Source organism: Numida meleagris, chromosome 1, assembly GCF_002078875.1.
Source record: "Numida meleagris isolate 19003 breed g44 Domestic line chromosome 1, NumMel1.0, whole genome shotgun sequence".
In the NCBI taxonomy this organism is placed as follows: domain Eukaryota; kingdom Metazoa; phylum Chordata; class Aves; order Galliformes; family Numididae; genus Numida; species Numida meleagris.
Genome location: NC_034409.1, coordinates 146,474,887 through 146,619,065, shown reverse-complemented (window position 1 = coordinate 146,619,065; position 144,179 = coordinate 146,474,887). Strand labels below are relative to the sequence as shown.

The 144,179-nt window shown below is 36.2% G+C and overlaps 1 long non-coding RNA gene across 2 annotated transcripts; it reads left to right on the top strand.

Moving 5' to 3' along the window:
- LOC110408191 lies at window positions 44,971-117,034 on the top strand. 2 transcript variants are annotated; one of them, XR_002444214.1, is made up of 3 exons: window positions 44,971-45,087; window positions 104,151-104,220; window positions 115,766-117,034. It is a non-coding gene; the product is annotated as an uncharacterized LOC110408191 (long non-coding RNA). The 2 variants fall into 2 exon arrangements; XR_002444215.1 differs by lacking the exons at window positions 44,971-45,087; window positions 104,151-104,220 and adding an exon at window positions 113,183-113,722.

Sequence of the window (144,179 nt, the reverse complement as noted above, 5' to 3'; positions counted from 1 at the left end):
CACAGCAGGGGGTTTGGAACTATGTGATATTTAAGGTCATTTCTAGCATGAACAAATCTATGATTCTGAGACCTCTTTCAATTATTACTTGATGGTCTTTGGAATCTGGAAAGGTCCAATTTAACTGAAAGCTGGCAAGGGTTGTCCCAGTTTTCAAGAAGCACAATAAAAGAAGACCTTGGTAATTACAAGCCTGTCAGGCTCACTTCAGTGCCTGGTAAAATTATGGAGAAAAGTAGTGGGTGAGTACTGAAAAACACTTGAAAGACTATAAATACATTCATTGGTCATTGAGGTCACTCATTCATTGGGGAAAGTCCTGTTTAAGAAACTTAATTTCCTTTAATGACAACGTTACTGGTATATTTGTCCAAAGGAAGACAATAGATGTAATTATTTGTATTGCAGCAAAACTTCCAGTACTTGTTTCTCACAACATCCAACTTGACAAAATATCCAGCATACAGCTAGATAAATACATCATAGTATGGATGAATAATTGGCTCATGGGAGGAGTTCAACTGGCAATACCCTGGGCTAGTTTCAGTCACAACCGGGGCTTCCCAAGGGCCCAAACTGGCCAGTCATACCCAGGGGCATATCAGAGACAGTATTACTATCCAGTTGAGGGGATAGTTTGTCCTGCTCTGCTCCTTGCTGTTGTGGCTTCACCTCGAGTGTGTAGTTCTGGGGACCAGAACATAAGGACGTTAAACTATTACAGAGCATCCAAAGGAGGGCTATGAAGATTATAAAAGTTCTAGAAGGGAAGATGTATAAGGAGTGGTAGAAATGACTTGGTTTGGTCAGCCTAGATATCCTAGAAGATATCTAGCATATCTAGGATGTGGGGCAACCTCATGGTGGACTATAGCTTCCTCATGAGGGGAGGAGGTGTGGTCAGCAGGCTGAGGGAAATGATCCAGTCCCTCTACTCTGCGCTGGTGAGATCTCACCTGGAGTACTACTTCCAGATATGAAGTCATCAGTACAAGGGACATATGCACCTGCTGGAGCTCATCCAGAAGAGGGTCACAAAAATGAACCAAGGGATGGAACACTTGCACTGAGTACAGACTAAGAAAACTGGCGCTGTTCAGCCTGGAGAACAGAAGGCTCCAGAAGAGACCTGATAGAGGCCTTTCAGTATCTAAAGGGAAGCAATAGGAAAGAAAGAGACAGACTCTTTAGCAGGGTCTGTTGTGATAGGATAGAAGGAAATGGTTTCAGACTAAAAGAGGGGAGATTTAGATTGGATATAAGAAAACTGTTTTTTACAATAAGGATAGTGAAACACTGGAACAAATTGTCCGGAGATGAGCTGAATGCCCTGTCCCAAAGCCATTCAAGGTCGGTCTGGATGGGGTTCTGAGCAACCTGTTATAGCTGTAGTTGTCCCTTTTCATTGCAGAGAAGTTAGACTAGAGAACCTTTAAAGATCGCTTCCAACTCAAACGATTCTATGATCTATTTTCTCTAGTGACAAGTGGCATGAGGTTGCGTCAGGGAAGTTCAAACTGAATATTAGGAAAACATTCTTAACTAAGAGAATGGTTGGGTGCTGGAACAGGCTCCCATGAGAGTACTTACAGCACCAAGCCTGCTGGAGTTCAAGAAACTTTTAAACAGTGCTCTCAGACACACAGTTTAATTTTCAGGTAGTCCTATGTGTGGAACCAGGACTTGAACTTGATTTTCCTTGTCATCCCTTCCTGCTCAAGATAGTCCATGATTCTAAGATCCTAACACAACTGCTGTCACTTGAGAACTGCCTGACTGCTAGTTACTTCTTTGGAAGAGAACAGGTGTTCTAGTAATCCGATGTCACAAGTACCAGACGCTTGTAAGTGATTCATATATCCTATACGCTGTTGAATGAAATTCTTCTTTTTTTGGAAAAAAAAAAAAAAAGAAATAAGCCTAGTACAGTAAGTACAATAAATGGATTACGTAAATTTAGTTAGCTGACACTTTGATTTGTCTGAATAACTTCACTGACTTCATTGACCGTAATAACTAGATTTCCATTGGCCACACTGAGAGCTCATTTGTATAAGTTTCCACTTAAATTATTGGGTCACCTAAGACAATCTTGTCTATACACATACAAATGAACCACGAGAGACAGTGACAGATGGGGAAGCCCAAATAAAAATATCCTGCTCTGGCTACTCTTTGTATTCATTTGTATTTCATACTCTTTGTACTCATTGTAGGAGAATCTTCAGTTTGTAATATCAGTTTCATAAGCCCAGAGGAGCACAGGGGCACAGATGCAGACAGGAACCTAAAACAAGCATATGGAGGAAGAGAAATCCTGTTCAGAAACTTCCTAAGGCACTAGCCCCTGTGTCCAAGTATGAAACTGATCAAGATGTGTGAAAACTAAAAAATCTTTGAGAGTTGGAGTTGCTTCCAGGAGATGTTGGACATATTATATATGAGGGTGTGAGTGCAACAAGAGCAGTGAGACCTTAGGTTAAAGAGGCCCATGGTGCAGCACCTGAACCAAGTGAGAGTCTGAGTGCCAGCCATTGACCAGGATGGACTGAGTGCCTGGATACCAGCAGCTGTACAGACTGGAGTGAACAGAATAATGTGTCAGACACTAGAGTGGGACCAGGGTAGTAGGGTCCCATGTGATCATGCTGCCAGCAACTGGGGATCATACAGGAGTGAGAGTGACTGTGCAATTACTAGCAAAGATCAAGCCAGACTCACTGTTGAATTGTCCTGGGAGCCGGGAAGTTGTCTATTTTGAAGGGCAAGATCACAGGAGGAGCTGGCTATCAGAGGGCTTAGCAGAGTCCTGGACACCTCTGGGTTTGCATGCATGTATATGCATGAGATGCTTTGTACCAGAGTGTGGCCTGGGGGCTCATACATCCAGGCACTAGCAATTTGCCAGCTTTCCCTACAGGCTTAAAAAAAAAATAAAAATGATAAGGATGCTGATTTACTGTCTGTAAATAAAAAATGGAAGTAAAAATATTGGGGGGATGGGGACAGAAGAGCTTCTTAAAGAAATAAATGCAATCTTAACTAAAGAACAAAAATAAAATCTGGTAAAATCCCAGTAATTAATTTTCTAGTCCTCAGAAAAATGAATCTAACCAGCAGCCTTTGAAGAACTTTAGGGAAGGCTGACATCTTTATTTTCTGCAAGAATAGGAAACTCCATTTACTGGCTCTTTTGCCCTTATAATCATAAATTTCTGTTAATTAATCAGGATACATGTGGGAATGAAAAATAAGACACAAGGATAAACCTAATTGACTGACTAAAGCTTTCATGCATCAGATATGCCAATTTCACAGTAGCTATATGAGCACTGACATGTTATTTATTTTGGTTTATAGTTAACCTGCTGTGGTTGGAGAGCATCCTCACAGCCATTACACTGATAATGTGACGCAATTCCTTGCAGTAGCTGGGAGGTGAACTATCTAATGAGGCATGTACTTCTAGCCTGACATTGTATGTCCCTATATTTTTTTCTCAACTTTGAATGAAATTAATCATTGGAATAAAAATCATCTGTAGTCTTAAAATCAATATTGAATTTTTTTTTTGAGATAATTTAAATTTAAACAAAAATCAAGAGCTCAGTGTAGGATTCACTTGTAAAATGATGTGACTTGTGAAGCAAAGGCAAGACCATATGTACACACAGTTTCATTCCTAATGTGAATTGCAGCTGTGTTGCTTAATATGGAAGCTGGATTACCAGAATACAATCAGAAAAATACTTGCTGAACAATATGATTCCAGTATGGTGGAGAAAGATTATAAATTCCATATGCATTATTTTGTATAATTTACAGAAACAAATATAGGAGAATGCTTTTACTGCTGCTGATCTTTGCATTTTAAGTTGTTTCCTTAGGAATTAAAAAGTAGGGAAGAAAAAATAATCAGGAACACTCCCTGAATCAACTTATCAATCAAAGTTCTATTTAAAGTGCGTAACACGCTAACACTTATAATAATATCTGTTTTGCTGGTTTGTTCTTTAGATTTCCTTTTCAATGGAACAAAACCACGTGAATAGAAAAATGGCGTAAGTATCAACAATTCTTTCCTGAATAAATCTGATGGGAAATAAAATTTCACTGAAATGAAACACAACTAATGCTTAGAATCTCTTAATACTTTATTGCACACATTGAGTTGCAGTCATTTGCAACTCCAATTATATTACCGATCTGAAAAAAAAAAAAAAAAAAAAAAAAGTTTTTTATCTTGCTATTTGTTAGGAAATGGCTAAATAGTCACAATTACATTACATAAAATTTTCATTTTGCATCCTAAATTTTCAACTAGCTTCAAAAATCTGTATTTATGTACCAGAATAAATCACCTGACCTTCAATCTGTCTGCCTATCCTGAAATTTCAACTGAAAATCAATAGCCATTAACACTGAATCTTTCTGAAGAGATCATCAGTTGGACAGTTAATATCAGGAAGAAGAGAGGGAAGTATTTTAGAGCCTAACTTGAATTAGGCTCTAAAATTAGCAAATAGGACAGCTAAATTGGTGCTACTACTTCTCATCCTTAAGCAGTGAAAAAATCCAAGATAAAGATGATTAAATTATGCTTTTGTATCCCTTCCATACCTCTCTTCTGTGTTACTGGAAGGAGATGAGAGATTCCACAGAACAGGATACTGGTTTTGAATTCATTCTCTTACTCATTTAGAAATGCTATGAACTTGATATTTATACTTTGTTCAGAAACCCTGTGGAACACTCCTTTTCAACAGAAAGCCATCTTTATGAGACATGACTACGCAATAAATATTTAACATTGTTATGAGGTATCTATAACTGAGGTTTTAAGAATGGCCCAACAATGACAGCAGCAATTTAAAAAATCACATTGATGATGAAATATAAGAATTGCACAAATATGTGCAATGTAATAGGTCAGAAATTATTTATATTATGTTACTTTCTGATTTTGCTGGATAAAAATATGACAAAATGTCCCTTCCACAATCATGTCTTAATTCTGTAAGTTTTACATAGAAATCGAAGTAGTTCTAATTAAGAACTGACTAACCAAATTAGTGTCTTGTAATGCATATCCTAATAACAGTAAACAGATGCTGCTAAATCTTGATGCGTGTTATTGTCAATGCCTGGAGCTAACACAGACAGACAGTGTATATATATATTAACATCATATTCACTCAACTTGGATACTAGTGCTGTGTGCCACAAGGACCTCCAAAGGCAAAATGCTTACTTAAATACCCTTATTTCTGTAAATATTTATGTAGTGATATACTGGTCCTGTTACATTTTACATAGTTGTTCACACAAGAGGGAAGACATGTTGCATTAATAAATATGATAGTGTAGAAGTAAAAATATTTCTTAAATGTAAAAAATTATTTCACAGGCTTAGTGTTGACAAGAAAGGGGAAAACTCGAGGTAGAATGGTGAAGAACATGAATGGCAAAATAGAGAGAAAAGGAAGTAAAATGGCTGTTTTCAGTAAGCATATTTGTCTGACACTGAGCACTGCAGTCTACCTATCTTTTTATTAAATCATATTCTAAACTATTTTTTTTGTGTTCTTGCTCTTTTATCTGTTGTTGAGAGATTTAGGCACTGGCAGCTGGAGATTTGATTGTTTAGAGCCAGGTGCTGCAAAGAATCCCTGTGTGCATGTGTAATGTGTTTGTGAATGTTGAGTTAGACCACACAAGGAATAGAAGATCTACATCTGGAAATACCCAGCCTTTGAGCCAATAACTGTATCTGGTATCTGACCATGGCCATTAGGCAGACGTAAATAATATTGTGCTAGAACTAAAGGAATCTATGACTGGTGTTCTTGTAATTCTTGTTAATTTCTGTTGAGAGAAAGCATGCATCTACCAATGGACATCAACTCAGAACAGCTGAAAGAGAGGAACAGCTGGAAGAGAGGAAAAGCCTTAGGCTGCCAGTGTTCATATTTATGTTAAATCCATTGATGTTTATGTGGGTGCTGCTAAAGCTACTGCTCTGTAGCTAGCTGTGTGTGTATATGCATGCAATTGTATATCAGCCTCTTTGCAGTGTAGATTTCATCTTGCAGCTTGTCAGAGCAACAAATGGGGCTAACATCTATTGACTGCAATAGTGGGACAAATGTCTTTGATAATAGCATGCACCCAAATTAACTTTAACAAAGTGGGAAGGAAAACATCCTCCGACCTGAAGTTCCATGAATTTAGCAACTCCTAAGCATCATTTTTCCAATTTATGCAAAGTTATCTTATTTTGAACCATGCATTTAGAAAGCAAAAAATAGAAGACATTTAGTTGCATATAAATATATATAAATATATAGAAAGTTTAATTAAGTCAATATTTTAATAAACATAAAATTACTTCCTGATGAACATTCTTGAAAAGTTTCTAGCAAATTTTATTTTTTATAGTCGACGCAAATTCCCAAATACTTGACATCTTATTATAAAGTACTGTAACTTCTAATATTTCTATTCCGGTTTTTCATATGTTCAGTGAGTATCCAAATAAAGCTCATCAAGCTGCATTCTATTGTGAATTAAAGAGTGAGATCTGAATAGAAATAATAAAAATTGTCATCCATTTTCATCCAATTTCCTCAATATCTGATAAATATGATTTGCTTTCTTCTTTCTTGGAACGTCATTGGAAGATACTGTTAAACGGATATTATTCCAGACATCATATATGAAAGAAAAAAAAAATCTAATTCAAAGGTTGAAGGTGGAGGAAAGAGACAGTGAAAAGAGATTATCTCTTTATAGATGTTACTTTCATAATAGAAAATGAAAGAAGAGAATGTAAAACTGAAACTCTCACATTGTTAAGGGAACTACGTTTCCCTTTTACAGATTCATAAAGCAATATTGATATTTAAGGTATTGTTATGGGAGCTTAAGGAATGAACTCAACTGCATTCATTGATTCTGATCTTGATTTATCTTTGAAAATGTACCTGTTATGTTTTCCAAGTAATAATATCCATTTCTTCATTTCTGTAGTAAATAATTTACACAATAAAATAAGTTATGTCAGGGAATTTTGATGTTTTTGCCATGAATAACCAGATAACCATTAAAAATGAACACTTTTGTTAATACATGTTTTGTGCATATATGTAGTCAGTATCCCATAGATAGCTATATATATATTTCCATGTTCTAATAAGGTATTGAATTGCCAAGAATGCTTGATGCCAGTACTATCAAAGGCTTTAAAGTGAACAGGAAAATCTTTTTTCCTCTTGTTTTCTTTTTCCTACATAATTTTGGGACAAGCAATATTGTTAAAGTGGATGAATACTTCAGAAAGAATATTCACCAAGAATATTTTATCTAGGCTTTAATCTTTAAAATATCAAATAAATCTTCTAAGGTTGAAGAGGAATTGCACTAAAAATATTTAGAAATATCTTGAGTTTTTTTTATACACAGTCTCGGGAAAATAAAATAGAACAAAGAATGTGATTGAGAAAGCAATGAATCCTGAAAGAAAAAAAAAAAAAAAGGTATACTTTTTATTACTATTGAATGAGTGAGGGTGATCAAAGAAACAGACATTTCAAAAGATTGCCCTACTGAATCTGGATTTATAAGCACAAATTCTTACTCTAGAAACCTGATTTTATCTAGCACAACCAGAGCAACTGATGCTTAGCAGATAGATTTGAAGATGAGGGTACTGTTTGAAAGAAGATGCATTTAATTATACATATAAATAATGGAGAAAGAAAACAGTGGAAAGGAGAAAAGCAGTTTCAAATATGCAGTGAAGTCTAGTGTTAATTATTAATGCTGTGGCCAGCAGGGCAAGGGAGGTGATTGTTCCCCTTTACTCTGCCCTTGTAAGGCCCCAGCTGGAGTTCTGTATCCAGGCCTGGGACACCCAGTACAAGAAGGATGCAAAGTTGTGAAGCTGTTGGAGTGGGTCCAGAGGAGTTCTTTACTCAGCGAATGGTGAGGCACTGGAACAGGCTCCCCAGAAAAGTTCTGGATGCCCCATCCCTGAAGGTGTTCATGGCCAGGTTAGATGGGTCTCCAGAAGTGGGTGGCAGCCCTGCCCATGGCAGGGAGGTTGAAACTAGATGATCATTAGGGTTCCTTCCAATCTAAGCTATTCTATGATTCTAAGATTTTAACGTCACCTTTTTTTTCATTTTCTAGTTGAGTAAAAACATTGTGATTGCAGTTCAAAAGACAAGGAGATGCAGAAAAGTTAATATTTAACATAATTTGGAATCTAATCCTTCTTATAAACACAATCACCTTTCTTTTATTTGATGTTCTGTAAGTCTCCATCAACTGTGATTAAGAACCATGTTTTATCTGAAGGATATACAGTATTTTTCCACATTTTGGCAGGTGTTCCTCTTACCTAATGATAGTGATCAATAATAAGTGTTTTACAGCTAAGGTATCATATGCCCCAGCAAACCACATATGGACAGTATGTTCAGATGTATTAGAAGTTTGAATTCCATATTCAAGCTCAGTTTCTACCTCACTTTTCATTACCCTTCCCAGAGACAGGCACTCACCTGTAGCAGCAAGATTGACCTAGAAAAGAGTGCTGACATTCCAGTTCAAGAATGTCAGCTATTAAATTAACAGAGTGCAGGTTGATAACCAATTTAATTAAGTTTATACATACCTGCCTGCAGAATCTATGTTTCTTTCTAGAATGCTGGAAATTAAAGTCCTTGGTAATTATAGTGTTTGTAATTCTCAATTTGCAAAAGCAAATCCAAACTGTTTAGGCAAAGTTCTCATTTAAAAAGTTGTTATAATAAAGTCGTATAATCGAGATGGTAATGCATTTTTTTGCTGCACAGAGGGAGGAAAAAAGCATGGATTAAATTCAGTATCCAGTGTAAAAAATCATAATTTTCCCAATACAAAGGCTATCTTGCACCTTCCTTATTCCTTTAAGAATATTTATTTGTATGCAAATACAGGTATCTCAGTGGATATGAAGAATGGGAGAGAAATTATTATGAAAATAAAATAAATTATACGATGCTATAATTGAAATAAAAACAGAAAGTTTCAAACTTTTCTGGATTAAACATAAATACTATCAGAAAAATTTGAACTTTAAAATATAATTTGTTTCTGTAATATTTTGAAAGAAACAGGGCTATTTGAGTTTTTGAAGAAAGTAGCAGAATATTATTAATTACTTAATATTAGTTTCAATTATATACCTTCTTATTTGTAATTACTCAATCGAAAATATGAAAGTGTTTTTCATAAACACTTCCATGAGAAGATGGCTATTATAAGGCATCCCATATAAGAAGAAAAGGTAAAATATTATAATTTTCAACTGAGCACCTTTCTATATTCATGTTAGTAGACAGATAAATTGATGGACAGATATGCTTTTAAAAGATGTGTTTTCCTTGTTACCTCCATATAAGACTATAAAGGCACATCTGTTTTTTTGAAAGCTACTCATCTCAAGGTGTAATCTATGATTCTGTGCACTTGAACATGTACAGAGATATACTCCAGATAATTTATTAAACTATGCTCCATCAGAGTTCCTGAAAAATTAGGGTATGAATGACATTAGATAAAGTGTTCCTTGTTTTTTAACCTATAAATCAACCAGATTTCGCCCAATGCTGCTGCAGATGCAAATAATTAGTTGTTAGATATACCGGTCATTCACCAAAATACAGATATATAAGAAGAGAAAAGAAAGTTAGAGAAAACAAAGCATATCATGGAAAAACATTTCTTCTGCTAGAAGATAACAAAATTCTGACTAATGATCCATATCAATCAATTTTATAGGGCAAAATTTGCTGAGGTAAATGTACTTCAAAGATAACTACAATGAAATAACAATTTTCAGGTACTGGTAGACGTATTAAAATTATCTGCAACGTCATAATTCTGCCATGAAGCCCTGTCCCTGGTGATGTTCAAGGCCAGTCTGGACCAGGCTCTGAGCAACCTGATCTAGCTGTGGATGTCCCTATTTATTGCAGAGGAGCTGGGCTAGACAATTTTGTAAGGTCCTTTTAAACTTGAAGGATTCTGTGACTCTAAGATTCATGATAAAATAGTACTTAAAAAAAAAAAAAAAAAGAGAGCACTGCTAGCACAGACTTAGATTTAATTCCCCATATGTTAATTAAGCATTTAGGTAGGTATCTACACCACAGAAAATCAATGTCTGTAAAGGTACTTGGGTGAATCCAAAGACATTTGGGCCAGTTTAATTTTCTAAAACACTGGTCAGACATTACATTCAATGAATCCTAATGAAGCTTCTTAAAAATCTCTAAAAGTCAAGTTATTTAACTACTTGAATGTGTGTTATTTTTGATTATTTTTATCAGTAATAAAACATTCCGATTTTTCAAAATGCATATTCAATTTTCTTTGTGTATTTCCTTCTTCTCTCCTTTTTCTCTTCATGCCCATGATTAAATTCTTCTTTAATTGTTTACATAATTTATAAACATGCTTAAAATAAGCCATTAAGACAACCAACAGTATAATTTCATTATAAAAAATACTGTACAGTGTAAATGAAAGTCAAATCTATAGAAACTGAAATATCACAAATACAGTAAGACAGATACTTGTCTATTACATCAGACAGTGTAGAGTGTGACTAAATTGTCAATACTATGAGAGCAAAGAGACAAGATGTTTGTGTACTACATTCCATATCTTCAATATTTTTAGCTTTGAGTTTCTTTGAGTGAACAGGTCAGTCACAAGGATAAATCTCCTGGCAGTGATATTTTCTTAATCACCATAAAATGGTGCCATCGAAAGAGTAGTTACAATGATATTTGACACTCCCTTATAAAGGTGCTTACAAAACAGCTTCCATTAGAATTGAATACTTATTTTTTCAATAAGAATAAATGTTTAACTTTTGTAATCTTGCTGGTTTTTTTTCAAGTAAATGAGTTTCCTTGATTCCTGCATAAAGCCAAATGCTTCACAATTCAGACTATGCAGAGTAAAGGTAGATATATTATAATAAAGTGATGGGTTGCATACATCGAAATATCACTTTCTTCCAATGACATTTTGATTTTCTTGAATCAATAGACCATGAAAGTTCATCTTGACACATGCTAGCTCAAGATAAAATCTCCTCCAGCTCTCTAATCTTATCTTACAGTGTTTAGGTTTCAAAGAAGACAGAACTTGCATTCTCATTCTATTTTCAAGGCGAAAAAGCAATTTTGTGCTGAACCACAGGAGGTGTGGTGTGGCCCAGGCATCAAACACTGTTGCACAAAGGTGATTTAAATTCTTAGATGGAAAGGTACATGTGCAATAAAGAAAGGAGTCCTGAAAATAATGAAAATGGAGGAAAAATATTTGAGCTTGAGTACATAATCAGAAACCCACTAAAGCTGGCGATACAGTGTCATCAGAAGGAAAAATCATTTGCTTTTCCAGCTTCAAAACACTTGGTGGAAACCAGCAGTTATTGATCCAAAAAGATAGATACTGAGAGCAAGTGTTGAGTTGCATAATGTAACAGCATTAGAAAGGACAAGAAACTATTGTTATCAGCGGCATGTGAAGGGTTTCAAATAAAATGCAGCCAGTTACCACTGGAATTTATTTTTTTTTTAATTGTTGATATTTTTCTAGTCAAAATTCAAATAAAATCTTTCGGTTGCTATTTTTCCTCAGCAAAAGTTGTAATGAGGGAAAAAACATTCACACATCATTTGTCATCAGGAAAGATAAGTCTTTTCATTCCAAAAGAAAACTGGCATGTGTTTCAGTTTAATAGTAGATCATTTCAGATGGGTCATTGTTAATGTTGAAATTTGCATTGTGTTTTGTCTTCAGCAAGGGAGTCTATGAGAATTCTGACCAGCTAGGACTTCCAGATTTGCCCTGTGATATTCAGCACTCTCAATCACAAAATCACTTTTTTTTTCCATATTACTTTCATTTTCAGATGCTTGTTATGGTTTAACTCTGTTAGACAATTCAGTTTTACACAGCTCTTTTTCATCATATGTAATAGTTACTTGGGAAAACAAATGCCAGAACTTCAAACAACCCTCTCCTCCTTTCCACCTAGATTTAATTGCTGAGCAAGACTTCGGAAAAGTGATGTCTCAAGTTCTTTCCATATCAAATTATTTACGATGCTGTGAATCTATGAATGTAGATTTTAAAAATTTTTGAACACCTTATACATCTAACTCACAAAAAGGTAATAAAAATGAGGGTGAAAAGAACTAAAGACTGTATCATCTCTTAAATTTTTAGCAGATTTGAAGAGAGTAAACAGTGACAGCAGAATTACCACAGCAATAAGATTTGAAAAATCTAGGCTGAACTTCAGTCTCAATCTTGCAACAGTGAAAGGAAATAGGAGCCTTAAAGGAAGGTACTGAGTGGTCAGTCTCAGCTAACTCAGAAACCCTACACTGTCCCTTTCTGAGATCCTGGCGTACAAGGATAGATAGTCAAAATAGTGATTTGGGTGAAGGGAAAATGATCTCATCAAAGATTAACATGTCTTTTCAGAAAACACATGTACCTAAGTTAGCTAAGTTGCCAACATTTTTTTTCTACATAATAATCTTCTTCCCTCAGCAGCTCTTTAAGAGTTTGAGATCCTAAATAGAATTGATCGTGCATTTACCAAAAACTAAATATCCTCTGCTATAGGCTGCATTTTGATACTTTAAGGAAGCAGTAAAACCAGAGGAAAAAATAAATTCATACAATATCTTTAAAATGACATTGTAACTGTTTATGCAGATGTCAAATAAATGTTAAAGTGAATAATATAGAGCCAGGAATTGCAGTTGTTAGTATTCTATATATTCATTGAATTCCCAAATTTAAAAGATCTATTAATGTTTACCTGCTTTCTTAAATTCATCAATTTTGTGACTTTACACATATTGCTTACTTTTTTTTGGTGAACGACATACATGACTTTATCCAGGAATATAACTGTGTCCAGATACTGAATACGTCCCTGATCCTCAGCTCATAAGATTGGCATACCTGTGAGAGCTTCAAAATATTGGTACTTACTCCTCAGCTGAAAAGTTCAATGTCATACAAAAATAAATGTCATAAACATGAGTAATCCAGAGAACAAAAATATTTACATAATTTCTCATAGATTTATTCAAAATGAAATTGGTAATTTGCTGAGACAACTCACCGTGATATGGTGCATTCTCTTGATAAACAATTTAGTGTGAATCATTCTCTGACCTACATAATAAGCTTGTCTTCATACACAACAGCTTAGATTTCTTCACAGAATATATGCATCAGTCTTCATGATTAACTACAAGAATCAGTACACAGTTAAAACTAAAGAAATGTAGGAGACAACACAAGGCAGCATTCTATAGAATTGATTTAAAATGTTTTTCAAAATATTTTCTATTGAAAAAATACATTCTCTTCTAAGCCAAATGTACGTTTTCTTTGTTTATTCTTTCAGTTGTATAGTACTACGTTGCCAGATACCCATTAAAAGTTCATATGATAGAAAATGAGATTTACTGTTTACTGGAAGTGACTCCTTTATTGACATCTTTATTGACTGTAACAGACATGTATTTTAAATAACTTAGTAGCAGAAGCTTACATTTTGTCAAATGAAATATTACTGCTTACTTACCATATAATCTTGACAGAATTGCTTCATATTTCCATCAGCTAAGGTAAAATTTTATCATAGCTTTATTTACAATACTCTTATTTAGAAGTTTATTGCATTTTGAAAGAATTTCAAAGCAAGTGAAACTACATAATTCACCCAGTAGAGAAGGTTCATTTATTTTAAGAAAGCTGAGGAGAGGCGGAAAGAACATAATGCACCTAAAAGCATACTGGTCTCCTCAGTCTTTAAAAAAACAGTCATTAATAGCAATATGACTCAATGAATCATGTGAGGGTATTCAGAACATGATGTCACTGTGTTCATAGATGTGCAAAAGTCTATGAAGCTTTTAGCATTTCACAGTACGTATGTATGTGACAACTTTTATGCATGCATTCATCTATAATAGCGTAAAATAATTAATTAAAACCATGAATTGAAGAATATAAACCAGAGAGAAACTATCACAGGAGAAAGGAAGAATCTTGACAATGGGATCTGGAAGATACAAAAAAGCTGAAAGAAGACTCATTTCAAAAACAAGCAAATAGGTACTAGCAGAGAAATACAGAATCACAGAATATCCTGAGTTGGAAAGAACACACAAGGATCACAGAATCACAGAATTGCAGGGGTTGGAAGGGACCTCAAGAGGTCAGAGTCCAGCGCCCCTGCTAAAGCAGCTACCCAACAACAGACCACACAGGTAGGTGTCCAGAGAGGTCTTGAATATCTCTGTAGAAGGAGACCCCACAACCTCTCTGGGAAAACTGTTCCAGTGCTCCATCACTCTTACTGTAAAGAAGCTCTTCCACATGTTAGTACTGAACTTCTTATGTTCAAGTTTAGGTCATTACTCCTTGTCCTATTGCAACACATCACCAAGAAGAGCCTGGACTCATTCATTTCCCTCCTACCTCCCTTTAGATATTTATAAACATTTATCAGATCCCCTCTCAGTCTTCTTTTCCCCAGGCTGAAGAGACCCAGGTTACTCAGCCTTTCCTCATATGGGAGATGCTCCAGGCCCTTAACCATCTTTGTGGCCCTCCACTGGGCTCCTTCTAGGATATTCCTATCTTTTTTGAACTGGGAAGCCCAGAACTGGACACATTATTCTAAAAGTGGCCGCACCAGGGCAGAGTAGAGGGGGAGGATCACCTCCCTTGACCTGCTGGCCATGCTCCTTTTAATGCACCCCAAAGACAGCATTGGTCTTCTTGGCCACCAGGGCATACTGCTGGCTCATGGCCAACCTGTTGTCCACAGGATCCCTAGGTCCTTCTCTGCAGAACTCCTCTTAGCTGATCATCCCTTAACCTGTACTGATACATTTGGTTATTCCTCCCCAGGTACAAGACTCTATATTTGCTTTTGTTAAACCTCATCAGGTTCCTCCCTGGCAACTCTCCAGTATGTCTAGGTCTTGCTGAATGGTAGCACAGCCTTCTGGTGTGTCAGCCAGTCTTCCCATCTTTGTATCATCAAGTCTAACTCTTGGCTCCACACAGGACCATTCAAAAATCAAAAAATATGTCTGAAAACATTGTCCAAACACTTCTGAAATTCTGCCAGGTTCACTGCCATGACCTCTTCCCTAGAGAGCTTTTTCCAGAGCCTGACCTTGTTCTCACTGAAGTATCTCTTTCTAATAACAAAGCTGTAACTCTACTGCTGCAGTTTCATGAGATTTCCATGAGTCAACAAAGAGCAGTAATCAGCACCTTCTTCTTTGCTCCCCTCATAAGGAAGCTGTAGACCATGATAATAATCCTTCTGTTTCCTCGTTAGGCTGTACAAATCAAGTGGTTTCAACCCTCTAGACCATCCATCGTATTTCATAGAATCATAGAATGAATCATAGAATGACTTGGGTTGTAAAGGATCTCAAAAATCACCTAGTTTCAATTTCTCCTGCCGCAGGCTGTTGCCAACAGCTAGATCAGACTGCCCAAGGCTCCATCCAACCAAGCTTTGAACACATCCAGGGATGAGACATCCACAACATCTCTGGACAGCCTGTGCCAGCACCTTGTCACCGTCTCAGTGAAAATTTTCCCCCTGACATCTAATCCCCCTCTTTTAGTTTAAAATTGTTCCATTTTGTCCTATCAATATCTACCCTATGGGGAAATGGCCATAAACTTGAGCATAGGAAGTTCCACACCCAAACTTCTCCACAGTGAGGGTGATGGAGGATTGGAACAGGATGCCTGTGGAGGTTGTGGACTCTCCTTCTCTGGAGATATTTAAGACTCGCTTGGATGCCTACCTCTGCAGCCTGCCATAGGGAGCCTGCTTTGCAGGGGGGTTAGACTTGATGATTTCAGGAGGTCCCTTCCAACCCCTACAATTCTGTGAAACTGTGATTCTGTGATTTAAATTTGCAAGGCCTGGAATATAGGTATAAAAGAATTCCTATGGAGATCCCCACAGCCAGAAGCTGTCATTCCAGAAGAGTCAGTTCAGCCACGCTGGATTACTAGTAAGAGTATGTATGTACACTGTTAGTCATCGACCTACCCATCACAACCTCAGATCTGCTCCACCAAGACATTGCTGGATCAAGGAGTGGGGAACTGCTTTGCTGCTGTCTTTATATACGTACCTGTCTGTCTGTCTGTCTTTCTCCATTTTGTATTTTTTCTCTTTGTCTTCTTTTACTCTTTCATTCTTTGTAGTAGCCATTGCATAATATTGTCTTACCTGTAATGTTTATTAATTGCTATTAGGAAATTAACCAATTTTACTTCCAAGTAGATTATTTGTTGTTATTAAGAAAGCTCACAATAAATTGATTTGTATTATTCCTCTGAGTTTTGGATGATTTCATTGGGGTAGCGATCTCTGCTGACTAGGAGAGGCGTGACTCAGGAGACAGGAAAACATTCACCTTTCTCAAAATGCACTGAGTGTGAAAAGGCATTTTTATTGGCAAATTCAGCAGGATATCTCCTGAATAAGAGGAAGAGGAAATTAGAGGAGATATCGTGAGAGCTGAGAAAGGAGAATGTTGGATCCCCAGGGTGCACCCAAGTTCTCCAGCAGATGATCATGGCTGCTGAGATACAGTATGATGCAGATTGCTCCCCACCGTTAGAGTTATTGAGGAGATATAAAATATGTCCAGCCTTGCACAGGCAGACCTGGGCTGAGGAAAACTGGCAATCTCCCGCAGATGTTGCAGGATGAATAAAGTTCCTGGCAAAAGAAAATAAATCTTGGCCTAGCAAAAGCAAGGTTATTGTTTGTGTGATATTAGGTGCGGTGCTAAAAGTGCAGATAGATGAGAAGAAAGAAAAGCAAATGGAGCATGAAAGATAAATCATCTATCACTACTCCTTTGCAGAGTTATATTCATAGATCTTACAGCTTCCAGCTGCCTTGAGTTGTTAAGACTCCCTTCTTTCATTCTCAGACAATCATTAAGACTAGTTGTTACAATCAACAAATTGCTTGTACAGTCATTAAGGAAGATTTTATTCTATCTTCAGCTTCTTCAACATGACCCTTGACTGGCTTTCTGCTGTCTTTCCCCAGTTTGGTAAATTTTCATTGCTTGTTCCGCCATAATGAGCAACTTTTTATCTTGGTACTCTATTACTCAAAACAATATATATGAAACCCAAGAAGAGTCCTTTCACCTTGTGGATACAAAGCTCGCAGTACCTACTACTACATAGTACTACTACATAGAAAAGAAGTGGTCTGTTGTGGTGCCAGTGAAGCAAAGATTTGTTCATACAAAACAAGACTGCTAGGCCTTCACATTCCAAGCAAAGCGAAACTGGAAAATTTCACTGAACTTGCACACATTGATTCCTTTTGCTAAACTGATACGATGGTCCTTAAGCTAGTATATATTGGTCCCTATTGCTAAGCCAGCCTCTATCAAGATAAGTGGGCCACAAGGTTTAGTTACAAATCGTAAGCATAACATCAGATGGTAATTTGACCATCGTGGGTTGGTTTGACTGTAATGTTGTCAAATATTCTCTATTAGTAGGAAAAGCATTAAATTCATTGTAAACCATTTACTCTTTTCACTGTCCCATTTAATTGAGGGCAGTGTGGGCTGTAAAATACCCATTGAATTCCTTTTTGTTTTGCTCAGTTTTGCATTTCCTCACAGGAGAAATGTGAGCTATTATCACTTTAGATATTGGAGAAGTTAGATTTAAGAACCAAAGCAGTAGTCTTCCCAACATATTTTGCCTACTGACTGACAGCCTTTTTGGCTTGCTTCACTCAGGCTGTTCCTGATGTATTTTCTCAACTTGCTTAACTTCTTGGACTATTGATAAAAGTCCCTTTTCTCTTCAGAATATCATTACGCTGTTTCATTAAGTTCTGCTCTATTAGACTGTAGGTAACCACACTACCACTGCTACTTCCCTGTTTTTTTAGGGAAAGTTCCTTTAATTAAAGTGTTGTTTTACTCTGATAAAATTTCACATATATGCATTACAGCCTCTCTATTTCTGTGGGATTAATATTTGAACCAAAAGACCAGATGCCAAGGTCATCTGTTTAAAACATTGGAACCTGAAAAATTGCTCAGGACAATATATAATTGCGGAGTGAGTGACTGAAGTACATTTCTCACCTGTGAGCCAGAAATTAGCTTTGGCCATTTGGAACACAACATTTTGTTCCATCTCTACTGATTATCTTAACTCTATTCTGTCTGAGTTACACGTTCAGCTCCTCAGAGCTTAGGTGTGTTAACATTAAACTTTGTGTTTCCATGTTTATTAAAAATAAAAACTTCATCAATTGTCCTTAAGGACCAATTGGAATATATATATGTATATATATATGAGCTATTATCATTCATGCGCTGATAAGTTTTTCTCTATAAGGCAGGCCCAATGCCATCTGTTCACTATTCCTTGTTTTTTAGGCCTTGAGTTCCTTCCCAGGAAGTGTGGGGGGAGTTCAACCACGACTGGTCATCCAGGATAATACAACACTGAGCTAGGTTCACCCTTTTCCTGGAGCTTCAGGAGAAGAGAGGGAGCCTGGAGGAAGGAGACATTTACCTGAGGGCCTTCATTTTTCCCCTGTTGGTCATTTACTCATGTCAGATTCTCCCTGATTTCCCTGCCTATGTCATTCCTATTTCTGTTGAACTCAGGAGTTCCCTATTTGACCAAATTGTTTTCACATTACTCTTGCATATTTTGAGAAGGTAACTTATTTTTCTAAAGAATAGATTTTTATACTTTACATGATTGTGCCTTTGCATAAAAATCTTTCTTATCTTCAAAATATTTTCTTTCCTTGTATTGAATATTTCCTTATTTATTTCTCTTCTACACAGTACTTCTCTAAGGTTTTCATTTAATGTTTGCTTTAATACCATGTAACTTGTATACTGTTTAATGTTATATAATGCCATAGAAATGGTTTTTATATTTTAGAAATTTAATGTTACAGTGTGAGCTGGCAACAGTAGGCATCTTACATAGTGGGAGGGGAGCTGAAGTGGCAGATATTTAAGGAAGCTTTCCTTACTGCAAAAGAACTCTCCAACTCAGGTATAGGAAGTCAGAAAAGGAAGGCAAGAGATGGATGGATCAGAAAGTGGAGATGGGAAAAAATATCCTGGGCTGGATTAAGAGAAGCATGGCCAGCAGGTCAAGGGAGGTGATCCTGCCCCTCTACTCCGCATTGGTGAGACCTCACCTGGAGTATGGCATCCAGATGTGGAGTTCTCAGTACAGGAGAGACATGGACCTATTGAAGCATGTCCAGAGAAGGACTGCAAAAATGATCCAAGGGATGGAAAACTTGCACTATGAGGATAGTCTCAGAGTGCTGGGGCTGTTCAGCCCGGAGTAGAGAAAGTTCCATGGAGATCTGATAGTGGCCTTTAAGTTTCTAAAGGGAGGCTGTAAGGAGGTAGGGTACAGACTCTTTAGCAGGATCTGTTGTAATAGGACAAGGGGAAATGGTTTCAAACTAAAAGAGAGAATGTTTAGATTGGACATTAGAAAAAAGTTCTTTTACAATAAACATAGCATTGGAACAGGGTTCTCAGAGAGGTGGTGGTTGCCCCATCCCTAGAGACATTCAAGGTGAGTCTGGACAGGGCTCTGAGAAACATAATATGATATTAATAGAATATAATAATTATTCTATCATTATTCTTTTATTAATATTCTATTATTGTATATATTATTATTCATATAATGGAATCATATTATTATATGATTCTATTATTAATATAGCTGTAAACATCCCTGTTCATTGCAGGGGAGTTGGATGAGATGTCCTTTAAAGGTCTCTTCTAATTCAAACACTTCTATGATAATCAGTTGAGAAAAATAGGCACATACAGAGCATTTTAACACTTTTTACAGTTCATCTCATTATTTTTAGCTGAAATTAACTGTTGTCTGGAAATATCTTTTATCCCGTTAAAAACAAAGAAACCACAATAACAACAAAATAATTAACACAATAGATCAAAGGGAGTCTCATTTTCTAAACTGAATAAATATTTTCTTTAGATCAGAGAAAAATACCTTAACATTTTATCAATCAGACAGCAAACAGAAGTCTCAATTTAATGGCATAAATTTGTCTAGGAGTCTTACTGATTACTTGTATAATGAATTAGCTGACTTTGTACAACTAGTGTTAGTAAAAAAAAACCATTTTTTTATGTTATCCAGTGTTATGATTTTATTCATTAAAATAAATATATCATTTACTTTTATTTACTTTTATATGAGCCATCTTATATTTTGATCTCTGCAAATAGCACTGTTCGTTCAGTTTAGAGCAGCAATTTTTATTTTGTGCATTTTACTGATTAAGCAGTCTATTATTTATTATTTTCTGATTTCAGTTAACTTTTTCATTTTCTATTGGATTATGGATAAAAAATGATATTCATAAAGCACTAGTGAAATGTAGGATGTGAGAAATCAGTGTTTTGGCATTATATGTATTCGGGTTTTTTGTTTGTTTGTTTGTTTTCCAAGAGATTAAAAAGTAAATTATTTTTAGAGGAACTGTATTATTATTAGAATTATTAAATTATATATATATTATATATATAATTATAATTATTTTAGAGTAATCGTAAAATTATATATTTTTAATATATATATAGTGAATTAATGAACAGTTCTATTAAATTCAGACTGTCATTTCCCTCCTTTCTCCATTCTCTTCTATTTCTTCCTCTAGTTTAGAACATGCTGTTAGTATTGTATGAAAAATATCTAATAGTTAAAATTACAGAATGAATTTCACTTGACACCAATGAATTAAATTATATTTAATCTCAGGTCTATTGTATGAATAGTTAGGATTACCTATGTTCTGTTATTTTTTCAGGCAGGCACACTCAAATCCATGCCTTTGGATACATTATTGTACTCTTTTTGGTAAGAAGTTATTAATTACCTATTTCTATATTAAAATATTGAATGCATATAACACTACTTTTCTTAAACAATCAAAAAATAAGACAAGAAAAAAGAAAAGAATAACATTTATTCCTCAGGAAACAGAACTCATTTCAACCAACCGAAGAACAAATCTTCAGCTTTGAATTCAACTACTATACAACTGCTAATAAATTACTGAAAATGGTTTGGTGACCACTTCTGCCAGCTCCTTCAGCGCAGTTGGATGAATCCCATCTGTCCCCATGGACATTCATGGAGCATTCAAATTGTGTAGTAGTCACTTACTGTTCCCTATTGGATTATGGGAGTTTCATCTTCATCCATGTCACCGTCTTCCAACTCAGGGGGCTGGGTACCACGAAAATGATTAGTCTTGATAACGGAGATTGAGGCAAAGTCTCAAAATCTCATTCTTTTCCTGATAATTTTTTATGTTTCCTCCCAAACCCAATAACGGATGGAATAGGTGTCTGAAGAATTTGTCTTGGCTTAGCACAAATTATCTGAAAAATATGCTTATTTGTCAAAGACTTTAACTACCGATTGACTAGCATTTATTTGATATCTGCTTTTAAGATGGATAGCTGAAATTCACCTTTACAGCCAGGACACATTTCTTAACTCAGAGGTCAGATGCAATATGGTTGGTAAAGATGAAAAATTTTGAAGGCTATTTTGACAACTATAACCCATTCCTCATACTGAAAGGATGACTTTTTGCGTTGATCTTCTGCTTTGACTAGAGAATATGAGACCATAGTGATTTTATGGTAGATTTTCTGGAAGAACTGCTAATGCTCAGAACGTGTTCTTAACTTTGAATATCATTGCTTTACTTATCATCCAGTTCCAGGTCTCAGTGTTTTACAGAGAACACTTCCTATCATTACATCAAGCTTATTTGTCGCAAAGCTCAGCTTTTAAAAACCAAGTAACTAATGCTGCATAGATGATTATGTGTGCCTTTGTGATCACATATGAACAGAGTAGGAACAGCTCATCAAATAATGTAAATATTAATATACAAATATCCTCAGTAATAAAAAACAGTGAGTTAATTGTTCTGTGTGGGCCATTATTGTCCATTGTTCCTGATAACACAGATTGCAACTTGCCATTCAAAAGTCTGTGAATTCTGGATTTATTTTTGAAGTTAGCACGAATAATTATTTGTCTAAAATTTGTTCATAGCATAGTGTTTATAATCCACCATTTTCTCTTGTTCTTTGTTTCCCCATTTAGTATAGTGAAGTGTGAGCCAATCTGGGAGCAAAACCAATATCATATAAGATGAACAATCATACACTAAAACTAACAAATAGTGACTAGTCAGTGTGAGGCAGCTGTGAACAGGCAATAGGAAAATGCATATGAATAACAAATACATTCACAATCTCCGGATTAGTTTACAAGCAATTCACAAATAGAAAAAAAAAAAGGACAAAATTTGTAATGTAAGAGTATTTATAATGAATAATTCAGAATAGCCCCTAGAAATTTGAGATATTCTAAAGATAAACATTTAGCTTTGACTTAGTCACTACACTTCTATTTCAAAGTAACTGGAATGAAACAACAGTAAGAAGACAGTGATTTATCTGGCCTACGTCAGGATGAGTCTAATTATCTTCTAGCACTACATTATTTCCTCTGTTGACTATAAAAGAGAATAATTAATTGACTAATTCAGAGATAGGTATCTAAAATAAGGTCAGCAGCAGCTGATTAGAAAACAAACTTATTAAGTCATGAAAGAATTATCATGAACTCCACCAATTATCCTAATTTTTTTTTCTAACTTTTATTTTGTTTTGTTTTTTAATGCACTGCAACATGAAATTGAAACCAAACAACAATATTGATAAACGTCTTCCTCACAAAGGGGAGCAGAGGAGCAGGCATTGATGTCCTATCTCTGGTGACCAGCAACAGAACCCAAGGGAACAACATGAAGCTGCAACATGGGAGGCCCAGGTTGGATATCAGGAAATGGTTCTTCACCAAGAGCATGGTCAGACACTGGAACAGCCTCCCCAAAGAAGTGCTCATTCTACCAAGTTTGCTAGTGTTTAAGAAGCATCTGGACAATACTATCAGGCATATGGTCTGAGTTTTGTGTAGTCCTGTGTGGAGCCAGGAGTTAGACTCAACGATCCCTAGGGGTCCCTTCCAACTTGGGACATCCAACATGATTCTATGATTCTAAACAACTACATATATTTTTTTTACCTAGGCAAAGTAATGGGTAAGATAGCAGCATCATATACCTAATCTGTCACCATTAAGGTAAATCTGTACTGTAGAATTGAACAGGGACCAGAAGACAGATTAAAGCCTGCATGAAAAATACACCAGTGCTTAGCAGTCTATAAGACAATTTCAAAGGCAGTACAAGCATTCACTAAGACGAGTACTGCAGTTCTGTTGTCCAGGTTAGAGAATCTGTTGACAATCGCTTTCTATGCAGTTAGATATAATTTATAGAATGGTAGATTCACAAGGTCGAGGAATCACAGAATCATAGAACGGCTTGGGTTAGAAGGAATCTCAAACAGCATTTAATTCCAACCCCCCTGCCAACAGGCATGGTTGCCAATCACTAAGTAAGCATTAGATCAGGTTGCCCAGGGCCCCATCCAACCTAGCTTTGAGCATCTCCAGGGATGGGTCATCCACAACAACTCTGGGCAACATGTTCCAGAGCCTCACCATCTTCAGAGTTAAGAATTTATTCCTAGAACTTGCCTACCTCAAAGCTGGACAATTTTTCCAGAAGAATGCCACAAGGCACATTAACAAAGTACTAAAGTTGTTGTTTCAAGTAATCTTGGAGATTATACAAATGTTAACGTGATTCAGCACAATGCAAAATAAATGCAATTAATAAAAGTAAGGTAAACATGGGTAGCAAAATAGTTGATGACCTTCCTTTCTCTTTTTTTTTTTTGCATATGCAAAACATGTACTTGCCTAATTCTACTTTTTTTTTTTTCTCTATCTGTATTCCTTATTTTATTTATTATGCAAGACACTCTTTCTAAAATAAAGCACAATGTCATTTCAAAACAAGGTGGGAATGTTCTGTTCCTAGCCCTTTCTAATTCACTGTTCTGGATAGATGATTCACACTTAATGCACAGCTACTCAATATTTTTTTTTTATTCTCATTGCTCAAGGTATGGCCCCAAGCCAAATTTATTGCACACCATTTAAGCCCGACTCTGAAGACAGAGTTATTGATTTTGTTATGGACTTTCTCATCGCAATCTCCACTAATGTATATGAGCACTTCACAAACAGTTTGTCTTCGCATCTCTACGGAGTAAGGTTTCTGGAAAGGAAGGTAAGGTGGCACTGGAAGATCATACTGTCACCTCGGTACAGAACAGAACCATCTAATTTTTAAGGTCAGAGATATCTATTAAATTTGAGTATTTGGTGTGAAGTGATCTTATTAAAACTTTTATTTTTATAGAAAAATTACCATTACATAATACTTCGTATGTTCAAGCACAGTATCTTTTGAGTCTAGATGCTTTCTTATTGAAAGCAATCCTATTTTTGAAATCAGTTAAAAAGTCAGATTCAACAAAGAATTTGGGTGCTAAAGAGTTTGTTGACATGGGACACGGTAGCTGTGAAGTATAATTCATAACTGAAAGGAGAAATCATAAGGGAGAGCTAGAGACATGAGAAGATAGAATAAAAAATAAATGCACAAGCAAAAGATACCCTCTGTCTACAGAGCTACAACTGGCTAGTAGGAAAAATAAAGAAAAGACATTCACTGAAACACCACTTCTTTGAAGTTTAGTTCAGGAATGCAAAGGCAGATGCAAATCTGTACTAATGTTCTACAGCATGTTGGTTTTATTTTTAAGTACATAAAAATCTCCAAAATTTAGAATGAAGGCATTCTTGGGCTTAATTTTCATGTAACTCATTCATAGACAGAATACTTTAATGAAAAGCTACTTAATGTTCTCCTGTATTTTTAAAATCTTTAAAAGTAATTACTAATGACTATATTGGCTAGTAACTATATTAATAATATAATTACATTAGTATAATATATTAGTATAAGCCATTAATATGACTATTAATAATTTGCCTAAAAAAGAGAAGAGATTTGAATTGTATTTTCTAGTGTCTCTCTGTTTCATGCTCTACATTTTTCTTATTAGATATTATTTATTTTGGAGTACTAAAGTGGGAAACCTTTTAAAAATAGAAATAAAAATTACTTTAGCATAATTTCTTTTGTAAAAAGAATTTTGTGTCCCATGAAAGAGTGAGTTTCACAAGTTGAATTCAATTTTACAAAAATTAAACAAAAAGAAGCATTAAAATGTACTAGTAGAACTTATGTTACGAAGCGTTGTGCAATACCAAGTACCAAGTAGCAGCAAAAGAGTTTGTCACATATAAGACATCACTTTAGCTAAGAAGTATTTTTTTTTTTCATGGAAAGAAATATATGAGTTAAATCAAGCTTAAATTTACTTAATGAGAAGGGTTCTGATGTGAAACATAGGAATTTATTTTTCAGTACCTGAGATAGCATGTTCCCTTTTTCTAACTTGATGAACCTGTGGAGACCTTCAACTTGTGCACTGATATTGAATTCTCCCCAGATAAATTTTTCACCCATTGCACATCAATTTAGCTTTGCAATTAGGGTGAGCTGGTCATGTCTCTAGACTATTTGTGACTATAGTTTTGACTATGGAACCGCTCTTCCAAAAGATGATAGCTAACTACACCCCATAAGTTCAATTTTAAAATAGAAGCTAAAGTTTCCACCCAAAACCATGAGAAAATTAAAGTATGATGTTCAATCTGTTAATTTTCTACACTTTTATCCATGTAATGAAATTTAGCAAATTTTGCCATATTCCTTGAAACAATTTATTCTTGCTCTTTCTCCTGACCTCCCTGTACTGTGTTATCCACTTTAACAAAAAGCTTCTCACACTAATCTGGTTAGTCACAGCAGCGCTGCTAAGATCCAACATGTCAGATGTGAGTGAGGCTATTGCTAACACTGACAACTAATCTCATCCTATAACTGTGGGAATGGAATGTTGTTTCTGCATAAGAACAATATGAGAATTTTGTTTCATAGTCATCTAGCATCACAGAGATTAAATAAATTGAGTGATTTATAGAAATAAAGACTGCAAAATAATTGGCAATATACATGTATAGCTAGCAACAATTCATGTTTAGCCAGTATGAATATGTATATGTAATATTTTGTCATACACATTGCAAAAATATCCTGCACGAGATTGATCAAACCAGAGAACAAGTCATGACATGCCCAACGAAGTACATAAAGATGCATGGGGAAGGCCTGGCATCCTCCCTCGGTGCACTTTGTTTTTCTGTCTTCCTTTGGACAGAATGGAAGAAGCTTTGGAGAAAATCACCATATCTATTCGATAAGAAGAGTACTGAGACATCTTGGAAACAGCAGGATGGTGACTGACTGGCACAAGATAGCACATGAATTAACAAGTGTCAGAATACAATTAACAAATGTAATCCTTCTGCAAGACTGTGATCCTGGAGAACCCAGCCAATGGGGAAACAGGGGAGAGGGTAGGCATGGGGGATACAAGGTACAAAAGCTGTACTATTGTGTCCATAGGTGTGCTGCTGTTGGCAGGATGCCCGCCGTTGCAATTGCGAATTAAAACTTCTTCACCAGAGATACTGTCTCCTAAAAATTATCTCAGATATTCCTGGCATAGTGGATTGGGCATTCCCAAATTCTTAAACAACTTCTTTTACCTTATTCACACACAAAGTCTACTGTCCTTTTCCCTCTTGGCTATAACTTATTCTCCCAGCTTTTAGAAGTCTGAACTATATTTTACACTGAATGCTTACCCCAGATATACCTAAGTATAGCCAGCCAGTCAAAAAACTATGGTAAGTAATTGTATCATAGAGTCATAGAAGATACATACAAGTCTATGGACTCCAGTGACATGAAATCCAGGTTCTGAAGGAACTGGCTGATATCATTGCTAAGCCACTCTCCATCATATTTGAAAAGCCAGGGCTGTCAGGTGATGTCTCCAGTGACTGGATAAAGGGAAATATAACACTCATTTTTAAGAAGGGTAGAAAGGAAGGTCCAGGGAACTACAGACTGGTGAGCCTTGAATCAAAGAAATAGATACACAGAAGCTTAACAGCAAGGTTTTTTTACAGTTAAGCAAGGTATACTTTATTGGCAGCTATGGGGTAACATCGAGACAACTCTCCAAGAATGCTCCACCAGCTGACCACTTGTGAACAGGTTACATTTTCACATGTATTACGTATTCCTTATGTTCTCAGATTCATTATCCTATCCACTCACAATGATTGCCCAACAGACATAGCCTTTTTTGACGATCTTCAATATCATCTAGCATCCTTCTAGCATCATGATGGTCCACTGTAGGTCCATTGTTAGTCCTTGGGGGAGTCATTCACTTCCTCCCAATGCTCCTTTTGTCCCAAAGATTGCTATGGAATGCAAGGACAATGGGAGAATTCTCTGCACACCGATTAGGAAGACAAAGGGGAATGTCTTGATGCTGTCTGACACATTTTAGGTGAATTCCACCTGGTATGTCCAGATTCTGGCTTTAATTACTTCTTCAAATCAGCCTCATCTGCTGGCCTAGGAAGATTAGAATTTACCTTACATTACTTTTCTTTTTTTTTTTAATTGAGAAAAATACTCATTGTATGATTTAAACTTATCTCACAAGTCTTCAAGAACAGTTGTGTGTGAAAAAATTAACAGATCATTTGCAAGAAACTACTTCAAGTATGATAAGATATATAAATTTTAATCCATATTTCAAACATGTTTCTACAATGGAAATGTAAAGCATAAGAATTTGTCATTTTTTTTCTTAAAATCATAGAAAAATATTCTCCTTTGCCATTAGACTGGTAAGGAGTGTCTCAAATCAACATGAGGCAATCAACATCACTTTGCATATAATTTTATAGTATATAATTGAAAGCATCTCTTTGTTGTTGTTTGCCTTCAAAAGGGTGGGCCCAGGAGTGTTTATTGGCTGAAGACTTGGCCTGGAAGCAAGTGAAACCAGCTTGATACAGGAGACTGGGAGATTATACCATTGTATTCTGTGAAGGAAAGGTACAAGGTGCCATCTCCCTGCTTCCTCTTATCTGCTGACTTAAATTTGCAAGGTCTGGAAGACAGGAACAAAGGAGCTCCTGCCGAGATCCTGAAGTGAGAATCTGTCATTCCGAAAGAGCAGGCTCGACCACTTTGGACTATAAGAGTTTGTACTCTTCTGTCATTGGTAGTCGACAGCTGAACAACACAACTTCCAATGATCCATCACTACTGAAGATCAGTGCCTGACACCAAGACATTGCTGGATCTAGGTAGGAGTTGTGAACCTCTTTCTTTTGCAGTCTTTGTATGCCTATCTGTCTCTTTCCCTGTTTTCTAACTTTTCTCCCAATCTAATTAAATTCTTTGTAGCAGCTGTTGCCTATTATTGTCTTACCTGTAACACTTATTAATCACAATTAGCAAATTAGCCAATTTTTCCTCCAAGTAGTTGTTATTTGTTAAGAAAGTTCTCAATGAATTGATATGCATTATTGGTCTGAGTCTTGGCTGATTCCATCGCGGTAGCGACCCCTTAACTAACTTAGGGAGGTGATACTCAGGAGATGGAAAAAGATTCACCTCCCTCGAAACCCACTGAGCAGGATGGGACAAGCTGCCATTAACAAACCAAATCAATTTTTAAGGGGAGAGTCTTAAAGACATTTAGGTAAAACTTTAACAGGAAGCTTGGACGCAATTAACACAGAGATAACTAATCTCCATAATAATTACCCTATAGAATAGGAACAATTTATTTTCTTATATTTATTATGAAATATTTGTTGAGACAATTTTTTTCTGTCAGGGAAATATGAAGTCATTGTATTATCAGCATCGGTTTTCTTCAGCACTTTGTATATAAACATGTTAAAGTGTAGAAAAATTTATATCAGATATCCCGTGCTTTATAAATTGACTTTCACTACCAGTATAAAACATTTAAAAAAATCTTTAAAAAATAATTTAAAAGAATTACATAGCTAAGTATTAATAAAATACTGGATTTATTATCATAATAGTAGGTCATGATGCAATGAGAAACAATTTTTTACAGTATTGAATCAAGGAAACTATAACTTTGTTAAAAACTAGGCCTCGTAGCTCATGCAACCTTTAGGGAGGAACACAGAAACCATAGGAATGCAAGGCCCCTGAAGACTAGAGAAGATAAGTAAAGCTGCTGTTTGCAACTCAGTGGAGGTTCCCCGTGAAGATAAGGAGGCAGAGCTGCTTTGCGACACTATGCAACCCCCCATATTTTTTGCAATAGCCTTCATCCATAGACCATCAGATGGGCCCAGAGACCCTCCCCACATTCTAGGACGTGTCCAATTTATATGTAACCAATTTCTTGGAAATGGGATGAATATGTACACGGTATGCCTATACATGTGTAGCCACTGCTTTCCTTGGTGTGCAAGTTAGGAGGAGATATCCCCCTTGCACCCACACCATAATAAACATACCTGCTTTATAACCTTACATGGGTTATAGAGTTCGATTCTGCATGTCAATATAATGTGAAACACAATTAAAAACATATACTTACAATATTAAAAAAAAAAAATCCTGTTCTCCTAATTGTAAATATATATATATACACTTATATATTTGAAATCTATTAAGGGTTTAAAAATGATTGATAATTGTTACAGGTGATGCATAAACATTTATTATTTAAGTCTTATTTTCCCATAGAAATTTTATTTGCTATCTCTTCTACCCTTATTTCTACATTTAATAAATTATGTCAAAATTCTAATTATAATTGTTTAAGTCTCATACTTTCCCTCAAATTTGGGATAAAATTGACCAAATAATTCCAATTGTTATAAGAAAAACTGAAAAACTCAAACAATGAGAGTCATATGAACTGATGTAGACATCTACACCCCCATAAGGGCTCTCTCAGATGCAGTGTAGCTCTTTTACTCAAGGAGGAAAAATACACAGCTGTGGTATGCAATTCAAATACACCTGTCTTCAGCAGGTCCAGTGAGTCACAATTAAATGCATTGCAACATTTCCAGTAAATTTATGGAAACATTTTGTCCAGTTCACATATTCTAGTTATCTACTATCTGAATAATTTTCTCTTTTTTCTTTTTTATTTCATGTATTCAATTTTTCCTTTTAAAAATTATTCTAAAGAATGTATTTTTGTGTTGAAACATTTTTATAATGTAGACATACTGTGTCCAAAGACAAAAACCTGGATATTTCACTTGAATTTTGATACTTTGTTTATGCATATGTGTATCTGTAAGTAGATAAGAGACAACAGTTTGGACTCAAAGCCAAGCACAAATTTATATATGCATCTAGGCAATTCTAAAAAAAAAAAAAAAAAAAAAATGCATTTTCAGCATGTCTGAAAAATGCTATTGTCTTTTGTATTTATGGAATATGCTTTGATATTACATGAGTTTGAAGATTGGCTGCCATCCCACAGCTACTTCACTTTGAAAATAAAATTAATGGTACATATGTCAGAAGATATTGTAAATTAGCACAGTAAACAGCACTAATAAATCTGAACTATCTTAACAAAGAGCATCATTTTCTTCTTTATTATTTCTTATGTTGCCTTATTCCATCCTAATCAGATAATAGTCTTAGAGATGAATCTTAATTTTCAATCAAATATCTAGATTGATAAATACAGTATTTTGTGTAAAGTGCAGAAACAGTTACAAATTCACCAATTGTATAATGAAATTTAGTAATTATTGCCTTGAATATTTCTTCTTTCTTCTTTCTGTACATTAGCACTGTTGACATTAGAGAAATATTGCATTACAGTAAACCAACAAAAACAGGCAGATATCTTCACCACACTTGTATAATTGACTATCTCAGAATCAAAAGGAAGCATCTTTTTCCTAATTACCACAAGCAATTGTTTTGTTTAAGTTTGATCTTGATGTATACAAATGAAATATATGCCTATTTTTATGACAGTTCTTTCCATGATCAAAATAATGGATATTGTATTCAAAATTATCTCATATATTGTTCTGTAGCACCGCTGGATCAAATGCACAATTGTTGAAATAGCCAGTTGATTGCTTAGTCGTTATGGAACAGAAAATAAATATTACATTAGAAATTATTAACATGTTTTTGTTTCGTTGTTAGTTTCCTTTTTTTTTTTCCCCATATGTATAAAACCGTTGCCTTAACTTTTACTGGATATACTGCGTGTGTTTCAGGAATACATAAAATGTGAAATGTAAAAAGAAGAGGTAAGTAAGTCAAATCTGAACTATTTGAGATTTTTAAAGTCAAGAATAAGAATTTTCCCTCAAAATCCCACCTGCAAATAAGAGAGCTCATGAAATAAAGTGTAACTTCATTATTGTTTAAAAAAGAATGCTGACAATCTACAATTTTCAGTAGATAATGGACAGTAGTCTCAAACAGTGGCTAAAAGGAACCTAATTGCAATAATAAAGCCAAAAATAAATAAAACAAGTTCTGTTTCTGAATTAAAATTTTACACTTTTTAACAAGCAGAGATTAAAACAATCATTATTTAACATGATGACTAGAACATCCTTCAGCTAAAATTGATTTTACAAATAATAGTTACAACCTGACAGAGTCTTCAGGAAAACTAGACTTATTATGAAGAGTTACCTAATTTTGTGTACTTTTATTTTTCTCAGCTACTGAACTAACTTGTAGATAAAAAGTGTGTGTGGAGTTTTTATCTTCTCTACTAAAAAGAGGCAAGACATACTAAGTACATCCACAAAGAGAATATGTGGTTTTTTCTTATTCCAATAGTAAGCCATCATTTTCATCAGCATATAACAAAAAGATGCTCCTTTCTAATTATTGCATTTGTAAAATATGCTATGCACAACAAGGAGACTAAAAGAAACAGATGTACTCTGTCAGCTAACAGGGAAATATCTGCATAACAAGGTAGTCCCGGAGAGGCTTATGCAAGCATAGGAATGCAGTCATTGATGTATGTTGCCATACTTCATCACACTGTTCTATGCTTAGTGTTTTGCTTTCATTTTCTAAAATCCTGTGTACAGCTAGCACTGGCATGTACCATTTATAGAACATAAGATACCCTACATACTTCATTTATCATCTGAGTAAGAGAGATTAAGGTGCTCGTATATGTTACTGTTAGCAGTTCCTTACTCCAGGGACTTGCTAACCACATTGGGAAGACATGTCTTGAGCAATATGTACAGAAGTAGTATGTGGTTTTAGTCTTTCTATCTGGGTTACAAGCGAGGAATGGAGAGTTTTTGAAGACAGAGCTGCTGTTCTTAAAGGAGTGCTACAGGAAACATAAACCAAATTTTAGAGAGTCACAGAGAACAACTCCATTTAGTCAGCATAATCATCTAGAGCACTCCGATACCTAAAATTTCAGGCACTAATGTATTCCAAGAAGGATCAAATTATGTTATTTGTTATGCTATGAAGAGGTCATGATTTGTTAAACTGACCATTAGACCTAACCTACTCATTCACTCAAGTTTGCCCGGGATCTTCAAAAGTCCTTGAAGGCTGATTTTTAAGCATACTTAGACCATATGTATACGTATGCGAGAAAAATTTAAAAATAAACAAAAACAACAATAACAACAACAGCAACAACAAAAACAGCAGACTTGTTGTAGAATACTTCACTTAGGATAATGCAGTTCTATTGTTTCTTTCTTTCTCTATCTTTCTGTCCTCTCCTTCTGTATCTCTCAATCCCTCATTGCCTCTTGGACAGTAACAGGGTTACTCTCAACTCACAACTGGTAGCAATGATTTCATTTATGAACACCTATAGGGGTACATGTTACTTTCTCATTTACATGCCTTTGTTATCAATACAATACCATTATGTTAATGGGAGTTATCAAACTTGTTTATTTAAATTTATTTGGTTACTTTCAGATGATAACAATCATTTACTTACTGGTGAACAATTCAGATTACCTGTTCTAACTGTTGTTTGAACTGGACACTGTCTAGGTTTTCTTGGTTATCAACATCAAACTCCTTATGAGATAGTGTATTTTAGATGTACGTGGCATGCCTCACAGAGTATTATTTTCTCAATTGCCAATAACAACTAATCTTGCCATGACACAGAAATGTGGTTCTACATATACGAATATAAGAATATATATATTTATATATATATGTATATAAATTTAATAGATATTTGTATGTATAGATGTATATATTGACACATTCTAACGATGAATAACATCACAATCATCATAATACATTACCTAGATGAAATTTTACAAAACAAATTAGAAGCTATATTTCTATAGAATAGCTGATCACACCAGTAATTATTTGGTATCATTTTTATCTCAGATCTCTATATTCTAGAATCTTGCTGTATTTGTCCAATTTCTGTCTTGATTCATCAGAATCAAATATTTCAATAACTTAACTGTAAACTCAAGAGTCTAGGCACCCATGAGATGACCCATGAGTCTTTAGGCACCAAACAAGCCATTGTGACAGGAAGATATGTTTGAGTTAGCTCTTGAATCCTGTCTTTAAACATACAGAATATCATGTTACTTCCCACAAAAAACGCTTTTCAGCTTCAAAAAATCATTTGCCACTAACATATCGTAATATATGGCACATGATACATGCTTTATTCTAAACATCTGATTTTCAGATCATAGAAATAGTAATAGTTTTCTCAAAACAAGATAGCTATCATCATACATTTCTAAAATTGAATAGCCAAGCCCTTGATAACAAAATAAAACAAAACTTTTTTTTTTTTTTAATCTGAGCATGATTTCTGTATCATAAACTTGTACAAAATGTCAGTATGTCACTTTCCATTACTTTTCCATTTCCAGCACTACTAATTTTTAAACAGGTCCCCTCAGAAACACATGAACCCACAAGGATGCTCCCTCTTCCCATGACCATGCAGGTTGCTATCATCTCCTTTTCATCTATGGGGATACCCCTCCCGTGGGGAGCTGCACCAGCTTTTTTCTGCCTCCCTGCTTCACTTGACTATTGATGCACCTGTAAATAAGGACATTCCTCAGGAAGTTTCCCTGCAGCTCAAAGTCCCCTATTGCTTCCTCACAGCTCAAATCCAAAGTGCCCTGCATGCTATCCTGACAGATCAGCCCATTGCTAGCTGCAGGCTGCTCTTAGTATCATACAGGGAGCTTGGGCAGTACAGGGGTTCCCCAGGGGCATGCTGGTAGAGGCATATCTAAATATGGGCTGTAAGAAGGAAGACGACAGACTCTTTATTAGGATCTGTTGCAATAGGACAAGAGGAAATGGCTTCAAACTAAAAGAGGAGAGATTTAGTTTGGATATAAGGAAGACACTGGGCACTGGAATAGATTGCCCAGACAGGTGGTGGAAGTCCCATCCTTGGAAACACTCAAGGTCAGGTTGGACTAGGCTCTGAGCAACCTGATCTAGCTGTAGATGTCCCTGTTCATGGAAGGGATGTTGGACTAGATGACCTTTAAAGGTCCCTTCCAACTCAAAAGATTCTATGATTCTATATCTCCCGTCATGGCTGTTGCTTCCTCTTCACCATCTCTCCCAGCTTTAACAAAAGTTCATGCTTCTCATCAAGGTGACTTCTCAATTTCAGAATTCTTTGTAATCCCATAATTGCTATTTAACATAGTTGGTTTTTGTCCTCTTCAGCATGATTAGCTTTGGAGAAATGCCCCACCAGAGAGTTCAGCGTGCATACTAAACACACACCATTTACATTCACACACCGATTTTATCATGTTGTTATCCAAGCCATTTGCCAGTGGAGGGCTCTGCAGACAAGCCAATAAAAAAAAAAGTTCAATCTAGAATACTGACTCCTAGGCACATCTGTATGGATAAGAAAGACACAAAGTCAAGCCCAATAAATCAATAGTCACACTGTGAGGGTATTCAGCTGAGGACAAGAGCTGCAATGCAGTTTGTGCAAGGACCAAGAATGAAGGTGACTCCTCTTGTAGGAGACCCTAGGAGATCCCAGGAATGTTTCTCAAAGATCTTTCTCACTGCTTGATACTGAATCTGTCTTTAAGCACTGATAGCCAAGCACATAGGACTGGGGGAACAGTTTGCACAACCTGCTGGTGCAATTAGAGCCCTGAATATTCTTGAACTGAGGAAACAATGGTTTCAATCCAATCTTTTTTTTTTTTTTTTTTTGGTCATGCATTCAGGGCTATCAATTTGTGCATAATGATTTTAAAATAACTTCAGTCACAATGCAGAGTAGTCTTCCCTGTTGTAATGGTACAAATTTATGGTTCACATTCAACATCCTGAAGTACATTTTACCATAGTAGAAATTTTTACACTTAAGGGACTCACTTTCCCTTCCTGTCTTGTTCAAAATATAATTTCATAGACAGACAAGGCCATATCCACATGCATCTTCTACATTCTATAGGAGATTTCATTCATATATTGATCTATTGACTTATGATATACATCCATCTGCACTGACCAGCAATATTTCTTCTTTTTCTGGAAACAGTTTGAAGATATCTTTAAGTTAACTTGTTTCTCCTCATTACCTAAGACACTATTTTCCTCATTTTTAAATTGAATAATTTCAAATTACTTACAAGACAATTAATGTCTTTACATTTTTGTACAGGCAAATATGCTAACAAAAACAAAATCAGACGAAGAAGATAAAACAATGTACAGTTTAAGAGTTTCCAAAGGCTGGAATGAATTTACTATTTTACTGTGCTTCCTGTTAAATAGGATAAATAGAAAAAAATACTTTAGTTACGCATCTTACAAAATAATTCTCCACAGTAGATTCTCCTTGTTTTATTGAATGTATAAGTTAATATTTTAAAGTAACTATGTATCAATTTTGTGATTGTGATCTATAATAAAATTAGTAACTCAATGCATAATAGCAGCTGCTAAATTTGTGCTTATGAACATCTTGTCGTAAATGCTAAATGCTAATATCAGCTGCTCCTTTGCGCATGGCTTTTTCTTCCAAAACTCCGTTGGAAGACTCATTAAAGGAGTCACAACCAAATACCGTACAGTTCTTCCTCCCTTTGTGTTGACTCTTAGCTGCTAACCTTGTTGTAAAGGTATTGGTGGCAGATTTATCACACTAATCTATCTAATGTTCCCATTCTTTCAATTTCTACCTAATGATAGTAAACTAACAGAATTGAATTTAGAGTATTAAAGATTGATTCTCATTTTTCTTTATATGAATAAAGTTTGAAATTTTAAAGTCATGAAGACAGAATACAGCCTGCGATCAACATGTAATTAAGATGATTGTTCATCCTAATGCAAGAGAATGATTTCAATGGCAGAAGTGATCATGTGTGTTTAGGTGATCTTTTCTGTTGTATGAGTTTTTAAATGCTAATTAACCGCCTCCAAAAAAAAAAACCACAAAAAAAAAAAAACCAAACAAACAAAAAAACACTGCCAGTAATTGTATGATTCAAACTAGTTTTCCTCATAGAAGATGGTTCAGTGACAATTACATTTAATACAAATGTTGCCTTGATTTCAGGAGATTGGCTCAAAGTGAGAGAAAAACGCCAGTTGAAAATTCTGTGAACAAAAGTGCATTACTTTCTCAACAGGGCTAGCATGAATATCAATGTGTCACAAGAGAGACCATGAATAACTTATGATTCACTGGAAGGGTGAAGAACAGACTTTGAACTCTAGTAATTGCATTTTGTATAAATCTGCTCTTAGCAGCTATTAAACTTGCAATTGCTGATTTGCCTTTTAAGTACTATTAGACATATGTATGAATATTCACCATTCTTCAAATAACAGAAGAAAAGCTAAAGGGTAGTAGTGCATCAGATTAGAATAGTTAAGAAACACTTCTAAAATTCACTGCCGTGAAATACAAATGTAGAAAAGCAATACTGTGAAATAAGTTATTGTAATTGAATAGCAACAACAACAAAAAACTAGCAACCAACTAACAAAAAACAAATGAAACAAACAAAATAAATAAATGAAAAAAAACAATCGGCAAAAGTCTCTTGAATATTTCTCAGAATATCTTCAAAAGTGTAGTGGTATAGAAGTATTTTTTGCCCAATATACACTTCTTTTTTCTAATAAAGTAAAATGAGAAAACAAGTAACCTTCTGCCTTTGGAGAGAAACAAAACAGGAAATTAAAGCATGGAAATTCAAATGCAGATATCACAGATATGTACTTTGGTTTATACGCTTTTGTACTATGAGATCAAGCTTGACATTTATATTTACTCCATATTTTCATATCAGTATCATTAAATATAGATCTAAATTACACTATTTTTCTTCCTCAATTGTATACATTCATTTAGCAAAATAATATCTTACCAACACTCATATCATCTTTTCTAGAAATACAATGATAAATATTTCTAGGCAATGAAAATCCCTTTGCCTATAATAGCAGATATTTGACTATTTGCTTTGAATTTTTTTCTTTTTTTAATTAAGAAACTGAAAGAAGTGTCTTCTATGTAAGTCAAGCTCTATTTTCTTTTGTAAGACCTCTTCTGTTTTATTCACTACTGAGAAAAAATAGTAAGGAGAAGTGGAAAGTGAGGGGGAAAGAAAATAAAAGTACATCTAAAGTGACAAAATTTCCTCAGGAACATGAGGAGATTACTTCACTGCTTGAAAGAAATTCTTACTGGAAATTTTAATCGCTTACAGACATTCAACATCACCATGTCTGATTCCTCCTAGGTCTGAATCTCCACCAGGACTGTAAGTAACTAACTAACTGTAAACTTGCAAAAGAATCTACATCTATATCTTGACATACAAATAAGCATATTATTCTTTTGATGTGTGAAAATCTGATATTTTTGTTTTTTTTTCTGCTAACTGTAATAGATATTTTGTGCACCGTATGAACTTGTACATCATATGTAGCCTTATGTTGTCTTTAAAATGTTCATCAGTATTATTACTAAGAGCTCTGTATATGAAATGAATGAGCAATATGGAGCTGAGAATCTAAAAGTTAAGTAACACTAATTTTACTGCTTACCTCTAGATGAGTGGCTGTAGTAAATATTATCAAGGCAGTTATCAAAATATATCAAAACTTTTTTTCACTCTCTTTTAGTGCAGATATGTTTGCTATTTTCCACTTTATTCAAGTTTATTTTATATTTCTTACTCTTTTCTTTAGTGTGAAATTGAAATAATTTGAATGTCTTACTGAACTGAATGAAAAAAAAAAAATAAAAGCTATTGTATTAGAATACGTACACTTGGCCAGAAAGTATCTATCATTTTAATTGCCTTTTGAAGTTTTAGGTAAATGCAGCTTTGATGCAACAATACTTGCAGGCGTTTGACTTTCAGACAAAATGCAAAAACTAAGAGTTTGTTACCTAGGTGTCTCTATCTCACAACAGTCCTTATGATGAGAGGAACAGTCTAGAGCTAGCTACTAGAGACAATGAAACAAAACAAAAGAAAAACCATGTACAAAATCTGCCTTGGTCAGAGGAAAAGCCAAAATAGTTTAGTAACCTGACTCTAACTGATTTAAAATTGGTGCCTAGGGGTGAGAAGAAACTTCACCAGCAACTCCTGAGTTTTGTTTTATTTAATGTATTTTGGAGTCCTTGTATTTATCTTCTATGATCTATCCCAGTTTCACTCTGATCAAACTTCAGCACCACAACAAGACAAAGAACTCCAGATCTTATCACGTTATTTGAGGAATCATTGCTTTTTTGCTGGCTTAGAACCTACCTACCACTTCTTTCAGTTGGTATTTCTGAATTCTTTTTTGAAATGACAAGAAAAAAATATCCAACAAGAACAACAACAATCTTGAAATATAAATCAATCTCTAATGACACTGAGGAAGGATTAGTTTTCTTAGTCATTCTTTTGAGTTTTACAAAGTTCTACTGAATCATTGTCTGAGCTAAAAGTGTGAAAACAGCACACATTATTTGGTAACTAGTCAAAATTACATAATAAAGAAAATGTGGCCTTAGTATTGGACTCACAATATTTTCCAGTTTTAGGGCCCAGAAGGACACTGTCATCATCATGTTATGAATATGAACATGGTGGGTAAAGACTAGTGTGTGCAGTAACATTTCTCAGTACCCTCAAGTAAAGGCATTATCTCTGGCCCTAAACAAAGGAGATCAATGATGAAAAGCAACCATGAGACACTCGAAGAAATCATGCCCCCTATTTTGATCTGTTGAATATTTTTATTCACTTAAGATAAAAATAATAAGATCATATACTGGTTTTCCCTAACTGAATTCACTCTGTATTTATAGTGCTGTAGCCTAGAAATACAGTGCTGTAACAGAATCTGCGCTTAGGTAAGATTTATAGGTTTCATCTGAGCTTCTTCCACTAAGAGCTTCATTACACTTTTTCATTGTAACAGTAGTTATCTATAAACTTGTTAATGACTACCTACTTATTTTAGTTTTTGCTTAGCTTTGTACAATTGCATGGTGTAATAATCTTATACAATATACATATTAGATGCATGTATATTGTTATAAAAGTCCCACAACAAATGAGATCAGTCTCAATTTGCAACACCGTAAGAGAGAGTTTATTCAATTAAGCAAGCGGCAAGGTGAGCAAAACAGCGCTGGGCAGCCGAGGAGTCAGTGCTCCGCCAACGGCTCGCAATCTAAGCAGGGTTTGAGTACTTTTTTTATGCAGTCCTTATCTCCTGTATACGTGGCCCTTCTGGGGTACTCTGCCTTGCTTCTGTGTCTGCGCGGGCTGTTGCTAGGGGGGTCGGGATCTGCCTCCTGGTGGTCGCTGGGATGAAGGTTCGTAGTTATCTTCACTGCTTTCAGCCACTCACATGTTTGAACCAGGCTCTGTTAGCAAGGTCGTGGTTTTCTGATTCCCGTTGTTGCAACACTGTTTAGGTTAGCAGATGTCCTGACAAGGGGGGGCTTTTACAAAGCAAACCTTGAGTTTCAATTTGATTAACAAACCTCACCCTTTTATTTATTACATATATACTTGTAACTAACAGATAGTACTTAAAAGCAGTTACACAACATGTTGTGATCTATGTGGGACCTTCCACTAAAATGCAATATAGTGGAGTACACGCATGAAGTGATAGCAGGAACTTTGAAAATATGAGCACAGGACTGTACTGTGGGCTCCAAGGGCATAAGCATTCAATAAGCTGTTGATTACACAGCTCTTGGAAGCTGCTTAAAAAAAAAAAAAAAAGTTTTAGGGCTAACAGAGAAAAAGAATAAGAGATTTGTTATAAAACAAACAATATAAAGCAAGTTTGTATGTAATCTTAATTGTAACAAATGCATGGAAATAACCATGGGTGAATCGTAGAATAAGGAAGAAGAAACCACCTGCTTCCAGCATTATGCTTCTCTCAGCTGAAGCCAGTGACAACAGGGCATATGAAGGCACTGAAAGACTGAGCATAACAGAGGAAGGAGTAGCTGCTTCAAGACTGCTACATACATCACATTAACTGTATAAACTATAAGTACTAGTGTAACTGGGCTAACAATAACTCACGATTAGACAGGACTATAGTTAGACTAAAAATAATTCTTAGTTTTCCATGTAAGTTGTGCTCATTTGCGCCACAAAAAAAATGCATTAGTTGTAGCACAAAAAAAATGGTGGAGGCTTTGTTGATGCATAACTGCAAAAATTGCTGCTGTGAAAAAGATTGTGTCATACTTCTTTACAGATAGGGCAATGAAAAGAGTTGATCATTTAAGCATATAGAGTTCAGTATTTCTCGCATACACAGAATGTTGAGGGAATATTCAGAATAAAATCTATGTCAGCCATGGAAAGATTGTGTGGTTGCTAATTAGAACTATATAAAACACAGTTTTGGACTTCAGTACTTAACCACAGCTGATATCCTGTTTTATATGCCTCAAGTGAGATTCATAAGTCCAATGAAACCTGAGCAGAATTTAGAAGTTCAGGTCACAGAAAGCAACTTAGAATGAATGACTTTTTCCTGTAGTGCTTAATAGAAATTTGAATCAGTGCTTTTATATTGATCCTTAGTGCTTCAAGTAAAGATGTACAGGTTTTCTCAGCAGAATGTCAGTCTGGACATGCAGACACGTTTCCTGCTGTATCATCGGAGGGTTGATCCAGAGACCTGCCTGGACTCTATCAAAAGAATGAGAAAAAAATCTTCCATGATGTCACAGCTTTTTTTTTTTTTCCCCATAAACCGTTCTGTAAGTTCCCCTTACAGGGTTTAGCAATTTGTGTATCAACGCCACAAAGTTCAGCTCTTCACAGAATCACAGAATTTGGGGTTGGAAGGAATCTCCAGAGATCTGGTCCAACTCCCTGCAAAAGCAGGTTCCCTATAGTATGTTGCACAGGAGGGCATAAAGATGGGGTTTGAATATCTCCAGTGAAGGAGAATCCACAACCTCTCTGTGCAGCCTGTTCCAGGTCTCCATCACTCTGACAGTAAATAAGTTCTTCAATGTGTTAGTATGGAACTTCCTGTGTTCCAATTTCTGCCCTTTGTCCCTTGTTATATTCCTGCAAGCCACCAAAAAGAGTCAGTCCCCACTGACTTGACTCCCACACTTTAGATATCAATAAACAGTTATGAGATCTCCTCTCAGCCTTCTCTTCTCCAGGCTGAACGGATCCAGATTTCTCAGCCTTTCCATGAATAGAAGATGCTCCAGGTCACTAATCATCTTTGTGGCCCTCATCTGTACTCTTCCTAGGAGGACTCTTCCTCTCTTTTTTGAACCGAGGAGTCAAGAACTGGACACAGTAGTCTCAGTGTGGCCTCACCAGGGCAGAGTAGAGGAAGAGAATCACCACCTTCAGTCTGCTGGCCATACTCTTTTTAATGTATCCCAGGATGCCATTGGCCTTCTTGGCCACAAGGGCAGACCGCTGGCTCATCGCCAGCCTGTTGTTCACTGGGAAGTCTAGATCCTCTGCAGAGTTCCCTTCCAACAGGTCACCTCCTAACCTGTGCTGATGCATGCGGTTATTCTTCCCCAGATGCAAGACTCTACTATTGCTCTTGCTGAACCTCAGCATGTTCCTCTCTGCCCAACTTTCTAGTCCATCCAGGTCTGTTGTACATCTGAGTCTCAGGCCACTAAACAAGTATGGTGAGATGATCTGCAAGGAGAGACCACTCCATTCCTTCCTGACAGAAGTCTTCCAGCCAGCAAACACATCTCATTGGCTTGCTGAGAATATCAGATAAAAATTCAACACAGTGCAAAAACCTGTTTGTTTTTTGTGTATGATGGGAAGTGAATAACGGATTTGTGTTTTTATTTGTGTATATGCTTGTATGTGCTTGGCGAGAGGTACTCCTCAAAAAATTAACAAAAAAGGAGGACAGTAATACTGTCCAAAAATGAGTTTCATATGATACAATGCATGTGTTGTAAATCTTCATCTGAACTATTGTTCTTCAAGATCATTGAGTCAACAGAGAAAAACAGACTCTTCAAGTTGAAGAAAATTACAGAATCATATAATATAAGGCATCTCTGGAGATTATCTAGTCCAAAATTCCTGCTCAAGCCAGGTCAGGTAGGTTTCTCTGGACTGTATCTTTCTCATCAATGAGAAAAGTCCATCTTTATTCTTTGTTAACATACCTCAGATATTTAGATAAAAAAGAAACCTTGATAAAATCTCATTTGAACCTTCTCCAGACTGAACTGTCTCAACTCACTCAGCATTCCAAACATCCACTGTTCCTACCCTTCTGTCACATTTGGGTCCATGCTCTGAACTAGTTATTACTCTCTGTATGCCCATGTCTCTCTTGAACTAGGGAGCCCAGATACAGACACAGCACCCCATATATGGTCTTACTAGTGCAGGCTAATATATAAATCATCTGTAGAATGAAACCAAGTATGCTATAAAATTACCGATTTTTTTTTCAGCCTGCTTGGAAAGAAAACTCACATAGATGCCTGAATTCCATTCACTTTGACCTAATTTTGCTCATCTCTAAATATTATCTTCCTGTTTAAAAATAAGGTATGTCATGGTGTCACCAACATTTTGGACAAGATATGATAACTAAAGCATTTTTCAGAAGCTTTATTGAACTTCTATGATGTTAAATGTACAAATTTGAAACCTTGGTCTTGTGGCTACATAACTTGTTAGAAAATATTCATTATATACTACTCATGATGCTATTGTTTTTCTTCAACAGTCGTTTAGTTTGTAATGTTAGAAGTCATATCAGTAGGATCCCAAGCTTACAACTGCTATTCTAGCAGTAAAATTTTGTGGTTAATCTTTTACTTGTTTTTCTCTTATTCCCATAAATCTCATTGTCAGCACTGGGACTTGTCTCAAAGTAAATGGCAAACCACTGCAATCTTAATGGTTATGCAGTTCAGTAGAAAATGAACTGTATGAATCTGTATCCCTTCAGAGTAGTGTGAAAGCTTAAGCCAATTATCTTGTTTTCTGGATGAGTGCTTTAGCCTCAAACTTGAATGCAAAAGTCAATAGATTCTTTCTTTGTTTTACAATGTGTAACCCATCCTCATTTAAACATCTTCTTAAAGAGGAAGACTACATATTTAAAATCCCATTGGGCAGATATGTTTGCTGTGCAGCTGAAGTTATGGTCCCCATAAACATTCAGCAACTGTCAACGAATGTCAATAGGTTCCATTTTTTTCCACAAGGAGGAATTCAATTATGCAATTCTGCTCCATGTACACTTCCATGTCAGATGCCATTTTGTCAGACTGTCCCTCTGCTGCCATCTGTTGCACAGCAAGAGAATTTAACTGAACACTGGTGGGAAGGTTCAGCCTCTACTGCTGTAACACCAGCATTCACCTCTGACATTGTGGGACAACATAATATAGTAGAAGACATTATTTTTGGAGCAGTTCTCATAGTATAAGATTCCCTGTTTATAGCTGATAATCTGGAAATTTCTTAAGATCACTTAATGTTATACAGGTCATCCTACAAATATAGTGCTTATATCTCTCTGCAATTTGCTATTGTAGACATTGCGTAATATATATATATATATATATTTAGACCAACAGTCATAAATATTTCATTCCTCCCAAGAAGTTTAACCTAGGCTCATGACTAAACCTGTGAAATTGTCCACAATTCCTGCATACACTGTGAGTTTTCACCTGTAAATACTTTTTAATATACTGAATGTCATCCTTTTTGCGATTAGATTTTGTGGAAAATAATACTGAAAGTAGTATTCCTACAATATTTCTAGTTTATCCTCTATTAAATTGTCTGTAACTTAAATCAAGGATGTAGCACTAAAGAATTTTTTTGCAGCAAAGAAAGGTGAAAATCAACAACATAGTCTTTGACATTTTTCATGTCCACAATCTCTAATGATATTTCATTCCCATCTAGAAATTGTTTGAAAATACTGAATTGATTTTAACATGCATACACGAATTTTCAAATCCAAATGGAGTAATTTCATTACTGTTATTCTGCAGTGTGTTGGAAAAACTTTGCTTGAATAGGCTTGCTCAATTTTCATTATCCAAAAAGAGAGGAGAATATTAAGCTTTCTCTATTTGAAAAAATGGGAGAGTTATCATGGTTTTGTGATTTTTGTTGTCGGTATTCCACATCATAACATCATGTAATGCATTGGCAGTTAAAGAGTTAATTTCCTGGTTTCTGCAAACTGCTTTTTTTTGTGTTTAGTCCTCTGAGGGGGAGGGGAGGAGCTGCGTTCCCCAGAGGTCTTTGCGTCTGGAGGGGGTGGTGAAGCTGTGTGGCAGGCCCGGAGTCTCTTCCTTCCTACCCGGCAGAGAAGCACGTGGTACTTCTGCAGCTTACAGTGTAAGAATCTTGACTTGAAACTCTCTGTTTGATGTATTGGCCTCAATTTCGATATAATATTTAGTAAATTGGCGTTCCTCCTCAGATTGGTGCCGCTGTTTTGTTTTAGATCTGTCTACGAGTTCCCTGCCTTTCCCTTTCCCCCTTTGTTTTCCCCAGAGCGGGTCCGCCGTTCTCCTGCCGCATTAGCCACCGGACAAGTCCGGGCAGGCCATACACTGCCTGCCGGTCTTTTTTCTTTTTTTTTCCTTTCCCAGGCCTGTGGGCCTGCTGTCCCCCTGTCACGGACACAGATCCTTAGATAATGCCGTGACAAGAGTCCGTTGGGACAGTCCCCCCTGCAGGGTCTCTCAAAGTATTGGAGGTGCAGCCTCCTCTTATCCTTACTTCCCAACCACATTTATAAGGGCAGGTAGCAACAGGGCAAGGGGAAATGGTTTTAAACAGGAAGAGGGTAGATTTAGGCTAGATATTAGGAAGAAAATCCTTACTGTGAGGGTGGTGAGACACTGGAACAGGTTGCCTAGCAAGGTTGTGGATGCCCCCTCCCTGGAAACATTCAAGACCAGGCTGGATGGGGCTTTGAGGAACCTGGTCTAGTGGGAGGTGCCCCTGCCTATTGGAGGGGGTTGGAACCGGATGATCTTGAAGGCCCCTTCCAACTCAAATCATTCTACAATTCTGTCATTCTATGGGTCTATGATTGTCCCTCCTCATTGGCTGGAATACTTGCAGGTTACAGACTTCCTGGTCTGCTTAATATATATTCCCCCTTGTATGTGACTCCCTTTCATATCATGCATCATATATGTAATTTGCTCCAACTTTATGCTGCCCAGGGCAGAGAAGTTAATATTAATTAAGCTATTAAGCCTGTGTAGTAAGTCCAAAGTTCATTAACTCATTTTGGAGATTGACTTGTGTAACTGAAGCCTTATTCGGTGAGAGTTTACAAAGTAAATACAGATATCAAGCAGAGAGGAATTTGCAAGCCTCTGCACAACTTGTTTGCAAGGACACCTTGTTCAAGAGCCTCTTTCATCTCAAGTGGAAAAACAAAACAAACAAACAAAAGCAAGGTTCTTCACTGGCTTGAGAATTTGTTTGTGTCATGAAATGTCTGAAATTAACACATATGCTTATGCCCTTTGCTGATCAAGAAGAAAGCTCATGCGGATTCCTTGAGACTCTGAATATTCTCTTTTAAGAAGTAGTTGGAAGGGAAATTGATTATCAAATCAATTGCTTTGAGACAAAATAAATTTCTGTGATAAAATAAAAAGCCCTCAAAATATAAAGTGGTAACTTCAAAAATATTATCATTGCACTAATGCATCTTAATTCATTTTTGTTTGCTTGTTTACTGTTTAGTTGTAAAAACAGCCTGCTAAAGATGAAGATTTGAGAGCCATAGAAGGTTAGGAAGTATATTGCTTGAGATGGGACAAAAACATTTTTCCACTGTAAAACATTTATGTTTAGCAGACTTAAATGGGTCAAGATTTTAAACCAATTGTATATGAGACTTTAGCATTATTTGCTGACATAGTGTTCAACTGAATACCACAAAATCATATGATCAAAAACATGACAGAGATGATGCTTTGCATGTTTATTTATTTTGTCTAGTAAATGAACCACAAATTTTCCTTTTTTTTTTTTTTCTTTTTTGTTATATCTGGAAGGTATTATTGAAGTTAATATTTATGAAAATGCTACACTAAATGCTACTTCAGCTACACTGCCATAGCTAAAGCTTGTGAAGTCTTCTCTAATTTTCTTCTGGTTTCTGGAATCAGTTTTCATTAAATTTTAGAACTAAACTATGTAGAATTCAATACGTGTAACAATTTTGTATCTTAGCTGAGGTTTGTTGTTGTTGTTACTTGATTTTTTGTTTCATTTCTTCATTTTTAATCAAAGGTGGACGATTTTTGGCTCTTCTCAGTGTGACTAAATTAACTGTATTCCTAGAAAACAAAGTAGATTTCCATTGTTTTGATGGTATGATTCCATATACTGTGGACAGAACAAGCTAGATATTTTGAAGAAAAGCAGTGAATTTAATGACTTTTCAAGTTCTGTTTCTGAGATTAGTGCCTTGACTTTGCTTTCCCTATTTGAAAAAAAAAAACAAACACAAAGCAAAACAAAAAAACTCACTAGATCATTTCTTTTCTTTTTAAGTGTCAGTGTACCTAAATTAATACCTAATTAACTTCTAAATCCCTTCCACTTAAGTAAGGAACTTTATTTTAGTGCCAAAGGTCAATTAATAGTCAACTGAGAGAGTAACTCCTTTAAAGAATATACTAAGGACAATAATTTCTTTGAAATTCTGAGAAATAATTCTTTTAGTAACATTTAGGAAAAACAAAACAATTAAATCTGGATGAGTACTGAGAAAAAAAAATCATGGAACTATGTGAAAAAGCATCATATTGTGCCATCTCATTCATTTCTATTTGAAGTTATTCAATAATTCTAGTGATAAAACTAGTTCATCTATTTTGTTACAAACAATAGCTTACAAGATAAAAATAATAACAATAACAATAATATTGTCAGTTTCAATTTTTACTAAAAAGTGATTTATTTAGATTCCTCTTATAAAGTAATACAAAAAGAAAAAAGAAAAAAAATGAAGAAAAAAACAACAACAAAAAATCATTTAAATAGCTAATCCAAAACCCACTTAGTAAAATGTTTTATGAACTCAGATGATATTTTCATTAATATCTAAAAATAAAGAAAACACTGAGGAAATTATATGCCTGAGACATAATTGGCATATCATGCACTTCAGTGATGAATAATTATAGCATGCCATCAAATATTACATAATCAAAAGAAGTAGCATTTGTAAAATTTATAAGATATAACCAGTTGTGGTTTAATCTGGCAGGGAGCTAAGCACCACACAGTCATTTGCTCACTCTCCCCTCCTAGTGGGAAGGGAGATGATTGGAGAAAAAAAAAAAAAAAAAAAAGTAAAACCCATGAGTTGAGACAAAAACTATTTCCTAACTCAGAAAAGAAAACAAAAAGTAGAATAACAATATTAGTGATAATAATATAATATGTATTTCCAAAACGAGTCATATTCAACGCAATTGTTCACCGCACACTGATGGTGTCAGTCCCCAAGAAACGTCTGTCCCCTAGCCAACTCCTCACTGTTTTTAAAAGTCTTTTTCACATTGCATCATATATTACTCAGTATCCTTTTGATGAGTTTAGGCCAGCTGTCCTGGTTCTGTCCTTTCCAAGCTCTGTGTGCTCTCTCACCCCTCCTTGCTAGCAGGACAGTACAAGAAGTCAAAATGTCCTAGGCTACGTGCAGCCACTGCTCAGTAAGAACTGAAACATCAGTGTGTGTTATCAACATCGTTTTTCCCTCAAAGCCAAAACATAGTATCATACCAGACACTGGGAAGGAAAAAATAAAAGAACAAGACAGCCCTCTGTCCCAGCTGAAACCAAGAGAACAGTTTAATTTAAATATGACTGGATGTTTATATCACAGATGAAGCACATTATTCTGTTCACTTGAGACTTAAATCAGCCTAGTGATCTCTATCATTTGGAGGTTGGCTACGCAGACAAAAATTTTATTTTAAAGGGAAGAGTACATTTAAAATGCCTTATACAGTTTCAGTAAACTTAGCCTTACCATAACATTAATTCCAAAAATGTCGTTTACTTTCAGTTCACCTGTTATCCATGGAAGGCGTCATTTGTGGAGGCAGAAGTTGAGAGAAAAAAGGATACATTAAGCAAAAAATGAGTTAATTGTTATGTAGGTAACAAACCATGGCCTAATAATGCATCACTTAGATAAGACCAATAGGACAAGCTGTGTCTGACAGGAAAAAAAAAAAAAACAAGATGCCTATTAAAGTTAGCTTTATTATATCTTAATTCAAATTCAATTTGGATGACTTCCTGCTTTAACAGTATGTAATTTGGCATGTACATCTTTACAGTTCTCCTGAAGCTAGTATGAGATATGGAGAGATGGAAACTCAAAGCTGAATTTTTAAGAATTCCTTTGACTTATTCTGTTTCTAGGTTTCTGCCTATTGCTCACTACAGGAGTAATCAGCATTAGACTTTTGCTTTAAGTTTTCTTCATGCTAAAAGAAAAGTACAGATGTTTGAGTCTGATTCAGCCAACCATCTTTAGACTTTTACATTAAGATAGAAAGAACCACTTCCTAAAAATCTCTTTATTATCCTTACAGTGCTTATTTAAGGAGGCTGCAAAATAGATATATCTATGCTTTGTCAGATTCTGCGTTTGTTCTTTAATTAGGCAAATATAATTGAAACTCAGATTACGTACTAAGTTAAGGGTACATTAAGTTTGTTTTCATTTATTTATTAGTTTCCTCACATATTTATTTTAAAAACAATTGAATTTTAAGATGGAGAGGGGAAGGCAGGGGGGGAGAAATGGAGATGGGAGGGGAGGGAAGAGGGGGGAAATCCAGACTGTAATGAGGCGGAAAAGATTTGAAAAGTTTAGGTAAGGTGTTATTATAAGAGATTTTTACTTTCAAACAGTAGTAAGGGTGATGCAAAAAGGACATAAATATTAGAATTTCTATGCCCAAGTGTGCTCTTAATTCCTTAATGTTGTTCTTCAGTAGTTGCCCAAAGAAATTTAATTCTGTACATCTTGTCACTAAAAATCTCATGAAATACACACTGCTTACGATCTTTACTATTGATTTATGCCTGTGTTAGACATTCTATACTCTTTTATAATTCACGAGAAGAACCACTACTTTCAAAATTTAAATTCCTCATCCTAACATGAACAAATATAATCATTTAATCTAGAATATGATTATTATGTAATTAAAATGTCTACAATAAGATGAAATATTTTCCCTGAGCATTTATTTATTTTTATCTACTTTGTAAGGTATCTAATGAGAATAGTTCCAATATAATCATTACAATAGTTGATTATTAATGTCAGATTAACTTCATCTACGTGCTTCAGTTTCTGCTTCTGGAGATACCCCAAATGTTCAAGTCTCGACAGTTCTAGAAACTACTTCATAGTTTCTTGTCATCATTCTCACATCTGACCCCAGATCTAACACAGTTGTTCCTTCCGTCTGACTGGATTCTAACAATACCAAAGAAGAAAAGAATTATAACAGTAATAAATTAGAAAGAGGGTCATGCTACATCAATGTATTCATAAACAATGCAGAACACTACAAATGCAATTTCTATTGTCCTCTTTTAAGCTGTCCTCAAGATGTCAAATTAAGAATTGAAGAGATTCTGTAGAAAGTCAAATGATGCAAATAACAAATGATGACAAGGTGTTCTGCTGACATTACGTGTAAGTACTATTAGTTAATTCAAGGGAATTAACTTGGGTTAACTTAAGGGTTTAGGAACCCTTCAGAAATGTATTGCTGAGAAACTACTAGAGCTGAATCTGAGGGACGCATATCTATCTCTATAACTCTATATCTCAGTATATTTATCTCACTCTGTCTGGTTGCTCATTAGAGCTGACCAGTCTTCAAAATCCTTAAAACACTATTTTCTTCATACCTTCACTACACTTCTTTAACATGTTTTTTAAACTATTTAAGCAAGTGAGGCTTCATTTACTTTGGTACTGATCACAAAGGAGAGACTTAGGCAATCTAAACATACAGCTTTTTTAAGTTTTCTGTGTTAGATGCTAAGTTTTTCAAGTTCACTGAGAAACTTCCACAATTACCACAATTATTTTTTTGTTGTTGTTGAACTTCAAATTCCTTTATCTTCCTTCAACAGTCATTCTTACGTATAATCTGATCGTAAAATTGAACATCCAGTCAGTATTTTTTGAAAAAGAACACTTCAATTTTCGGCAGTGAACATGCAAAAGATGGAAAAACATACAGATTAGAAAATATATATACCAAAGGCATTTAAACAGTTTATTATTTTAGTTTTTCATTCTCATTTCCAAGATCTTTCAGAGAGCTCACAAATATTATTTCTTTCACAGGTTCAGATAGGTAAAATACAATAAATAGAACCACAGCCATAATTTTAAAATATTTTTTTTTTTCTTTTTTTTTTTACCTGCTGGTGTTCCTTTCTGAGAAAACTTGTTTTTGAATAAGGTCTGAGATGACTAAAATAGCAAAGCCCATTTGTTTACTTTGGTATTTTGGTTAATTTTGCATGACATGCTTTCTCCACACTAAAGGCATGATTTTGCAAAGCCGTTCTCTGCTTAAAAACCTTTTACTAAAATCAAGGACAGGAAAATTTTGCCTTTGGCATTCTGTAAATAAAGTCATCTGTAGTTCTCATGAGTTCAATTTCAGGTTGTATTGCTGTTTAGGTTCCTGGGGCACTTGCCTTTTTATATTTTTCTCTGGATAACTGTAAGGTTCTGTATAGATGTTTTACTTCTTTGTGTAAATTAATATAAAAGAAACATCTCCATATTTTCTGAGCATGCCAATTACCTTATCTTCAAATCCCATGATGGAACTTCTCTTTTGCCCATATCTTATCAGAGTGTTCAGGTTCGAAATATTCAAGACTGCTACATCAAAGTCTGTACAGAGATAATGTCATTGTTACAAAAATGCCATGCATGTCTCCCTGCTTCCCTTTATAAATCCTATAATTCCTATTTCATTATTTTTGATTATGTAAAAATATTAGATTCTTCTCCTCTCTTTTTTGAGGATTTCAATATTTTAAAATTATTAATGAACAAGACTTAGTTCATCTTCTCCATTGTTTCCAATGGTTTTGGTTTTTTTCTCCATAATAAAGTTTTATCATTTGAATTGCACTACTGCCTTGTTGTACTTATTCCTTTCACAAACTTTCAGATCATGTTGGCTGATGTCGTTCTGCTTTTTTCATTTTTATAATGGCATAGTTTGCAAAATGATTATATATGATTATTATACATCTTACTTTGGACATTGGATTATTGCTGATTACTATTCTGTTTCAGTTTATACCCCATTTAATTACCAGTGTAGATTTATGTAGACTTCTATGCTTTGTCTGATTTATTTTATCTCTTTTCCACTGTAACTCATTATTTATGATTCTGTCAGATCAATCAAATCATTGACTGGTGCACTACTTCACCTCTTCAACCATACCAGTTTCTTAAAGTTACATGTATCTTTGACTTTGGCAAAAACAAAAAAGTAGGAAAGTAGTATGGAAAGAACGTTCTAGTACAATAATTTCATGGAGACATTTGTAAACAGGTTCATATACTTTTACAGTAAATTTTTTTGTTTGTTTGTTTGCTTAGGATAAAAAAAAAGGAAAGAAAAAAAAGGAAAGGAAAATGCATAACATTATCTCCTATCAACTTCTTAATATTACTTAACTTACTGTGCATTTACTTCATGCTGGTCTTACAGATTTAGTCCAGATTTTAAGTGGTCACTTTCTTGTGTTGACTACCAAGATCTAACACTGTTAACTTCTTTGTTACCACTTGTAATTGTTTGAGGCTCATTTTATATCTAAATTGTGAACTAGGCTCTTTGGAAAAAAAAAAATTGAGTCTTCCTAGCAAGTCTTTTATGATTTTGTTGTCATTGCTTTAATCTCTCAGTGGACTGAACTATTCACACAACATTGCAAAAGCCAAATCAAGCACTTGATCAATTTTTGATGTAGTGCTACTGTATTTGAAAGACTGATTATTAGTTAAAAGAGAAATCTGCATCTGTTTCTTCTGCATGCGAGAAAACAGCTTATCTGGTAGTCTAGGAAAAAAAAAGTGCTTTTCTCTGTTTCTCTAACACAATTAAGAACTAAATAAAATTGAAATTTATTCAGGAGAAGCTGAAAATTTATTGCAACCACAATAAGAGCAGACTATGTTGGTTATTATATAATGTGCAACATTTTCTCTCTTTTCCTTTCTCTGTAAGAGAGGTATGATCAGTCACTCAGTCTACAAGAGACCTTTATTGATGTCACCTGTTCTCCTTCACTACTTGAAGGAATCATATGGAAATGTTGCACATTTTTTTTTTGTTTTTTTTAAAAAAGTTATAAAAAACAACTGTAGTGTGTACTACCAGAGTAAGCTCATACTCAATAAATTTGAAAATGATATAAAACTGGGTTGACATTCCAAATAGTTGTGGTGCAGTTCACAAGGACCTTGACAAACAGCAGAAATGGGTTACCAAAATCTCAGAAAGTTTAGCACAGAGAAATGTGAAATCCTATTTCTGGGAATAAGTAACTCCAGACCTAGGTCTGGGGTCAGTTGGCTGGAAAGCAGCTTTGCAGAGAAGGACCTGTGGGTCTTGGTGGACAAGAACCTGAGCAAAAGCCAGCAATGTGCCCTTGCTACAAAGAAGGCCAACAGCCTTCTGTGTTACATCAGGAACAGCATCAATAGAAGACTGAGGGATGTGATCAACTCTGGTAAAGCCATGTGTGCAGTTCTGGGTCAAGGTCTAGGCTTTCCTGTATGAGAAAAGACTTGAATTTTCTTGGAGAATGACAGAAAAGGGCCATGAAATCAATGACAGCAATGTAGCATCTTTTGTACAATGAGAAGCTGAGACCTAGGACAGATTAAACTGGAGAACATCCAATGGGAATCGAGTCATTGTATGTAAATTCTGACAGAAGGAAGTGAAAAAGATTCAGCCAAACTCTTCTTAGTGGTATGCAGTGATGGATCAAGAGGCAATAAGCACACAGTGAACTTAAAAAATATATTCATTTACATCGGAAAATATATTACAAGGGTGATTGGCTGGTACAGTCTGCACACAGATGTTATGTAGTCTTCCTCCTTGGAAATACTCAAAACCTGACTGGACATAGTCTTGGGCAGCCATGCCTATGTGACCTTGCTTTACCATGTTGTTTGAACCAGATCTCCAGAGGTGACCTCCTACATCAGCAATTCTGTGATTCTGTCTCTTCAGCTGAACATGATCTCAGTTCCTTTGCTTTGTTTCAGGCACTAGAACAGGCTGCCCAAGGAACTGTCCTCATCCCTGGAGGTATTTAAAAGATGTGTGGACGTGGCACTAAAACTACTAAGGCTTAGTTAATGTTTGTACTTGATGATCTTGAATGTATTTTCTGAGCTAACAAATAAATAAGTATATAAATAAATAAAATATGTTGTTGTATTTAGCATTAGAAAAACTGATCCAAACTGCAAAACAAAGGATTACTTGTACCATTCTGTAGTATACAGAATGGAGAAATAGGCACAGTGTATATATTATATGGTACATAATACACTGCATATTTGTATTTCTCAAATAGTATGTGAACATTTTTGCCTAACAGGCAAAAATGATACATGTGATCTAATCTCTACCTCAAATACATACCTATAATCAATTATCTTTTGTTATAAAAGTGTGAGCATTCCTTTCAGTCTATTAGATCCACATGATTGCTCAGCTTTTAAAAATAGAACTAAAATATGCCAGAGACAGAATTAGTGTTAGAAAGAAAATAATTTCTGTGTGAAACTACTACTAGTCTGAATGATGCACCTCTTCCTTGTACTTCATTTAGGTAGCTAAACAATACCAAAAGATTTAAGACAAGGTGCTCTTTTAGGTTTCTTGTTGGTCAACCTAGTCAGACACCTTCTTCCTTGTGTGTCTTGAGGATTGGTCTGAAAAAAAGGGAAACAAGAGCTAAAGAACTGAACTTTAGAGTAGCCGCACTGTCAAACTGTGGGCTCTCTGGATTTGTTTCTTCTCCAGCTTGCTACCTGTCCAAGGATAAATTGAGACAATGCATCATAGGTGGAAGAGACAATAATTTGTCATTGCTAGGTGATGTTCTGGCCAGGGAACCATTCTGTATGTTTTTAGCCATACAGTTGCCATGGTTGCTTACCTCACCTTTCTTGAATACCTGAACTCTCCTTATTGTTTCGTTAAAGGGTAAATACCCATTTCAGTGCTATTAGTCCAGTCACATTCAAATGGGATAACACAGACGCGCCTGGAGAGTTTGACTGTACCCAGTGAGAACTCTTACAAGCATGGATTCATTCATAGCATGAAGCACCTTCGATCCAGTAGTGTCTGAATGAGCTCACATGGCCACCCTTATGGAGTTGCTTTGCTCTCAGTGAGAACTCTCACAGCTAGCTTAATAAATAGTTCTGTTTATTGCAGCAACAGATTACAGATTCTTTTGGCTCACTGGTGATAAATACACTGTCTGCAGAGCACGTGTGAGTGCCTAGAATATGAATAATACAGCCAACTGCAGACATGTTAAACTATGGAGTAACTCTATTAAGTTTCTCAAGAAGCACTTGGTATAACCAAGTATGCAAATCTTACCCAGTAGGCATCCTTATGGGGGATAAAGATAGGCTCAGCCTACTGACTCATGCCAGAAGTCAGTCATGTCTTCCCAACTGGTCTGCAATGGTATCTCCTCCCAGAATTTCTCTTCTGTTAGAGAATTTTTTTATACTGTTTTCAGGTGGAGCTTTAGAGATCCTAGTCATACATATTTTTATGGTGATTAGTGTGACAGAGAATAGAAAACTGCTAACTCAGGGTGACGACTATGCAGTTCATCAGTTCCATAGTATCACCAAGTTCTCAATGCTGTGATGTTATGACAGAGGCTGGCCACGATGCTTACAATCCAGTCTACCCTCTGTTCTGTATCTATTAGAGTCAGCATATCAGTCTGCCCTGTTGTTACTAACATCTATGGCTGAAGTTTTTTGTTACTTAGGGAACTATCCTGGAACAAACTCCTTATGTATTCACTGTATTCCTCGCCAGAGATTTCTTCAACTCCGCACATTCTCTTAAGAGCTGGATATCTCAATAGATCACCTCCAATAATTAGTCCACATAATTCACACCGAGACTGTAGTCACCCAAGCTTCAAAATATTTAGAACAAACTGGGGAGCTCTCATGTAGTCTTGCTATGAGGATTAGAGCTGAATGGCCTCTTGGACTGTTGACTATTTATGAGGTAAGATAATTGACTCATAGTCATAGTATTTATTTAGGAAGGCAGTGTTATCAGTCCTGAGCAAGGCTTTGGGCATAACAGCCAGGGTGGAGGAGAAGGTTAGGGGTAGGGGAAAGCACATCACCACACGTGCTGAAAAAACTAAAGAAATAAGAAACATAAAAACGTTGCTTTTGATGTCTGATCTAGTGCCAAACAAACTAATCTCTGGAACCATGAAAAATATTTCTCTGCAGAATCAAGCTTCACTGTATGGTTTTGATTTTATTTTTCTTATAAGATTCATAAATTTCCTTTCACTTAAACATTTTCTTTCACAGCTTTCAGAGTAATAACCACACAATAATTTAATACATTTGATTTCCAACATTCTATATAGTTAGATGTATCTTTTGATTTTGACATTGGCTGTCTATACATTATCTTATATGTCTCAGAACTTTGTCAATATATGCACTTTATATGGCCCAGAAAGATTTCATGGTGTTACTGCTGAACTGTGTCATGCACTCATGCATTCTGGGCTTAACTCAGATTAGGGAAAGACATAATCAAGCTAGTAATATTATGAAATAAGTATTGAAGAGATAATGAATATCTAATTCAGCATGTTTTCTGAATTACTGAAAGATTTATTACAAAAAGAAAAAAGAAAGGAAGATCCGGTTTGAAACTGTATTTAACTTTTGTTACATAGTAGACTGTTATTATTATTTATAAATGCAATGAATAAACAAATGTAACATTTGATCTGGATAAAGTCAAATTATACATAAGAGTGCTGTGCTGTGAGATCATTACAGCATGATGTGATTACATCAGATATTCAAATAATAAAGCTTCAGACTTCTACAATTCCCAGGTAACACTATAAATGTAAAATAAGAATATAAATGAACATTAACAAAATCTGTAAGTGTATATAAGGAAAAAATAAATATGGTTTATATTAGAATCTCAAAAAGAAAAAATGTGTATTCATTTATCACTTGTTTGCAAAGTATTCTACAAATTTCTTATTACATTTACAACTTATGGTCATACATTTTTTCTCATGCATATCGAAAATGGAGAAAATTCAGTCCTGTAATAAGAAAATACAAAAGAGATTAGGGATGTGAAAGAATACAGATCTATACTCTTTTTCTCTTTTATCTCTCTTTCATTCATAGTTATGTGCAAAAACTGTGATATTTGTAGACTTTTGTGTCAAACCTGAAGATTGCAAGAATCACAGAAATGTCAGGTTGTGTCAAGAATGTGTTATAATAAAAATATTTGTTATATTTGAAAAACAATTTCCAGTAAAAGGACAAATATTCTAAACTTAGAGTTATGCTTATAAAATTTCATGTAACAGAATTTGGCAAACCTTGAGGAAAGGATTGACATATGTGGAAGACAAGAACTGTTTCTTTCTTTTGCCTCAAAGCTTGATTCATGAGGCCTTTTTGGTGATAAGGCTCTAACTAAAAACTGCCAATTATCTAGGGGGCTGAGTGGTGGGTGTCACTGTGCCAGGGTGCTTCTGCTTATCAGTCATAAGCAGAAGCAGAACAAGCTACCTTTTTCGGGGGTGCGGCTTGAAGGAGCTGACCACTGCAAAAGGTGATAATGCTTGTGCATGGCAACGAACGCACCACTCCCTGCTGGCTTATCTGTTGGGCCAAGTGTGTCACTCTAACAGAGAGAAAAGAAGAAGGAGAAGGAGAAGGAGAAGAACAACTGTGAAATGGGAGATAAAAGGTCCCCAAGAACTTTGGAGAAGAACTCCCAGAGAAATGAAACCTTTGGAGGAGGAGAAGAACTCCCAAAGAAAAGAAACCTTTGACGATGGAAAGAACCCCCCTTGGGGCCTGCTTGCTGCGAAGCTTCCTGGCTTTCTCCCATCCCCTGCAGTGACTGGACAAGTTCTTGAGATCAACGGAGCCACTACGAACAACGCTGGACCCACGGTGCTGACTACCGTGCCTACCCTCTTGCTTTCTACAAGGACTCCTTGCTTTTTCCTACCCCTTTTCTATCACCCGCCTTCCCTTCCCCATCTCCCTAAGCAACTAGGATTTGTAATATACTGGTCGGGCTAACATTTGACCCTTTGTGTCTTAATCTCGCCATCAGGTATACATATATTAAAAGAACCTCCTCTCCCTCCTATAAATTGGAGTGAGACATTTTTTATGGTGTAGTCAGAAGGATACTCAACAGTGAGAATGTTACCCTTCCAGATATAGTTGATGTGTGCACCTTCTGGAGCTGCAAGGAGTGATATTTTTGATAACTTAGGTGTGAGCACCTCTCCAGAAAGACCACTCCACATATTGTAACTTAAGTGTGAAATTTGAACCTTTTTCTGTGTCTGCCTCTTGGAGTTGAGAGGAGTGATATTTTTTTACTTAAAAATGTGTACCCCTCCAAGACCACTCCTCATATTGAAACTTATATTATAAGGATACCAGGGACACTGTTATCCGTAGCGTATAAGGATACCAGGGACACTGTTATCCGTAGTGTGCCTCAAGAAAAAACTTATCCTCAGAAGGAATTGGAAAGAATAAAGGAAAGGCTAGATAAATTAGAAACCCCAATAGCCCCATTGCGTCCTTTGATGAAAACTGAATATACATTTGATAACAGTGAGGATCTAGACCATCAAATGAATGTTAAAGAAATTCCCCAAAGGAATCAGAGACAGAGTATGTATGGAGGGTTAGTCTTAAAGACAGCCTTCATGTCATGAATACAAGTGTGCTTAGTTCAACAGTAAGACATCTTTATAGGGGAATTACCTGGGACTTGGATTTAGAGCCGTGTTTCCATTCAGAGGCTGTTGTTGTGGGGCTGCAATTCTGGGATGATATGATAATACGTTTTGTGCATATTACTTCATCAGTGTCTGCAACAGACAAGTAGGTTACTAACTACTTATGCTGTTTTTACACATAGTTAGAATGTTGACCAAAACTTCTAAATAAATGGTGTTTATTCTCTTCCAAATGAATAAATAAAAATAAAATTATTTGCAAATAAATGAAAACATTCATAGAATTTTAAAATCAGAAAATGGCCCAGGTGGAAATAGACCTAGAAAGATCATCTTGTTCAGCGTTTGTGGAAAAGAGTGCCTAAATTTAGCACCCTGTGTTCAGTTTTGAGAGCCTCAATACAGAAAGGACACTGAGGTGCTGGAGCAGGTCCAAAGAATGGCAACAAGGCTGGTGAAGGGCTTGGAGAATATGCCCTACAAGGAGCAACTAAAGGAACTGGAACTGTTTAGTCTGGGGAAGAGGAGGCTGAGGGAAGACCTTATTGCTCTTTTCAAGTACCTGAAAGGTGATTGCAGTGAGAGCACGGTTGGACTCTTCTCACTGGTGACAGGCCAAGGAGAAATGGCCTCACGTTGCACCAGGGGAGATTTAGGCTGGATATCAGGAAAAACTTCCATAGAGTAAGGGTTGTTAATCACTGGAATAGAGTCCCCAGGGAGGTGGTTGAGTTACCATCCCTAAATATGTTTAAAAACTGTTTGGATGTGGTGCTCAGGGACATGATTCAGTGGTGGGCTGTCAGAGCTAGGGTAGTATCGTTAGGTTGTGGTTGGACTTGATGATCTTGAAGGTCTCTTCCAACCTGAGCAATTCTATGATAATACAGCAATATACTTTCTTAAAGGATACTGGTGATGTACATTACACATTCATAAACACATTTTGGGTTTAACAGATATCTCAAGAAGTTTCTTGGAGTCCTTCTCAGCTGCTTCATCCACCAATACAATGAAAACAAAATAAGAGTTGCCATTTTTTGTAATCAACCTCATTTGGACAGCTACAGTGCTGAACACCTAAGTTCCTAGACAGAGTTATGAGAATTATCATTTCTGCTGCAAGCCAAATGGCACAGAACAGCTTGTGCATCCACACACTAAGAAATACATTAAGGCTTAAGGAAGTACATGTAGAAGTTATAATGTGTTACCCTCATTTTCCTCAGGGTTCCATGTGAGAGATCTCGGATAGGATAATTATTTATTTAATACCAAAGGTTTAGAACTATTTTTAAAGTTATATGGAAGTGGTGTTTTTAAAATGTAAAAGCACAGTTTTATGTTTTTGATTCCAACGTATTGCCTGAGGGCCTGTTAGAGTTTTCAAGTCTTCAAGGACTGCTGGGATGACAATGGAGGATTACGTAGAATGGAAGGAGATTGATCTGTTACAGTCATGTCTGTACAGACTTTTGGGAACCAGATTGTCTTGAAAGGAACTGAGTAGAATGGCTGAAAAGAGCTAGCAAGATACTTTCCACTTAAGAAATAAGGATATCTGGGATTATCTTTGTTTGATTTATATATCATAACTCACTGTTGTTTTGTTTGGAAATGTGGATCTTCTCAGATCATTAATACTTCAGAAGAAAGTAGCTTTGGTATCTTGATAATGAAATGTGATACCAAGATTAAGTAGGGGAAAAAAAAGTTTTAAAGATAGACAGAATTCTTGTTATGGTTTTGTGATTTTTTTTTGTCGGTATTCCACACCATTACATCATGTAAGGTACAGGCAGTTAAAGAGTTAATTCCCTGGTTACTGCAAACTACCTTTTTTGGTGTGGCCCTCTGAGGGGGAGGGGAGGAGGTGCACGCCCCAGGGTCTTTGCGTTGGAGGGGAGGGGATGAAGCTGCGTGGGAGACGCGGGGTGTATTCCTTCCTGCCCGGTGGAGAAAGCACATGGTCCTCCTGCAGTTTACTGTGTAAGATTTTCAGCCTGTAAACCCTCTATCATAATTCTACTAGCCTCATTTTGATATATTTAGTAAAATTAGTTGTTCCTCCTCAGATTGGTGCCGCTGTTTTTGTGTTAGATCCATCTACGAGTCCCCCTCTTCCCTTTGTTTTCCCAGGTTGCGGCTCCGCGGCTTCTCTGACGCTTTAGCCACCGGACCCCCCGGGGGCCGACCCCTACTTGCCGGCAGTTTTGTTTTTTTTTTTCCTCCTTTCAGGCCTGTCCCCCTTGTCACAGACGCAGACCCTTAGATAATACCATGACAATTCTGAAGACCAGGAAAAACAAACAAACAAAAAAAAAAGCCGCTTAATCTTGTAAGGTAATGTTTGAAGTAAGAATTACTGAAAAGGTTGAGCAAAGTCAATAGGGAGTTTGGTTAAAAAAAAAAAAAAGAAATTATTTATGTAAGTGATACTCCAGGGACTGACTCTCCCTAGAACTGAGGACAATATGCCTGCTTGGGACTTCATTCAAAACTATTTTTTACAAAGATTAACATAACATGAAGTATTAGAACTCTGAATTTAAACACCAGCATAGTATTTCCAGAGAAGCAAACTCAAAACATTTATTTGAGGCTGTAATGTATTTAGTAGAATGTAACATTTTGTTGTGCCACTTGAATTTGATTAACCTCTCAGGTCAATCACAGAACTTCTTAAGCATTCTCCATGAGTCTGCCTATGAATTTTATTAACAGGTTTGTGGACTTTCCCAGAGATAAGTAAAATGGCCATAGATTAACCTTACTTAGATCCCCAGTGATTGAAAATGAACTATGTATTTTTTATTTAGACATCCTTATGTAGGTATAAATGATACTCTACAACAACTTGTTTACTGATGAATTTCTAGAAGTTAAAGAAAAAACAGTGTTTTCCATGTTTGTTTTTGTTTTTCCTGTTCCCAGAGCATAAATATCTACTGTACGCTTGTTTTCCATTTACTGGCACACCATAACTTATTCAAGACTATGTGGATTTCACTATAAAATATTAGAGAGCTGCATACCTGAGGAAAAAAAAAATAAGAATGTTAATGTTTTGTTTAGAGAACAGTATTTGGTAAATCCCAGCAGATTTTCTGCATTTTTATTCTTACCTTTTTGTTGTTCAATTTTCAGTAATAGAGCTTCTCAAATAATATGACTTTTCCTTCTGTGTAGTGACGTATAGTGTAGTGAGTATAACAATAGCATTTTTAAAAGTTTCAAAACTTGTGTAACAATCAGAAAGATCAACATGATGAAAAGAAGTTACAAAAAAAAAGAAGTATAAAAACAAAGGAACTAGCATGTTAGAAAGGTGTTATAAGGGAAGGGAAAAAGATTGCTCACCCATCTCCAAGGATCTAGGTTCTCAGAGGAAACTCCACAGAGAAGGAATCTCTAAAAAGAGATCCTTCCAGAGTGGTAGTCATCTCTTACATGAGATCTAAGAGAGGTGGAGCCTGGCTTCATCCTCTCTGGTCACACAGGTGAATTGCCTTCACCTGTGCACCCAGGGCTGACCGGGTATTTTCCCCAGATGCTCAATCAGTGTTTCAGGTCATGACTCAATAATTCCCGTACAACCTGCTAAAATGAAAACAATAACAAAAACAGAAAACTGAAACCAGAATATAGAGGAAATAAAGTGTTCTGATTACTTTTGAAATTGAAATTATTGTCTCATCTTTCTTGTTGATCCTAAATAAATTATGTGCTTTAAAACAAATAAACCAGAGGAGTATTGCAATAAGATGGATATTGGAATAAAACATTTTTGGTTTCAGAATGCAGTGTTTCATTATTAGATGTGAGAATTAAGTGTTTTGACTCTTTTAAATTATTTATTTCTTCTTGCCTAAAGTCCTTTCAATATTTGTGAATGAATATGATCTCCTAATATTTCTTCATTCCTCTATTTTTTGATAAATGCTCAAACCAATGAGAAAAAACTCATTCTTTATACTGTTGCTAGGTAAAAAATAACTATTCCTCTGAAAGCAGCAGTGAATTAGCTGAGGCTCTAAGAATTTCAAAGCCATAGAACCATAGAACAGTTTGGATTGGATGGGACTTTTAAGATCATGTAGTTCCAATCCCACTGCTAGAGGCAGGGACACCTTCTAGTCCAGGTTACTCAAAGCCCCATCCAGCCTGGCCTTGAATGCTTCCATGGAGGGGGCATTCACAACCTTGCTGGGCAACCTGTTCCAGTGTCTCACCACCCTCACAGTAAGGAATTTCTTCCTAACACCCAGCCTAAATCTACCCTCTTCCAGTTTAAAACCATTTCCCTTGTCCTGTCACTACATGCCCTTATAAAAAGTCCCTCCCCAACTTTCCTGTAGTCCCCTTTCAGGTCCTGGAAAGCCACTATAATCTCCCCCTGGAGCCTTCTCTTCTCCAGGCTGAAGAGCCCTAACTCTCTCAGCCTGTCCTCATAGGAGAGGTGCTCCAGCCCTCTAGTCATCTTCAGGGACCTCCTATGGACCCCCTCCAACAGTTCCATGTCCTTCTTGTGTGGGAGTCCCAGAGCTGGATGCAATACACCAGGTGGGGTCTCACAAGAGCAGAATAAAGGGGCAGAATCACCTCCCTCGACCTGCTGGTCACATTTCTCTTGATGTAACACAGAATATGGTTGCCTTTCTGGGCTCCAAGCGCACATTGATGTCTCTTTCATCTGCCGACATCCCCAAATCCTTCTCCTCAGGTCTGCTCTCATGCCATTCTCCACCCAACTTGTATCTGTGCTTGAGATTGCCCTTACCCAGGTGCAGGACCTTGCATTTGTCCTTGTTGAATTTCATGAGGTTGGCATGGGCCCACCTCGCAAGCCTGTCCAGGTCCCTCTGGATAGCATCCCTTCCCTCTAGTATGTCAACTGCACTACTCAGCTTGGTATCATCTGTAAACATGCTGAGGATGCATTTGATTTCACTGTCCATAGAGCCTACAAAGATTTTCAGTAACACTGGTCCCAGCACCAATCCCTGAGGAACACCACTCATCACCAGTCTCCACCCGGACATTGAGCCACTGACCGCGACTCTGACTGCAGCCATCCAGCCAATTCCTTATCCAGTCTTAAATTTAGATGCTGAAATTATCCATTGATTTTGAGAATGGTGACTCACAATGACAGGACATTCTCACTGAATGTTAGAAGTCATAAGGAAAGATTGGACTATAGATTATATTGATAGGCTTTTTCAGAATTTAGTCGACTGAGTGATTTATTCTGTCTGCCTAGTTTATTGTAGTATCAAATTAATTTTCCTCTGCAATGCCGATCAATTTTTAAAACTATATTGGGCTAAAAAGATCATTTTATTTTTTCAGTGCTCAGAATCTGATGGGAATGTTTTTGCCATATGTTGTAAAGGAACTTCTAATAAAAAAAACATATTTTACTCAAGTTTCATACATTTTACTAAAAGTACAGATCTTTAGAAATTTCTGTGTTACATCTGCCAGTTCATCCGGTTGTATTCTACAGATTATGTCTTACCAGGAGGTTTGAGCTCTGTGTTTAGCCATGAAATCCCATCTTTTGTTACAATGGCCATAGTGCAGTTTCCTGAAGACAGGTTTCTAGTGTCATTTGTAGTAGGCATGTTACTGAGTACTCAGGCTGTAACGCTGAGGGTCCTTCCTCATATGCTTGCTATTGGTTCACCTACTTTACTTGAACCCGTGTCGTAAGAAGGAGAGGCTGTCCTTCTTTGTTTTCATAACAAGGTGTATAACAACTCTGTGTATGGCCTTTCGGAAGAGAGTGGCCAGAGCGGGATATTCAATATGATTGGCCAGGGGCCTGCGTGAGCTTCTGGAATAGTCTAGTAAAAGATAAGATATACTATATAGTTTTGTAGCTTTTAACAATAAACGCCATTTTGCCGCTCATCATATTGATGTGTAAATGCGACGAGGTGACCGGGGACAGAAAGTAGTCCTTGCGGGCAGGGTGACAAGTTCTGAACGGAATATCATATGTGGTGGTCTTCACTACAGTCATTTAAGTGCATCAAATTGCTGAGATGTTTATATAACATTGGCAATTGTGACATGACTTGAAGAGTTCAAGTGACTATTATATGAATTCAGAAACCTGGTTCATATTTCACACCTGTATTTGGGTATTTGAGAACTGATATTGAATCCCACCCTTGCTGATATTGAAAATAAACAAAGAAACAAATTAACTAAACAACAACAACAGAAACCAATATTCAGTGTACTGAGAAACAATGAGAAATCTGAATTTTTATGAGTCAAAATTAACAGAATGTTTCTCTATCAGTACAGCTAGAATTATTAATTTCTTTGTTATGTCTTTTTGTGACAATGGCTACAGAGCCCAAACAAAACATTAACATATGAGAACCACAGGAAGATTTTCCAAATCCATTGATATCAAACCAATTTCTCTTTGATAGCATAACTAATTTTCTTAAGTGTTCATCTGTGATTTGCTAAGATGCTGATTTATTTCCCTAAGAGAATTGTCCAGTTACTTGTTCTGGTAATTTGCCACATAGCCACTACAAGAATAATACCTATAAATTTGCTCTGAGACCTGTTCAGTCTGAGCGTAGAAAAGTCAAGTGATTATAACATACTCAGAGGAGCTGATGCCTCATAAATGTTACAGCTAACTCTCTACCATATACTGCTAACAACACTCCATAATGGTTGCTCAGCATGTGAACAAAACTGCTCCTGTATACCACATACCTGTAAAAACATAATGTTACTGTAGTGCTTTCCATTTTGTTGTTGTTGTTGTTTGGTTGGTTGCTTTTTTCTTTTTTCTTTTTCCATGGATCCCTAAGCCCAATCTGATCTGCTTCAATTCTGAGCAGAAGAAAGAGGGATTGGAAGAGTTTGAAACTCTAAGGAAATAGTACCGTTACTATTTCTGCTAACAGGTGCTACATGAGAGCAGTTTTTATTAATATTGGTGTTCATCTCTTTCTTCATTCATTATGATCTTTTCAAATTAAAAATTAAAACAATGGAGTTTTTAAACTAGAAAGACACCTGTTTGTGAATCTTCACTCCAAGCTGCTATTTTGTTTACTAGTTTTTTTTGTTTAATAAAGGTAGACAGATGACTATTCCAATAAGAATGTATGGAAATGAAAAAAAAATCCATCTTTTTAGAACCGATTGTTTCCTGGTAAAACATGTGAAATGTCAGGCCAATTATTCCAATTATTTCAGGATTTTATTAGAAAATCAGAAAATCAATAGGAAAGGAGTGCAGAAAGGTATTTCTGATTGCAGTGGGCTGACCTCAGCTAGCAGCCAAACACCCACACAGATACAACTTCCCTCCTCCCCACTCTCCAAGAGGATGGGAGGAGACAATAGCACACATACCCACACATACACCCACAGAAAAAAAACCAACCATCATTAACAAAAATAAGTAAATAAATACAAATAAAAATAAATAAGAAAATGCATGTGTCAAGACAAAGACTGTTTAATAAATGAAGAGAAAAAAAAATCAGCAGCAGAAAATAAATTGTTCATCAACTCCCATAAGTAGATCTTTCTCTGGACAATGTCCTCCTTGGAAGCCAAAACCCCTTCCCTTCTTTTTCATTTACTCCAGCTTTTGTTGCTGAACATTACATTGTACTGCATGAAAGATCCCTGTGATCATTTGGGGTCAGCTGTCTCAGCTACGTCACCTCACAGTCTTTAGCCCCACCCTCAGCCTACTTCTTGGGAGCATGGAGTGGGAGAAGGACAAAGGTTCAACACTGTAAAAGTGCTTTTCTGCAACATCTATAATAGAGCTTGTTGTCAACAATATTTTAGTTATGAATCCAAAACATGGTCCCATAGGAACTGCTATGAAGAAAATTATCTCAACCAGATCCATTACATGGCTTCATAATCTAAAATATCTAAAGCCAACATCAGTCTTCACCAGTTTTCTTCATTTATTGAACCCTTCCTCTCTGATCTAAATAAATTCATTTAAACTTACTTAAAAAAAAATTAACAATTCATCAACTAATCTATCTTTGTTAGGCTTCCCCTTTTTTCTCCCTAAGTGTTCATCCTTCAGCACTTTCACTGTTGCTTGCATAACCTTGGGGAAACATGAGTAATTCTATATTTTGAGAATACTTAAAAAATATAAAACCAGGTTTCAAAAAAGGTATATTCCAGACCAGTAGATTTACCACTGTTCAACATATTCTTTTCAAACATATTGCTTGCTGCTGGGATGGGATGAAAGCATATTTCTATGGAAATGAGAGTTTATCAAGAGCCCCTTTTCACATGTGTTTTAGGTCAGATGTCCACAAGGACTTCTAGCTATACTGCAAACTCCAAATGTTGGAAATTGTACTAGAAACGTGAAGATTGTTGTGAACGGATAGTGAGTTTCAGACTATGTGAGTAGAAGCACCAAACATGTTAAAGAAAAAAAAAAGGCAGAAATACTATAAAAGCAAGATGCATTTTGATACCTTTTCTGGTATGTCATTCAGATTGCAACACATATTAATGTGCAACTTTGCAAGATAGTGATGGCTCATAATGGTGAATTAAGATGGAGAAACTAACTACTGTCAACTTGTATTCAGATACTAGACAGAATACTTGATATTATACATTGTGACAAGTTTTTTGTCTGCTACCATTGCGAAAAAAATCTTGGACAGGTTTGCATAGATGTAAATCTACTCAAATCTGCAAGCTGGACAGGATCCCCTGAATCAAGGTATCTTGGCACTGGGGGAATATATGAAATTATGGGTGTGAAATAAAATTATCTTCCCACCCTATTCCTCTTATCTTTAGTTTTGCTACATAAAGGCTGGAAGTATTTTAGTCAAAACTGTAGTGTTCAGTGGCAGTTGATGCTGCACTCAGAAACTGCATAGGTGCAATTAGAATCAGAAAATTACTACAAAAGCTTTCCAAAATAGATGATATCTTTTTTAGGAAACGGATAACTGGCATAGATCATCAGAGACGAAAAACATAATTAAAATATGTATAATATCCCCTGAATTTTCCTAGTAGTTCCAAAATGATATTTTCCCATTGCCTTCACCTCCGTAGCAAGTATTGGCTCAGTGCTTCTCCGTTAGAATGAAAATAAAATTTCATTTTCCAAATTTCATGTTCAACAAACTGAGTAACTATTCAATTTTAGATTATTTTTTTCTATCCTGCAAAAGCAACCATCTTCAAATTTTGTTCCAATTTGTGGAGGAAAGATTGTCTCCAGTAGCAATATGTATATTACTCATTTTTTTTAAATTTTGATTTTAGCTCTAGTCACAATGTCAGCAGGGCTGAAGGCCAATGGCTTTCAAGTCAACTGTGCCTTGAACTGCTTAGATTGTAACTGTAACAACTGTTACTGCCAGTTCCTAGACAGTTAAAAAAACATGCATTTCACTCAGTGGAATTGGGAAAGCATTTCTGTATATTTTGAAAATCAGCAAGAAAAGCTAAGCTGAAATAATTAGAGTGGTAAAGGAAACGTGAACCCATAATATTTCTTTTTTGATACAAAAATTCTACCCCCTCACACAAAAGTAGATATAAATTTTGAACTGAACTGAAAATAAATTATTAAAAAAAATAGTAAATTAGTGTAAATGTTATTCACTGAGGCCCTTGGGGCTCAATTGCCAAATTTACTAGCAAAGTTCTCTGTACGATCATTATAGAGTGATATGTGCTGCTAAAAGATGCACCAGAAACTTCATGCAGTGCCAAGAGGTACCAAAAGCTATGCAATAATGAATACTGAGGATTGTGCTATTGTAACAGTGAAGTGTAACTCTCTGCATGGGAGGAATGGGATTCAGTTCTAGTACCTGCAGCATTCAGTTTAAGTATTTAAATAGCAGTGCTCACTTGATAGATGAGGATTAATATTCACATGTAGATATTTAGTGCCCTCTGAGGATGCTTTGCATATCCACCATGATGTTCAACAGCTTTAAGAGGAATACGTGACCTCTGTAGGTGCTGTGTTTCCCTATCTTTTAACCCCATAAATATATCTTGGATATCCTAAGGAAATTTAAATATGAGTAGACATTTAAATGAAATGGTTGAAGTGAAATACAGAGGCATAAAAGTCATCCTGATGAAGCTGTATGTCAGGAATGCTGAAGTCTTAGACATCTAATTCATTTTACATTGAAAGACAAAAGATGGAAAAATAGATTGAAAAGAGGAGAACACCATAAAAGTCTTCCCTCCTGTTAATCCTGTACAGCAAATTACTGTTTGTCCTACATCTCTTATTTTGGAATGCTTGTATGTCAACGGAAAAACACAGTCTCTCTAGTTTACCTGTACTTTTGCAGTTTCTACATTTTCTTGAAACATGGGAGTTTTGTTTCTGAATCATCTTATGCAAAAGGCTATATATACTGAGCCTTTCTTCATGGCATCACAAATGAGCACTTTAAATCTCAATGTTTTCTGGAAAAAAAAATGGGATGAGAGGCAGTGAACTTGTCTTTTGACCACCTATTTGAATGAAAATCATCATAGCTGCTCTGTTTTGAGACAATTTCTTGCTGACCAACTATACTGAATGCTGAGCAAACCTCCAAAGTAAGTACTGTTTTTAATTCCTGAAAGAATAGGGACCAAGCAGTAACAAACAAAATGTCTAGACACAGAAGTTAAGGTTACCTGGAATGTTTTTTACTTATTTGGTATATATATGTTTATCAGAATTTGGCAAATTAATGTATTTATTTCTTACTTGATTCTCTGTTAAGCCACAGTAGGAACATACTGGCAAAGAGTTCATAAAGCATAATGTGAATACCTCAAAATGAACACCTCAGGCGGAAAGCTGGTGGGCTCTGTGTTATCACTACCTCAAGCCTTCATTAAAAGGAGTTTCATGCTGGGGATCTAGTCCCTTCCTTCTGGAATTATTTGTACACATTTTCTTACCACAGACTTTGTCCTCCTTTTTGGAAAACAGGTAAAAATTAACAGCTGTCCAATAGTTTATCCAAACCTCAGGTAATATCAAGAAGTCTCTTACTATACTATAACCATTATGATTGGACAGACCTTTATCCTATCCTATTGACAGAGATGAGGCTGTAGCAGAGCAAGAAACATACACTTCAGTGCTTGATAGTAGTTAGAATGAAAAAAACTTTATTTCAGCCATAATGAGCATTGACAAGTCCAAAGACTCCTCATTGTAAAGTCAATATGAAGCCTATTTCCTTGTACTAGGAATAAAATAATAATTTCAATACCAGTAATGATAATAATAAAGTAATAAAAAATCATATTTAATGAGTTATAAAGTCATTCACAATAGGTTAAATAGTTCCTGTGCTCATACCCGGAGGAAGAAAATGACAGTTTTATTGCTTCAGGAGTCTGACCTGGAGCAGAGCACAACTTAGCTCAGGACATTCAGTGTGTTTACCACAAAGACGCTAATCAAATAGAACTGCTTGAATTTGTGACCATTTCTCATCAATTCCTCCTCCTTACAAGGATTGTGTATTCAGTGTTTATGCTATAAAAAAAATCTTAAAAAACATATTTCCACTAAATTTGAACAGACTTTTGCAGTAGGAAATATTTATTTCTGATGAAAAAAAAAAATCTTTATTTTAAATTACAGATCATTCTTCACAACTTGTGTGAACAAAAGTAATTACAGCAGGAGAATAGCTGAATAAATAGAAAAAAAAGAAAATAATTCCAAAAAACATTAAACTCAAAAAACCCAACAAATTGCTTTGGTAGAAAGTAGTAATTATTTAAAAATATACATATCAATGCCATCATTAAGATGGCATCATTACTAAATTCTAACAAACTTATGACTAAAAAAACTGAAAAGAAAGTCTTAGAATAAAAGCTCAGGGAGATATTACTAAGATTCAGAAACATCCATATTTTTTTCCAAGTGTTAAAAATACACTTATGAAGCATTGCACTTTCTCAATCACAGTATATCAAGCTTCTTTGATATTTTTATGGGCTAAGATGCTAATACACCTATTAGGTAATCACTGTCAATTATCGTAGCAGATGTTTGATTTGAGGAGATAATTTGTTAGAATCTGAGCAGCAAACTACAGTTACACTGCAGAGCTTGTTAAATGATTAGTTTATAATCATGTTCCTAGGTGTTTCACTTTTGGAGCAGCTGAAATGTTTCGAAGATACAGTTCTTTGGCAAGGACATTAGCAAAACTGTAACATAAAATCTCATTGTAAATAACAAATTAAAAATGTTTTCAGATTATTAGTAATCAGTCCCGTCTTGGTCAACATAGTTCTTCACACGTTTCAACTGACAACGAAAATAAAGAAGAATCTTTGCTTTGTTCCTTTCAATTTTTTTTTAACTCATACCATAAAATCGAAGAGATATGAATGGGATGTAATCTATATGCATGTTGATTGTTCTATATAACAGTAGTAAAAGTGTGGATAATATGTTTCTAAGGAAGTTATAAAACCTCATGTCATTTTCAGTGCAAAAATACTCTTGTCATCCAGTGAATATCTTTCACTGAAATAATCATAGATTTAGTCCTATTACCCTAACTTACAAGAAAAAAAAAGTCCTAAAAGACTGTTGAATACAAAGATATAACAACTGGTTAAAAAATATATCTGTATGACTAAAAAAATTAGAAAAATTTAGGAGAATCTGTGTTAGGAAAATATCTCTGATTTTCATTTCCTTCACTTGCTTTGTACTGTCAGTTGATCTTCAGAACAGAACGTTGGTCAGAGGCAGTGCAGTCATTTCTACACACTTAAATTTTCTGAAATGTCATAGAATCGTAGAGAATGGCTTTGGTTGGAAGGAGCCTTAAAGATCATCTACTGCCAATCTCCTCTACCATTGACAAGATTGTCAACTGCTAGATCAGGCTGCCCAGGGTCCTATCCAGCATGGCCTTGAATACCTGAGATTCACAGCGTATCAGGGCAAGTTGTTCCAAAGTCCTACCACTCTCTGAAGAAAGAATTTCCTCCTAACATCTAATCTAAATCTCCTCTCCTTTATTTTAAAGCCATCCTCCCTTGTCCTATCATTATTAGACCATGTGAAATGTTGGTATTCCTCCCATTTATAATCTCTCCAAGTACTAGAAAGCCACAATGAGATATCCCTGGAGCCTTCTCTTCCACAAGCTGAACAAGCCGAGCTCCCTCAGCCTTTCTTCATGGGAGAGGAACCCCAGCACTCTGATTATCTTTGTTGCCTTCCTCAGCACCCATTCCAACAAGTCAATTTCACAACTTCCTTGTGCTGAGAAGCCCAGACCTAGATGCAGTTATCAAGATAGGGGTCTCATGAGGATAGAGTAGACAGGACAGTCACCTCCCTCACTTTGCTGGCCACCTCTCTTCTGATGCAGCCCGGGATGCAGCTGGCCTTCCAGGCAGCAAGTGCATACTGTCAGCTTGTATCAAGCTTTTCATCCAGCTGGACCCCCAAGTCCTTCTTGGCAGGGTTGCTCTCAATGAGTTGTTTTCCCAGTCTGTACACATATCTGGGATTGTCCTGACTCAAGCGTAATACCTTAAATTTTGCTTTGTTGAATCTCCTTAGTTTCTCATGGGACTACTTTTCATGCTCATTCAGGTCCCTCTGGATGACTTCTCTCCCTTCTGTTGTATTAACTGCAACACTTAGCTTAATATCATCAGCAAAATTACTGAGAGTAACTTTGATTTCACTGTCTATGTCACTTATAAAGATGTTGAAGAGCACCAGTCCCAAAACAGACCCCTGGGGGACATTCTCATCACTAGTCTCCACCTGAACATAGGGCTGTTGACAACAACCCTCTCCCTGCAACCATCCAACCAGTTCTTTATCCACCAAGTAGTCCACCCTTCAAATCCATATTTCCTCAATTTAGAGATAAAGATGTGGTGTGGGATCATGGCAAAGACCTTGCAGAATTCCAGGTAGACATCATCAGTTGCCTTCCCTTTGTCTACTAGTGTCATCATTACATCATAGAAAACCATCAGATTGGTCAGGCAAGATCTGGCCTTGGTGAAGCTGTGCTAGCTGTCTGGGATCATCTTATCACCTTGCATTTGTATTAACATAGCTTCTAGGAGGATTTGCTCCACAATTTTCCCAGGCATAGAGGTGCGGCTGACTGGCCTGTAGTTCCTTAAGTCTTCTTTTCTACATTTCTCAAACATGAGAATGATTTTCCCCTTTCCAATCACCAGAGACTTCATCTGAAAGCTACAGTTTTTCAAGTATGATGAAGACTGGCTTAGCAACCACATCTGTCAGTTCCTTCAGGACCCCGGAATGCATTATCATTCAGCCTCATAGACTTGTACACATTCAGCCTCATGAGGTGATCTCAGATCTGCTCCACTCTTACACTAGGAGGGATTTTGCACCCCTGACCTCCCTCTTAGAATTTCAGGGACATGAGAGGCATGCAAAGCTTGATTGGCAATGAAAACTGAGGCAAAGAACTCATTGAGTACCTCAACATTCTCCATGTCTGAAGAGGCCTGCTCTCCCTTATCATTTATCTGACCAATGTACCTGCAGAATCCCTTGTTATTTTTCACATCCGTCACCAAGTTTAATTCCATCTGTGCATTGGCTTTCCTGATCTGATCTATGCACATCCAGACAGCTTCCCTTGATTGTTCCAAGGCCACACATTCCTGCTTCCACTGCCTGTATGTTTCTCTTTTATCCCTCAGTTTAACCAGAAGGTCTTTACCATGAAAACATAACCTGTATTCCAAGCAGTTTGTGTCATAAACACATTTTTCAGTGATCAGTATTCACCCTATTATGCTTTTGGAGTCCTCTTCATCTGGTCATAACTTAATTCACATCTTGAAGAGTCCTAAGTGTGGGTTTTTAGTGCATATTTTATTGCTAAAACATCTTCTAAATGAAAGAAAAATATGTTACAAGGAAGATGAAAATGGTTTAGAAATGCCACACTAGACACGTACTCCCATGTATTCCTTACAATTTTTCTAATTGTTTTTCCTATGCAAGTGCCTTTGATTACCTAAAAACTTAACAGATATAGCATTAATAATGCTGATCTAGTTTGATCTTATAAGTTGCAGACAAAAGGTCTTATTTTCTGAATGTTTAAAAGTTTTAACTTACAGTATAGTAACAATTTACTGCAGAAAGGAATTTTTTTGCTTATATACTACTATTCAGCCCAAATTACTTAGACTGATAGATTATGTACAGAATAAAATACACCATGGAATTGGGAGCTCTTATAGTAACAGCCTCATTTTACTACAAAAGAATTAAGTACAAAAATTCACAGGGTCTTAACTTCTGCCTTATGTGCTTATAGAATGTCATATAGAGAATTATTATTTGAGTGAAATTACTCATTTATGCTATTCTCAAGACCCTCTTGCTCATCCACAGTCTGAAAGTTATTACCAACATTTCTAGCAGACTGACAACAAATACTTCCCTTAGCTATTTTGATATTTTACTGCCAAAGTAAGGAAAACAGCACATGGATTGATCTGATTTCTTTTTAAAGTGTAGTTGCGTAGCTATTTTCACATACAGAAAAAAAAAATATTATCCTAGCAATAAATAATTATAACTGTGTCCATTCAAAGATACATGAACCCTTGGCATCAGATTTCAAAAGCAGACATTCTCAGGACATCTGATAAGGAACTGTCACAGCTCTCTTGGCCAAGAGCCAACTAAAACCCAAACAAATACAATGGACTATGGCCAAACATGACAAAGTAGACAAGATTTGAGTGATGAGCCTTGGTATAGGTGATCTGGAAGTCTGTGCTGATATCTGAGTATAAAACCCACCCGATCATAGAAACCTGTCAAGCCTACTTCTAACATGAACAGAAGAGCACACGAAGTGTCAGTGTTGAGCCCTACCCAGAGCATCATACAGACACTGTATGATGCTCTGGGTATATATCAGTGTCTCCATACAGACACTGGAGAGAGTGCCTTGCCTTCCCAGACTAAACCATGTTATCTCACAGATCTCAGCTAATTATAATTCTGTATGCGTAGATGCACGTGTGTGTTTTTCAAACTTTCCTTCATGAAGCTCATCATTTACTCTGCCCATTTCATAAATTGTGTTTAGTAAAATCATATTGGTGTTCTTTTTTGCCCCCAGGAGAGAATATCCTATTATTTCCTTTTTCCATCTTCTGTGTGTTAATGTACACTACTTTGCTGAATATGACAGTACTTCAGATAGTTTAATATGAATCTAAAACTTTTAATGAAGAATTGTCTTATTATTGATTTCCTTTAAAGATTAGAGACAGTTTTATACCTGTCATATAAATATGAGTTATGTAAATTCCTGGGCTTCTCTGGGTAGTTTGAGGTACGTTGTATCCTCCATTGCTTCAATATGCTTCCAGTAAAGCAGACTTCCTTGGTGTACGAATTGTTTTGCTCTGCAAATCAGAAGATACTAAGAATTAAAAGGTATCTTTCACAGATGCCCTCTGTTTTTAATAACAGATGTAAATGGAGCAGGGTATTGGTTGATTGTAAGTCTTCATGAGGAAGAAGACAGGTCTACATATTTAGGAACAACAGAACAGTTTTCATTAAATATTCTAACCAACTGCATGAATTAGATCATGAGATTTACGCGTTTTACACACAATAAGAGAATGAAATATATTCCTGTCAATCACAGGAGTCTGTGGTGATCTGGAAAGATGTTTATGATAAAGAAGGGATATATTATTCCTATTTTCAAGAAGGGAGAGAAGGAAAATTTGGAAAATGAAAAGTTCACCTGTTTAACCTAAAGACCAAGAGAATTGTGAAACAAGTTATTTAGGAAACAAAATCAAATATTTCAAGGAAAGAAACTGTGACTGGAAGAAACCATTGTGTATTTAGCAAGAGTAATCTGCACCAGGCCAACATGATTGGATTTTATGATAAAAAAAGAGTGAGTGTTGTCTACTCAGGCTTTAGACAGGCTTTTTATACAACCCACTCATCCTTTTATTATCCTTGAAAACACCCTGAAGAGATACAGTTTGAGTAGATATATTACCAACTGAGTGGAGAACTGACTGAAGTGTTTGGCTGACAGGAGGGAAAAGAAAGGACTGATTCTCCCTGGAAGTGCACAGAAAATGGACAAGAGGCAACAGTCTCAGCAACAGAAGTAATTCTAATTGAATAGCAAGGAAAAAATATCACAATAAGGGTAACCAAACATTGATGAAGAAATTATTTCCGTAGAAATACTTTAAACTTAACCTTAATAAACCTGATATAACTTCAGAGCTGCTTCTGCTTTGATCAGAGTTCTGGACTAGATGACCTGCAGAAGAGTTACAGTATCTGTCTCAGGAACTTTTGAGACCTTTTAATCCAAACTCAATGTAATTTGAGACACAAAACGTATCACTAAGACTGTTCTATACTTTCTTCAACAAGGATGTTTAACAAGATGAGATGTTGCAGAAAGAGATTCGTATTATTCTCATCCTACTATTCAGTAGAAAGAACTTTTTCACAACACCTTTCTACTGCTGGAGTGGCACAAGTTTGAAGACTCAGGATAAACGAATTTAAAACTGAGGCCTAATTGAATTTAAGTATGACTCAATTATTCATTCTAAAGCTCTCTTTTGGATTCTTTTTAGGCATAATTATGAGGATTGGAATATGCCAGGATACTACTAGGGAATATTCATGCAATGGAGGTAAATCAGCTATCTTTATTTTCTGAATCATTGAAAGGCAAATTAAATTATTATGGGAAAACCTCACATGAGTCTAAATTGTTGTGTATGTTATTTGATTAGAAAACATCTGCTTATTTGTTGCAACACTAGCTTTGCATTTTTTTCTAAAGATGAAGAAATACCAAACATTAGTGGTTGCTGAAAGGCAGCATAAAATTCACACGAGATTTCTAGCTTTCACATTTGTGGGCAAAAAGTGACCCACCTGGTAGATGAGGGAAAGGCTGTTGATGTGGTCTACCTAGACTTCAGCAAAGCTTTTGATACTGTTTCCCACGGTATTCTCCTGGAGAAGCTGGCAGCCCATGGCTTGGACAGGTACACTCTTTGCTGGGTAAGGAGCTGGCTGGAGGGCAGGGCCCAGAGAGTGATGGTGAATGGAGTTAAATCCAGCTGGTGATTGGTCATGAGTGGTGTTCCCCAGGGGTCGGTGCTGGGGCATGTCCTCTTCAATATCTTTATTGATGACCTGGATGAGGGCATTGAGAGCCCCCTCAGTAAGTTGGCAGGTGACACCAAATTGGGAGGAAGCGTCAATCTGCCTGGGGGTAGCGAGGCCCTACAGAGAGATCTGGCCAGGCTGGATCTCTGGGCTGAAGCCAATGGGATGAGGTTCAACAAAACCAAGTGCCGGGTCCTGCACTTTGGCCACAACACTCCTAGGCAATGCTACAGGCTTGGGGCAGAGTGGCTGGAAGACTGTGTAGATGAAACGGACCTGGTGGCGTTGGTCGACGCTTGGCTGAGCATGAGCCAGCAGTGTGCCCAGGTGGCCAAGAAGGCCAATGGCATCCTGGCTTGTATCAGAAACGGTGTTACCAGTAGGAGTAGGGAAGTCATTGTCCCTCTTTACTCAGTCCTGGTGAGGCTGCACCTTGTGTACTGTGTCCAGTTTTGGGCCCCTCACTGCAAGAAAGACACTGAGGCCCTGGAGCGTGTTCAGAGGAGGGTGACGAAGCTGGTGAGGGGTCTGGAGCACAGGCCTTATGAGGAGCCGCTGAGGGAGCTGGGATTGTTGAGTCTGGAGAAGAGGAGGCTCAGGGGGGACCTTATTGCTCTCTATAACTACTTGAAGGGAGGTTGTAGTGAGCTGGGGGTCAGCCTCTTCTCTCTCATAACTAGTGACAGGATGAGGGGGAATGGCTTCAAGTTGCACCAGGGGAGATTCAGGCTGGACATTAGGAAGTAATACTTTTCTGAAAGAGTGGTCAGGCGCTGGAACGGGCTGCCCAGGGAGGTGGCTGAGTCACCATCCCTGGAGGTGTTCAAGAAACATTTAGGTATAGTGTTGAGGGACATGGTTTAGTGGGTTTACATGGGTGGTAGGTGGATGGTTGGACTTGGTGATTTTGTAGGTCTTTTCCAACCTAGCTAATTCTATGATCCTATGACTAGTATTTATTGATGCTAAGACTTACTCCTCATATATAAATAAATAACCCTAATTTAACTTTTAACTATCATTTCATTTCAAGTCAATTTACAGGAAAATCTATCATAATTTTAGTATTAAATAACTAATAGGCACCATCTAACTTCAAACAAGGTATCAGTTTAATCTTTCGTATATTTACTTTAAGGTTTTGTAGCTAAGAAATTATAAGACCTATGTGACTAGCTGCTGCTGTGGTTTAACACCAGTAGGTGGCCTAGCACCATACAGCTGCTCTCTAATGCCTCCTTCTCAGTCAGAAGAATAAAGGAGAAAACATGATGAAAAAGCTAGTAGGTTGAGATAAGGACAGAGAAACCACTGTAGCAATCAGAAAGATCAACACAATAAAAAAAGGTGTTACAAAGAGGTGCAATGACAGAAAGACTGGCACAATAGAAAGGTGCTACAAAGGAAGGGAAGAAGACTGCTGTCCTGTATCCAAAGATTGATGTTCACATGGAAAAACCTCTACCAAGGAAGGACATTCAGAAAGAGATCCTTCTTCAGTGGCAGTCAGCCCTAAAATGAGGCCTAAGAAGGGTGGAGCCAGGCTCCACCCCCTCTGGTCACATAGGTGAATTGCCTTCACGTGTGCTTCCAGGGCTGACTAGGTCTTTTCTCCAGGTGCTCAATCAGTGGTTCCGGCCATGACTCAGCAGTTCCCATACAATTGCTCACAAACTATTGTTATGAGCAAAACAAACTCACTATAAAGGAGATAAACTTCTTTACTCCTAAACACCATTGTGGGCCCCTCTCTATGGGCTGCAGCTCTGACCCAGGCCCTGCTCCTGTAGGGAGACCCTGATCCTGCCCTGCTCTCTATAAACTGCACCCTCCTTCAGGTCTCATCCACTGCTGCACCAAGAGCTTGTCCATGGCTGCACATGGAGATCTGCTCTATGTGGTACCCCAAAAGGTTGCATAGGAACAGCCTGCCACAATATGGGCCTCTCTACAGGTGGCAGGGGAGCTTTTGCTCCATACCTGGAGCATCTCTTACCTTCTTCTTCAGCAACCTTGGTGTCTGTGCGATTGTTTCTCTCTACATTTTCTCACTTAAATCTTCCAGCTGCTGCTGCACAGTGTTATCCTCCTTTCATAAATCTGCTCTCATAGAGATGCAACCAACTTCACTCATTGGATCAGCTTTGGCCGATGTTGGGTTCTTTTTGAAGCAGTCTGAAGCTCATTCTTATCTACCATGAGGCAGCTTCTGTACTCTTCCAACAAAGCCTCTGCAGTCCCCTTGCTACAAAAACCTTGCCATGTAAATTCAGTGTATCTGCCTCTCTCATTTATCTATTTGTGGGATTGCCCCTATGGCATGACACTCAGGAAATCAGTTTATTTTCCTGACCAAAGTACATAAGAAGCATCTCAGTACAATGTGAAAGGAGAATCCCAGTGTACTCCAACCAGATACTCATCTAGAGAAAGAAAATATCAGGGCTCCAAAGCAAACTGAATAAGACCAGAGATAAAGGCACAGTGATCAACACCCTCTGAGGGTGCTGTAGTTTAACCCAGCAGAGAGCTAAACTCTTCATATACATTCACGCATTCCACCCCACCCTTCCACCCCCGCCCCCCCCCTCGCCACTAGTGGGACTAAGGAGAAAGCTGAAATATAAAAAAAGCAAGAACTCATTGGTGTAGATAAGGCCAGTATAATAAGGAAGAAAAAAAAAAGAAGAAGAAGAAAAAGAAAGAAAAACATAGATTCACTGTCTGAACCCTTTTTTTTGGCTCATAGCTTGCTTTCTGAGGTGTCTTTTGTGATAAGACTCTAACTGACCTACCACGGAGGCAAATGGTGGGTGTCGCCGTGTGGCAATCAGCATCACCTTGTGAACATTTGAAAGCACTTCCTTCAGAGCTATTTGCCCCAGGAAGAGAGTGCTCAGGAGTGTTTACTGGCGGAAGATCTGGTCTGTGATCAAATAGCGCCAGCTTGGTATGGGAGACTGGGGAATGATACCATCATATCCTGTGAAAAACAGGATGCAGGTGGGGACCTCTCTGCTTCCTCTTATCTGCTGGCAAGGCCCGGAAGATGGGAACAAAGGAGTTTCTGCTGAGATCCTAAAGCCAGAAGCTGCCACTCCAAAGAGAGCTGACTCGACCAATTTGGACTTATAAATAAGTTTGTATTGCTGTTGGAAGTTGTCGTCAACCAAAGCGATCATCAACCAAAGCGGCTGGCAACTGAACAAGCCCTGATGACCCATCACCCAAGAAGATCAACATCTGCACTACAAACAACGCTGGACCCCTGGTGGTGACTATCTCTCTTGCTTTCTACAAAGACTCCTTGCTTTTTTTTTAATCTCTTTTCTGTCGCCCACCTTCCCTTCCCCATCTCCCTAAGCTACTAGGATTTGTAATAAACTGGTCGGGCTAACATTTGATCCGTTGTGTCTTAATCTCGCCGTCAGGTATACATATATTAAAAGAACCCCTTCTCTCTCCTGTAAATTGGAGCGAGACAATCACCAAGAAAACAACAAAGTGATTCATGACACAGTTGTTCACCATGAGCCAACTGACTCCCAGCTAGTCTCGGAGAAATGGCTGTGCCTCCCCAGCAAATTCCCCCCGGTTTTATGGTTTTACATACGGTATAGAATATTCTCTTCAGGTGAGCTGTCCTGGTTCTGTCCTCTCCCAGCTCCTTGTAGACTCCAGCCTCCCCCCTGGCAGGCAAGTGTGAGAAATAGAAAAGGTCTCCACTTAGTATTAGAGCTGCTCAGCAACAGCTAAAATATTAAATCCAAAACACAACATCAGTGTTTTGTCAGCAGTGGGTCGCCAGTGTTCTGTCAATAGTTTTTTTTTCTGTTTGTAAACATGCAGCCAGTGCTAGTGACAAGCAGTATGCTTACTGCCTCAGAAAATGTAAATGATTACTTGCACAATAAACATCAGGCAGCTGGAAATGCTTAATTAAATTCTAAGGCATGGTTGAGATTCTACTTTTTTATTTGTCATCCCTTCTTGGATGAGGGTAGGAAAATACATAAATTTTTCTTAGTTGCATCTACTTTGGAATGCCATATAGTAACCAGCAATGCACCATCTATTTATGTTGATTTCCTGTCATTCTGACATGATTTCAAGGGAGTAAGATAAAGTCATCCATGCGGTTGTAATGATCTTGGTACATTATACTGAAAAGTTAATGCAAAAAGAAAATGTCTTGAGCAAAATCCATCCCTGCATAGAAAATCTCTAGGCCTGAAACATGATTATCTGTATCTAAAATACATTCTTCTCTGTTCTCATTATTTCTGTGAATACTTTAAATTTGTACATTTTTTGTCCTATAGTGAGAAGTTATGAAATCTCTAAACTATGATCGTGGTTGCCTGTAGTTTGGAATTACAGATGAATTGTGACCCTTATGAATTGTGAAATTTTAATATTGACTTCAATGACATCAGAATCTATGCCACAAAGATATGTTTGTTTATTTATGAGGATTAGATAAATCATCATAAACTGCTAGAACTCTACCTTATGCTGTAACAGTTTATTGAAATGTAACGCTTTACAAAAGTGATATTACTCCATCATCTACTTTTTCATTCTTGATTGCTTCTTATAAATTTGAAATGTATGAGTCTTTGGAAAGCATACCCCTCACCCCAACACCATAACTGAATCCATTAAAATCAATATCTTAACTCACAATCACAGTGAGGTGGAGAAAAGGAAAAATAGATAACAGAGAAAAAGATAGAAATAGAAAAAGTAGAACTACATAAAAAGGGACTAGAAATATCCACCAACTAGAGTTTTGTTTGTTTTGTTTTTAATACCTGGCTTAGCATTGTACTGCAGCAGATTTCAGAATAGCAAAAATTAATCAATCACCTTTACTATCTTTTGCTACTATGTTTCAGAGCAAAGTCTACTATCCTAAAATTTATATATTATTTGTTAATTATTTTGAACAGTGTTTAACAATGTTTAGATTTTATAAAACCAGCTGAATTAATGTTTGTTTGTCTATAAATGTTTATTTTTTACAAATAAAATACTGCTGTGAGGAAAAAAATATTTTGTTCTATGAATCTGATCTGTTATTTCTGTTACTTTGGAATATTTGGTCATTTACTGAAAACTATTGTGTTTCTATAAGGAATATATTCTTAATGATGTTGATGAGTTGTTTGATTACAGATAATGTTAGAAAAGTGCATCGTTAGTGCACCATAGCACTTAGACTTCACTGTCTGGTACACAATAGAAATGTTTAAATCCAAATGTGTTGTATCAAAGTATATTAAGATTATAGGATTAATATTTCAATGAAATTCATTTAAACTCCTTGTTTGCTAACCAGAAAATTCTGGCATAAGCCTTAGATGGAAAAAAAAAATAATGTTTATTGAATCTGAGACAATTACGAGATTTTAGTTCTTTCTATTGTTTATAAGAAATACAATATACAAACAATACTTATATATATGCACATTTGTACAACAGCACATAAAGAGCTTTAAATGAAAATATCTAAATATATTTGTAAAAAAAATTGTTGTCATTATTTTTATTGGAATTGACATCTTAAAGCTCAATCTAATTGTATAAAATCTTTAGTAAGCAATAGAGGCATTATTTTAGTAGTATGAATAAAATTTCTTTTTATTAAAATGGACATACAGTGCAAATATTCCACTTTTTCCCACTGAAAAAGAGGAAACCTCTCTAGAATATTTTATAACATAGTAATATTCTTGACTTCTTGCCATGAAAGACCAAGTCTGAAAATATTCCTTTTTTGTTTGATATACGTGCTGTGGTTAGTTTACTTTTTTATCTTTATTACTAAAGATAATGGCAAATATAACATTAATCCCGATTTCTGCTTTAGTACGTCAGCTCACATGGTTTGTTTTAAAACAGAGATGAAATGAAAAATAATAACATTCAAAGAACAGCATCATAGTTTGTCACGTATGTGTTTGTGCCAAGTTATGTTTTTATCAAATTAGAAAGTTTAGTGGTCATTACCAAAAAATGATCCTCAGCTGACTCACAAATTTCTACTAATTGAAGAAAAAAAAATCAGTTAACAGATATTTAATTCAAATATAGAAACTATTATTTTCAACCTTCCATACAACTACCCACATTTCTATTCACTCACCAGTATGCCTAAGCTCTGCATCATCCCATTGATATGGTTACAATAAGTTATTTTTTAATACAGTAGATTACAGTGCATTGTCATCTCAGTTTTCTTCACTTTTCTTTAGATACATATCTCCTCTTTTCAGCACACAAATAAGACACTATATACTAAGATTACTGGTCTGCATGGTAATTCAGTGTTACTCAATTAGACATTTGCATTCCTATTGTGGTCAAAAGGAAGTTATATGTTTTTGTGATGACTGGTGAAGATCACTTTAAAGAGGCACAAGTGCATCAAGATATTTCTGAATAAGGAACCATTTGTCTTGTTTTCTTGTTATTTAAAAAATGTATTGTGTTTTTTCTTTCTTGAGCTAAGGAGATTAAAAAGATCCATAACATTAAAGAAAAATAAATGGGAAAAAAAATCTGTCATTTCCTGAGGGGGAAAAAGAAAAAATGCTACTATGATAAAATACTAAGGTTCTGGAAATACGCTGATGAAAATATCCACGTACTTCTGAATATTTACCATATTCTTCAGGATACTATAACAAACAGTACTTCTCTGCCTTCTCCACGTTTTCTCAAGTTCTGTTCCAAAGCACGTTCAGAAAACTTCTTTTCCTTTCTCTGTTAGGTATCTGTTTTGGTGTGCAAAGAAAATAATTCATATGTTTAAACTCACTTTTATTAGCAGTTTAAATGTTCTAAACTGTCATAGGCTGCTGCTACACCAACAAATAAGGCGCTGTAATAGAGAAGAATCTGCTGAATGAAATTCTGAGAACCTGACATTTACACTATATGATTCTCAGGGTATGGAAATAAAGTCTAAATCTTTTCAAAGACTTATGCTTCAGCAGGTTAGCTGATAAGTATTAAAAAAACAAGAGCAGACACACATCACTTTGTGACAGCCTCTGAAAGTCACTTGGGAAAGCCAAGCATGACTAAAACACATCTGTTTAGGCACCTGAATCTCCCAAAAGCTGAGAATTATTTTGTAGATCAGAAGGGTGAATATCCTTCTCATTTCCACTGTTCTATACAGTCATTAAAAGGGAATGCCATAGGAATATTCATCTTCTGTCATTTAGTCATTTTTGTAGTCTTAAAACTTATTAGACAGTGTGTTTATATATTGCAATTGTACAAATCCATTTATATTTTGATATACAAATATAGCAAGATTGCTTTTTTCTTATTTTTTTTTTTTTTTTGTTAATAACTTTTACTCTATGTGTGTTGTGCCAACACTGAAACTACATTCTAATTCCAGTCTACAGAAAATCGTCAGTGTTGGAAATGTATTTCAGACTGTAGTTCCAGAAACAATTTATTTGAAAAACTTTTCTCAAACATCTGCATTAAGGAAATCAGCTCGTGTTTTTCAAGTTGTTGTTCTTACTCACTATCTTGAAAATTTTTACTTACTAGGAACCATTTTTTTCAGAGGATTTTCGCTGAGTTTATTTCATGACTTTTTATGCAGTACTGTCTCTACTGCTCATTCTGAAGTTGTTGTAGTATATTTGGGATATTTGGAAGGACCAGAATATTCCTTAAATAAAAGATTTTCAAACATCTTAAGCCCTTTTCTTTGGTTTTATATTAATGTGTATCCCTTTGCTCCTTACTCCTTTATTTCTTTGTTCTATTGTGTGATACATAGAGCCTTATTCTGACTGGTGCTCCATTTGCAAAAGGTAAATTACAGAGCTTTTTCATATAACTTAAATAACGATTTACGTTTACCAAAGGTAAACATGCATATTCGAACATTTTACTCTGGCTTCTTTAGAAGATAATACAGGATAACTGTTTAACTGATTGTAATACAGATTTTATTGCAGGTCAATTCATTTAAAGAATTTATTTATCTTTACTGAATATAAACAAAGTCTCGATTGAGAAGCTTAAAGTACGTACCAGGCATTATGTTGACAGAAGAAAGCTAGTGTGGAAAAGTACTATAAGAAATGCTGACTTCTGTAAATGGCATTGATTTCACTGTTCTGTGTCTGAAAATATGAAAATCCTTTACCATGTTGGCAAATGTGGAAAAACACACAGAAAAAAGACCAGAAACAGAGAAAGCTGGAATTCATATGACATAAATGAATATTCTTCATGTCACATAAACATTAAGATATTAATGTACAGAAGTTTAGTCTTTGTAATTACTTTTGAAAATGCCAGTAGGTTTTACTGATTAACAACTGTATCCAAATAAAAGATTTTTTCCTGTTTACTTGTTATTTGGAAGGGCTTTTTGAACAGGAGGAGTTCTTATTTATATGTTTTTTTGTTCGTTTGTTTATTTTTTTCTGATTCCCCAGTGAACTGTTGAAAAATATGTTTAATTTATCACAGAAAACAGAGTGAAATAAACAGATTCTTACAAATGTCAACTTGGGTAGGCACAATAAGCATCTAAACGTCAGAAAAAAACAGTCAATACAAGTTGGGGGATGAAACAATAGACCACAGCCCTGCCAAAAAAGACCTGGGGGTACTGGTGGATGGGAAGCTGGACACAAGCCAGCAATGTGCCCTTGCAGCCCAGAAAACCAATCATATCCTGCACTGTATCAAAAGAAGCAGGGTCAGCAGGTCAGTGGAGGTGATCCTGCCCCTCTACTCTGTGCCTGTGAGACCTCACCTGGAGTACTGCATCCAGATGTGAGTTCTCAGTACAGGGGAGACATGGACCTGCTGGAGTGTGTCCAGAATAGGGTTACAAAAATGATCCAAGCTTGGAACATCTCTTCTCTGAGGACAGACTGAGAGAACTGCGGCTCTTTAGCCTGGAGAAGAGAAGGCTCCAAGGTGACTGGACACTCGTCGATGCTTTCTGAATGTTTATGGAGGTCAGACAATGGATGTTAGCATAGAGAAGTGGTAGGTGGTGCATTTCAACAATGGTGACAGTGACAGTGAGTCACCTCTACTTTTGCAGATTTCTACAAGCCTGGCATGCAGGCTTTTATTCCTAGTTGGAGAAAATTCTGACCTAAGAGTTGCTGTAGCTGAGAATTTACTCTATCAATTAGTGTCATTGTTTTTTTTATTATTATTATTCTGTTGGATTTCCCATGGAAATAAGTAGGAGGCACTACTTTCGTAGCTACCTATGTATTTTCCATGTTGAGAATCACCATCAATCCACCTAGTAACTTTCTTGGCAAGAAAAGGACCTGAAAAATGATAGTGAAGTAAACATTTCTGAAAATTATTTTTTGATCAAAAATCTTATTGCCTTCAATTTTCTATGCTTGTCTCATTTTTATCAGTTTATTAATGTAATATTTTGTTCAGTGTTATGATAACAGAATAGTAAAATCAGACTAAAATTCAAAAGCAGTGTACTTAATCTCCTACTATAAATGTACTGATAATTGAATAATATATTTTGTTACTTAGTGGTCAGAAATTGAATAATGAAGAAATATGTTGAAATCAAAATTTAATCCTGAAGCTATCAAATCAAATTTTTTCATTTGCATAAAATTATTATATTTCTGATTGCACAGGTGGTTCTTCTGTTATATCAGAAGAAGCAATATTTGTATTAATATGTAAAAAATACTCCCAAGAAATTATGTCAAGGTTCTGGTTCACCTGAAATTTGCTAATGTTGTATGCTATTGCAGTATACTATGTAGTTTGCATTTGTGGAGAGAAAACAAGGAAAGCCAAAGCTCAGCTTGAATTCACACTGGCCGTTGTGGTGTCTTTTGAAGTATGTCAATATCAAGTAGAGTTCTAAGGAAAATGTCAGACTGGTATTTGATGAAGATGGTCACTTAACAAGCAGAGCTGAGGAAAAAACAGAGTCATGTAATGCCTTTTTACCTCAATTTTTAATATTAGCAAATGTTTTTGGGCTGCCTGGTCCTCTGAGTTTGTTGATCATGACTAAGGAAGAAGCGATGACTTTCTATTTTTGCCACCAAAATTGTAAGGGAACAATTTTATCAGCTTAATGTTCATAAGTCCAGGGGAGTTATGGCATTTGTGCTGGAGTACTGAAGGACTTAGTACATTATAGCTGGATTCCTCTCAACGATATACCAAATACAAAAGTCTTTGGAGTCTGGAGAGGTTCCTGTTAACTAGAAGCTAGCCAGTGTACTACTGATCTATGAGAGGGGCATGAGAGAAGACCATAGAAACTACAGATCTGTTGATTAAATGTAGTACCCGGAAAAATTGTATCGAAGATTATCCTTGGGTGCTGCTGGAAGGCAGTTAAAGAACAAAGCTATTATCAGGTGTAATCAACAGGAGTTCATAAAGGAAATGTTCTGCCTTAGTAATTTGCATCCTTCTGTGACTTAGTGAATGAGGGAAAGAAAGTAAATGTAATAATTCTGATTTTAGTAGGGCTTTTGATACTGCCACTCTCAATATTCTTCTGGACAAACTGTCCACCTATGAGATGAACAGGTTCATGTCATGCTGGGTGACGAATGGGTTCAACAGTAGAGCTCAAAAAGTCTTAGTGAATGGGACTTGATCTGGCTGGCAAACAGTCACTAGTGATGTTCCCTAGGGCTCAATTTAGGGCCATTTCTGTCCGTAGTACTTTTATCAATCTTGATGCAGTAGTTGATTGCATCCTTAGCCAGTTTGCTGGCAGTAGCAAAGTAGGAGGTGCTTTTGACCCTTCTGAGTGACAAGAGGCCTTGAAGGGGGAGCTAGATAGACTGGAATATTAGACAATCATCAGTAGCATGAAGTTCAGCAAAGGAAAATGCTACATTCTACACCTGGGATGAAGTAATGCCAAAGTATAGACTGGGAGAGGACTAGCTGGAGAGCAACTCAGCAGAAAGGGATCAGGCTGATCAACTGGAAGCTCAGTACAAGTCAGTAGTGTGCTCTGGCAGCCAAGAGGGTAATCTTCGTTTCAGATGGGATAGAGTAAATTTTCTTTATAATGGCTAGAAAGATCCTCCCTGGAGCCATTCAAGGCCAGGCTGGATGGGGCTCTGGGCAGCCTGATCTAGTGGCTGGCGACCCTGCACTCAGCAGGGGGGTTGAGACTAGATGATCTTTGAGGTCCTTTTCAACCCAGGCCATTCTATGATTTTATGATTGTATGATACAGTTTTGAACTGTCTTGTCAGCAAGGGGGCTAGAAGCGCTCAGTAAGATGGGAGGAGACAGAACGAGGAGAGCTGACATAAACTGACCAAAGGGATATCCCATACCATGTGACATCATGTAGAACAACAAAACTGGAGGGAGGTGTCTGTGTGGCGCTGCCGCTCCTTGGGAACTGGCTGGATATCAGTCAGTGGGTGGTGAGTAATTACATTTTGTATCACTTGTTCCATATATTCTTTTATCATTACTTCTTCCCTCCTTTTCTGTTTTTTTTTTTTTTTTTTTTTTTTTGTCTTTATATCAACTCATGGATTTTACATTTTTTTTTTTTTTTATTCTCTCCACCATCTCAGTGGACAGGAGTAAATGAATAGCTGTTTGTCTGAATTAGCTGCCTGCCAGGTTAAACCAGAACAAGAGCAGGTGGTTGATGCTTCATTCTTGCCAAGTGTTCAAGAAGCTTTTCTAAAACACCCCTAATAATAGTTTTCTAACTTTTAGTTATCCCTGAAGAGGTCAGTTAGTTGCACCCAATGGTCTTTGTAGGATTCTTCCAACTGAACTATTATAGTCTATTCCAATTTATTTTGTTCTATTTACTTTGGTTCCATGCTAGTACAACAGCAAAATTCAATTCTCATTTCTAAATAATGTGAAGGCCTAATGAATGCTACCATTTTAAAATCTTACCATTATAATCACTGTGCAATTGTACATTATTGGAAAAAAAAGTTTCTGTATTTGTATTTGTATTTTTTGTATTATAAGTGACAAATACTGCTGGATTTTTCTTGTTTGCTTGTTTATTCCAATACATTTCTGCCTTTATTTTCTTATAGGACTTTGTTCATAATTTCGGTGTCTCGCTGCGGCAAAGTCATTCCTCTTAAATATTAAATCAAACTAAATCATTCAAAATGCCTGCAGTACAAGGGACAAAATTGCTATGCATGAAAAGGTTTTAATAGTTTTCTTACAGATAAAAGGTTATTATGGTTCCTTAGAGACTCTCATCATTTCAGGGATTTAAATATTTCTGAGGTTTCAAATTTTCAGATATAAAATCCAAAGGAAGAATTTCTCATGTAACTGAGATAGTATCAAAAACACTATTATAATTTGTCAAGAAAAATGATTATATACAGTATATTTCCTTCTTTGTAATCTCATAAACTCAGTCATCTTTTCAGCCAAATTGTTTACAAAATGATTTTTTTTATTTATTTATTTATTTATTTATTTATTTATTTATTTATTTATTTTGCACCACATAACAAGGAGCAGGAACACCACCATTATCTCAGTGAATGTCAAACCAAGAAGTACTGAGCTACAGAGAACCCTTGCTCACATTACTGAGTTTCATCATGTTTCTTCTTAGAATATTTCCTCTTTTCTTCACTGAGAGATTCAGCGTTACCAAAGTGCTACCAAAAAAAGTGAATCTTGGAAAGATTTCTGAGAAGTCAAAAATAACTTTGTTATTTGAAGTATCAAAGATATTCCACGTTTCACATCCTCAAGCAAATCATAGCACTTTAACACATGCTTCTTCTTTGTATCTTAATAAAAGATTTGTAGCCAGTATCTGAAAGGATTTCTTAGTTACACCCTGATTCTATGTTGTTCCAATGGGATTGATCTTTGATACTTTTAATTTTACACAGTTTCTGTAACAGTAGCTATTCTGTGTACAACATTTACTGATTTAATGATTAATGATACTGGCAGCTAGATCTGTAACAGTGTTTAACTTCAAAAAAACTTGTAGTTTTTATTATTCTGATTCTTATTAGAGCTGCTATAGCAATCAAATGAGCAAAAATGGACTGTAAACAGAACATGCATGCTTGTTGCAAATTTGAGTATACAAGATAACTTTTCCAGATATTATTAGGTAGCTTTATTCTGACTTCCATCTTGTTTGCCTGTTCAATTTAATGAGATACTCAGGAATGCCAGTGTGTCATGAAGGCCCTTCATAAATCAATACATATTAAAATTTCATAGCATAGGAATTTACTATCTCACTGCCTGCTGTCTTTCCTAACTAGGTACACTATTTCTTCAAAATTTTCATTTTTCATTTTTAATTGAATTAATTTTTAATTTGATTTCTTTCATTTCTAACTTTCAGTCCTCTAAACAAAAGATTCCTAAGATTCTGGGTTCAATTTTAAAGAATTTCTTGGTCTCCTGTGAGAACGAGACTGATCCTGAATATTCTGTCAGATATAAACATGTATGACAGACAGTGTACAAGATACCGATGCTTTAAATACAGAAAAGTACTACACCAAAGCAGAGCCTTTAGGGAAACCACCACTGAATTTGTCAAAGAGCTGGTTTTGCTGCCAAGATACCTGCACAGGCTTTAAAATTACTGAGAATATTTCTGTCTAAGTAAGGGAAAATTCACATTGTTTGAGACTTCAAGCAAGACATGTTTTTACCAGACAGTTTATGCTGGATAAAACTTATGTAAATGAAACTCCTCACTGACTTCTGCTTGTTATATTCTGTATGCATTATCAATACTAGAACCTGCTTGCAGGAACTATGAGGAGATGTACAGAAGATGAATCTTTCTTAACCAACATGAAAACTAGCTTCAAAATATTCTTAAAAGGTATTGTTTGATAATCCTGAAAAAAAAAAAAAAATCACAACAACTCTAAGAAAGTGTACTCACCAGTTCATTGCCTTCCTCAAGTTTAGGCATCAATATGGCAGTTTACAATTTACATATTTTTTATATTTTAAGTATCCATAAAAGGTTTTCTAACAATATTTTCCGTTTTCTTTTCCTTTTTGGCTTTTGAGTAGTTCTGTAAAGATCATATTAGTTCAAGCACTTTTTTTTTTTTTTTTCTGTCATTTAATATCATCAGTGTATCTGTTTCTCTCTTGCCTATATTCTTGCAAAGAATGTAGAAGCAGTCTAATGCTTTGGTAATTTTTTTACAGAGTTGTTTGTAGAACTTGACTGAATTTATATACTAAAACTTTTGTGTTTCTGACAACAGGACAGTTGACAACATCTGCAGTTACAGGTTTTGTATTTAGTATTAGTGATTGTTTTCTTATACATGGCATCTAAGAGATAAAGGAATCCACTCAGCTTCACAGGTTGACTTTGTAAAATCAGTATTTTCATTGTCTTTTGTCAGTGCTTTTTCAGATTACATTGTTTTGGATTGAGTTGGCAGGCAGATAAGCAGATGTTTCCTCACCCCCCACTTCCAGTAGGTTGGTGCAGCATCTGAGGCATGGACGTGAATGATACAAATTGTTTATTACAGGTTCTAACATCCCTTATATACATTCACTAGTTTTCTCTTTTAACTTTCCCACCCACTTTTACATGCCAACAAAACATTCCACAAACACTCCTTAACCATGCATGCAGGTGCTTATCCAATTAGAATCATGAGTTGTTCCTTGCCACATGCTCTTCCTCCAATCAGGGTCACTATCACACGGTCATCATAAAGCTTATTTGAGTTTGTTTTTCTCTTCTGGAGGTGTTCTTAGTTCTTAGCCTTGCTTTCTCATGTCATTTATCTTGCTCCGCAGCTTCTGCTCTGGATAGTCTTTCTTGTATTCCCACAGGATTGGGGAAAGAAGAATTAGGGAAAAAAAAAAAAAAACAAACAATAAAGTAGAACTCATGGATCGAGATAAAAAGCATTAACAAAAACAGAAAGGGAAGGAAAAATAACATTAATTGTTATAATACACATATTTATAAAACAAGTGATGCACAACGCAGTTACTCACCACCTGGTGATCCATGTCCAGCCAGTCCCCAAGAAGTGCCCCCTCTCCTTCAACCCAGAGTTTATAGTTCCACATGATGTCATTTGGAATGCAATATCCCTTTGGCCAATGTAGGTCAGCTGTCCTGGTTCTGTCTCCTCCCATGTCCTTGTACCCCCCTCAGCTCCATCCCTGTCAGGACAATACAAGAGTCTCAGAAACTGACATGTCCTTGGCTCCGTAAAGCATTGCTCAGCAACAGCTAAAACATCAGTGTGTTATCAACATTGCTTTCTCCTAAAGTCAAAATATAGCATCATACCAGCCACTATGAAGAAAATCAACTCTGTCCCAGCTGAAACAAGGACAAACATTCTGGAGAAGGTTGCTCTTAATTTCTACTTTTTTTTTTTTTTTTTTTTTTTTTAAGTAAACTCAAAATATTTTTAAAGCACTTTGATTTGAATCATCATGGACCTAATCGTCTTCTAAAACACCTAAAGATTGCTGGTTCCACTGTGATCCTCACAATTTAAAAAAGTGGCTTCCTTCAGTGATCTTTATGTACATATTTCTCTGTACCATAATCTCCAGAAAGCTTTTGGTTTGTTATAATATCTTTTCCTACTAAATACTGCAGAACCTATTTGGAGAATGTCAGATTTCAGCAACAATGTGAAATGTTTTCAGTGGTAGAGATTTTTGTTGTGTGATGAAATACTGAACAAGAAAATTAAAGTATTGTTACTTCATTTTCAATGTAATAAATTAAAACTCTTGAAAGATGTTCTGAAAATATGTAGGCATGTTTAGTTTGCAACATTCTAGTTTGCACACCGAACATCAGTTTGGTGTGCAGTGGGCAGGTGCTAAACATTTTAGTTTAATCAGTAGGTTGATATAACTTTGTGAGGAGTGATTTAAGATATTTATAACTTTAATTAATTAATTATGAAGTGTGAAAATACAAACTATACCATCAGCTTGTTCAATAAATATACTCAGAAGTTCCACATTCTCTCAAAAATAACCATCCAACCACTATCACCACCACTATCACCAAGAACCACAGTTGCTGAATGGCCCTTGTCTATGCCACTTGACAGTTACAATAATCCATGTCCAGGTGATATGCAACTGGATGTAGAAGTAACTTATTACAAAAAGAAGTTCTTCAAATCACGGTCTAAAACATAAAAATGATAGATTTTCACAGCAGGGAACTCAGCTGTAGAAATGACTCTGTTATGGAATGCTTCTTTCTATCTTGCCATTGATAAAGCACAGCAGACTTGTATATAGGTCTTCTTCATTTATTCAGATAGGAATATATAATTAATAACCTACTTATGAACTAAAATGATTGTCTGCAAACTAATACAAAAAATAAACTAACAAACTTGAAGAAGCTAATATACATTTATAACAAATTAAACTAAAAGTTAATGGGTAGAATTATCTAGAGTTACTAAGGGTAAATCACAGAGCTATGGATTGGCTTGGGTTGGAAGGGACATTAAAGATCATCGAGCTCCATATCCTCTACCACGGGTAGAGATGCCACCCACTAGCTCAGGTTGTCCCTCCAGGAATGGAGCATCCATATTTTCTCTGGGCAGCTTGTGCCAGTGCCTCCCCACAAACAGAGCCTAAATTTGCTGTCAAGCATACGTTTCTCTAAGAATCAGCATCAATCAGAATTTTAGTGGAATCAGCACATCAGTTGTCTAGATCAGTGGAGCAAATCAGCTAGTCATAAATGCTCAGTGAATCAAGAAATTGCTTTTCCCCAAGTCACTCAAAAAAGTGAAGACGTCTTCCTGAATCAGATAGACAAACATGGAAGACTATATATGTATATCAGCCCAACATAGAGTATGATAACTGAGCAACAAAGAAAAGGAATTTTGAGGAGAACAAGTTTGAGGCAGATTGAATCCACATCTTCCTTCCTGTCAAATGATATCCAGTGATATGATTATGGCAATATTACACAGATTGGTAACACTGGCATTTTGGTCTTCTGTGCAGTCTGTTTTTCCCTTTCATCGAATTTTAGGCTTCCACCATACACTGTCTCTCATCCATTTCATACCACTAAGAAGGCTGTGGATCTTTCTTGATCTCTGCCTGGTACGGTTATGACTTCTCTTTAACACAACACACAAAATAAACAAAACATACAGTCTGTTACAGACTGTATTGGGTAATATATATCTTTTTTGAATTTTTTTAAACACAGCATGTTGTAACTAGTCCCTCTGAGGTTGATTAATACATACACAATGTACATTTCAATCAACTCAAATTTCCATAAACTACAAAAGAAAAATGTAAACCTGTGCAGAAACTTTCTCTGAATACAATTGATGGCAAATGTGGTCTGAATATATTCCATCATTTTTCCAAAAGTTAAAATAGTAGCAATAAATGCAAATTTTCTTCAGTACGTAACTGATTTCTTAAGCAAAAGGCTAAATCTTCTAATTCAGTAATTCTCATTTTCTTTACAAGGAAAAAATCATATTAAGGCTAGGATGCCTATATTTTTCAATAATGAAAAGGCAGTGAGCCTTCTTTTCGGGAAAACAATAAATATATAAAATTATGTTACTATTATTGCATTTTTTTTTTAATTAAAAAAGGAATTCTTTTGACACGTACTAAGAATGTAGCAAGCCTGTTAGGAGTGGTAGAAAAAGTAAAAGCAGCCTTATTTAAGCACTTCACAAAGTGTGATTCGGATTATTTCTTGCTCTGCTGATGTAAGAAGACACTGGCCTACTTACAGCAATTTAGCATGTTTAAGTCTAGTCAAGAGTGAAGATAGAGTTAATCTTGTAACTTTAGCTACATAGAGCTAGACAATCTCAGAGAAGCTAATCATATAGAACTCCATAATCATGTGGAATCAAGTGGAATCATAGAATCACTTGGGTAGGAAAATATCCCAAAGATCATCTAGTTCTAACCTCTCTGACATGGGCAGGGTTGCCACTCACTCTATCAGGCTGCCCAGGGCCCCATCCAAGATGACCTTGAAGACTTTCAGGGATGGAGCATCCACAGCCTCTCTAGGCAACCTGTTCCAGCACCTCACCACTCTCATGGCAAAGCACTTCCGCCTGACATCCAATCTAACCTTCCCTGCTTGAGCTTAAAACCATTCCCCCTTGTCCTTTCACTGTCTATTTGAGGGCAGCCTGGTCTAGTTGTTGGTGACCCTGCACTCAGCAGGGGGGTTGAAACTCGATGATCTTTGAGGTCCTTTTCAATCCAGACCATTCTATGATTCTATGATTCTATGAAAAAGTTGATTCCTCTCTTCTTTATAATTCCCTTTAAAATACTGCAATGAGATCTCCTCACAGACTTCTTTTCTCCAGGCTGAACAAGCCCAGCTCCCTCAGCCTGTCTTCATAGGGGAGGTGCTCCAGACCTCTGGTTATCTTCGTGGCCCTCATCTGGACCTTCCCCAGCATCTTCACATCTTTCCTGTACTGGAGGCCCCAGACCTGGACGCAGTACTCCAGATGGGGCCTCACAAGGGCAGAATAGAGAGGGACAGTCACCTTCCTGTCCCTTCTGGCCACCCCTCTTCTGATGCAGCCCAGGATACCATTGACCTTCTGAGCTGCAAGAGCACACTGCTGGCCCATCATAAGTTTTTCATCCACCAGGACCCCCAGGTCTTTCTCCACAGGCCCACTCTCAAGGAGTTCTTCTCCCAGTCTGTATACGTACTTGGGATTACTCCGACCCAAGAGCAGAACCTTGTAGAACTTCTACACACAAGTGTATTCTTCAATGTACCAGAAAAGGGGTGTCCAGCAGGGCAAGGGTGTGGATTGTCCCCCTCTACTCTGTCCTATGACTCCATATCTTGAGTATGGCATTCAGGTCTGAGACTCTCACCACAAGAAAGATGTGGAGCTGTTGGAGTGGATCCAGAGAAGAACCACGAATATGATCAGAAGGCTGGAGCACCTCTTCTATGAAGATGGGCTGAAGGAGTTGGGCTTGTTCAGCCTGGAGAAGAGAAGGCTTCAAGGAGACCTAACTGTGGCCTTCCACTACTTAAAGGGAGCTTATAAACACAGGGGACACTAACTTTTTACGCAGCTTGATGACGATAGGACAAGTGGAATAATTTTAAACTAAAAAAAAATGGATATTTAAATTAGATCTTATGAGGAAATTCTTTACACAGAGGATGGTGAGACACTGGAACAAACTGTGTAGAAAAGCTGTAAATGTCCCATGCCTGTAGGTGTTCAAGGTCAGGTTGGATGGAGTTCTCAACATCCTAATCAAGTGAGTGGCAACTCTGACGTCAGGGAAGCTAGAACTGGATGATATTTAAGGTCCCTTCCAAACCAAGTCATATAATGATTGTAAAAGCAAACACCAATACCGTGAGAACTGACAACAGCCTAAGTTAATGTCAATTTTTGGAACTGTGTGTTCAACTTTATTGTGTGATGCTATCTATTAGCTAATATTAGTTTCTATTTTGCTGCCAGAAGAAGTTTTTTTTTTTTTAGGGTACTTATCCACAGAAGAAACTTCTCATGTAAAGGTGAAGAAGCTGCACTGAAGTTTATCCTCTGTTAGCTGTCAGTTCTAATCAGTAGCTTATTTCTGATTTTCTTTTTTCACTTGAATCTATAACTCTCCTGTGAATATTCTTCCAAAGTGAGGACTGATATGAACAGGAATGATGGACTTACCTGATCCAGATCCTTCTCTTGCCATGTGCCTTGGAACATTCTTCTGACAAGGCTGAAGAGGTTGTTCACATTAAGATGAATTGCTAACATGCTGAAGAGCAGCATCCAGCCATAGAATTTAACAGAAACAGAAAAAAATATATATATATAAACAAATGTTAGGAGAAATTTATCTTGCTTCTCATTTTTTTCCTTCTAGTATTTCCGTAGTCAGGATGTATAGATGAAAAGCTTTTTTTTTTTTTTTTTTTTAATGTGTAATGAAATGGGAAAGCTCTCACCAATTGATACTGATACTATGACAAATGATTCCTTAATTTCTGGTACTCAGACCTAAACACTTATGCCCACAAACACGCACTTTCATACTCATTTTTCCAGTAACAGTATGAGACCTGTGGTCTCCTCTGCTGATAAATTTCAAACTCATGGGCTTTCAAGTGTTCCCTATAAGCTGTCTCCTAGACCTCTGTGTCAGGGCCTGACACTAAGGCCCCTGACACTAAAGGCCCCTGACTAAAGAATGATCCTGGGATGGAACAAGTATTCTGACAGTTTTAAAGGAACTGATTTGTGACTGTAGCTGCAAATATCTTGTTTTGTAGAGAGAGCTGACCTTGGTGGTTTATCTTGTTTTTGCAAAGACTTGTTTTGCAAGCAGGTGTTCCACTTGGGCTCTGTATGATGCATTGGCCATGAGGATACAGCGTGCAAGTGGAAAAAACTCTGCAGACCCTGTGGAGAATAAAAGCAGGAGAGAGGCTGCAGTGTGTGAGAGAGGAAAAGTGCACCTTGAAGCAGGGGACGCCCTGCTGGAACTACCTATCGAATCCACTGCTGGCATGTTCCTTCTCTCCTTTTCAGTGGTTTGCCTTCTCTCAAGGGTAGGTAAGTAATAGTGCACTTGCTTAGGGAGTTTCTGCTTCCCCCTTACAGGGATTATCTAAAATGTATGCCTGTGTGTGTATGAGCGTGTGTATGTTGAATAAAACCCATAACCCTCTGTGCTGCTCTCAGTGCATGGTTTGCTTGCCTCTGCTCCTGAGACATCCTGTCTCTCAGATCCAAATGTACCCTGAAACCACATCTTGTTCTATTTGCTAGTTAAATTCTAATTGCTCTGGCTTGAAGTTTGTTAGTAAACTGCACGTATAGATATGTATATACAAGGGCTGCTCAGAAAACAATGTATTCTGTTTTCTTATGTTGGCCCATGATGTCAGAGGTAGATGTTGATGGTATAGCAGTAGAGGTTGAACATTCCTGCCAATCCTACCAATATACTGCTACATTTTGTTGCAATGCAACAGATGGCAACAGAGGGACAGTCTGACAAAATGGCATCTGACATGGAAGTGTGGAATTTAATTCCTGCATGTGGAAAAAATGGCACTCATTGACATTCCTTGATGCTTGCAGAACATTTATGGAGAACAAATAGTGGATGTGAGCACAGTGAAGTGATGGGTGGTACATTTCAGCAGTGGCAACAGTGACGTGAAAGACAAGCCGTGTTCTGAACAGTCATGCAGATTTTTACGAGCATGACATGCAGGCTCTTGTGTATCACTGACAAAAATACATGGCAAAGGCTGGTAATGATATTGAACAGTAGTGTTTAGTAGCTGAGAATTTACTCTATTAAATAGTACTGTTGTGCTCTTTGTATCTGTTGTACTTTCCCTAGAAATAAATAGGAGATATTACTTTTGGAGCAACATATATACACAGGACTCATGTTCTGTGGAAGCACATACATAGCTTGGTCTATCTCATTACTGGCATCCAGATCTCTGGGGCCATGTAAGTCACAGCCTCCCTTCCAGTTGCTGGCACTGCAGCTTTCACAAACATGCATACAGAAAACATGTCAGTGGTTTATGGGTGCTCAGCCTGGCTCTGTGATGAATGGGATGGGGGACCCACAGACCCACACCCCGGGAAAGGGAAAAGGGAAAAAAGGGTAAGGAGATGGCCCTGAGAGCAAAGAACAGCGGCAACAATCTGAGGAGAAACAAACTAATTTACTAAATAAGATATCGGAATGCAAAACAACACACTATAATACAATATAATTACAATTTAAGATAATAAATCCAATACAATGAGAGAGAATGTCCCAAAATCAAGGTAGGCCTTACTCTACTACCGACGATAAGATGGCTGGAGAGCGAGATGCTGCCAGGACGAGAGACGGGCGGAAAGAGAGAAACAAGATCTTGTGATCTGTGAGCTTTTATCTTTCCCTCTGACCAGAAACAGTAACAGAGGAGCTGAAAACAGGACAACTAGTTTTACTGCGTTGATTAAAGCTAGTTTAGCATCTCTGTGGAGTGTTTGCCTGAGCATTTTTTCTTAATTTTCAGTAAGGGAATTTCAATTTTATTTGAAGTACTTTTGTTTTCATCAGCAGAAAAGAAATGTGAACTATGATATAAAGAATATTTTATCTTTCATCATCTGAACAGAAAGCCCTCAAGCTTATAAACTGCATTTTCCTCTTATGATGATGATTTATACTTGTGGTTTGTGCCTGTTTCCCTGAGGTTATCCAGGTGTATATGACATCACATAAACCATTCTTTACCCACTATATTTGGAATTTTTAGTTTCTTGCCTTAAGTAAACATTCAAAAGAGATACAGAGATCACTTCTACCCAATTTCAAGTTAAATAAGGACACATATTATCTGTGAAATCTAGGAATGAGGAATTGTAATCTAGAAGCTTGCTGCAGAAAAGTATCATTGCTGAGTTCAGATGAGGAACTTGAAGCTGTTAAAAGCCTATTCTTTTGTTTGTTAATTTTTTATTTGAGCATTGCTATGTGAAATAATTTGGAAATCATTCAAAAGCCACATATAATTATTACAAGCAAATAGAAGTTCTGCTTTGTGCCTACATTCAATTATCTATCAAATCACATGAAATCAAGTGTTATTTCCCCCTATTTTAACAATTATAATCACATCACTGTCAAAAACTGGGCAACAGTAACTTAGAATATTTTAAAGATGGTCATATTATCTGATTTCACCTAAGTTAAGTTTCCTTTTTCTGCTTGACAGATATCTGGTTTGCTTTTTATTGTAAAATCTACCATTTCAACACTTTCTCTTTGGTAATCAGGATTGGTCTGTAAATCCCCAGGAAATAAACACATTAATAATGATTCAATATGAATGAATAAGAAAATAAGAAGCTCACTGCACTGCCAAACAATAGAACAAGTGTTATCTATAATTGCTGTTTCAGATTATGTCTGGAACTTTTCTCACAATTTCTTTAAAGCTGCCTTAAATTATCTTATTTCCTAAAGTTCTAAAGCAGTTGAATCTCTTTGGTATTAATGTTATCCATGAAAATATCCAAACTTTTCTCCTATGTAACTTTGCGAGTTTTGTGCTTACTACTTTTTTTATTAAGAAGACAAGTTAAAGAATAAGCCTAAATTCATTGCTGTTCCTTCCATAACTTTTTATGAGCAATGACATCTCTAGTAAAAAATCTTAACTCCACCTAAGTAGCATGAGAGAGAATTAGCATAAGAATTTGATACTAAACTGTGCTTGCTATTTTTTTTTTTTTTAGAGTTCTTGGACATTTTAAATTTTTGGAAATTTGGAGTAAATTTTTGGAAAAACCAAACAATATTTTTCTCTCATGTTGATGCAAAAACCCAAGGAATAAATTTATAGTCCAGCTGAAAGCATTAAAAAAGAATGACAGGAGCGAAGCTAAAAAATAAGTCATTTTTTTTCCCTCATCACTGATGATTATGCAGATGAATTTTTGAATAAAGTTACAGGCTTCTTATTATATAAGAATCTGAAGTGTGGCACTGCAGTCTTAACATTTTTGATTTTATTGTTAAAGGGAAAAACATGGCATGTGTACTTGAACGGAAAGGTAAAATATATTCATAAGTTTTTATTTCCAAATCCTGATAATCATATCATTCATTATCACAGTTTCCAGGACAATAAAATTTGAAAAAGAATGTATAATCCTCTGAGGCTAATCTGTCCTGCTGGCCTGTGCCCAGTATTCAGATTTCTGCGATTAATGCACATTTACATGAAAAGAAATTATTAAATATTTTTTAAAAATGATAATAATTTCTTCTCAAAGTCATTTTTTTTACACAGGTAGAATCCATACCAATAAATAAATAAGTAAATAAGAAGTGATTTTTTTTTTAAAGGATTAGATCACTCATCAGCTGCTATTTTCAAAAGATCAATTGCTTTCTTCTTTTCTTTAATATCACTTTTTTGTTCCTGCTTTATCCTTGTTCTGAGACAGAAGTGTAAGTAATTTCCCTTTACTCCAGAGTCCATTACTGAGAGAAAGAGAGGGAGACAGAGTGATTACCCTACCCTTAAGCCATCTCTTGCTTTTCCGGTACTCCTGGGAAATGTGTATTGCCCAAAGCAGAACAGAAAACAAATCGTATTCAGATCTTTTGTTCAATTTTCCATAGTGTCATGCTTGCACAATTTGCTGGACAGCATAGCAAACCAAAACCCAGAAACATCAATTTCTTTACATAGCATTTGTCATCTCACATGAAATCTAATAATACAGTTCTTCTCATCTCTGGAAAACAATATCTTAGGCATCCATTTTCTTTCTTTGATGCTTTGACTTATATTTAATTGATTTCCCATCAATAACAGACTGCTTCAGATTGAATGCTACTTAAATACCAATTTGCAATCTGTCAGTCATGAGATACGAGGTTAAGAAATTATTACATTTACTATTTAACTCAACCAGATTGTTACTCCTGTTATCCTTTGTAAGAGGAAGAAGAGAGAATTTTGCAGTAAATTTACCGTTTCTACACTTCTACTACTACTATCAATTTCAGTTCGGTCAATATGTTCTTTCTCTGCACAAATTGTCCTTTCTGTTTCATGTGATATGTTTGGCAAATGGCCTCCTTGACTTGATAGTTTTTCACTTAATTTTAGTACAAATAGAAGAGAACAGATTTGTTACCACTGTCAAGAAGTGATGGTACAAGCAGCAGCCTACTGACCAAATTTAATTTGGTAGTGTCACCAGACTTTGAGAGAAGAACTGTTGAGAGGCTTTTGCAGGTGTTTAAACCACTTGGCTGCTGACAATGGTTATTCAGGTGTAGAAAAAAAAGTAATGTATACGTACAGCATCAGTCCACTTCCCTGGTGTTCATGAAATAAAGTAACTTAATTGCATTTTATGTTCATTTTCTAGGCAGAACTATCCTGCTCTTTCATTGCTTTTCAGAATCAACATACAGTAACAGGACCATTGACTTTCATATATAAATCTTTCTTTCTCTGCAACTCAATTATAACCCTAATATCTGAGGTATCTGAGCTGTTCCAGCTTGGGTGTGATACATATAAAATACAGGATTATATTCCTTTTTAGCTACTGTGGAATAGAGACATTTTCATAAACAGTGATAGCAAGGATCATAAGTGTATTGCATAGTAACAGCACCAAAATATTATAAAAAATATAAGCAGCCAGCTTGATCGCGTCCAACTCAGTCATATATCTCAGTAATCATACACTTCTCAAATTAGTGACAGTCATACCACAAACATAAATGCTTTAATGTTCTGTCAGTTCCACGTGTTTAATTTATACTTCATTGTAATCTCACATTTACTATGATAAAAATAAGGGAGATAGGCTAAAAAAAGAGATCTAAAAGAGTAATTCCACTTCGAATATGAGACATGCCTTTTTTTTTTTTTCACTTTTCTTTTTTTTTCTGCGTACCTGAATGAATAAATATTGCCTTTCTTGGTGAAATTATCAAAATCAGTAGAAGTTCAAATATATGTTTGGTTTTAGTAATCAGAAAAAAATTATGGCTGATAAATGATTTTTCTTGAGTGCAGGCAATGTGTTTTGAAAGCGTGACATCAGTCACTATAAGATCAAGGTAATTAAATCCAGGCAGAAGTACTGAAAGTACTGAAAGTCTTCACAAATTACAGAATCAGCAGCCAGTTTAATGAGTTTATCTCTACATTTCTCTGAGGCAACAGCAGCATCCAGTGGTCAGTGAGACTTGGCCTAGCTGTTGCTGCCTTTGAGCTGAAGATGGACAATACTGTCTTTACGGATTCTAAGATTTTATTCTATCATGTAAGAAGCGGGCAGAATTTCAGGAGTCAATATCAGTAGCCTGCAGATTTTATATGACTCTGAATATATTCTGTATAGAATATAGTTCTTTCATTCCTCTGTGTTATGTATAACATTAATGGACGTGGACAAAGTCATTTGGGAAAACTGTGGATTTCAGGTTTGTTTGATTATGAATCTGTTTGCTGAGACAGAGGAGTAGGATATTTAGAATATTGTATACATAACACATGGAGCCTTAAGGCTAAATAGTATGCATAGGTGTTGCATAAGATGCAGTCCTTATTTACTTAAAACCTATCAGATGGTCTGGAAATGCTATTTAGGGCATATCTATACCTACTGTAGGCAGAACTGCAGTAGTCTTTACAGAACTTGAGTTCTATCTCCATTATGTTTGGTGCTGTATATCTGTTTCCTGAGTAGGAGAGGAGGGGAAGCTCTTGTTTTTATGTGCTTAAAAAGAGCTACATAGAAAAATTACAAATGTTAACTATGTATAAAACATAGTAGGGAGAAAAACAAATTAGTTTGTCTTCTGGAGATGTCTTGGAAAAGATTGTTTTCACAAATCAAAGATACAGCTTCTGCAGAACATTTTATTAATTGAGACGAACAATATGTAATGGACAGTTTATGTACTTTATACTTCCTAAAATAGCATTCTTCCACATATGGAAGGAGAATAGTGTATGTGTAAATTTAACTGCATGAATGATAGAACATGAAATAATATATATATATATTCATTTAATGACAATATTGTGCATTCATTCCTATCTATCAACAATAGTGATCATAGCTCATTATTTAGTATTCAAAGATGAAACATTTAAAAAAGAAAAGATAACTTAGTTAAGGGCCATGTGTACTGAGAACACGTGTACTCTTCTGTACTGAGTAACTGAAAGGTAGCAACTCATTCTAGTGCTCAATATAGGTAAATCAATTAATTGGTCTCAAGCATCACCATAATGTCTGACGCCAGTTGTGTTCATGATGCCCAATAAAATCTAGCCAAGATTTAAGCCAGAGCGTTTTGGAAAATTACATTAGCCAAAATAATAATACACAAATGTAAATATGCGTATGGAAGAATACAAAATCAATTGCAAGAATTTCTGTTTCTTTTATGGCAATATCTAATGCTTCCTTTCTCTCTTTAGGAACTTTCCTCCTATCCCTAAATATATATGAGATCACTTCTTAAAGAAAGAATCATAGTAACTTGGTCTGGTAAGTACTCTTAACGATCAGTTAGTTTGAATCCCTCCCCTGCAATGGACATCTTCCACTAGATAAGGTTTCTCAAACCCCATCCTGGCCTTGAACACTTTCGAGGATGGGACACACAACAGCTTCCCTGCCCTAGTGCCTCCTCATCACCCTCATAGTAAAAAATTTCTTCCCTAATGTCTAATCGAAGTCTACCCTCTTTAAACTTAAAATCATTCCCCCCTTTTCTACCACTACAGGCCCTGTTTCTCTTCATCTTCTCATAACCCACTTTTAAGTACTGTGAGGATAAGAATGTCTGGACATATTACATAGCAGTGATCTTCTCCATACTTTTTTTTATCAGGAAATGATTATTTTTAATGACAAGTTTGCTAATAGAAAAATCACATTAAATCAATGTACAGAAAAGTAACAGATAAACCCCTCGAGTAACCTTATTGTAGTTCCATAGTTCATCTTTGAAGTTCACTTAGTTTACTGAGTTTCTTACAAATCTAATTCTTGACTTAAGGCACACAACACCATTGTATTTAGTTTTTTCTAGAATATATGCTAGTCCATCAGAGAAGGCAGTTAATTTCATTCATCTCCGGTACACTCCAGTTGCATATTAGTACATTTATAAATTTATTTTGGATTCATTTAAACATTACTGGCTTAGATATAGGTTTTTTTTCCCTATAATTTTAATGACACATGATTTCAAAACTATTCTGAACCCTCTCATGCCACAATACAGAGGGGATGCTGACATGACTGAACACATATCAGACGAACCAGAGTTAGGAATACAGAGGTAGATGACACCAGACTGTGCGGTGCAGCCAACACACCCAAGGGATGAGATGCCATCCAGAGAGACCTAGACAGGCTCAAGTAGTAGGTCCAGGAGAATCCCATGGGATTCAACAAAGCCAAGTGCAAAGTCTTGCCCCTAGGTCGAAGCAACCCCCACTATCAACACAAGCTGGAATCTGAAAGAATAGAGCACAGTTCTGCCAAAAAGACTTGGAATTACTGGTGGATGGCAAGCTGGACACAAGCCAGCAATGTGCCCTTGCAGTGTGGAAAGACAACTGTGTCCTGGGCTGCATCATAAGAACTGTGTCCAGCAGGTTGAGAGAGGTGATCCTGCCCCTCTACTCCGTGCTGGTGAAACTTCACGTGGAATTCTGCATCCAGATGTGGAATCCTCAGTACAGTAGAGACATTGATCTGTTGGAGCGTGTCCAGAGAAGAGTCACAAAAATGATCCAAGGGATGGAACACCTCCCCTGTGAAGACAGGCAGAGAGAGCTGGGGCTGCTCATGCTGGAGAAGAGAAGGCTCCAACGTGACCAGATGGCGGACTTTCAGTAGCTAAAAGGAGGCTATGAGAGAGAAGGGGACAGATTCTTTAGCAAGGTCTGTGGTGACAGAAAAAGGAGAAATTGTTTCCAACAAAAAGAGGGGAGATTTAGATTGGATATACAGAAATATATATATATATATATATTATAAGAGTAATGAAGCACTGGAACAGGTTGCCCAGAGAGGCTGTGGTTGCTATGTCACTGCAGACATTCAAGGTAAGTCTGGACAGGGCTCTGAGCAACCTGCTCTAGCTGTAGACATCCCCATTCATTTCAGTGGAGTTGGACTAGATGATCTTTAAGGGTTGCTTCCATTTCAAACAATTATATGATTCTAGGAAATATAGTATGTTTGTAGTTGCCTTAAAACTTTAGGGATGTTTTAAAATCTTTGTCTAAATGCCTCATAGCTATTCAATTTCCATCTCCAAAATGGAATTACCTAGTACGTTAAGATTCCAGAGTTTTATATGTTGCCGCCTTTTTGTCTCAGTAATATTTGCCATCCAAATTACCTTTTAGCTTTGTTTATATAAAAAGCAAACAAACCAAAAGAGTTCTGTAATTTCCCTAAATCATTACTACAAAAGAGTATTAGGGAAAATCCTCATGTAGTCAAAGCTGACTCTAGGTTCTAACTTTTTTTTTTAATATATATATAAGAGTGCGTACACAGAGGAGAAAGAGGGAACAAAACAAAAACAATTTTCTATTTTAAAAACTGAAATCTGACTGGAATAGTTTTCTTTCTCATTTTTGTTATGAGTGTATACTCATAATATGACAAGCTGTCTCAGAAATGCTCTTCCAAAAAAAAAAAAAAAAAGATTTCATCCTCAATACCTATGCATTTAAATTAAAGATAAGTGGCTGTGATTTTCTTTTTCTCTGAACTACATGTTGTAAGATTTTCTTTTCAATGCAAAATGGATGTGAAAAACTAGTAAATCAGAATGCTATTGTTTTATACCAACTAGATCATCGCTTTTCTCATTAAGTGACTTCATACATTACAAAATAAAATTCTTTTTACTTTTTCAAGGATATCATTCAAATCTTTTTTTTTTTTAATAGGTTGCTATACAGACATCTCAAAGCAAAGATGTTGTACAAGTCTGCAGTCTTTTAATGCAGGAGACTATTTTTAATTAAAAAATACATCTTTTGAATAACTGCTCTATACCTGGAGATTGCACTACATATGATAGAAACAAGAAAATAAACGTATAAAAATATTCAATAATTTTGCTTATTTTTTGAAGCAATTAGTAACTAGATCTAAGGAGGAAGTAAGCAACTAACTAGCTAACCACAGATAAACAGATACACATTTCTATGTGTTCTTATTTATACAGATGAGGTCAGAGCTTTTTCTGTAGTAGTCTTAAAGTTAGCAGACCTCTTGATTTTATTGTTTCACATTAGTCTTAGTCTTCAATAAGGCAGATTAAGCATTTAAAAACTGCAACAATTCTACATGACATGTAGCTAATTAAACTATACTGCAAAAGATATTAAAATCTTCAGCAGAGTTGCAGAGGGAAAACAACATGCAGTATCAGCAGAAATACAAAATTCCAATCTATAGGAGTAGTCTATATTTCCTGCTTGACTAATCTGAAACAGCACAGACCTTGCATATCTTAGGCATGTTGCTTAAAACGTTCTAGTGCTTCTTGCTTGTTAAACAGAAAGTATTATGTGTTGGAAAAATGGGAAGTTGTTACCAAATTAGAAGCATTTATTGTTGCTAGTGTCACGGCTTTGGTGAGCTGGATTAGGGTATTCATGGATGAAAAGTTTAGTATGCTATGTTTTTGTATTTTATTTTCCTGTGTCGAGACCAGATTATTTTGTAAATCATATCAGTTATAAAACTGATATATTTTCTCTTGCTGTTGAGAATCACAGTTGAAGGGAAAAGCAGAACATTTAACTTTTTTTCAGAAAATCAGAACTAAGTGATTCCAAATGAATCTAATGTGAGTTAGCTTGAAACAAAAGGTTATTATTCATGCAGCAGAGCATGTTACTTTTTAATGTTAACTGTAGGTAAAAAAAAACCCAAAAACTACTATATCAAGCTATATAATAATTTTAATTGTATTGTTACTATTAACTACTCATTCAAAATAATTATATAATAAGAATTGCTATATACAAATTTCATAGTACCTACTTGTGTATGTGGTACTGTATTAATTTTTCCTATGTATTACTACAGTGAACCACCAGCATGCCAAGTTTTTCACTGAAAGCAATATAGCATTTGTACTGGAGGTTTCTTCTTCTTTGGTCTTGAATCCTTTCAGCATCATTTTTATATGCTGCCAGCAATGAGATACCACTTGTACCAGTCATAAGTATCTGTCATCTGGGGATTGATATGTTATTAGGCCTGAGGAGCTGGGATTACAATGGGATCTCTTCTTCATAAAGGGACTGGTATGGTGAGGAGTGTACACACAGCAGCTCTTTCCCATGTTAGTTTTTACATTCTAAATTCCAAAACATGAGTTTGTGTGGACAAGGTGTGGTATAATGCTTAGGTTCAAAAACAACATGAAGGAGGTGATGATTCCTAGGTGGGAGGTGTGAATGTGAGGTTGTGTTTTGCATTTTTTTGGAAATAAGTATAGAAACCGGTGGAAGAGAAATATTAGCTAGACAAGTATGTTAAGTGCTCCTGGTGGAGAACCAGAGCAGCAGGGCAGAGACATCTAGTCTTCCTCCTTCTCTGAAGATGAAGAGGGTTTTTTTTCCTCTCCAGAGGGAAGCATCCCCCATCACATTTATTAAAGAAGAACAAGGGAAGATGGAGGCCTATGGGTCCACCCCAGGAGACAGGAGATATGGAGGAAGGAGGGGAGGGTGTGATAGATGTCTGGTTGTTGATGTGGAGCCAAAGTAGCTCCAGTAACTCATTGCTCCAATCAGTTCTGTGCTCTACTGTGCTCTGAGGTTGACAAATTAAAAATTTGACATTTACATTTTAGTCATCAAAAAGTATGTGACATAAACCTCTCAGTAGTTCTAAGAATTCCTCTGTGCAGTGGTTAAACCCCTAGTGAAGTATTATTTCTGTGTTTTATTGTCTCTCACATTTTATGAAAGCTTATGGATTAGTTAAAGAAAAAGTGAAATGAGAAAACCATTTTGTGCTGTTAGATAATTAGCTATGGTAAATCATCTGCTCTGCAGAGATAGGTTGTGACAAAATAGTAATGCAATTGCACATCTGAGGGGAAAACTTTTAAGGAAAGACTGGAATTCTTTAGTTAAGCAATTTGTTATAGGGAAATTGGTTACATAGATACATTCTAGATAGAATAAAGAATACTTAATCTCTTTCAAAATGTGCTGCTTTGGGGAGAATCTGAAGCTGTCTTTTCTTCCACTTAGCAGAACTTTGCAATTCTGGCAAGTGACACTCATCCCTTCTTTTAATTATTTGATCAGTTGGCACATTATCCAGCATAACAGTCACTGATTAAAACAAGGTCAATCTAATCATAGTAAATGTGAAAAAAAAAATTACATTGCACAAATCTATGTCTAAAGCAGCAGAATATACCCAGTAAAAATTCATACTTTTCTTTTTGGCAACAAATAGTTGGCTGTGTCTATGGTTTACGGGCAGGTTCAGCCTGGTTCCGCGAGTAATGGGGTGGGTGACACACAGACCCACACCTCAGGAAAGGGAAAAGGGAAAAAGGGTAGGGAGATGGGCCTAAAAACAAAACAGCAGCAACGATCTGAGGAAAAACAAACTAATTTACTAAATAAGATATCGGAATGCAGAATAGCACAATGTAATACAATATAATTAAAATATAACTGGAATTGAAGCTAATAAATCAAATAAAATCAGAGAGAGTGTCCAAAAATCCAAAAGGCCTTACTCTAATGCTGGCAGCAAGACGGCTAGGGAGGGAGAAGCTGCGGGACAAGCAGACGGGAAGAGAAGGGACATCTCGTGGTATGCGAACAGTTCTTATCTTTCCCTCTAAACGGAAAATGGCAACAGAATAGTAAAGTCCTCTGGAAAATGTAGTTCTTCTTCTCTTCTGAGAACCAGGTACCCAGAACTATCCATGATCCACGGAACTGGAGCATTAACTCCTTAACTCCCAGTGCACTACATGATGTTATGATGTGGAATACCGATAACTAAAAATCATAAAACCATGACAAGCTGTGACCCTCTTCTATTCTTCTGTGAAAACAATTACAAAAAGTAAATATTTATGAAGCTCCAGTACACTGGGTGAGAGGGATTACATGGCGCTTTAACCCTGGATAGTTCATTTATTTCTAGAATATTGTACTTAACAAGTATTTCTTTTGTTTCTGACCTTCATGTAAAATGGCTTCAGAATGTTTAGCGAAAACTTAATTCAGAGCTCTTTTATGTCAGTGAACATCCTCTCGTTTAGCTCAATAGACTTTATCTACATCAGATTCCTATTACATATATTTTAAATGGGAAAAAATACAAGTTCAAAACATTTTTTTAAAAATAAATTAAGCCATTTTGTGTAAAACTAAAAAAAACAACCCACCCACACCCTACAAAATCACAGAATGTTTGAGATTGGAAAGGACCTCTGAAAGATCATCAAGTCCAAATCCAGTAGAATGCCCAGCCATATCAGCTGTGCTCATAATATTTCCAAGGATTCCCGATCCACATTTGACATCCTCTGTGGGAGAGCTTCCCCAGTGTTCCTCAGTGTGACCACTCTCAGAGTAGTCTTTCTCTTTCTCGTTTTCTTTCTTTTATTTTAAAAGTTTAACTAGAATATTTTGAATTTTAGCTTGCAGTGTTTGCCTCCTATCTTTTCACTAGGAACCACTCAGAAGAGTCTGACTCTATCTTCTTTATTCCCCATCTTCCTCCACCCTAACAATTAAGTATATACATAAACTGATAAGATCCTCCTGATTCTTCTCAAGTCTCAACAATTCTATTTCTCCCTCCACTCTATCCTTACAAGCAATAATTTTTTAAAGTAATTCAGTGAATCTTTTAGCAAACAAATTCAATTTCTAAATATTTACCAATTGTTTCAGTTGGTGGAGATATTGATGCTTAAAGTAATTTAAATATATCTGACAATACTTAGCTAGTGTTAAAATTCAGGTTCAAATATTAATTACAAATTTATTTCACAGCAACCATTTGCATACCTGAATGTACTTTTAAAAGTATCTACAAGTATAACATATAAGTATACTAAATTATTTCTTCTTGTTGTATTTGTATAAAAATTCATTAGCAAAATGCATACCTATTGTTAACTATTATTTTATTTGGATGAATCTATGGTTTTACACTGCACATCCTTCATGTGAATGGACTTTACCACAAATTATTTCAACAAACGGAAATTTTTATCACATTAAAATCACAGTAAATATGGATGAGCTCAGAAATTTACCATCAGAATATTCATATCAAATTGGAAATTTGTATTGTGCTAAGTAAAACAAGGGTAAAATGTCCCAGATTATGGAAGGTGTTATCACTATCATGTATCAGCAAATGACAAGCTATTTCTATAAAATATGTGATAGAAATCAAATCACAAGCCTGTATTTTAGCCATAAAAACGGTGTCAATTAAATTACAAAAGAATGCTCTTGTAGTGCGTAATATAATACATTTAATTATATAATTATTCACACAAACATAGTTTAAAATTTTAAAAATAATTATATAACTGAGCTTGTAATGAATCTACAGTTTGATCAAAGAAAACACATTGTAATTTTTATGCTCTACTTATCAACTTTTACTTTTTCAGATGTCTTCTCAATTTTCATAAAGCATGTACATCACATAAACAATGCAAATTGCCTTAGTGTAATCACTGCAAAAATTATACCTGTATATTAATTAATTTATATTATCTTTTATAATTGTTCATATCTCGTTGTCCTCTTCTCAGAGTTGTATCTGCTGCACTTTATTGAGCAACACTGGAAAATAGCCCATGGCAACAGATTGTCTCTCACATAAGCAGGTTTTCTCTTCAGTGAAACTGACCCTTATTTCAGCCATGGCAATCTTCTACCCAATCAAAATTTCTGTGCAATTAATCTGGATGCTGCAGCTTCTTATCTGGGAGATCTTGTAATTGAGAATTCCTTGTTTGATTGTTTGTTTGTTCATTTTACAGAGATACTTTAGATGCTTTCTCTTATGCTTCTTCTCCTTCCTTGTTGGTATTCCCTACAGATATTCTCCTCCACTTCTTCACTATAATGTGGCATCCACTGTTTGTATATGTTCCCATGGAGGATGTAACCAAGTGTCTTCCTCCTCATTCAGACTGCTTACTTTTAAAACATTTTCATAATTTGCAGATTCAGTAGCATGTCCTCATGAATGTTATTCAGATTCCCCCAGCTATGTAACTCAAATTCTCATCAGGTAGCTTACTACTTAAATACAGCTTGAGATTTTCCCTTGTGATCCATTCAGTAAAAATCAATACAAACTTTTTCCTTTCTTCTTTGCATTCTGTCCTTCAAAATAAGCACTCTGTCTTGGCATTTTACTTTTTATAGTGTCTGAATTCAGATTTAAGTTAGTTGTCATTAAAAATAGAAAGTTTACGGGTCTCTGAATCAGAAACTGTACAGAAATATTGTATGCATGTAATTGATTTATACTTTCTTATAGTACTTTTATTTCATAATGTCATTTTTAATATGTTCTGGGTTTAGTATTGTTACATTTAAGTGGACTCCTAAGAGAAACTGAAGCCCTTCAGAATGATTTCAAGATTAAATTTAATGTGTGCTATGATTTGCTTTGGATCCTACCATGCTATAAACAAAACCATGCACATTCTCCATGTTACAAAATCAATCTCTTATTTTCTTCTGATAAAATGAAAAAGAGCATCCTGAAATTAGGTACAGTTTTCAACACAAACAAATCAGAAGTTTATAACATATAATTTCTTATTTTCTTGTCTTTAATGGGATTCTGCTTCAGAATTAACACTATCCATATGCATCCAAAGGTTTTATATATCCAAGACTTCTGAATATTTTACATTCATTGCAAAAGAGAAGAATAGGTACTTACAGAGCATCAGCAATTTGATCCATGTACTATTGATATTCATGACTGATTTCCCTTTTGACATATTTATTTATCTCCCCCAATTACAATTTGAATTTTGAATTTTGAATGAGAGACTGAGAATTTGAGATTGAATTTAAAAGTACCTTATGTAAGTCAGATAAAAAAGACAGATTCTTAGTACGAAAAGAACAGGTAACCTCTGAAGATACTCAGTACTTGTGATAATTATTTAGCTACTTTTTTAGAGAGTTATTACTTAGTTTCTATATTTACAGATGTCCCACGCACAATTATTTAAGCCAAGGTTTAGGTCAAATATTTCATGCTTGAATTTAATTATTGCACTCCTAATTGTAATACAGCCTTAGTGATTTTCAGGCTATGGTCACTCAGCAAACAATTCTTACTTCTTGAGTAAAAGAACAGTTTTTATCTTGCCTTGTTTTCCAGATTCCATTGTCCCTTATCTGATGGCACAAAACATTCTTATTTGATAAGACAGGTCTTTCATTTTCTCTTTTACTCCCAGCTCTGAATCCCTGCCTTATTATTCTGTGAATCTTACGTTGGATTTACAAAACATTTAAAATAGAAATCTGATCTTGCCTTTTAAATATTATGTAGGAAGAAACAGGTTTTGCAGAAGAAAGAGCACAACGCAGTTAGTAGATTGGAGGTAGGTAACTATAAAAAAGAAAGAAAGAGAAAGAAAATCCTTTATTGCTCTGTTGCTTCTAGATCAAATGGCATTTTTTCCTGATCTAGTTCAGTCTAACTCAGAATCAGGGTGATAATTTTTCCTGGATTTCCACTTCTTGTCCTGTCACTTTGGCAATGTTCCCTGCTTTGTCCCATCCCCCTCCTTCCTGAATCAGCTGGTGTTTAAGGGGCAGTGTAATCTTCCTCTAAAGGCTTTGTGGAGTCAGGCTTAAGTTTTACCATCTGCTAAGGACTGATGTGCTCTGGATAGGAGCAGATGTTTAGAAATGAGCTGGGATTTAATAAGATATCTATGGATTTCACATGCCTCCAGAAGAATTCAAATACTGTAAGTTTTGATTTTATTTTTTTTTTTTTAAGATTTTGGGGTTTGTGTTTAAGCATCCAAGTAGGAGAGAGTATGTTTATCTCAACCTCTCCCCCTTTGACTCCCCTCCCTGAAATAGCTGGTATTTTAATTATGTATCCTAGCTCTTAAAAAAAAAATAACAAAAAATGAGCATGTAAGTCTTCTAGAACAATTTTTTTACAGCTTCATTTCAGACATGAAATATTAAGCTTGCAACCTATCATAATAAATAGCAAAAATTTTACTGACAACTTTATTGTACTTTACTGTTGCTACTAAATTATTGTGTTAGCCATGGCAGAAAGGAACAGACACGCGCAAGCGGACACACAGAGTTTGTAGGGCTAAAGATTTATATATCCTAACTAGTTTTAAATGCCATGCAAAAACTGTCATTCTCAGAAGACAGATTTTAGAGAAATTACCCTAGGTTTTAGAGTACAAGGAAAGACAGACAAAAATGATTCTATTATTACCAATTTATTTGTAATTCATATGAGGTTAAAAGTTTTAACAGTGCATTCTGAAGGTTGAACTTCAAATAATGTTTGAAACTGTTAAAAAGAGCATGCTCATTCATTGCAGTCAGTGGATGTTACATCAGAATTAAAATACCCTTCTTGTGAGATGTTTTCAATATGTCTAGAACTGGCATTTATTTAATATAATTTATGGGCCCTCGAGATGAGATTCTTCTGATGTAATCTGAGTTATTAATCACCATGCCCTTTATAGCTAATAAAAAGACATTTCTCTGACCTAGTTAAGGATTATTTCTGTGTTTTGATTTATATGCGGGGACTTTGTTGAATTAATTATACCTTGGAGATGAAAACAGTGGTCTGCTGAGGTAACATCCTCAGCATAATTTTTGTAATACTAGAATGCTTAGCCTCTCAGTTGTGAGTTCTCCTTTAAAAAGCTTGTGCTAAATAAAAGCAATAGATACATGCTTAGAAATAGAAGATAATCAGTGGGAAAATTTGGAGAGGGGAGGACTAATTTGTAGAATTAAGCTGTTTAGAAAATACCTTTAATGTGCTTTTTTCTAAGATGTATAGTTTGCTGTATGATTAATTATACTTGCAAAGTCAAATTGCCATTCAAAAAAAAATTGAAGCGAAGTCTGTAAAACTATCTCTATGGTGTTATGTTCTAGACTTTAAAATGATATCCATTGACTATCTGGTAACTATAAACAATTGAAGAACTGGAGGTGCTATTAGCCAAAGCAACAAGTGCATATCAAAAAGCATTGCTATGTTTTTTAAATGCAGAGTGAGAACATGAGTTTAGTAAAATTTGGTGACAATTTGGTGTCATGGTTGGACAGGGCAATGCCGTGGGGAGCTGAAGAACAGCTCTGCTGTGTCCTCTCTGGGGCAAGGACTGACATGCCTGGAGGCTGAAATGAAGTCCTGGGCTATGGACAGGGTCAGTAAACCCTAGGATAGGCTGGGCAGGATGAGTGAGGCCTGCAGAGCACTGACAAAAATGTTCTAGGTCACTGAAGCTGATCATCATTCTCTGGAAATTCCTAATTATTTCTGTGCATCAGAATCAAGACCTAACGAATCTGTTCCTCAAGTAGGCATTTCTAGTAGATGTCTGTGCAGTTGAGTGTGTTTACCTCAGAGGTTCGCTTTGAAATGATGCTGCTGAAACCAGCAGCTCAACCTAGAAGAATATGGTGGTTATTATGATCTTCTGAATGTCTCTGATATTACAAAACTGACAGGAAAAGACTACTTGTGGAAAGAGAAGGAAAGTTGGAATGGAGGGGGAGAAGCGGGGAAAAAACAAGCACTAAAGCAATTTTACCCACCTTAAATTAATATGTGCCTTGAGATGAGAAGATTTTGGGAATCTTAACACTAACAAGATGATAATACACTTTCTTATCTGAACTCCAGTGGACTGTTGTTTTCTTTGTTTTGTTTTTTTTTTTTTGGTTGTTTTTGTTCGTTTGTTTTTTGTAGCATTCTGGTTCTCGTTTAATTTTTACTGTTCCACTTCATTCAGATGTCATAGGTCCACAAGAACATTTTAAGTGCCTCTACATTCCTTCTGTTTGGCAACATCCTTTACTACACAACTGCAGCCCTGCTCCAAATGGGAAGATGGATGTACTCAAAGATCTTGAGAGGCCTTCAGGAGAACAAGTGCATGTATACAGTTGCAAACAGACTTCCTGCTTAGGTCTTCTGGCAATCTACTATAGTCTATTCCTTATACAGGATATTTGGATTTGATTCAGTGGCAACAGATAGGCATTGGGAGCCATCAGGGATGCTATCGATAGGCATATTAGATTGGCTTGACCTTCAATTACAAGAAGTATATTTGTCTATTCTAAGTTGTCATACCTGGAAGACCCAGACAAAGGTGTCAAATATCTTAAGACACATACCTGTGATTACTTATCTCAGTCTAACCTTTACTTTTTCAGGACTGCCTCAGTGTGCATCTAAAATCTAAGTTGGAGGCATAAGACTAAGATTTTTCTGTGTCTCTAGATTATTTTTGTCACTAAAAAGTTTTAAATTCTCCTTGTATACTCTTTTTTTTTTTCAGTTTAACAGAGAGTATGAGTAATTATTTTGCAGTCTTTTATTTTTTACAATATATATTAATGTTTCCGTCCCAAAGGGAAGGGAAGCTAACCAATCTGCAGGAATATAGTCATCGTAACAGTGAGTTTGTAGTATTCCATGATACACAAGGAAACATAGGCTTTTTTTCTCTAAAGATTGTTATTTATTCCGTCACCACTAGCAAGGCTACTATTAGAGTGAAAATTTTTATGATTATGAATTTATCAAGACTAGACTTATGATATATTATAGACATATATAATTATAGAATTACCAGTACAGAAACAGAACAGATCCCAGAATGGGAGAAGGAGTGTAGGGTGCCAGTAAAACAATCTCCAAAAGAAAATTAACCACAAAATAACTCAAAAATAGAACAATTATCTGAAAGAAAACTGACTAATGAGGGGTCAAGAGTAAAACAATTATGAGATGACCACCAAATGGATCAAGATCAAAAGAATTATCAAACAAAAAGACTGACTACCTCCAGGAATGGGCCCAGAAGAGAGAAGAACAGACAGTATCTCACTTCAAAGTTGATCCATTGGCTGGGCATCGGTTGGCGGGTAGTGAGAATGACTTTGTGCATCAATTGTTTTTTGTATATATATATAATATATGTATATTATGATTGACATTGCTGTTATTGCTTTCTTTCTTTTCTGTACTAGTAAATAGTTTTTATCTTAACCTATGTGTTTGAGTTCTATCTTTTTTTTTTCTTTTTTTTTTTTTTTTATTACTGTTATTGTTTTCTTATAGTTTCATGAAAATATTTTTTTGAACAGTCAGCTCTAGACAAGTACACTGTAGGCATCATGTAGTTATGTCCTTTTTTTCTAGATTGTTGTATGTTCTCTCTGTGTTTGAGTTGTTTTTTTTTTTTTTTTTTTTTTTTTNTTTTTTTTTTTTTTTTTTTTTTTTTTTCTGAATCTCTCACCCATCTCACCGGGGTGATAGGGGGGATGAGTGAAAGGCTGTGTGGTGTTTAGCTGCTTTCCAGGTTAAACCACAGCACTCCTTGTGGTGTCCAATGTGGGGCTTGAAGAGTTGTCACAATGACAGATCTGATCAGAATGTTTTAAAATTATTTTAAGTGGTATAGGAGCTTAGTATCTGCTGGTCATAATGCTGGTCTTTTCATTTACAACATGTATTTTGTTTTCAAGTTCATTTTTGTTAACTTCAGCTGCATTCTTTATCATCTCTGAGGGCTGGTCTAGGCTTCTTTTTGGTTTACCAGTTCATTAAAAAAAAGATAGGAGTACGTGCAGCACAGGAAATTTCTTAGAAAGAGAAGTTCCATTTTGGATAAAAATCAGGCCCTTTTTATATCACTGACACATAAGAGGGAGTAGGACACCACTGCTTAGATAAACAAAACGTGCTGTTATTTTTGGTCTTCTTCCTGAGAGAGTCAATAGAAAATATTTGTTTCAACTGGAGTTTATTCTTCATGTTCATCCCCACTTTCTCAGGTAATAAATTGTTCTTCCATTTCTTGTCTGGCTCTAATCAATAAAGTGGTATCTTCAGGATGCCTCTCATATGAGGTACTAAGTCACTCTTCACGGTTTCTGATTCTCAGGTTGAATTTTCGAACTAGTTGGCTTCTTTTTGTCTATATTTTAGCAGCCATTCTATGTCAGAACTTTCTTATTATAATCAAGTTAACTGCCACTGCTTCCATTAATTATGAAATATATTATTATTTTTCATTGTCTTTTGCAAGGTTTTGTTTTCTTTGTGGCTTATTTCTGATGGAATTTTATGGCATCTCAGTTGGAGTCAGAAATGACAGAGGTAATTAAAATTTTGTGCTTTTTTTTCTTCATATAATTCTAATTATACCTACTCAGAATATTATCACCATGCTACTCTGTCAACATTGCTCTCCTCCCCATAACATATTTTTTAAAGTTTAAATGAGAATGGGGAGACTGACTTCAACAACTCACACAAGTGATCTAAATTACTAATGACAGAGGCTTAATTTAAGAATTTTTATAGCTGACATGACACAAAATAAGTTTATTTTGTCTCTCTCTCAGTCAAATACTTGTAATGACATTAATGATTGATACTTGACAAAGCTGCTGTCTCATTTTTACCTACATTTTTTAGGCTACAAGAGAGTTCAGCGTGCAATACATAACAGATTATGGTTTACTGCAACTGGTGTGCAGAAAGCCAAAGCAAGAAAATGTCATTTGTCATAGAATTATAGAATGGCTTAGGTTGGAAGGAACCTTAAAGATCATTTAGTTCCAAACCTTCCTGCTGTGGGCAGGGTTGCCATATACTAGATCAGGGTGCCCAGGTCTCCATCCAGCCTGGCCTTGAACACCTCCAGTAATGGAGCATCCACAACTTCTCTGGACAGCCTGTGCCGGTCCCTCACCACTCTCTGAGTAAAAAATTTCTTCCTAACATCTATCCTTATATTTCCCCTCATTCCATCTTGTCCTATCACCATTAGAACATGTAAAAGGTTGGTCTTCCTTCTTCTTATAAGCTCCCTTCAAGTACTGGGAGGCTGCTATGAGGTCTCCCTGTAGCCTTCTCTTCTGCGAGCTAAACAAGCCCAACTCCCTAAACCTTTCTTCATAGAAGAGGTGCACCAGCTCTCTGATCACCTTCATGGCCCTCCCATGATCCCACTTCAACAGCTCCACTCCTTTCTGGTGCCGGGGACCCCAGGCCTGGATGCAGTATTCCAGGTGACAATTACAAGGGCAGAGTAGAGGGGGAAAATCACCTCCCTCTCCCTGGTGGCCACTCCTCTTTTGATGCAGCCCAGCATACCATCGTTCTTCTGGTCTGCTAGGTTCATAAAAATAAGAAAGGTACTCATTTCTGTTACCCTAGTGTCTGACTCATCACTTTTAGAATGCAGATTTGAGACGTAAAAGACTAGTGTTTATTGAATAGTAGGAAACCAATAAACTGAATAGTTAATTAATAAATAAACATAGTTATTAATTTACACTTATGTCATTTTGCATATTATAATACACAACATAAAATATATTATTGTTTTAAAATCTTAAAAATTGTTTACAGTTACTACTGAATTATGAATCTGTCAGTCTACCTGCCAAGATAGCTAGTAAAGAGTATAAACCTATCACTGTACTCCTCCATCACTCTTTTGAACATGGACCTCATGGAGAGTTCATCAGGGTTTTCCAGGAGGTTTCCCTCTGAGATCGTAATGGTCTTGAGCCCAGACCTTCCTTACCACCACTGAATATCCATTCTCCTACTGGCAGTTTGTTGATGGCTATGGTTATAAACATGCATGCATGTGGTATAGGATGCATATAGAAGGGATATATCAATATGTGCAACATTTTTCCCCTACTTTCCCACACTGTAGGTTTGACACACCAGGTAATTTCCTTGGTTTCCTTCATAAGCAATCCCTCGATATGAAGGGGAGGGGCAAAAGAAAATCAAAAAGTTATCCTATGAAATTAGAAACAGGAGAATAACTTCTAAGCACCATAAGTGGTAATTTGACTACAAAGAGGAAAGTCTATGTTTTAATAGTCCAAAAATCTATTAGAATATTCAGGATCAAAATGTGAGAAAGATAGATATCTCTCTATCATTGTCAGTAAGATAATTTCCTAGCTTACTGAAGACTTTCCATTCAAAATGAACAAAGCAGGAATGTAATAATTTTAGTTTAATTGGTTTAATATCTTTATTGCTAATCTGTTAAGGGAGGAAGAGATGAGCAGAGGTGGTGCAAGTGCTTTCCCTTCTGTCATACTACCATTCAAGTTGTCAAAGTAACTTGTCCCTTCTCCAAATTGAAAGGCGTGTGAAGTAAAACGCATACCCTTTGGCAAGCTGAGGCTTTTAATTGTTAGTTTTCACTGGGAGAGGAAGAAGGAAGAATTAAAATCCTAGAAATATCAGAGATACTTCAAAGTTAATCAATTAAAAGTATTTTCAGTGCACATAGGCAAAAATGTAACAAAACTCAGTCCTTTACTAAAACATCCTAGAAAGCTGTAAACATGAAATCTTTGTCAGGCTAGCCTCCAAATCAAATCAAATTTTGACCATAAGATTAATTTGTGAATTATGTAGCAGATGCAGTGATGCTAGAGAGTATGCTTGTCTTCATATTTGGATTTCAGATATACAGATAATCCTGAAAATGGAATCGGGCTCAAAGAAACAGATTTTTAAAAAATCTAATATAAAGAAAGCAGTGTAAGGCATCCAGCATACTTCAAATACAGGTATAAAATATAGGCACAATGCAATGACACAGTGTTAACTGAGGTGAGGAACATACCACATCCTCTAGCCACTTTTGATCAGAACTGCTCCTGTGCCCAGACCAGCACCTGCGTATCCAGCTTTCTGCTCAGGATGGTAGTGTGCAGCTGTCACTTTCCTGTTTGGAAGTCCAACCAGTAGCAAAGCAGAATATGTATTCTATACACATAAACACACATACAGAAATAGGACCTTAATATGACCTGTCACAAAGTCTGCCCCAGCCAAAGCCTGTTTTCAATAGAACGCACATAAGACATAGACATAGGCATCCATGACCCATTCATATCCTCCATCTGGAAGAGACAGAAGTTTATTACTGAGGTCATGCCTGCACAGCACAAGCACACACATATTCACAGATTTCAAACCTGGTACAGCCCCTCTGCACATCCAGCACCCCTATGTGGATCCTAGGCTCTCATAGCCACTTCATGGGTTTCCTTCCTGCCATCTAGTGCAGCTTCAAGTTCGCTGCAAACACAAATGCAGTAGTCCATCATGCACACCACATTCCCAAGTCCCCATAGTCATACCACCAAAGACATACTATCCACCTGAAATCCCAGTCTGGACCTGAGGCCCCTGCTACTTGTCAGCTAATCCAGTTTAAAGTTTCCTAGTGAATAATGCACACATACAGCTCACAAACACAAAGATGGGGATAATATAGATATTCAGAAGCTGGCACCAGGCACATGGACTGTGACTTTTGGCTCTACTTCAGACAATGGTGCAGAGTATTTGCCTCATTCTTACTAATCCCCAACAGTAGCTAGTTTGGGAGGATACAACTCTCCCACTTCAGTGACTGGAAACAGAAGGTCTCACTCACTCCAGTAGATGATGCTAGAACTCCGCATGCTCCAGTTTCTGGCACTACAGACCAGGAGCACCTACATTCCTGATCTGACTCCAGTATCTGGTACTTACACCACGCATGTTCATTCACACTAGACCCCCAGTAGCTGACTTCCTTAGCACGAAGTCCGCAGAACTCTTCCGAGATCAAGAGAGCTATGGTCCTTCCAACTACTGACATTAGGATCCTCGCTTGCTCCAGTACCTGACACTAAGTCGACTTACAAACACACAAAGGTCCCACCAGTAAGTGGTGCTGCACTCAGTCTGGTAGCAGGCATCACGGGCCAAGGCGCTTGTTCCGCAACCTAACTCCAGGAGCCAACACTGAGTCTGCCTCAGTGGCAGACACTCTCCTTCTACATACATTACCAGCTGAATAAATGTCTTATTAGGCTCTGCTCCTTTACTAAAACAATTAAAAAATCCTCAAAAAGAAAAATCTGGGGAAAAAAATGTATAATTTCAATATATTCATTATTCTAAGACATATAACTGATCTGTTGAATGCTCACTGTATCAAATGTAATGACATGGTAACTTAACAGTTATGAACCAAATAAAAGGTTCTTTAAGTTTCGTTTGTTTAACATTTTTCTTGCTGTTGGTGTTTTTTGTTTGTTTGTTTTTAATAGCTGCAAGAAGCAAATCTGTTAAACTCTTTCTCCTTCATTTTGGGTGTTCTCTTTTCTAAGTTGATAACTGATTATTTAATTTTCTTTTTTTTAGTTTCTTTAAAACATTCTTCTTGTTTACATTTTTGTAAGCATAAGCAAAACTAATCATGCTTTGTAGTTGGAAGGATTAATCTTTTAAGCAGCATTAATAGATCTCTGACTCAAAAAATACCATTCAAAATTCAAATCCAACGTCCAAATAGCTCATCACATGAAAATAGATAAGGCTCTAATCAGAAATGAATGACACTACTAAATATCTTGGTGAAGCAAAGTCACTGGTGAAATTGAACGTACTGAACATCACTGTTCTAACCTTGCTAAATAACTCAGATGACATATTGGCGATGACATACTGGCTGTGTCGAAAGTCTCAGTTGCCCTGGATTACTTAATGTTTCTGCTCCTGGGATTAAGTACCTTACTGCCTCACTATCTGAAAGTACCACTAGGCAGGAGTTGTTGAATTGCAGTATGGATTACAGGACTGCTTTTCAGGCCATTAGATCTTCATTTTGCTTCTATCTCTTCCTAACCTCTTCGAGGTGCAGAATTGCAAGGAAGGAAAAAAAAAAAAAATAGTCACTTAGTAGGACTTAGCAAGGCTTTTCAGAAAAAGCTTGTAGGGGAAGAAGTTACGTAAATCATTGAAAACACGTCAGTGAAAGAAACAAAAGATTCAGCCACACAATATTACTTGTTTGTAAATAATGATGTGTCTTAACAGTTTCATCAAAGCACTTCTCTCCTGTATTGAAGTCAAATATACTCAATAGCATAGGCTATGATCTATACACAGATCTCCTCTTGGGAATTCAGAAACAGTTACTTCATGTGTAGTCATCTTAAAATTTTAGGAAGGTGGTCTGCATTCACTGCAGTTGAACACAGAACTTAGAATTTTACTGGAAATTAGTGTATGAAAGTCCCAAAAAAGTTTTGAAGTTACATAAAGGTCACATGAGGCTAACCAAGAAATTTTCCATTTTAATTTTTCTGCAGTTCTTATTCTACACTAAAGGCTGATAAAGCTTTTAATATGAAATATTATCTTTTAACAATACATATCCATTTCATTCATTTGTACTCTTATAATTGGAAAATTATTGTCAGTTGCTTTTTGAATGAATTCTACCAACATTTCTTCTTTGATGGCATGGAAAGAATAACAGTTTTTAACAGTACGTAAATGAAGAGCTATCCTGAAAGAGACCAAAGGGCTCTCTAATCCAGTTACATGTTTCTGACAACGACAACCGTTGACACTGAAAAGAGTGTAAGAACAAGATTACTGTATCATTCTGGGGCATTCTGGAATTTAGAGATTTCTGACCTAGAAGTTGTAGTCCCACTATCCTTATGTTACATAGTCATTTTTTTAATCTCATTTTAAAATATTTGACATTCAAATGAAGGACCTCAACAAAATTATGTTTTATGCTATGTGAAAAAGCATTACTTTGGGTTTGGTTTTTAACCTGCAACTTGCAAACCTTACATGGTCCCCAATTACTTGTGTTAGAAGAAATAATGAAAAATCTTTTTGATATTTACCTTGTTTCTGTCAGTTACAATTTTTTGACCTGCAATCAGACTTTCTTATCTTACATCATATGAAAGACATAATATACTTCCAAATACCTTGTTGCCTGTATTTGATTTCTTTAGTTTTACTAAATTTATTTGAAATGAGTTGCCCAGAGTGAACCATGGAATTAAAGCATGATATATGACAATACAGACTGTCATTGTAATTTGTCTGCTTCTTAACTAGTAACTCCTGATTATTTTCTCCTTTTTGGTGCTGCCAACAAGTAAATATATGCTTATCTAGGATATCTGTAAGATATCTTTCTGAGGAATGCTAACTGTTTTTGACTATATTGCTAAATAGAGTCATTATGAAATTTCTAGATCCAAAGATAAATAATACCAAGAAAACCATATCCACAAAGCTTAGAACTAGCATTGCCTATAGCAATTTCTTTTTTTCTTTAAAAGGCTCAAATGAAAGTCTGGGAATGAAGAAACAGTCAGGATTCTAGAGCTTTATCTCTTTTTTTTTTTTTTTACCTAATAATAAAGGAGCTGTATAAATGTGACTTTAGTGTCTACTGTTCTGATAGCTTCAGTTAGAAATACTTTTATCTGTATATATCTTTTATATTCCCAGCAACTTCTTATCTTCAGTTCATGCTATTGTAACTTCTTCTAGTTTTGATTACTTTTAAAAACATTGTAATGTTAAGGACTCTCTATTCTTGCTAATCATTTCATTTTTTACATCACTTCATAGTTACGTTGAACAGAACAGTTTGCAGTACAGATCACCATGTACACTTCTCTGTATTTTAAAACGTGCCTATTCATCCACTTTGTTGTATCAGATTTACTAGTCTGTGAGAATGCAAAAAGCTTTGATAAGTTTTATTCTCTAAAATGTCTTAGGAGAATAACTTTCAAAGTCAATATCTTTTAGAAAATCCAAGTTAATTCTGCAATAATGTCAAGCTTACCTATAGAGTATTCTTCAATAATTTTTACTTCTTGAAATAAAACTTCCTGATATAAAAAACATAATTGGTTCCTCCCCCATTTTCTATTTCTCCATTTATTGACAACTTCTGTTGTGTACTAATTAATTAACTTATTAAAATTATAGTCATAACAGTTCTCTCCTGGCTTTCCTCACCAATCTTTTCCCCACATTTTTCTCACCAATCTGTTCCCCACATCCATAGAATCATAGAATCATAGAATCATAGAATCATAGAATCATAGAATGGTTTGGGTTGGAAGGGATCCCCCTCCTATAGGCAGGGACATCTCTCTCTAGACCAAGTTGCTCAGTGTCCCATCCAGCCTGGCATTGAATGCTTCCAAGGTGGGGGCATCCACAACTACACTCGGCAATCTGTTCCAGTGTCTCTCCACCCTCACAGTAAATAATTTCTTTCTAATAGCTAGTCTAAATCTACCTTCTTCCAATTTAAAACCATTTCCCTTGTCCTGTTGCTACATTGTCTTATTAGAAGTCCCTCCCCAGCTTTCCTGTAGGCTTCCTTTATGTCCTGGAAAGTCACTAGAAGGTCTCCTTGGAGCCTTTTCTTCTCGAGGCTGAAGAGTCCCAGCTCTCTCAGCCTGTCCTCATACAGGAGATGCTCTATCCCTCTGATCATTTTTGTGGCCCTCTTCTGGACTTGCACCAACAACTCCATGTCGTTCTTGTGTTGGGGGGCCCAGAACTGGATGCAGTACTCCAGGTGGGGTCATACAAAATCAAAGTAGAAAGGCAGAATCACCTCTCTCAACCTGCTGGTCACACTTCTCTTGATGCAACCCAGGATATGATTGGCCTTCTGGGCTGCAAGCGCACAATGCCAGCTCATGTTGTATTGTTCATCAGCCGACATTCCCAAATCCTTCTCCTCAGGGCTGCTCTCCAGCCATTCTCCATCCAGCCTGTATCTGTGCTTGGGATTGCCCTGACCAGAGCAGGACCTTGCACTTGGCCTTCTTGAACTTCATGAGGTTGGCATGGGCCCATCTCTCATGCCTGGCCAGGTCCCTCTGGATAGCATTCCTTCCCTCCAGTGTGTCAACTGCACCACTCAGCTTGGTGTTTCCTGCAAATTTCCTGAGGGTGCACTTGACCCCACTGTCCATGTCACCTCCAAAGATATTAAATAACACTGGCCCAACACTGATATTATGCATATGGAAGCATTTTCTAAAAAAAAAAATTCCTTATTTTTCTCTATTGCCTGAAAGTCATTTAAATAATAGATTGTATGTTGATTAACAGTTTGGTAATTCTCTATGTGATTTCTTTTAGAACTTTTGATTGAAATAATACATTATTTTCCTTTTACTGATTTGTTCTAAAAGTATGCTATTAACGTGTCAACGTGCGGTATTTTCTTAAATTCTTCTTCATAAAAGCAGGATATTGAATAGGAATGTCCCTAAACTCCTTTCCTGTGAGTGCTAATACAAATAGACAAATTCATAGACTGTTCGGTGGATTAAGAATTGGTTGTCTGGATTCAGTCAAAGGGTTGTGATTAATGGTTCTGTGTCAGGGTGGAGGCTGGTCATGAATGGTGTCACTCATGGGCCAGTCTTGTGAATGGTGCTCTTCAGCATCTTTGTCAGTGACATAGATGATGGCATCAAGTGCACCCTCAGCAAGTTTGCAGATGACACCAAGCTGAGCGGTGCAATCAATACAGTAGGGGGAAGGGAAGCCATCCAGAGGGACCTGGACAGGATGGAGATGTGGGCCCATGTGAACATAATGAGATTCAACAAGGCCAAATGCAAGGTGCTGCACTTGGGCCGGGGCAATCCCAGGTATTTATACAAACTGGGGGAAGATCTTGAGAGCACCCCTGCAAGAGAATGGCTGGGGGTCCTGGTGGATGAGAAGCTGGGCATGAGACAACACCAGACGACACCAAGTTGGGAGGGAGTGTTGATCTGCCAGAGGGTAGAAAGGCACTACAGAGGGACCTGGATAGACTGGAGTGATGGGCCAAGGCAAACCATATGAGTTTCAACAGGGCCAAGTGTCGGGTCCTGCACTTTGGTCACAACAACCCCAGGCAACCCTACAGGCTTGGGGAGGAGTGGCTGGAAAGCTGCCTGATGGAAAGGGACCTTTCTGTGCTGATGGACAGTCAGCTGAATATGAGCCAGCAGTGTGCCCAGGTGGCCAAGAAGGCCAATGGCATCCTGGCTTGAATCAGGAATGGTGTGGTGAGCAGGACTAGGGAAGTCATCCTGCCCCTGTACTCGGCACTGGTGAGGCCTCACCTGAAGTACTGTGTTCAGTTTTGGTCACCGCAATACAGAAGGGACATGGAGGTGCTGGAGCAGGTCCAAAGAAGGGCAACAAGGCTTGTGAAGGGCTTGGAGAATATGCCCTATGAGGAGTGACTAAAGGAACTGGGGCTGTTTAGTCTGGGGAAGAGGAGACTGAGGGGAGACCTCATTGCTCTCTTCAAATATGTGAAAGGTGATTGCAGTGAGAGCGGGGCTGGTCTCTTCTCACTGGTGACAGGTGACAGGCCATGGGGAAATGGCCTCAAGTTGCGCCAGGGGAAGTTTAGGTTGGATATCAGGAAAAACTTCTTTACAGAAAGGGTTGTTAAGCGGTGGAACAGGCTCCCCAGGGAGGTGGTTGAGTCACCTTCCCTGAATGTGTTTAAAAACCGTTTGGATGTGGTGTTCAGGGACATGATTTAGTGGTGGGTTGTTAGGGTAGTATGGTTAGGTTGTGGTTGGACTTGTTGATCTTGAAGGTCCTTTCCAACCTGAGCGATTCTATGATTCTACGATTCTATGAGCCAGCAGTGTGCTCTGGCAGCCCGGAAGGCCATCTATGTTCTGGGCAGCATTGAAAGAGGAGTGGCCAGCAGGGAGAGGGGCGTGATTGTCCCCCTCCACTCCGCTCTTGTGAGGCCCCATCTGGAGTACTGCATCCAGGCCTGGGGCCTCCAGCACAAGAAAGACGTGGAGCCCTTGGAACGGGTCCAGAGGAGGGCCACTAAGACGATCAGGGGGCTGGATCACCTCTCCTATGAAGAAAATTTGAGGGAACTGGGCTTGTTTAGCATGGGGAATAGAAGGCTCCAGGGAGACCTCTCTGTGGCCTTCCAATACATGAAGGGATTATATAAACAGGAGGGGGTACGACTGTTTACATGGGTGGATAGTGATAGAACAAGGAAGAAAGCTTTTAAACTAAGACAGGGGAGCTTTAGGTTAGATATTAGGAGGAAGTTTTTCACTCAGAGGGTGGTGACACGTTGGAACAGGTTGCCCAAGGAGGTTGTGGATGCCCCATCCTTGGCGGCATTCAAGGCCAGGCTGGATGTGGCTCTGGGCAGCCTGGTCTAGTGGTTGGGAACCCTTCACACAGCAGGGGGGTTGAAGCTAGATGATCGTTACGGTCCTTTTCAACCCAAGCCATTCTATGATTCTATGAAATAATTCATTTAGCTTTTCTAATATGCTTTATCTTTCCTATAGTGTTCAGTTTTTGAGATGATCATCCATCACCCTTGTCAGCTCTCTGGAAAATATCCTATTTCTGATGTACTGGAAAAAAAAGAAGTTTTTAATATTAGTTTTTAATGCCTATAGCAAGTTATTTTTGTGTGTGTTACTTTGGGTTGTGTTTGTTTTTTTTTTAATAGTCTTATATCTTCAAAGCTTTACATTTCCTTGCCAGATTTTATGTTCCATTTATGAAAGATAATATTTTGCTTATAATTATCTTCTTTGTTAGGTATGTAAGCACTTCAACTGTCTCGTCCTCTTCTCTTCTCTCCTTTCCCTGCCCCTCCCTTCTCCTCCTCTTCTCTCATCTCCTCATTGTATAGGGTACAGAAAGAGAAGAATTTTAATGCATCTTGAAAATCAGTGGATGTATCTGAAGAAAATGCCAATGGAGAAACAAGCTACATTAATTCTGATGATGTTGATTATTCCAGAACTTGACAAGTGACTTCAAAACTCCCTAATGCACAATCTGAAGGTAATGAAAAAAGCAAATCAGTTTAAAATGATTTTTTGCCATTACAAAATACTTAGTTTTCACATTTTACCACAGTAAAAATATATTTAAAATATACAAAGTCTCTAATGAACATCAAATTTCCTCCTTGAGACCATCTTAGACAATTGATAAACATATTTTTTTTCTTTCTCTGGTCCTCTATGCACTGCTGGGATAAAATTGAGAAAATAATCAGTAAAGTATGTTGCATTTTAAGGGACTCTTACCCTCAAATTTTGCAATCTGCCATCTTCTGTTAGATTGCAGTTTGTAAAATAACATTAATGTGCATTTATATGCCAGATCTGTTAGTAAGCACATAGTAAATATGTTAGTGGTATTTAGAAAGCCATTTTATAAAAATACTGTAACATAATTCCTAAATTTCTACTTTTATCGAGAGACACAAAACAGGATTTTCTGATTGCTGGTTATTTATTGCAGTTTCTGAATCTTGCTAGAAAGCTGTGTTTCAGTGTATTTCTTTATTTGGAGAAAAAAATATTATCTAAAAGATTCATAATGGTAATTTTTTTTTCTGTTTTATAATTTTTTATCCTCATAGTATTATATTTCAAATTTGTGACATGTAGGAAAACAGAATATGAGATTAATATCCAATTTTCTCTCAGAAAAGATGGAAAAGAGGAGACATAGATATTTTCAACTGGGATCAGCATTCTTAGAATGAAATGTTCAGTATAGGAATATTAGCTAGCTTGTTTTTGCGAAATTTTTGTAATTACTAGGGAAACATGATGCATTACTTGGATATTTTTAAAGTACTTTTAATAATTAGGTATTTATACACAGTAATTTCTGCATCCCTTAGGCTTTAATTAGATTCTCAGTGACTACTGTTTTTAATAAGATACAAAACTTGCAGAAGCTTCCACTGGAAATTATCTTGTAAGTCATTTTTTTCTTGGAAAAGTGAAAATAAGTACAAACAAATAAAACTATTTCTCTTTCTGAGTTTATTATTTATTTTATGGAATAATTGGTGGTGGTGTGGTGATTTTCAGTGAGCACAATTGTATTTCATACTGAATACATGAATCTTTTTCATCATAGTCCCATTCTCTCATTGAGGTTTTCACTTTCATAGGAAAAATCATCAGTGAGATAACTATTCCTTTTATCACCTTTGGCTGAAGTTGAGAATTCAAAAAGATTATGCAATGCTCTGTTCTCACAAAAATATTAATTTATTTTTAAATAAATAAAAATAAGTAAAAATTTCCTCCTTCTCTTGTACAGCCACATTCACCTGTGCTATTCTTCCTGTTCTCATCTCAAATCACAATATTATTTTAGATTCAGAATCTTCAGAGGAAAAAAATGGAAAATGCGAAAAGAACAATTTCTCAAAGAATAAAGTAGTTATAGTATGGATTAAAATAAATATTTTATACACAAATACTACAAAAAGTCCTACAAAATAATCAAAATAGTTGAATGATATGGAAATTGCACCTTCTCACATAGGTATGGAAAAGGCAAAATGGTAGAGCATGTTTCCAAAGTAGTAGTATATCTATCATTCATAATTAGATCATGTGCCACTTAGAAGATACCTTCAGACTACCAAAAGGATAAATGATTCTAATTCAAAAGTAAGATGCACATGACATTGTTTTCTACTAAGTGTAGGTGGTTTTATGAATGGCCATTAGTCTAATCATTTAAGATTACAGTTAAATATTCTTTCTCCAATGCCATTTGCTGAATAGTGATTGTTTTTTATCCCTCTGTGTCATCGATTAAAAGCTGTCTAAAAGAAGAAATTGAGCTCCACAGTTGAAAAAGGAAGACAATACACATAACCAGATAAAGACAAGACTGTAACAAGATTGCATATTAAGTTTGTGATATTACATATCAAGACACCAGAGTTTAAGCTACAGCATCTGCTGAAGTTACAGATCATGTTGTTGTAAGACACTCTTAGAGTACAGACAGAAGTTTTTCCTCTTCCTTTCATGTCCTTCAATCATTTCTGCTGCAGTGACACAACTAGCTGTCTCATAACAGTGTCAGCTAAAATCTTAATATCATTATGAAGTAAAGTAGATTACTAGAATGATATGGGCAAAAAAATATTTTTTTTACATAATAGTTTGATCATTAACCTGAATCAGTTCAGTGATTTGACTAGTAGTGTTCCATATAAGGCCACTAAAAGAAGAATTATCTTGATGGAGCTGTACTGAAATTGTCTTCTTTAGGCAGGAACTTCACAGTCCGTTTTTGTTGTCAAACAGTACTCTTCAGGAAAAAAATACGACAGTCATCACTTAGCCAATGCATTTCTAGTAAGAACTGTAGTAATAACTTCCAAATTAAAAATTTTAAAACTATATATAATGAATTAAAGAGAAAAAAATAAAGTGTATCTAGAAGATGGATGTTTAGTGAACTGGTATGGAAAGGGGAAGAGGGAACTGTGTTCAATAACAGGATAAATAAGCATAAATGTCCAAGACAGTACCAAGCCTGTCTAGTTGTGTTATTCTTCTATTTAGCAGGACACATGATTAGAGAATTTTATTAATATGTGCTTAAAATGCCAAAACATGAGGTAAAGGTGTTCCGCAGAGAAGCTGTATGCTCTGAAGTTGTTTCTTTAAGGAAGGCCGCACTTTGAATTCTGCTGATGAAAGAAAGTAGCATGTGTTTATTTGAGAAATCAAGATTGCAGACAATCTGGTAGTATTCTACAATTCATCAAGTCATTTGTCCCTTCTGGTAAAATAAATAAAAAAAATAAAGAAACAAGCACATTTTTTTTTTAACAGATTTAAGCAGCAATTCTCATAAGTTTACATAGACTAGAGCTATATTCTCTGGTTAATGGTAATTAATAAATTGGACCAATTTTTTTCTATGTGTCAGGAGCACACCATTCCCTATTTCTAAGGAGATGATTAATTTTCTTACCTACCAAAGCAGGATAGCCACATTCATATGGCTCCTGGCAGTTTTAAAACTGTACAAAATAATGGTCTGGTAGAGAATTCTGTCCCAGATCAAAATCACACTAACAATTATTCCATATGTCAATGTTATGAATCCTTATATGCCTGTGTCTGGGACTGTGTCCTGACTCTACTTAGCAAATAGGTCTTGTACAGATGTAGCTTTTATGTAAGCTAGTAGTCTTGGACGCTGACTTCTGTGGCAAAGTGATTCTTCCCTGATGAGTGAATTTTATCAATTATTTTTATTGATTTGAAACCACCTTTATGTATTATTGATATACACACCCACAAACATGCACAGACACCTGAGTAGCTCTTTTATTTTTTTCTATGTACATTAGAAAATGGTCAAAATGATCAAGGTTAGATATTTCTAAAGACACCTTTTTCCAGCCAGTGCTCTTTCAGTACACTTTATCTTTTTTTCTTTCTATTCTTCATTATAGTCAGATTTATACTTTTTTTTTCTCAAATTGTAACTTAGTAAGGCCATGATCTTTAGAATAGGCAGAACATTACACTACCTAATCCACCTGTATCATCATACCCTTTTGTTTAAATGCCCTGTTATTTCTAGGATAAGAAGAATAATTTTCCATTAATTTCCATTAGAATTATTTAAAATGCTTTCAAATACAAGTGATTTCCTGCAAATGCAAAGTATCAGTATTTCATATACCAAAATATAGACATCTGATTTGGGCACAAAAGCTACTGCTTGGTGCCATGGTTTAATGATCTGTGATCAGTATTCCACATCATAACACCATGTACTGCACTAGGAGTTAAACAGATAATGCTGCAGTCCCATGGATTGACGATAGTTCCAGTATCTTTGTCCCAGAAGAGAAGAATGAACTGCATCTCCCAGAAGACTTCATTATTCCAGTTACATTTTCTGTTCAGAGGGAAAGATAAAATTGCCTGGGAGTCATGGGACTGTTTCCTCTTTCTGCTCATTTCTTCTGTGTGTGCTCCCTAGCATTTTTGCCTACAGCATTAGAGTAAGGCCTTCAGTTTTGGATATTCTCTCCCTCATTTGTTTGATTTATTAGCTTCAATTCCAATTATATTGTATTATATTGCATTTCACTATCATATTTAGTAAATTAGTTATCTCCCTTAGCTCGTTGCTGCTGTTTTTTTTGTTTTTTTTTTCTTGTCTAGGTCCATCTCCCCACCTTCTCCCAAATCCCCTTCCCCTTTCCCCAGGGCATGGGACCATGAGTCTTTTCATTCCCTGTCATGGAACTAGGCTGAACTGGGCCGAATCGTGACATTTGATCACATAAAAAAAGCAGTTAGATATTAACGCTTAACAACATTGATATTTTAAATTATTGTTTTCACATTCATTGTCTATAATATCTCATCTCTGCTGCTCATTCCTACTCACACTTTTCCCAGGCTCCAGCACGGGTCCTTTCCACAGCTGCAGTCTTTCTGGTTAAACCTGCTCGATCATGGAGTCTCTACAGACCACAGTTCCCTAAGGAAATATCTACACGGCATGGCTCACCCAATAGGAATCAGGGGAACCTCTACTTGGGACTCTCTGGAACATCTCACTCTCCTTTTCTGATCTTGATGGTAGGATTGTTGATCTCTCTCTTTTTTGCCTCTCATTTTTCTCTCCTCATTACCAGACTGTGTTTTGCACTATACTAAATGTGTTATTAAAGAGGCACCAACTCTTGGCTGCTGTGCTCTGTTGTGGACTGCAGTAGGTCTGTTGGAACCACTTGTTTCTAACACAGGACAGCTCCTATCTCTCCTCACAGAAGTCACATCCACATACACCCCTTCCCCAACCAAAAATAAGCCCTATAAACCCAGTACATGCAGTCAGTAACTTAATGTGTGGTCAGACCTCAACAAATATTCTACACTAGTGGTTTTCAGTTTTAGCTGACTGCCAAGAAGTAATAAAAAAAAAAATTAAGTGCTTGAATCCTTAAGTATAGAAGAGATATGGGAACATTATCATTACACATTTTTCACCTTTCAAGTAAGATTCATAATCTGAGCAATTCAAAATTTAGGCATCTAGCTTCAACTACTCAAGGTCCTCACAGGATTCAATCAGCCCTAAGAGAGCTATCTGAAATTGTCTACTGACATGAGCAATCCAAGAAGTCTATAGAATATTATTGCCTAAACTTGACATGGCTGGTGTTATGATAAATAAATTCTCCCTTCCTTCCTCTATGTTAATGTATCTTTTCTATATTAACTTCTGGTAATATTAAAAACTCTTTCCCATTACCTTCCTCCTTTCTGTTAGAATAAGCAAATGTACACGAAAGGCAGTAAATATTTCATTGTGCTTGTTGATCTCTCGAGGCAGTTAATGAATAATTGCAAGAATTTGTGTGGAGGATAATTTTGATAGTAGAGCAGTAAATGTATTACTGGTTATACTGATCAGTACATTACAAACACACAGTAGGAAAAGAATACCTACATGCTATCTTGAGCACATCATTTGTCAATATGCTTAATTATGGAGTCTCTTTTCAAAAAAAAAAAAAAAATTACATATTTTAGCCAGGGTTCGCTGCTGACCCTGAAGTCACCAGACTGAAATTGCTTTATTGATTTTCTAATTACAATTTTTTTGTCACCATTGTAAAATGGCAAAAAAAAAAAAAAAATTGCCTAATTTTTTTTCAGAGTAGTGTACTCATTATCTGTTTCATTGCTAATTTTTCTAGGTATAAATATCTTAGTTTTTTATTCATCACAAATAACTCTCAAATTTACAACTTTGTAATTGTCCTCAAATTGATATAAGCTTGTGGATTTGACAATTAGTACTGAAGCACAAGCCAAACAGTATATTTAAAACTATACAATATCTAGCACCTGCCAACTCTTCAACGTTTGGTCTACTCTTAAAGTTATTGCAAATATATATTTTTTCATTACACGTAAAATCATGATACAGAGATTAAAAGTCAACATTCAAATCAACCAAGGGAGACACATCTTGTTAAGCAATCTGACTGGAAAAGTAATTATTTTTTATGAAAACATCTAATTATGTGTGTAAAACTTGAAATCTGAATTAAAACTTATATTCTTCTTCCTGTAAAGAATCAAATCACCTTGATTTGTTGGATTTGAAAACTAATATTAAACTATACATGATGCTGAAATTTCTTGTGTGTGCCATCTGAGTTTTGTAGTCTGTTTCTATTTCATTTGCAGAACATTATTATGTATTGTCAGAGTAATTGGTTAGGTTTTTGGTTTAATTTCTATATTTGATTTAGCGATGTTTATATCCATCATTAAATCAAAATCGATATTGATTTTATTTCCTTCCATTACTATATAGACTCTGTAGAGTCAAAATCAGATTTCTCATGCACCAATTAAAATGTTCAGGTTTACTGAGGAAAAAAAAAAAGAAAAGGAAAAATAAAAATTTATAGTTCATTATAGATTATGTTCATTTCTTGTAAATTAAAGTGTCTTATAGGCAAGTGTATTACTGTCATGGTTTTGTGATTTTCAGTTGTTGGTATTCCACATCATAACATCATGTAGTGTATGCACCTGGTTCTCAGAAGAGAAGGACTACTACATTCCCCAGGGGACTTTGTTCCTCTGTTACCATATCCGGCCAGAAGGAAAAGAAAAAAACTTGCAGATCACAAGACCTCATCCCTTCTCTTTCCACTCGTCTCTCGTCCTGGCAGCACCTCGCTCCCCAGCCATCTTATCGTCGGTAGTAGAGTAAGGCCTACCTTGATGTTTGGACATTCTCTCTCTCTCTCTATTGGATTTATCAGCTTAAATTGTAATTATATTGTATTATAGTGTGTTATTTTGCATTCTGATATCTTATTTAGTAAATTAGTTTGTTTCTCCTCAGATTGTTGCCGCTGTTTTGCTCTCAGACCCATCTCCCTACCCCTTTTTTTCCCTTTTCCCAGGGTGTGGGTCCGTGGGTCCCCCATCCCATTCGCCATGGAACCGGGCTGAATGCCCATAAACCGTTGACAATTAGCTAAACAATCTTTCTTAGTCAGGTAAGAGAGACAATTATCTCCAGAAGATTATTTCACCCATTTTAGTTAATTAACTGAAATATCCAGTACAAACTCATTTTTTACGATATTTCTCTTTCCAGGTGCACTTAGGTTTACATATCTTTCTCTATTATCTGACTTTCTCGCTGAACATCTACCACAACCAATCAAGTCAAAATTCTTCTTTTATTCATCGTTCAAATAAGTTTTTTTCTGGTATGTTTAGATTTTTTCCTTGACAGAGATATACTAAGGGTTTTCCCAGGTTTAGTTTTGTCACTGTTGAATTAGTTTAGTACAGAACATAAAAAGACACATATGAAGAAATGGGTAAGATGTGAATAAACACAACTAAATTGTTCTCATTGCAATATGATGAAAATATGAAGTGGAGGAAAGTCCAAAATGGCAGCTGTTGTGTTTAATATCTTTCAAGCGATGTCAAATTCTTAAAACCAATTATATATATATATATGTATACACATATATATATAATTTTTCTGTTTGATTTAAATACTGCTTAACTAAAGAGTGCTTTTATTTTTATTTTTTTTCTGATGATTCTCATTGATTTATGTATTTATTTATTTGTTATATGTCAAACAAACCAAGAGCTTTCCAGTAATTGTGCAGGAGAATTAGCCTAGTTATTGGAATACATATGTCTCATGCTGAAATTCTTCAACTCAGTACTCTAAATAATAAATTGCTGGTGATTTTACATGTCTTTATTATTGCAGTAAAAATTTCTATTCAGTAACAAAATACAGCATTTTTGCTGAAAATATTACTGAAAATGATTAATAATTTAGAAGGATATGATTTTTGTTTATAAAATGTCTCTAGCGAATTTGGGTCGTGGTGGTTGTTTTTCTTTGCTTGTTTCTAAAATAATTTGTGTCAATTTGTACTTTATGAACATTTAGTCCCTGATCTTTACATCACACTTCAGAAACTGGTAGAGAAAACCTCATAAACTTCAATACAATGTGGTACTTATTTGAAACAAAGTACTTATTGGAAACATACCATTGTTTCTTGTAACGTGTTTAACGTTAAAATTAAACATTTTTTTTTTTTTCTATAGAACATTATACTTGTCTGGCACTTTTGAAGTGTGTTGAAACCGATCATGGAAACAATAGGTCATTATAACACATTTGTATCTTATCAAGATCTTTCAAGAGAGCTGAATCTGAGGCAATCATGAACTTTTTAACTGCAGTCAGAACAATACATTCTAGCTCATCTCTGAAACTGGATGGTCTTTCAAATCATTAATGCAGCCTTCTGTTTGGCAAACTCAATTACATAGTGTTAAACAAAAAAGAAAGCCTTATTCATCCTCTTTCTCTCTCTAACATAATTATGATAACATTCGGATTTTGTGCTGCTCTAACAGTGAGGAGGCCGGAGGTACGCAAGGAGCTGAGAAGGGACAGAACCAGGACAGCTGACTCCTATTGACCAAAGGGATATTCCATATCATATGACATCATGTTTAGCAGTAAAATACGGGGGGGAAGGATGAAGAGGGGACTTTCAGAGTTATTACATCTGTCTTCCCTAGTTACTGCATGATAAATGCTGCTTTCCTGGAAATAGATGAACATCTGCTCACCAATGGGAAGTAGTGAACTATTTCCTAATTTTGCTTTGATTATGCACAAGGCTTTTGCTTTATTGAGCCTTCATTATCTTTGTCTTGACCCACGAGTTTTCTCACTTTTACCCTTCTTATTCTCTCCCCCATTCCATTGGGAGAGGGAGTGAGCGAGCAGCTGAGTAGTGCTTAGCTGCATACTGGGGTTAAATCATAGCACTAATGTTAGTCTACATGTCCACTATTGTAATATATTCTTTTATTTTTATCATTATTAAAGACTAATATTTTAATTGTTGTTACTGTATATGAAGTCATTCTCTTAACCATATATAAGAAGAGACATTTTATTCTTAATATTTTCGATTTCCCAAGAAAATGAAAAGACAGAAAAAAATAATGTGGTTGTGCACATGGATTATCTACAGTGAATTGAAAATTTGACTGTTTCATTTCTAAACACCTGTTGTAAATTTAATGATGGAGGGTGCTATTAAAGAATGTATAACCACACATTGTTAATTGTAGATATTTATTAACACGAAGTAAGATATTCTGAATAAATGTCAGTTCTGTCAAAACTATTCCAAAACTCAAATTCTATATTAAAATTTTTATCAAACATCTTCAAGCAAGATGGGATTAAGTAACTAGATTTTACATAGATCAAATAATATTCTTGTTTGTTTGCCTTCATTTTCACCATCACCTACTTCAAGAGGTTGGGCAACCAAGTTACTAAGTAGCTTGTAATCAAAGGTATATAACTCTGTTGAATCTAGTTTTAGTTGTTATTGTTGTTGTTTTTAACAAAACAAACTATTTCTACATATATTAATGTTATATATTAATATTATTGTTACATTAATGGGATAAAGAGAAACAAAATAAAAATCCTGTCTATGATTTCAGAAGCCTGAAAATTCTGTGGATGAAGAGATGTGAATGACTTCTCATGAAAACAAAAATTTACATGCCACAAGTTTCACAGTCAGAATTTGGTTATCGACTAATAAAGGTATTTGCTGTTGAGCAAATACAGAGATCAGAATTAATCATTAATACAATTAGTGAATTGACATCTGAGCCATCCAAGTTGCTGCAACTGCTGAATAAGCAAGAATCTAATCAGGCGAAGGCAGGCATGGGTATTTTCTGAGAACTGGTGCAAGGCCTGTGACATTTTACTAGTAATGGAGAACATCTTATTTACTCAATCATGCATCTACTTGATATATATGGCTAGGCATATTTTATCCTTTCAGATATGAAGAAAAATGTTTAGATCTAGACACTGAGGACATGGGAGCTTTTCTAAGTTGTTAGTTCTACTAGATGTAATGCTTTTATTTTTATGCCTTATGTATGTGTCTTTATACTTTACAAAAGGACCTTAAGTCAGGCCATTAGCTGGACTCCAGACACACTTAGTAAAGACTTAGAGTTCCCTACATAAAATAAGAGTGTCTCAGGCTCCATAAATACCTCAGCATTTTTGACTACTTAACTGAAAACTCTATAATTTTATAAGAAATCTAAAGTAAATATTTTTCATTATTTTTGGTAGACTTAGTGTTTAAGAATGTACAGGACAGTGAGGCGGAGCTTAGATACCTTGCCCATGCCTAAACAGGTGCCTTTCATACACTCAAAAATTCACCAAAAGGGAAAAAGTAAGCGAACAGAATAATTTATTTTTTGTTCTGTAAAATATTGCTGAACAAGCAAGCAAGAAAATGTATTAAATCTTGTAAAACAAAAAGTGGCACTTTTTTAATACTTTCTTTTCGTTGTTAGATTTGTGATTTTATTTTGGCTATGAAGTCTAGGCAAAATTATTCATATGTAGGGGAAACAGATCTTGTGTTATTTATACATGCATAACATTCCAGTGAGGAAACATTGTGAGACAGAGAATTACAAATAACAGAAACGCATTGAGCCATAAATATATATATATATTCACTCTTTATGACTTGAGGAAACAGCTGTATAAATGTGATATGATTCAGGTTGTTTTTAAAAGTCTTGCAGATGACAGATATAAGTAAGTTATTCATGAGTCACTGAGTAATCCAGACTGTTACTGTTTATGCCTTAAATTGCAAGAGTGCTACCTGTCTCCAATGGGAAACTAAAGGCTCTATCTAAGCCTTTTAGTAAGTAATTTGCACTTAGTAATGTAATTTGCTTATCTATCTACTTAAGCCACCTGATTTATATTTAACAGGGCTGAATTAATAGTGTCTTATTGCAATGTCTCTTAATTTTGATTAATTTGCAAAATGAACATAGATACTTTAAAACCAATCTGCAGAAAAAATCAGGGAATACTACCCCTTTTCTGCAGCTTTCTTGATTGATTAGATGCTGTATTCAGTATAAATAATTTAAAAACATAAGAGCTGGACTGGCAGCTTGGCAGCTATATTTAAACTTGTGTTTCCAGCAACTCAAATTCAGTTGTCAGTTAAAGTGAGAGATGGGAAAGGTTTGAACGCATTGTCAGTTTCTTGCTTTTAAAGTATTAAGGCTCATCTATTAAATGTAAGATACATTCTCAGTGCAGAAACAAAGTGTTTCACTACCTTAGTCAGTGCCTGTGCCTTATAACCACACATTCTAGGTTGTACTCATGATTCCAGTTAATTTTTTCATTCAGTAACACAGATTGAACATGAGACACTTTTTTCCTGGCACGGATTTGTCTTTGTGAAGTGAAAGAAAGGATATAAATATACTCTGACAGTAATAAATTGAATCCCGTTTTCTCACTGTCTCTACAAACATTTTAAATGAATATTCTATTGCCCTTTTGTTGTGGTGTAAATTGACAGGTGGCTCAGCACCACACAGTCATTGCACACCTCCTCCTTCCCAGTGGGATGGGGGAGAAAATCAGAAAAAAAAAACAAAGTGGAACTCATGAGTTGACATAAAACTAAGATAGAGAAAGGGAAAAAATAGTTCTGACAAAAAATATATATGTACATAACAAGTGATGCACAAGCAACTGCTCACCACCCCCCAACTGATGCCTAGCTAGCCACTGAGCAGCAGAAGAGAGTAAGATAAGTCCTTCAAAACTCCTTCTGCATGATGTCATATAGTATGGAATGTCTCTTCAGCCAGTTTAAGTCAGCTGTCTACCATAAAGTGCATTTTGAGTTTGAAATGATAATACCATATTCAACTAATTCAAATATTGTACAGATAATAAACCAATTTTTATACTGGGTTCTCCAATTGTTAGGATTTAATGGCATCCCAGTAGCAATTATCTTATGAAATAATGATCAGCTTAGAAGATAGATGTGAATGACTGACAGTCAGTGAAGATGATAAATAAATGCGTGACATTTTGCTGAAGTCAGAATCCTTAGAGTTGGAAGGGACCTCTGAAGGCCATCTAGTCAAAATCCCCTGTAATGAATAGGGACATCATAGCTAGATCAGGGTGCCCAGGGCCTGATCCAGTCTCACCTTGAAAGTCTCCAGGGACAGGGCATCAACCACAATAGGCAACCTGTTCCTTTGCCTCACCACCCTCACTGTAAAAGACTTTTTCCTTATATCTAACCTAAATCTACTCTCTTTGAGCTTGAAACCATTTCCCCTTGTTCTATCATCATAGACCCTGCTAAAGAGTCTGTCCCCTTCTTTCCCGTAGCTCCCCTTTAGATATTGAAAGGCTGCTATCAGGTCACCTCAGAGCCTTCTCTTCTCCAGGCTGAACAGCCCTAGCTCTCTCAGCCTGTCGTCATACGAGAGGTGTTCCATTTTGTGGATCATATTTGTGGCCCTCCTCTGGACATGCTCCAACAGGTCCATGTCTCTCCTGTACTGAGGACTCCACATCTGGATGCAGTACTCCTGGTGAGGCTTCACCAGCACAGAGTAGAGAGACAGGATCACCTCCTTCGCCCTGCTGGTCAAACTTCTTTTGATGCAGCCCAGGATACGGTTGGCTTTCTGGGCTGCGAGGGCACACTTCTGGCTCATGTCCAGCTTCCCATCCACCAATGGATTTTATGGTAAAATATATATTTTTTTTCATTTGGAATAAAAAAAGCATGAAGATTTTCCCATCGTATTTAGGGAACTCTGAAAGCAAATGCAATTGTCATCAATCAGCAATTCTTGCATCCATGGAATGGAGAAATGACATATTTCCTTAGATCAGTGACAATTGCACACAGAGTATAAGGAAATAAGTGGCATGTAATTAGTTTTTTTCAAATAAACTATTTAGAATAAAAATAACAACCACTAATACATGTGAGATACAAAAAGAGGAGGGCAGATAATCATATAATGGTAATTAAATGATGTGGTAAATGAAAGATGCTGCTTGCTAACTCTGTGCATTTCCTTTTTTTATTATTATTTTGCTTTCTTTTATTTTTAAGTTTCATGTCTTATATATTCACACTGAATTATCCCCTCGGCAAAAAAAAGATTTTTTACCAAGTGCACATGGACATTTGTTGCAATTTTTATTTCATTTTTCATCCAACAAGGGCAATTATCTCAGTCCTTGGGGGTCTTTTTATGTGCATTTTGATTCTGATATTTTTAGACTTCTAAGAAGAGAAAAAAAAATAATATCTGGAAAATATGAATAAACTCCTTAAAGATAACCATGCTTCCAACAGATTGAGTATGACTTCTGATGTGTGTAAGTGCTTGAAAATAAAGAGGTAATTGGTGCTTATCTTTCGCACATAGTTTGTACAAGAGCATATCTCACATTCAGAGAATTAATGATAACTTTATTTTTATCTTAAAAATGCTGTCAAGCTGTTCTTATTAAGTTAAATCGCCCATCTGAGAAAACCTATTTTTTGTATTTTATAAAATCTAGAAACAGAAAGAATTACTATTTTTTTTTCATTCCTATTCCCTTTCCAAACATCTGCAATACCAAACCCTGTGCAAGCTGGAAGCAAACACTGAACTGGAAGGAAAGAAGGAAACTATGGTTCATGAACAACTCTGTTTCTTTTGTCTTAGTAAATAGGTTTTATCTCGAGCCATGAGTTCAGCCTTTTTTTTTTTTTCTTTTCTTTTTTAATTCTCTCCCCCATCTCATTCAGGGGAGGAGGGTGGAGGAAAGTAAGCAAAAGACTATATGGTGTTTATCTGTCTGCTGGGTTAAATCACAACAAAGCATCTCCAAACTCTACTTCTGGCTCCACACAGGGCCATACAAAATTCAAACTATATTTCCAAGAGTGTTGTGTCAACATCTCTTGAACTCCAGCAGTCTTGTGCTGTGACCACTTCCTCAGGCAGCCTATTCTAGTGCTCAACCACTTCCTTAGAATCACATCACAAAATGGTTGAAGTTGGAAGGGACCATTTGGGATCACCTAGTCCAAACCCCTGCTTGAAGCAGAGTAACCTAGAGCATATTGTCAGGATCACATCCAGGTGCATTTAGAATACACCCAGAGAAGGAGACTCCATAACCTCTCTGTACAGTCTGTTCCATGGAGTGTTCAGTCACACTCATAGTGAAGAACTTTTTATCATGTGCAGATGGAACTTTCTTTGTTTCAGTTTGACCCCTTTGCCTCTAGAAAAAAGCCTGGCCCCATCCTTCTCTTATAATATTTGCACACATTAATTAAATTCCCTCTCAGTCTTCTCTTCTCCAGGCTAAACAGGCTCATCTCTCTTTGCCTTTACTCAAAGGAGAAATTCCACAGCCCAGCTCCAACTCTCTGTGAAGAACCTTTTCCTAATACCCAACCTGACCAACCCTTGATGCAGCTTCATGCCATTCTCTCAGGTCCTGTTGCTGTTGTCAGATAGTAGAGACCAGTGCCTGCCCCTCTGCTTATGAGGAAGCTGTAGTTCACCAGGAGGCCTCCCCTTAGTCTCCTCTTCTTTTGGCTGTACAACACAAGTGACTTCAGCTGCTCCTCATATATCCTCTTCATCCTATAGCTCAGTTAATGCAACTCTCCAAAACATTAAACTATTCATACTGAATAGCACAGGATGAGGAGTGTTAGGTCATTATTTGTTTGTTGATTGGTCGGTTTGCTCACTGTCTAAGTTGTATAAAAACAAAAATTACACGTAAACAGGGGCTACAAGCTGATACTTTGCTTATAATTCATTTCATAAAACAGTGATTTAAGATAATTATCAGTGAATAAACCTTTACCAAACCTAATGTGTGCTGTTCTTCAAAACACCTGAGAGACTTGTTATGCCTCCTTGTATCTGACTGCAGTCAATCTTATATACTGTCCAGGGGACTGCTGAGCATCCCATCTAAACGGCAATGGAATACTTCAGTGCTGTAATGTGAAATTATTTCAGCTGTCCTAAGGAGTCTTCATAGAGTCTGACTGGCATAACAATGACATAATTTGTTTCTTTAGATTCAGATATGAAGAATCTAATGATTACAGAAGACAAAACTTTAAAAATGTTTTCTCTCTAAAAATGATTTTTGAAAAAATAGTTTTCTATAGCAGTACTTGGAGGTGTATATATATGAAAATGTATTTATATGATATCTGTATATGCATATACAGATACACACAAAATAAAATTATGAAAATAGAAACATGAGTTTTCCTGATGTTCAGATGACACCTCATGGGCTTCAGATTGTGCCCGTTGCTTCTTGTCCTGTCACTGGCATCACTGAAAAAAGACTGGCTCCATCTTTTTTTGTAGAACTTCTTTGAATTCAGTATATTAAAAGCTTTGTTTCAGTTTATTTTATTTTGTTTCTTTAAAAGAGGATTAAACAGGTAAGGTTATGAAAGTACAGCATATCTATATATCATTTGTATTCAGACA